Source organism: Muscardinus avellanarius (genome assembly GCF_963383645.1).
Source record: "Muscardinus avellanarius genome assembly, chromosome: 21".
Classification (NCBI taxonomy): domain Eukaryota; kingdom Metazoa; phylum Chordata; class Mammalia; order Rodentia; family Gliridae; genus Muscardinus; species Muscardinus avellanarius.
The window spans coordinates 26015840-26154022 of record NC_137807.1 but is presented as its reverse complement, the minus strand read 5'-3'; the positions used below and the strand labels follow the sequence as shown (position 1 = coordinate 26154022).

Below are 138183 nucleotides of genomic sequence, written 5' to 3'. Positions count from 1 at the left end.
ATGTGAAAGTTGTTCAATTTCAGTGTATGGGAAGAATTTCACAGAAGTTTAGAATTAGGATTGCAGATAGCATCACCAGTTCTATATTATTTAGTTGAACTTCTTAAATGCGTTAGTTTACCCTAGGCACCAAAGCTCGGAAAAGTGTTTTACATGTCATATATATGTGAAAGTTGTTCAATTTCAGGGTATTGCAAACCCCTGCCCCCTAGGTGAACGTAGGAGGATGTGCCTCTGGCTGCATCTGTGTCGCTTACGGGTAACAGGAACCCATGCTGCACACCTCCCTGACAGACAGTCCGCTGGTCTCTGCTCTGAGCCGTGGCCTCCCTCCGCACTGGAAATCCCCTTTGGTACTCATCCCGTTTGCTTCCATCCCTCTCCTGTGCCTGATTCTTAGACTCGGACCGAGTTGGGAGGTCTGTTTTTCACCTGGACATCTGGCAAGGAGCCCCCCCAGCCCTCTCCAATCTCCCTCCTTTTAAAGAACCCAGTTTCTCTGGGAGTCCGTGGTCCACACATGCGCAGTGGCAATACGGACTGCCTCCCCTTTCAAGGGCGTTTGCCAGGGGAGGAGGCACTGGTAGCAGGCTTATGAGAGAGTTGCACGGGTTCCCTCCCTTTCCAAGGAGCTGCCCCAGGTTACCCAGGGATGCCAGTGCCCTCTTTGCCTTGCCGTGTCTGCTGAGCACACCACACACGGCCACTCGTCTGCCCTATGTGGAATAGGGATCGGGAAGCACCGCGAGGAATGTGACACTCTCGCGAGAGGGCACAGCGCCGCTCCAGAATGCACTGGCTTCCACAGCTGTGGAGGCTTAAACCCCAAGTAGAGCCTGGCTGGATGGCGCACATTGTTAACCTCCATACTGGGGAGACTGAGACCTAGGGACGCACAGGTTGGAAGCCAGCCTGGGGTACTTAGCGAAGCTTTCAGCCACTTAGTGCGTCCAGGATTCCAAAAAAATCAAATAGGTCTAGCAGTATAGTCTGGAGGTAGAACAGACACCGGGCTCAACACAGCACCCGCAAAACAGAAACTAAAATGAAATGAAATTAAAGAAAATAATAAAAATAAAGCCCCAAGTGGATAGTAGGCCTTTTACGCAGAAGCACAAACCCCTGGCCCCATAGGCGAAGGCAGGAGGACACACCTCTGGCTGCATCTGGGTCTCTTACGGGTAACAGGAACTCGTGCTGCACACCTGTCAGACAGACAGCCCGCTGGTCTCTGCTCTGAGCCGTGGCCTCCCTCCCCGCTGGAAATCTCCTTTGGTCCTCATCCCGTTTGCCTCCCTCTCCCTCCTATGCCTGGTTTTTAGACCCTCCCCATGTCGGGAGGTCGGTTTTTCACCTGGACGTCGGGCAAGGAGCCCCACTAGCCCTCTCAAAGCTTCCTCCTTTTAAAGAACACAGTTTCTCTGTGAGTCCGCCTTTCGCGGATGCGCAGTGTCAATTAGGACTGCATCCCCTTTTCAGGGCGTTGGCCATGGGAGGAGGCGCTGGTAGCATGCTTATGAGAGAGTCGCACAGGTTCCCATTCTTTCCACGGAGCTGCACCAGGTTACACAGGGATGGCATTACCCTCTTTGCCTTGCCGTGTCTACTGAGCGCACCACACAAGGCCTGTCTTCTGCCCTATGTGGAAGAGGGAACGGGAAGCACCGCGAGAAATGTGTCAATCTCGCGAGAGGGCATGGCGCCGCTCCAGCATGCACAGGCATCCACAGCTCTGGAGGCTTAAACCCCAAGTGGAGCCTGGCAGGGTGGTGCACACTGTTAACCTCCATACTGGGGAGGCTGAGATATAGGGACCATAGGTTCAAAACCAGCCTGGGCGACTTAGCGAAGCTTTCAGCCACTTAGTGCGTCCAGGATTCCAAAAAATGTCAAATAGTTCTGGCACTATAGTCCGCCAGTAGAACAGACCCCGGGCTCAACCCAGCACCTGCAAAACAGAAACTAAAATGAAATTAAATTAAAGAAAATAATAAACATAAAGCCCCAAGTGGGAGAGTAGGCCCTTTACGCAGAAGCACAAACCCTGCCCCCTAGGTGAAGGTAGGAGGACGAGCCTCTGGCTGCATCTGGGTCGCTTACGGGTAACAGGAACCCGTGCTGCACACCTGCCAGACAGACAGCCCGCTGGTCTCTGCTCTGAGCTATGGCCTCCCTCCCCGCTAGAAATCCCTTTGGTCCTTATCCCGTTTGCCTCTCTCCCTTTCTTGTGCTTGGTTCTTAGACCCTTCCTGCGTTGGGAGGTCTGTTTTTTACCTTTATGTCGGGCAAGGACCCCCCCTATCCCTCTCCAGGCTCCCTCCTTTTAAAGAACCCAGTTTCTCTGGGAGTCCGTGGTCCGCACATGCGCAGTGGTAGTTCGGACTGCCTCCCCTTTCCAGGGTGTTTGCCAGGTGAGGAGGCGCTGGTAGCAGACTCATGAGAGAGTCGCACGGGTTCCCTCCCTTTGGACGGAATTGCCCCAGGTTACCCAAGGCTGCCAGTGCCCTCTTTGCCTTGCCGTGTCTACTGAGCACACCACACATGGCCTCTCTTCTGCCCTATGTGGAGGAGGGATCGGGAAGCACCGCGAGCAATGTGTCACTCTCGCGAGAGGGCACCGCGCCGCCCCAGCACGCCCAGGCATCCACAGCTGTGGATTCTTAAACCCCAAGTGGAGCCTGGCGGGGTGGCGCACCCTGTTAACCTACGTACTGGGGAGGCTGAGACATAGGGACCAAAGGTTCAAAGCCAGCCTGGGCGACCTGGCAAATCTTTCAGCCACTTAGTGCGTCCAGGATTCCAAAAATATCAGATAGGTCGGGCAGTATAGTCCGGAGGTAGAACAGACACCGGGCTCAACACAGCAGCCGCAAAAGAGAAACTAAAATGAAATTAATTTAAAGAAAATAATAAACATAAAGCTCCAAGTGGATATTAGGCACTTTTCGCAGAAATTCAAACACCTGCCCCCTAGCCGAAGGTAGGAGGACGCACCTCTGGCTGCATCTGGGTCGCTTACGGGTAACAGAAACCCGTGCTGCACACCTGCCAGACAGACAGCCCGCTGGTCTCTGCTCTGAGCCGTGGCCTCCCTCCCCGCTAGAAATCCCCTTTGGTCCTCATCTTGTTTGCCTCCCTCCCCATCCTGTGCCTGGTTCTTAGAACCTTCCTGGGTTGGGAGGTATGTTTTTCACCTGGACATCTGGCAAGGAGCCCTCCAGGCTCCCTCCTTTTAAAAAACCCAGTTTCTCTGGGAGTCCGCGGTCCGCGCATGCGTTGTGGTAATTCAGACTGCCTCCCCTTTCCAGGGCGTTTGGCAGGGGAGGAGGCGCTGGTAGCAGGCTCATGAGAGAGTCGCATGGGTTCCCTCCCTTTCCACGGAGCTGTCCCAGATTACCCAGGGATGCCAGTGCCCTCTTTGCCTTGCCGTGTCTACTGAGCACACCACACATGGCCTCTCTTCTGCCCTATGTGGAAGAGGGATCAGGAAGCACCGCGGTGAATGTGTCACTCTAGCGAGAGGGCACAGCGCCACTCCAGCACACCCAGGCATCCACAGCTGTGGAGGCTTAAACCCCAAGTGGAGCCTGGTGGGGTGGCGCAGGCTGTTAACCTCTGTACTGGGGAGGCTGAGACATAGGGACCACAGGTTTAAAGCCAGCCTGGGCGTCTTAGCAAAGCTTTCAGCCACTTACTTTTTCCAGGATTCCAAAAAAAATCATATAGGTCTGGCAGTATCGTCCGGAGGTAGACCAGACCCCGGGCTCAACCCAGCACCCGCAAATCAAACTAAAATGAAATGAAATTAAAGAAAATAGTAAACATAAAGCCCCAATTGTATAGTAGGCCCTTTATGCAGAAGCACAAACCCCTGGCCCCCTAGTCAATGGTAGGAGGACGTGCCTCTGGCTGCATCTGGGTCGCTTACGGGAAACAGGAACCCGTACTGCACAACTGCCAGACAGACAGCCAGCTGGTCTCTGCTCTGAGCCGTGGCCTCCCTCCCTGTTGGAAATCCATTTTGTCCTCATCCCATTTGCCTCCCTCCCTCTCCAAGCCTGATTCTTAGACCCAGCCCGAGTTGGGAGGTCTGTTTTACACCTGGACATTTGGCAAGGAACCCCCCCAGCCATCTCCAGTCTCCTTCCTTTTAAAGAACCCAGTTTCTCTGGGAGTCCGCAGTCTGCGCATGCGTTGTGGCAATTCGGACTACCTCTCCTTTCCAGGGCGTTTGCCAGGGGAGGAGGCGCTGGTAGCAGGCTTATGAGAGAGTCGCACGGGTAAAGGTATAAAAATTATAACAAATCCTCAATAAAATGGAGAAAGATCGATCTCATGTGGCTTCTTCTCTCATCGATCTCAGCTTCCCCTCACCAACACACGAGCCTCGACTCTGCTAGGGCTGGATCCCAGCATGAAACTCCCAGCAATGCAGGGCTGGTGGCTGATGACACCAGTGATCCTTATGAAGAGCATGGTGAGTGGCACGGGCCTCCCCTGGACTCACGGACAAATCCTGGAGGAAGGCTCAGAGTTGCGATTCCTTGCCCACTTTGTCTCAGCCAAGGCTGGGTCTGAGGCTGCACCAGCCATGGGTCATCTCTGCATGTGGTGAGTCTTATCTCCCTCTAAAGTACTGAGGCTGTGCTGAGCCTTTGGGCAGGACAGTTTCTCCTACTGAAACCCTCCTGCCTCTTCTCTCCTGAGTTTCTGCACTGACCTAAGCAGTTGGATGCTTCACAGTGATGAAGTGTGAAGGGTGAATGCGGTGGCCTCCAGCAGTTACAGGTAGGTTAAGGCGACAGGGATGCGTCTGCTCAGTCAGGTTATGAGACTGAATCCTGCAGCATCTACAAGGTCTCCAGCAGGGAGGCAAGGGGCAGTCATGTGGATTGTCCTATGAGGTGCTGGCTCCAGCAAGCACCTGGCACAATATAATGTACTTATTCCAGCTGGGTAGTGGTGCCTGCTTATAATTTGAAGTACATGGGAGGCAGACACAGAGATCACAGGTTCAGAACCATCCTCAGTAACTTAGCAGCGTCCTCTATAGCTTAATTTGACCCTTATTCAAAATAAAACATAAAATAGGACTTGAAGTATAGCTCAGAGGTAGAATGCCCCAGGTTCAATCCCAAATGCTACAAATAAATAAACAAATAGAATTTGTTCATCTAGCTGGGTGTGGTGGTGCTCACCTGCAATTCTAGTATTTGGGAGGCTGAGACAGAGGATCATAGGTTTGAAGCCAGCCTTCAGCAACTTAGGTGCTGTTTCAAAATAAGTAAGGCTAGGGTTGCAGCTCAGAGGAAGAAATCCCCTTTGTTCAAACTCTAGTCCTACACACAAAACAAAACAAACAAAATGTAGTTCTGGGTTTAACTGAACTGCTGAAACTACCATCTGTGTTGATTTACATTGTGTCCCTGAGATGCTAATGGTCACCATGGTCAGCCCTTCCTCCTCCTGGCTCTCAATCTCCTAGAAATAATGAGAAAAGAACTTCTGTAGACCAGGTTGTGATCTTCATGTGGCAGCAGTGTTTCCTTGGACAATTGTTTGCTCAGGACTGTTGGCAGACTTCCCGGGGCGGCACTTGCAGAAGTTTTTCCCCAGCACTGAGGTCTTTGAGAAGTGGGATAGGTGGTGAGAAGTGGGGAAAGGGCGTGGGCTTTGGGAATCCATAGGCCCTGGCTGGGATCCTGACCTGGACCCCATGAAGCCCAGAAACTGCATGCATCATGGAGTTAGGCCATACTGCAGAAGACTGTAAAAGGATTTCTCATACTTGGGAGGTTGAGACAAGAGGATCACAGATTTGTGGCCAGCCTTAGCTACTTAATGAGTCCCTCCAAAACTTAGTGATACCCTGTTTCAAAATAAAGGAAAAAAAACAGGACTGGTGGTGTATCTTGGAGAGAGAATGCCCCTGGAGAGAGAATGCCCCTGGGTTTAATCTCTGGTACCACAACACACACACACACACACACACACACACACACACACACACTTACTAAAGTCTCAGGTGAAGCTAAATGCTTAAGAGCATGAAGTTGTTGGTGGTGAGCTTCCTGCTTAGGGCCAGTGGCCAGTACAGGTTGACACTCCTCTGTTATTTCATTTTTAAAATGCCAGGGCAGCAGCTGAGTGTGGTGGTGCATGCCTGAAATCTCAGTACATCTGAGGCTGAGACAGAAGGATCCCAGGTCAAGAACACCCTCAGCAAGTAATGGGACTCTCATCAACCTCGTAAGATCCTGTTTCAAAATAGAAATAAAAATTAGGAGAGCCAGGCATGGTGGTATATGCTTGCAATTTTAGCATTTGAGAGGCTGAGACAGGAGGATCATGGTTCACAGATAGCCTCAGCTACTACTTAGTGAGGCCCTTTGCAACTCAGTGAGATCCTATTTCAAAATAAAGAATGATAAAGAATAGGGCTGGGGATATTGTTCAGAAGTAGAATTTCATAGGTTCCACCCCCGGATCCTCAAAAATAAATAAATAAATATAAATTAACTAGATTTAAAAGGAAAATATCAGTAAAATATAAAGCTATGGGTATAACTAGGAGGTAGAATGCCCCCCTCCAGATTCAATCCTAAGGACCACAAAAATAAAAACATAAAAAAAAATAAAGGAGGGATAGTATCAGGAAATTCTGGATCAGTTCTCTACTCTGGAAATAAGAGGAATTCAGCTCAGGACTTTAGATACCAGCATAGAGTGCCAGGGTTGGAGTGAAGGACCATGTGTGATGTGAGTAGAATTTATTTTATTTTTGTGGTTCCAAGGTAGCTTACAACATCTATCAGTGTACCACATGGAGAAGAATGCCAATGGCCACTTCTGTCCAGCTGGGCCAAGGACTGCTGCCTATGTACCTGGTGTCTGAGCCTGATCTGGATCCAGATCCAGAGGTAAGTCCACAGGGGAGGACTTGCCTGGATCATCCTGTGCCACTGCACCTGTTTTAGAGAACATCTCTCCCATTTCCTTGCCTATCTTCCTGTTTCAGGTTTGATACTGCCAAATGGAGACATTAACTGGAACTTCCCGTGCCTTGGGGAATGGCCAGTGGCCCCTGTGGGAAACAATTCAAGTCGGCCTTTTCCTGCTTCCACTATAGCACAGAGGAAATCAAGGGCTCAGACTGTGTCGACCAGTTCCGGGCCATGCAGGAATGCATGCAGAAATACCTGGATCTCTATCCCCAAGACCATGAGGAAGATGAGGAGAAGCCAGCTGAATGGGAAGCAGAAGCCATGCCCACTGAGGCCACTGCCACCAAAGAGGAGGAGAGGCTGAGCTGATGGAGGCCTGCACCCTGGGCTGCAGTCCTTCCACACAGAGTGACATGGGCCTTTTGCAGGAAGCCTTTAAATCACCTCTGAAAAGGTGTCTTTTCCACTATTGTTTTATGCACTGTAATGTACAGAATAAGTTATTTTGGTGATCAAGAAAGAGTCTTGGCATTTTCTATATTCACTGGGAAAAAATAAGGGCTTATACATGTTGTACCTCTCATGAACCTGTCAGTGAATGCAGCTGCCTCTTAGGAATTTTCTTAATTGTCCAGAATATAGCCATTTTACATAATGTGCTGAATATTTTCAGCAGCCAAATTCATTATCCAGGAATGTTTTGTGATTGAGCTGATTTATTCAGACCCATTGTATTTCTTTTAGTAGACCGGATTCCTCTTTGGGAATAGAAGCAAAGCCTCTTCCTTCTGCAGCATTGGTGTGGGGCCATTCCTAACATAAGAGGCTGGTGGTCATATCTGGGTTTCCCAAGAACCATCTTGCCCTGAGCATAAGCGAGTGTACTGTGGCCTGTTCTTGATACAACCTTGTCCCTGTCTTGGTTTCCATGTTTGCATTGAGGGTTAGGTTGTCTCCATTTAGAAGGTGGAGATTTGGACAGTCCTATTCCCAGCCTTCTCTAGCTGTTCTCAAAGCCCATGTTTGGGGTCACTCTGGCTCTCAATTCTAATTTAATGCCAGTTATGCCTGGAGCTTGTGAGACCTCCTGTGTAACCTCTGCTAAAGCATTCCCAAACAGGTGGAGATTGTCTTTCAACCCCTGAGGCCCCACCGTCCAAGTATACTGGGCAGTTTTCATATTGTCAAGATCATATTACTCAAAAGCAAACAAAGACTGTAAATCCATATGTAATGAGATGCAGAAAAAGTCATCCTTACTATCAAGAATAGGAAACCATTTAGATCTACTTGGTATCTGAGTCAAAATAGTATGTGGATTAGGAACTATAGGCTGGCACAGCATGGCTCTATTGGCCAGCCTATCTCTCCTCTTGAGTCACCTACAAGTGCACTCCAACACCTACACCCCCTGGCCCACCCAGCTGCCCTGGAGGATCCCTGTCTGAAACAACACGGGGTCCTGCAGAGTGTCCCTGGTAGTGAACACCAAGGGAGGAACTTGGCTTTGGAGTGTGGCTGTATCTTGGGGAGGAGGGAACATCACTGCTAGATAAGAATGGCCAAAAGGTCAGATTCAGTGAATTTCAGCCTGAGTTTGTTTTTTAATTTTTATTTATTTATTGTGGTGCTGGGGACTGAAACTAGGGGCATTCTACCTTCACCCCATTCTACCTTCACCCCAATTCTAAATTCACCCCCAATCAAAATTTTTTTGTGGTACTGTGGTTCCTGGAAACCCTTCTACCTCCGAGCTACACTCCCAGACCTATTTTTATAATTTTTTATTTGGAAACAGGGTCTCTTAAGCCAGAGAGGCTGCCTTTGAACCTGTGTGATCCTCCTGACTCCACCTCCCAAGCACAGGTGGGGATTACAAGCATGCGCCACCACGCCTGGCTCCTAATCTGATTTTATACAAAGTTAAGGAATCTATGTGTTTGGAGTATAGATAACCAACCTAAAGAACAACCCTTGTCTTCCTCTCTTCTTGCTGCTGGAACACGCTGTCTATACATCAGTGGTCATTTCCTTACTCTCTTCCAGAATTCCTTCAATGTGGCCCTGATTCAGGGCTGAGGCAGGAGGGGAATTGTGAGACACAGTCAGTGGAATAGTTGGCTGACCCTCATCAGCACCCATCAGCCCTGCACACAGGTGTCTGCACACAGGTGTCTGCACACAGGTGCCTGCACACAGGTGTCTGCACACAGGTGCCTGCACACATCCTGCTCTTGGGCTTTGTGCAGCTCGAGTCTGATCATTTCCTCACAGAGCGACCAATCATGAGCACATGTGATGCTATAACACACCCAGGCACTATAGATGGACTGAGCTGAGATCCCAGGTGTATGCTCTCTAAGGCTGTTTCTTTATATGTGCCCACAGCTACAGAGGCAGAAGGCAATAGATTATCACATCATCATTAGGATGGCAGCATAGGCTGCATAGACAGAGCAGAGAACCTTCAAATGGAAAAATGTTCAAATCAGTGATAGTCAGGTGCATGGTGCACACCTGTGATCCCGCAGTTGGGAGGCTGAGACAGGAGGACCACAGGCTGTAGACCAACCTCAGCAACCGAGTGGCACTTAGCAACCTAGCAACACTGTGGTTCACATTTAAAAATAATTTAACAAGCCGGGTGTGGTGGCGCACGCTTGTAATCTCAGCATTTGGGAGGCTGAGACAGGAGGATTGCAGTTCGTGAACAGCCTCAGCTACTTAGTGAGGCGCTTTGCAACTTAGTGAGACCTTGTTTCAAAATAAAGGATAAAAATTGGGCAGGGGGTGTAGCTCAGAGGTCAAATGCCTCTGGGTTCCATCCCCAGACCCGCAAAATAATATAAAATAAAATAAATAATTTAACAAAAGGGTTGGTGTTGTAGCTTAGAGATAGAGTACCCGTTGTTCAATCCCCAGTACCACAAACATACACATTCACACACACACACACACACACACACACCATCTTTGCTCTCAAGGCACGGATGCCTTCTATTTGGAACAGACACAGGAGTGTGGCTTAGGGCTCACATGCAGGGCAGCTCTTCTCTATGATCATAACTCTGGCACATAAAACGGCCCCAACCCTTGTGCGCTGTATCCTTAGACACCTGGACAAGAATGGAGTGGGGCTATAAAGCAGTCAGCCTCACTGCATGTCTCAAAGATTTGGACTCACAAGGAAACGTCGGCGATTTTCCACAGCATCCCAAGGTGCCATGGGGTCTAATGGGAGCCTTGTACAGTCTAATATTTCCACTGGTGTGAGCATGTGTGTTTTCCAGTCATTTGTATATAACCCAGAAATCTGATTGCTGGATCACAAAATATATATGTTTTGTTTGTTTGTTTTCTGCTTTTTGGTGGTGGTACTGGGGTTCCTGGAAGCCCTTCTATCTCCAGTTACAGTTACACTCCCAGATATATATATATATATATATATATATATATATATATATATATATATATATATATTTTAATTTGGAAACAGGGTCTTTTAAGCCAGTGCAACTGGCTTCAAACCTTCAAACCTGCATAATCCTCCTGTCTCTGCCTCCTAAGGGCGGGGATTACAAGTGTGCACCACCATGCCCGGCATATGGTGTTTTTTTTTTTGTTGTTGTTGTTTTAGTGTGGGTGGGGATTTCGTACTGGGGATTGAACACAGAGACATTCTACCTCCAAGATCCACCCCCAAGGCCGGGCATGGTGGCACACACTTGTAATCCCCACGCTTGGGAGGCTGAGACAGGAGGATTGCACAGGTTCGAAGCCAGCCTCAGCTACTTAGTGAGGCTCTCAGCAACTTATTCCAACTAGAAATCCTAAATATTAACAATAAAAGCAAACAAAATAATTTAGAGATAGGTATAAGACTAACATAAATAATGAATCTCCACAGATAACCAATCTTAGTTGTCTGTTGGATGGAAAATCTTGTTTCTCTGGTTCTAGTGTGTGTTACCTATTTCTTCTTTGTAGTTAATCTCTTTGAGTATTTTCTCTAGTGCTGGTTTTGAAGACATAAATTCCTTCAGTTTCTGTTTGTCATGGAAGCTTCTTATTTCTCCATCTAATTTGATAGAAAGTTTTGCTGGGTAGGAAATTTTTGGCTGGAAGTTATTTTCTTTCAGAGTTTGGAATATGTTACTCCAAGCCCTTCTGGCTCTCATGACTTGGTTTGGGAAGTCTGGAGTGATTCTAATTGGTTTGCCTCTGAATGTCACTTGGCCCTTTGCTTTTGTTGCCTTTAAGATTCTCTGCTTCGCCGGGCGTGGTGGCGCATGCTTGTAATCCCCGCGCTTGGGAGGCAGAGACAGGAGGATCGCGCAGGTTCGAAGCTAGCCGCGCGTGCTGGCTTAGGAGACCCTGTTTCCAAATAAAAATGTAAAAATAGGTCTGGGAGTGTAGCCCGGAGATAGAAGGGCTTCCAGGAACCCCAGTACCACCAAAAAAAAAAAAAGATTCTCTGCTTGGCTTCCACATTGGTCATTTTGACAATTATGTGGCATGGGGATCCTCTTCTCCGAACCTGTCTAAAGGGAGTTCTATAAGTTTCCTGGACCTGTGTATCGACCTCTTGCTCTATGTCTGGAAAATTTTCTGCTATTACTTCCTTGAAGAGATTGTTGATCCCTTTGGTTTCACTTTCTTTTCCCTCCTCTATTCCAATTATTCTTAGGTTAGCTCTCTTAAAATGGGCCCATATTTCTTCAATATCAGATTCCTGCTGTCGGATATTTTTTTCTAAATTAGAAACTATGCATTCCTTTTTGGAATGCTCATCTTCTAAGAGCGAGATTCTGTTCTCCATGTGGTCTAATCGGTTGTTTGTGCTTTGAATTGAGGCCTTTACTTCATTAATTGCATCCTTTATCTCTTTTTGGCTGTCTCTGAATTCTTTTCGAAGCACCTCTATTATTTCTACAGTTATTTTCCTGATTTGATCTTCTAGAAATCTCTGATTTTCTGTTTTATCGGGTTCTGATGTTGTGGGCATTCATTGCTCCAGTATTATTCCTCTTTCCCATGGTTTCGGAAGTTTGTGCCTTCTCTGGGTTCTTCCCTTGGGTAACTATGACTTCACTTAAGGTGTTCTGGATCTCGAGTCAGTAGTATCTCAGACCCCACTACTCCTTTACTGGGTTTTATCACAGAGTCTCCGACCCAGAGAGTCGATAGAGGCTGCTTTAGACTGTGGGGGTGCCAGGTTGCACGTTCTCCTATGGTGTGATATCTCTGCCACCGCCCCTCCCCCACTGGGTCAAGTCCCAGGGAGTACAGTACTGGGATTTCTCCTCTGTGGCCCGCAATTTGACTCACTGTTCTTGAGTACGCAGATGTAGCTGTACTGGCCTCGCTGAATTCGGTGCTGCTGCCGCCGGTGGCAATATGGCACCGCTGCTACGCCCTCGGCTGTGGGGCTGGTGTTTTTCTTCTTGGTTTTGATTTCCACTCTGAATCCCTGCAGTGTGTGCTGAGCTAGGCCACTTGGAGCTTTAGATGCTCTCTGCGCAGAGAAATCCCGCCTGGCTGTTCCGCAGCGGCTCACCTCGGCTTGCTGTAGCCGTCCCGTGAATTCGCCGGTGCCGCCGGCAGTATGGCGCTGTTGCCGTGTCTGCCGCGTGCTCGAGCGTGAGGCCGATTATCTCCTCTGTGGCTCTGTTCTCAGTCCGCTTTCTCTCTGGAGCCTGGTGATTTTTTGTTTTACTGGTGATGGTGTTTTCTGGCTATGAAAGGCGCTGATTTTGTAGTAATGGAAATTGGTTGCTAGTGGGGCTCTTAAGCCCCGCTTTTCTCAGTCGCCATCTTCCCGGAAGTCCTACATCATGCGTTTTAAAGAGATTCTGTCTTCCCCCATCCCATCCCCTCTGATTGGTCACCTTGATTGCTCTTCCATGGGGCCCTTTCTTCAACTAGCTCTCCTCCCATTATCCGTTTCTTCCTAGTTTTTGCATATTAGGGAAAACATCTGATTTTCTATTTTCTGTGATGTTTCTCTGTGTATGCCATATTGCAAGTTCCGTTCCCACTCCTCAAGGCCCGGCCACCGGCCTTGCCCCCTGGCAGACTTGAGAGGCTCCAATCCCTTCTTCAGAGGCCCCAGCACTGGCCTTGCCTCACGGCAGGTTCCAATCCTAGATTCGCTGGCCCTGAGCTCAGCCTCACCCCTTGGCTGGCTCCATTCCTGGCCTCAGAGGCCCCAATACTGGCCTTGCCTCACTGCAGACTTCAATCCCGTCACTCTGTCCCAGTCTCCAGCCACACCCCTCAGCAGGCTCCAATCCCGGCTTTGGAGGCCTCAGCTCCAGCCTTGTCTCAAAGCGGGCCCCAATATAGACCTGTTATGGGGCATTTTGGTTAATTAACAATTTAAAAAGGATTCATAACTTAATTCCTTTTCCCAAGTACTCTCATTATTCAATAGCTATTTTCTTTTTTATGGTACTGGGAATGGAATGCAGGGGCCTTCTACCTCTGGGCTACAGCCCCTGCCTCTATTATATTTTATTTGGAAACAGGATCTCACTGTTACTAAGAGCCCCACTAAATAGCTGAGGCTGGCTTCACGCACCACTATGCCCTGTTCAAGTTATTTTCTTAAATAATGTTCTTAAATGAAAAGTTATGAGGCTGAAGTATGAATATAGGCTTTGCTAAGTAATAGAAGTGGTATTTGCCTTTGTAGCATTTTCCTGAATTATTATTTTGAAATACTGAATGACATATAATAATTGTACATTTGTAAAAAGATATATCTGATACCTTTTTTATTCCTGGATTTAATCCAGGAACATTCTATCTCTATCATTCATTTTAGTTTGAAATAGGCTCTTGCTAAGTTGCTGAGGGCCTCGATAAAATTATGAGGCTGGCTATGAGCCTACCACCCTTCTGTCTCAACATCTTAAGTATTGGAAGTACAAGCATGTTCCAACAGGCTGGGCTTTGAGAGGTTTTTAGATATGGTTTATTCTTCTAATTTGTACATATTACAAGTCCATAATTGAATTATTTGAGGGGCTCATAATTATTTAAATTTGGTGTTTTGAGCCAAGCATGGTAGCACATGCCTGTAATTTCAGTACTCAAGAGGGGTCTGCAGGGAGGATTGCAGGTTTGAGGCCAGCCTCAGCAAGGTATTATCAAGATTCTCATCAAACTTACTAACAAGACCCTGTTTCAAAACAAAAAAATAAAATAAAAAGTAACATTTTGAAATGGTTTTGGTAACTTAAATTCAATTTTTGCATTCAATTTACTTCCCCCTAAATCAATCTGAAAGGTGAAGAGAGCCACACCTGCTCAGGTAGAGAAAAACAAGAGTTTATCAAGAGAAAAAAAATCCTTGGAAGATGCTGGCAAATGTTTGAACTACTCTCTGCTGTGCCACAGAGCCCCTTTGTAAAAAAAAAAAAAAAAAAAAAAAAAAAAACTATTTCTGAGATAGAGCTAACCATCCCATCTCAAAATCTGAGCCTGACCTACATAACCTACAGGGAGTAGGAGCCAGGGGTACATGTGGGACTCACCTGGGTCACCAAGAATTATTACCAAATCCCAACACTAGCCCTAATTTTACAAATCAAATAATTTGGAAAAGGCTTTCAAAGAAGAAAAAAGTAATTTATTGATTAGCTATTAAATAGAAGAAACCAATGATCTTAAGCATTAATAACAAGCTCTGGATTCTCTACAAAGAAAGAAATAACATCCCTTTTATGAGATCGCTCTTCTGAGTCTTCCTTGAGTCCAATTCTTATTCAGATCCACCAGGTCCAGATTTTCTTTCTTTCACCAGGTAATGGATAAGAACATTTTACTTGTTAACAGGAGTTATTTATTTATTTATTTATTTGTTTTTGCAGTAGTGGTATTGAACCCAGGGGTTTCTACCTCTAAGCTATACCCCAGCCTTATATTTATTTTTGTTCTTTTTTTTGGTACTGGGGGTTGAACCCAGAGGCATTCTACCTCCAAATTATACCCCCAACCCTATTTATTTATTTATTTATTTATTTATTTATTTATGTTTGCAGTACTAGGGATTGAATCCAGGGGCTTTCTACCTCTAAGCTACACCCCTAGCCCTATTTTTTCTTTTGTGTGTGTGTGTGTGTGTGTGTTCCTGGGCCCAGCGACATTCTACCTCCAAGGTATACTCCCAACCTGATTTTATTTCTTATTTGGAAACAGGGTCTCACTAAGTTGCAGAGGGTCTCATTAAGTTGCTGAGACTGACTTTGAACCTGTGATCCTCTTGTCTCAGCTTCCCAAGTACTGGGATTATAAGTGTGCACTACCATGCCCAGTTTTATTTTATTTTATTTTTATTTTGAAATAGAGTCTTGCTAAGTTGCCATAACCTCTCTAAGTTGCTGAGGCTGCCTTTGAACCTGCAATCCTCCTGTCTCAGCCTCTGAGTACTAGGGCAGGAAGAAGTGTGGCTCTGAGGTAGAATGGCCCTGGGTTCAAACCCTAGTAAAACACACACACACACACACAAAGGCTAGACTCCTTCTAGCTTTGCAGAACAAGCACCTAGTTCGTCTCCCTAATCTCACCGTCCCAAGGATGAGCACACCTGCACCCTTGGGTGATGTTCTTCATGTCCCAGCATCCTATCTCAGACCCCCCAGGCTGATGACGTCCTCATGGAGAAAGATGTACAGGTGAAACACGATATTTTCCCTCTGGCCGCTTGTGTCCAGCTCCCAGCAGAATTGCCTCAGCTGCACCCTCCACTCATGCCCATCCCACGGGGAGGCACCCAGTATGGCGGGACTGACCCTCTCCTTGGTGAAACAGTACAATCAGGTTTTCCTGGGCGGCTGTTCATTTGATCGTGTAATTGTAAGTGCCTACTACAGTTTCTGATGATAAAAATAGCAACTTATTTCAGAAAACAGAAAATAAAAAAGGCACTAGGAAGCCCAGTATGGTGCTGCACGCTTGCAATCCCAGGACTTGGAAGGCTGAAGCAAGAGAATCACAGGTTCGAGGCCAGCCTTCAGGAAGTAGTGAGACTCTAGGCAATCTAGTGAGACTCTGTTTCCCAATAAGAAATAAAATCGGGCTGGAGCCAGGCATGGTGGCCCACACTTGTAATCCCAGTACTTGGGAGGCTGAGACAGGAGGATTGCACAGCTTCAGCTACTTAGTGAGGCTCCCAGCAAATTAGTGAGACCCTGTTTCCAAATAAAATATAAAATAGGGATGGCGACCAAGAAAAGCAGGGCTTAAGAGCCCCGCTAACAACCAGTCTCTATTACCACAAAATCAGCGCCTTTCATAGCCAGAAAACACCATCACCAGAGAAACAAAAAAATCACCAGCCCCAGAGAGGAGGGGGTCTCATAACAGAGCTCAGAGCCACAGAGGAGATACGCCAGCCTCACGGCTGAGGACATGGCAGCAGTGCCATACGGCCAGCGGCAGCGGCGAGCTCACCGAATGGCTACGGCTACAGACGAACACACGCAACTGCCCACCAGGCTCCAGAAAGGAGCGGCGGGCAGTGAGCAGAGGTGAGCCGCTGCGTAAGAGCCCTGCAAGATTTGGCAGATTTTTCGGCGCAGGAAGCATATAAAGCTCCCAGTGGCTGGGCTCAGCACACACTGCAGGGACTCAGAGCGGAGCTCAAAAAAAGAGAAGAAATACGCCAGCCTCACGGCTGAGGGCATAGCAGCGGCGCCATATTGCCACCAGCAGTAGCGGCAGCAGCAGCAACGTAGGCACCGAGTCCACGACAGCTCCATCTACGTACTCAACAACAGTGAGTCAAATTGTGGGCCCCAGAGGAGAAATCCCAGTACTGTACTCCCAGGGACTTGACCCAGTTGGGGAGTGGTGGTGGTGGCAGAGATATCACACCATAGGAGAACGCGCAACCTGGTACCCCCCATAGTCTAAAGCAGCCTCTATTGACTCCCTGGATCTGAGACTTTGCGATACAACCCAGTAAAGGAGTAGTGGTGACTGAGATACCACAGACTTGAGATCCAGAACATCTTAAGTGAAGTCGTAGTGACCCAAGGGAAGAACCCAGAGAAGGCACAAACTTCCAAAATCATGGGAAAGAGGAATAACAATGGAGCAATGAATGCCCACAATCCCACAACATCAGAACCCGATAAAACAGAAATTCAGAGACTTCTAGAAGATCAAATCAGGAAAATAACTTTAGAAATAAGAGAGGTGTTTCAAAAAGAATTCAGAGAGAGCCAAAAAGAGATAAAGGATGCAATTAATGAAGTAAAGGCCTCAATTCAAAGTACAAACAACCAATTAGACCACATGGAGAATAGAATCTCGCTCTTAAAAGATGATCATTCCAAAAAGGAACGCATAGTTTCTAATTTAGAAAAAAAATCCGACAGCAGGAATCTGACATTGAAGAAATATGGGCCCATTTTAAGAGAGCTAACCTAAGAATAATTGGAATAGAGGAGGGAAAAGAAAGTGAAACCAAAGGGATCAACAATCTCTTCAAGGAAGTAATAGCAGAAAATTTTCCAAACAGGTCCAGGAAACTTATAGAACTCTCTTTAGACAGGATCGGAGAAGAGGATCCCCACGCCACATAATTGTCAAAATGACCAATGTGGAAGCCAAGCAGAGAATCTTAAAGGCAACAAAAACAAAGGGCCAAGTGACATTCAGAGGCAAACCAATTAGAATCACTCCAGACTTCCCAAACCAAGTCATGAGAGCCAGAAGGGCTTGGAGTAACATATTCCAAACTCTGAAAGAAAACAACTTCCAGCCAAAAATTTCCTACCCAGCAAAACTTTCTATCAAATTAAATGGAGAAATAAGAAGCTTCCATGACAAACAGAAACTGAAGGAATTTATGTCTTCAAAACCAGCACTAGAGAAAATACTCAAAGAGATTAACTACAAAGAAGAAATAGGTAACACACACTAGAACCAGAGAAACAAGATTTTCCATCCAACAGACAACTAAGATTGGTTATCTGTGGAGATTCATTATTTATGTTAGTCTTATACCTATCTCTAAATTATTTTGTTTGCTTTTATTGTTAATATTTAGGATTTCTAGTTGGAATATTAATATACCTTCAGATATAGCATTTGGAAATATTTTATCCCATTCTATCAGTAACTTTTAACTCTGTTTACATTGTCTTTGGATATACAATATTTTATTTTTTAGGGAGTTTGTATACCCTTTTTTTGCCTGTGCCATTGAAATCATATCCAAGAAATCGCTGCCAATTTCAATGTTGTGAGGTTTTATGACCCAGATTTTCTCCTAAAAGTTTATAGTCTTAAGATTTATATTTAGGTCTTTTATCTATTTTGAGTTAATATTTGTATATGGGATTAGGTAAGGGTCCAATTTTGTTCTTTTTCATGTAATTATTATTTTTCAACAATATTTAGTTAAAAGAATATTATTTCCTCCACCAAATGTTCATGGAAACCTTGTCTAAAATAACTTGACAATATATGGAAGAATGTATCTCTAGGCTTTTATTTAACTCCAATGGTTTATATATCTGCCTTTAGAACATACTACACTTTTTCAATTATTATAGCTTTATATGGTTTGAAATTAGAAAATATATATCTTCTAGCTTTGTTCTTTTTCGAGATCATTTTGGGTATCTAGAGTCCATATTCCATATTAGGATAGATTTTTTTTTCTGAAAAATAAATATATAAATATATGATAGTTTCACCTAAAAAAAAGAAAAAATATATTCTCTGGTAAGAAAGAAAGCAAAAAGAAATATTAAAATGTTATCTTTAAGTTATCAAAAGCTTGGTATCAGACAAATGAAACTGTTATGTGAGATTATCATTTTTAATTTTGGATAAATTGCTATAATACTAGATGTCAACCACCAAGCCAAGCATGGGAAGGAGGGATGGGGAGGGAATGGGGTGGGGATCGGGTAAGGGCTGACTGGGCGATGTGTGCATGTATGTCTACAAAAGTCTTTTGTATCCCACTATGATGTATGAATACAGTGCACCAATAAAAAATTTAAAAAATTAAAAATAAAATAAATAAATAAAATAAATATAAAATAGATCTGAGAGTATAGCCCAGAGGTAGAAAAGCCCCTAGGTTTTCATTCCCAGCACACACACACACACACACACACACACACACACACACACACACTAAATAAAATAAAATAAAATAAAATAAAAAATAAAATCAGGCTGGGGCTCTGGCTTGAAGATAGAAATGCTCCTGGATTCAATCTTTAGTACCACATACACTGACACTTTGAAGGACTTTCCTCCAGTCACTTGTCCACATGTGTTCAAACACACACATGTAGCTTACTGTAGCTGCAATAAAGCCAAACCCAGAGCCCTACTTCCTTTTTGCTTTGCTTTCATTTAATGTCTCATGAGCATTCTCCTGGGCCGCTACACATTAGGGGTGCATGTAGTTTTCAGGGTTGTGTAATACTCCATCTTACAGATGAACTGTCTCATGGTATGTGTTCCACGGCAAGAGTGGAGTCCTCAGGATGAGCCAGGCCTTAGAGGAAACCCCTCACAGGCACAGAAGCTCACTTACCTCCTCATTCTCAATCCTCAGAGTGGTGAGTCTGGATTGCAGCTGGTGGCAGCGCATGAACAATTCCATCTGGAAAGGCTGCTGAGCGCTGACCTGGCACACCTGCAGGAGAGCAGCCATTGCTGTGGATGCATGGTGCCCCCCAACCTGCTTAGAGCCCAGCAGGCTCAGCACCTGGAACCCCAGTTAACCCAAGTCTGCCCAGCTCAAAGCAGAAATGGCAACACCAGTCCAGTGAGATGGAGCACGCTTGTCATCCCAGTACTTGGGAGGCTGAGGCAGGAGGATCGCAGGTTTGCAACCACCCTCAGCTACTCAGTCAGGCCCTCCGCAACTTAGTGAGACCCTGTTTCAAAATGAATAATAAAAAATTGGGCTGGGGTGTCGCTTGGAGGTAGAATGCCCCTGGGTTCCATCCTCAGTACCACAAAAATAAATAAATAAATAAATAAATAAATAAATAAATAAATAAATTGCAAGAAGGAATTAGACCATACTGTGCAGAATGGGGAAGGGGGCTTCTTTGGGGTCTTCTAGATATTTGGGGAGGGAGTCCAAAGAAAGCTAAGGTCAGCATGATGCAGTGGCTCATACCTGCAATCCCAGTACTAGGGATGCTGAAACAGGAGGATCACAGGCTTGAGATCAGCCTCAGCAATTTAGCAAGACTGCGACAGACTGGCTCAATCGGGAATAATAAATCCAGCACTGAATATGGCCATTGAGTCCGTTTGGGACCGAGTTTTCTCAGAAAGGTGTGCAGTTCTGCAGCTACTTATCTGCAGCAATTTTTTCCCTTTTTATGAAATAAACTCCTTTAAGTTCCTATTCACAGCACTAAAAGTGGAGATTCCTCTCCAGGAAAGAATCTGACATGGACAAATGCCTCCAGTACAATTGACCACTTTATTCTAGACACAAGATTTTTTATATTTCCCTATTTCCCCGTGATTCCCTAGTAGAAAAGTGCAAACACCCAAAAAACAACAGTGAAATATACATGTAAATCACCAACCCTAAACAAGACAAAAGTAAGGCCTGTGACATCACAGGTCTTTGTGATTGAAATCAGTCCCATGACCCTGCAGGTGGTGGGTCTTGTGCTTCAAGTCAGCCCCTTTGGCCTTGCCTTGGCCTTGCAGCTGCAGAGGCTTTTAGTGGGCAAATTCCAGAGGAACAAAAGTCACACCCAAAATCACTTGAAGAATCCAGTTTTTAAGAGTTTTCTTTAACCTTTTCGGAACTTTTATTCCTGGGGCTTAGCCCAATGCCCTTCTCTATCTAGCAACCTCCTTTCAGCTGAATGGGGACGAAGTCGGAGATTCCAGCTTTCATACATGTAGTTGGCGTAGGGAAATCCATGTATATTTATGATGATTTAGAGGATTTCGATGAATGTCTGCTGCATTTTGTCTGCAATACCATCTGCTGTCTGAACGCTTCACCCTATTAAACACTTAAGATATATTTTAGTAGACAGGGCCCAAAAAACAACATGAAGTTTTTATTATATGTCTTTTGTTCTGTCATAATTATTTTAACCAGGTGGTATCACCCTGTCTCCAGGCAGTGCTATCACTAGGTGCAAAGGTCAAGATTCCTCCTAGCCATGGCTCTATTGTAATGGTTAGAATGAAGGTCAAAGATAGGGAGGAATTCTGCATTTGTAATTGCTGTAGCAGGAATGCTTCTACAGCATCTGAATTCTGACTAGAATTACATCTTGAGCAAAACCAAGGGTGTTTAGAGGCTTAGACAAATTACTAGAAAATTTATTTTCCACGGACTCAGTTTCTCCCACAGTCCTGATCTTACATCACCGGAGCAATTCATGTGGAAAGTTAAAAGAATCATTACCAAAAGAATAATAGTTATGAAAGAATACCTAAGAGTGGGGGAGTACTTTGGCCAGAGGCAACACTCCCTTGGGGCTCCTCCTTGAGATGCCACGTCAGTCATGCGTGGGGGCACATGCAGACATCAAGGAAAGCGGGCCGTGGCACAAGACCCTCAGCAACTTAACAAGATCCTATTTTAAAGACAAAAAAAACTGGGAGACTGAGACAGGAGGATTGGAGGACTGAGGCCAGCCTCAGCTATTTTGTGAGGCTCATTACAACTTAGTGAGATTGTTTTAAAATAAAGAATAATAATTAGGGCAGGGTGAGGATAGCCTGGAGGTAGAATGTCCCTGGGTTCAACTCCTAGTTCCACAAAAATGAATAAATGAATGAATGAATGAGTAAAATAATAAATAAATAAATAAATAAATAAATAAATAACAAGGGCTAGGGGTGTAGTTTGGAGGTAGAATGCCCCTGGGTTCAACCCCCAGTACCTCACAGATGTTAAGCCTCTACATCTGTGAGCTGAATGAACAGCTCTTCTCCCTAAGGTTCCAGGCCTTAGCACTGGGGTCCAGCCACTGAGAACGTGCTGTGCCCCGGCGGGCAGCCCGAGCCACCCACCCCGTCACCCATGTGGGGCTGAAACTGGAACTTGAGCGGAGGGCAGATCTGGTTGCACATGTCCACAAGCATGTGCTTGTCACGTGGGAATCCAGGCTGTCAACTGCATTCTCGATGACGTCCAGCCCCTTGTGGCGCAAGGTCTCCAGGTTGTATTCAGCCGAGAGGTAGATCCGGAAGGTGCGGGCCAGGCCGGCATGAAAGCCCAGGTCACAGCACTTGGGGGAGACAGCAAGAGCGCACACTTGTAATTCCAGCATTCGGGAGGCTGAGACAGGAGGATCGTGGTTTGGGGCAGCCTCAGGTACTTAGTGAGGCCCTTTGCAACTCAGTGAGACCCTGTTTCAAAATAAAGAATAAAAAGCAGGGCAGGGGGTGTAGCTTGGAGGTAGAATGCCCCTGAGTTCCATCTCCAGACCCGCAAAATAAAACAAAAAGGGGTACAGCTGGCAGCCAGGGCCGGGACTCCTGTTCCCTCCTTCTCCACAGCCTTCGCCATCCCTACTGAGCCCACAGAGGGAAGTGGGGGCTGAGGTCTGAGGGCAGGGGCGCTCCTCTTGGCTCCCCAAATTCACCACATGTTCCTCACACCTAGGCCTCCACCGCGGCACACCTTCTTGGGAGCCAGCCAGAGTGGCTCTCTCCAGGAACCTACCTACCTATCTTCCTTTCTTTCTTTCTTTCAGTTTTGTGGCACTGGGTATGGAATCCAGGGGCATTGTACTTCCAAGCTACAGCCCAGCCCTATTTTTTTTAGTCATTTTAGTTTCTTTTTTCTTTTTGCAGTAGTGGGGATAGAACCCAGGATCATTCTATCTCCAAGATACACCCCCCATCCTATTTTTTATTTTGAAACAGTGTCTCACTGAGTTACAAAGGACCTCAGTAAGTAGCTGAGGCTGTCTGCAAAGCATGACCCTCCTGTCTCAACCTCCCAAGTACTGGGATTACAAGCATGCACCACCACACCCAGCCCTTCTTTATTTTATGTGGTACTGGGGATGGAACCAAGGGGCTTTCTACCTCTGAGCTATAATGCTATAATTCCTTCCTCCAGCCCCCCCCCCTTTTTTTAGTACTGTGGATGGAACCCAGGAGCATTCTAACTCTGAGCAACACCCCAGCCCTATTTTTTATTCTTTATTTTAAAACAGTGTCTCACTGAGTTGCAAAGGGCCTAAGTAGCTGAGGCTGTCTGTGAACCTGTGATCCTCCTGTCTCAACCTCCCAAATCCTGGGATTACAAGCGTGTGCCACCAAGCCTGGCTTCCAGGAACATTTCTTGAGGTCCTCCATCCGGCTTGTGTCTGGTGTCCCTCCTCTTGGGGGATGTTTCCTCCTGCGACCTGCCACTTGGCCCTCCAAGTGCCTATCAACGTGTCCTCTCTGTGTGGACAGACCTGCTGCTGGACCCCAAGCCTGAGACCACTGCTGGTGCTCAATAACTACTGGCTAAATGGATGAAGGGCTGCAAGAGGTCTGGCCTTAGGCCGATGAGACAGCTGAGCAGCTCTGTCTGCCCCAATGGTGGTGACAGATCCCCATCAGTATGCTGGCCAAAGCCATGACCATCGGACTTCCTCACAGGACACCTGGGACCAAGAGCAACAGGACCCAGCAGCCAGCACTGAACCTTTACTATGAACCCATGGGTCCAATCCCCATCTGCACAGAGAGCAGGCAACACAGAAATGGTCTGGTACCCACAGAGTCTGTTCCCAAGCCCCACTGCCCCCCCAACATGTCCTGCACAGCTAGCCCTGCAAAATCAGAGTCCTGTTCTCCATGCATGTGAACAGCCTGATCTTCCCCCACAATGACCCCAGGGGACGTTGATCCTGGTCCTTCTTCCTCCCTCACGTGGACATGTGTGTGGCTGAGTGTACCTCTGGGTGTGGAACCTGTTAACATCTCCTTTACCACACTGGGAATCCCCAAGAGTGGGGACGGCACACGATTCACCTCCTACCCCTCACACCCAGCCAAAAGCCTGGTCCCAAAAAGTTTGACAAGTTGGGGTGGCCCCTGGGGCTCCCTACACTCAGCCATGGAGGACCCAAGAGACCCAACTCCCATGAAAACATGGAGGGCCCAGGTCCCAAACACCAGCTGCCCTGCAATCCATTGGGGCTCCAAGGATCTGGCTGGTCCAGCCAAGAACCCAGGCCAGCCCCCTGTAGCTGATGTGGAGCACCACACAGCCCCAGACGCCCCGGATGGATGCTCGCATCAACCAGGTCGGACACATCGTGGATGTAGTACTTGCTTAAGGCTGTGTTAGTGGCCGCCAGGTTGAGCAGATAGTCGTTCCGGGCCTTCATACATTTCAGCTTGTTCTCAGAATACTTTGCCTGTGTCTGGGAGAGAGAAAGGATGCAGCTCAGCACCCAGCCAAACAGGGGCAAGGCTTGGGATTTCATGGAGACGGCCCACCATGCCCCCCCACCCCACCATGTCCCCCACACCTGCACTGAGGGCTCCTCTTAAGGATGTCGGGATCCTGGGTTCAACAAGTCCACCTTGCATGCAGCAAAAGCAATTTTTTGTTTTGTTTTGTTTTTGATGGTACTGGTGTTCCTGGAAGCCCTTCTACCTCCTGGCTACACTCCCAGACCTATTTTATATTTCTTTATTTGGAAACAGGGTTTCGTAGGCCAGCATGGCCGGCTTCCAGCCTCCACGATCCTCCTGTCTCCGCCTCCCAAGCGCAAGGATTACAAGAGTGCACCGCCACCCCAGCCGGAGAGCAATGCTTTTTGATACCCCACAGCCCTTATGTTGGTCTCCACTAAGGAGGGAATAAGGAAGATCCCCACTTGGCCCTTGTCAGGACCGCCCCCCCCCAGGCTACTCATGTAGACCTGAGAAGGCCCGGTCCGGGCGGGGGGCAGGCTCCATGCGCCCCAGAAGGCCCGATCCAGGCGGGGGTCAGGTGCCCTGCGACCCAGAAAGCCCGGTTCCCGGGCGGGGGTCAGGCTCCATGCGCCCCGGGAGGCCCGGTGCGGGCAGGGGCAGGGGGTGGGGCAGGCACCCTGCTTCACGGAACCTTGTCCCGGGCTGGGGACAGGCGCCCTGAGCCCCTGAAGGCTCGGTCCTGGCAGAGGGCAGGGTCAAAGCGCCCCGGGAGGCCAGGTGCAGGCGGGTGGCAGGCGCCCTGCTCCCCGGAAGGCCCGGTCCGGGTGGGGGGCAGGCGCCCTGAGCCCCGGAAGGCCCGGTCCTGGCAGAGGGCAGGGTCCAAGCGCCCCGAGAGGCCAGATGCAGGAGGGTGGCCAGCGCCCTGCTCCCCGGAAGGCCCGGTCCGGGTGGGGGTCAGGCACCATGCACCCTGGAAGGACTGGACCAGGCGGGGGGCACGTGCCTTGCTCCCTGGAACCCGGTCCCAGATGGGGGACAGGCGCGGGTCATGCGCCCTGCGCCCTAATAGGCCCAGTCCCGGGAGGTGGGCAGGCGTCATGCACCCCAGAAGGCCCGGTCCTAGCAGAGGGCAGGCTCCATGTGCCCCGGAAGGCCAGGTCCGAGCGGGGAGCAGGCGCCCTCCTCCCATAACCCAGTCCCAGTCGCGGGGCAGGTGCCCTGCGCCCGGGAAATCCCGGTCCTAGCGGGGGGCAGGCCCCATGCTTTCCAGGAGGCCCGGTCCCGGGGCAGTGAGAGGCAGGCTCCATGCGCCCTGGAAGGCCCGGTACGATCTGGGGGCAGGCGCCATGCACCCCGGAAGGACTGGACCAGGCGGGGGGCACGCACCTTGCTGGCTGGAACCGGGTCCCGGTGGGGGACAGGCGCCCTATGCCCCGAAGGTCCCAGTCCCGGGCAGGGAGCATGTGCCCTGCGCCCTAATAGGCCCCGTCCCGGGAGGTGGGCAGGCGTCACGCACCCCAGAAGGCCCGGTACGAGCTGGGGGCAGGAGCCCTGCTTCCCGGAATCCGGTCCCGGGATGGGGCAGGCGCCCTAGCCCCGGAGGCCCAGTTCTATAGGCAGGCAGGCTCCATGCACCCCGAGGCCCGGTCCTAGCGGCAAGCAGGCCCCATGCGCCCCAGGAGGCCCGGTACAAGCTGCGGACAGGCGCCCTGCTCCCCGGAATCCGGTCCCGGGGTGGGGCAGGCGCCCTAGCCCCGGAAGGCCTGGTCCTAGTGGCAGGCAGGCCCCATGCGCCCCAAGAGGCCCGGTCCGGGCAGGGGGTCAGGCGACCTGGTCCCTGAAATCCGTTCCGGGTCGGGGTCAGGCGCCCTGCTTCCGGGAAGGCCGGGTGTGGGGGGGCAGGCGCCATGTGCCCGGGGAGGACCATTGGGGGGGCAGACTGTTTGACTGTTTGGTGGACCAAAGTGCATAAGCTTCTGGAAGGCACCCTGCACTCCAGAGACTTGGAGTACAGGGCTTGGCATGGGGGCCAGCAACTGTGGCTTAGCCCCTCCGCTCCTCCCACCTGCCAGATGTGGTATGGAGGCTGGTCTGCCCCTCAGCTGAGAAGGAGATGTGTGGTGTACACATTCCTGCAAAGCCCAGGAAGGAGCATCGCGGTGTCCAGGCTGTAGAGAAGGACTCAACCCAGGACGTCTAGATGTGGGCACTGTGGGGTTCAGCAGGAGCAGCGGTACAGAAGTGGAGACAGTGGGAGGGACCCAGCTGGATGCGTTCATTAAGCAATACCTGGCATGGGCAGGATGCTGGGGTAAGGGAAACAGAGGCAGGGATGGAGAAGTGACAAGGGACACTGTGTTGGGATAAGATGGGGTAAGAGACACAGGGGTGGGACTGTGGTACTGGACGGGGAATAGGGTGTGTTGATGGCACTGCAAGGGGGATGGGCTAAGCAACAGAGGGTGGGGATTTGGTAAGACAGGGAGGAGAATGGGCTAAGGGACAGGGGGTAATGGGCTAGGAATGCAGGGTTAGAGATGAGGTAAGGGATTTAGGAATGGGGATGCTTCAGGGTGGGTATGAGGTCAAGGGCCACAGGGATGGTGATGTGATGAGGGATACTGGGATGGGGAAGGGTAATGGATGCAGGTATGTGGACGGAAATGGGGTAAAAGACATATGAGTATAGTGATGTGAGGGACAGGGAAATGGGGTAGGAATGGTGCCACGGACTTTGCTCAGTTTGGGGTGCAAGTTCACTCGCGATTGATCTCAGAAAAGATGGGGAAGGATAGGGTGACATACTGCAGATTCTTATCTGCAGCGATTCTTTCCCTTCTAGGAAATAAATTTCTATAAGTTCCTCTTAGCGGCGCTTCTGAAAAGAACCTGACATGGATCAATGCTTTTTGTGCAATCGAATACTTTATTTTAGACACAAGATTTTTTATATATTCCCATCTCCCAGTGATTCTCTAGTAAAAAAGTGCAAAACACCCAAGGTACAATAGAGATATACACATGCAGATTACCAACCCTGAACAAGACAAAAGTAAAGCCTGTGATATCACAGGTCTTTGTGATTGAAATCAGTCCCATTACCCCAGGTGGGTCTTGTGCTCGAATTAGCCCTTTTGGCCTTGCAGCTGCAGAGGTTTTTAATAGGCTAATTCCAGAACAAAAGTCACACCCAAAATCACTTGAGGAGTCCAGTTTTTAAGAGTTTTCTTTAACCCTTTCGGAACTTTTATTCCTAGGGCTTAGTCCAATGTCCTTCTCTATCTAGCAACCTTCTTTGAGCTGAATGGGGGACGAAGTCCGAGATTCCAGCTTTATTTCGATGAATGTCTGCTGGATTTTTTCTGCAATACAATCTGCTGTCTGAAAGCTTAAGCAAACTCATAACACAGTTTAGCAGGTAAACACCAAGAAATAACATGAAGTTTTTAGATTTAGTTGTCAGATGTACTTCTCTAGCAGCTGAGCACTTTTCCTCAAACGATATGCTTATTAACCAGGTGGTGTCACTCTATCTCCAGGCAGTGCTATTACTAGTTGCAAAGGTCAAGATTCCTTTCAGCCCTTGGCTAATGAAGGTCAAAGATAGGGGAGGAGTTCTGCATTTGTAATTACTGACTGGAATGCTGCCACTGCATCTGAATTCTAACTAAATTTTTATTACCATTTGAACAAAGCTGAGGACGTTTACCAGAAAGTTTATTTTCCATGGACTCAGTTTCTCTCACAGTCCTGATCTTACACCACCGGAGCAATTCATGTGGAGAGTTAAAAGAATCATTACCAAAAGAATAATAGTTATGAAAGAATATCTAAAAATGGGAAGAACTTTAGCCAGAGACCACACCCTTCTCTCGGGGCTACATGCCGATTTGACTACGTGGGCGTGGGGGCCCACGCAGATGCTGAGGGGAAGTAGATCCTGGAAGAATGGGCTAAACAATGCAAAGATGGAGATGGAGATGTGGTGGAGAACACAGGGCTGGGGATGTGGATGGAGATGTGGAAAGGAACACAGGGGTGGGGATGAGGCAAGGGACAAAGGAATGGGGTAGGAATGGGGTAGGGAGCACGGATGGAAATGGAGATGTAGTGAGTACACTGGGATGCAGATGGGCTAAGAGACAAAGGGATAAAGATGTGTTGGGGTAAGCAATATACCAATCGGGATGGGGGATGGGGCACAGGGATGCTGCTAGGTAAAGGACCAGGGATGGGTGTGGGGGGATGATGTGGGGATGATGATGGAATTACGCAGTAGACACAGTGATGGGGATGTAGTCGTTGACTCCGGGATGGTGATATGTTTGAAACCATCTTAGAACCGCATGCTAAGATAAACACTTGGACCAATTTAGCTGAGTACACAGTACTAGGAACATGATGAGATAGATAAATGTTGACTTTGATGTCTTCTCTATCTGCCAGTAACATATAACCCTTTCTTTTTCTGTTTGTCCCATGAATACCCTGCTATCTTTCCTTATCTTGATCCCTGACAGTTTGCTGGTCCTGTGTTTTGTCACTTTTTATGATAGTTTGTTTAAACCTTCAGTAAAAGAAAATCGCTGGCTGTAGAAGAACAGAATTGCCTGCCTTCTCTTCAGCCACCCAAGTATTAAAGATAAGAGTTATTCATGTTAGGAACTTCAGCAAGCAGCATCTGTGGCAACTGGTCCAACTCAGTGATAGGGTAGGGGACATGGGTGGGACCCTGGCTTGGGCAGCAGAGTTCTATCACTGACTACCAAGGACAGCACTCTCTTGCCTAGGGGCAACTGCAGGGGCTCTCTGAGCCTCAGGTCCTCTGCACCTCCCCAGGACTCCCTGATCCATGCTTCCTTGCCTAATGCTGCTCCTCTTATCTCCCTACCCTGCCATTACCTGATGGGTTGCTGGTCCACAGGAACCCTAGGTGGAGGGAAGCCAGGAGAAGGGTGCTGAGGTCCTGCTTCAAGAGCCTTGGATGGGTCAGAGCCCTGAGGGAGGGGTCCCAAGACAGGAGCCAGCCAAGACACAGCTGTTTCTCCTCTGTGGCTGGTGTGTTCCTGGGAGAGGAGGCTGGTGTTCCTTGCAGACTGTGAAGGATTCAAATTGGAAGCTGTTGTCTTGTGCAGGTTTGGGAAATAACAGTATATCGACATAGGACTCTGTGCTGTTACTTCCCAAATTCTGCACAAGACAACAGCACAGATTCATAGGCAGGATGGAACATCCCAGGACATCTAAATGTGAGTCCTGTGCTCATTGTCTGTGGAAATTATCTGTTACAATGGTACAGGCACAAAGACAGTTAGGGTCCAAGCAGGGGAATTTATCAAGCAATGCAGGGATGGGGATGGGTAAGGGACAATAGGGGAGAGATATGGTAAGGAATACTGGGATGAGAATGTGGAAGTGGTAAAGGACACACGGATGGGGATAGGGTAAAAAAGGTGGAGATGAGATGGGTATATACATGGATAAGAGACACAGGGTGGGGATGGAGGTGACACAGGGATTGGAGTCTGGATGGGTAAAGGACAGAGATGGGGATGGTAAGAGGAATAGGGACGGGGTGAGGGATATTTGTGGGGATGGGGATGGACTGGCTCATCAGTGCAGGAAGAGGGGTGGAGAGGGATTCTGGGAACGTGGTGGGGTAGAGACATGGGTAGAGAGGTAAAAGCACAGGGGTGGGTGTGGATGCAGGGGTGGTGTCTGAAGAGACCTTCATTACTCTGGCTGCTGGGTGAGTGTGATTTTTTTAGTGAGTGTCCAAGGTCAACTAGCAGCTATTCAGGGTTGGCAGGGTAAGGAAAACAAATGTTGTTATGGGGCCATTCAAAGTTTAGGAAACAGAAAACCCTCTGTGTATGGGGTTGTTCTTTCAAGGCTTCAATGGTCTGTGGCTTGAATGTTTTTAAGATTCTGTCATTTGGTTTTTATGTAGTGAATTGGATTATTGCCTGTAATCTCTAAAAAAGGAGTTCTGAGATTGAACCAATTTTTTATTTTTAATATTATTTATTTATTATTTATGCAGTACTGGGTATTGAACCCAGGGGCATTCTAACTCCGAGCTATACTCCCAGCCCTATTCTTTATTGTTTAGTTTTCAACAGCATCTCACTAAGTTGTGGAGGCCTCACTTAGCAGCCGAGGCTGCCACGCACCTGAGATTGTTTGTCTTAGCCTCCTAAATACTAGAATTACAAGTGTGTGTCACCATGGCCAGCGATAGAGACAGGAATAATACAGGTGCAGAGGGGTGTGTTGGTGCACACCTGTACTACTATGAATTGAGAAGATGGGTCAGGAGGAGCGCAGGTTTGAAATGACCCTCAGCAACTTAATGAGGCCCTCAACAATGTAATGAAACTTTTTTTTCCTTTGGTGGTACTGGGGGTGGAACCCAGGCTCTTTCTACCTCTGGGCTATACATCCAGACCTATTTTTTTATTTTTTATTTGGAAACAGGGTCTCACTAAGATGCTGAGAGCCTAAATAAGTAGCTGAGGCTGGCTTTAAACCTGTGTGTCCTCCTGTCTCAGTCTGCCAAGCGCTGGGATTACAAGCGTGCGCCACCACATCAGGCATAGTGAAACATTTTTATAAATTAAAAAAATAAAATAGGGTTTTGGTTGTCATTCAGAGGTAGAACAGGTCTGGATTAAATCCCCAGTTCCAGAAAAAAAATAGAAATAGGGAAAAAAAAAGAAAACCCCCACAAGTGTCTGATACATTAATAGGGCTGATAATGGGCTAGTAATTGATACATAAATGTGTTATAAGGTGCTTCTGTGGCCTTGGGGGACATCTGGGGAGGGGACCTGTGTCCAAGCCTCCTGGGGCCATGCACTGGGGATCTATCAGTCCATTATGAGCTCAGTGGGCCTGGGTCCCCTGCCAGTTTGGAAGGATATTTTCTTGCCCAGGGGAGACAAGGCAGGTGCTGTAATGCAGAGGGGCAGTTCTGTCACTGGGACAGAGCCAGTCTCTGAGGGCCTTTCTTGTTCCTCACAATGTGGGCAGCTTAGTGTCCTCTGCTCCTGTTATCTGTGGAGGTTTGTTTGTTTATAAATCATGAATGGATTCTGAAGTGAAGTGTTTCTCCAAATCAGATGATCAGAACTTGTCCTTTTTTATTTCTTGCTAGGTTACTAAGACTGGCCTCGAACATGTGGTCTTCCTGTCTTAGCCTCCCAAGAACTGTGATTACAGGTGTTCACCACCACACCTGGATCTTTTTATTTGTTTTTTTCATTACTAGGGATGGAACTCAGGGGCATTCTACCTTTGTGCGATACCCCCAGTCCTATTTTTTATTTTATTTATTTGTTTGTTTGTTTATTTATTTATTGTGGGTTTTGAACCCAGGGGCATTTGACATCTGAGCTACAAGCCTTGCCCTGTTTTTTATTCTTTATTTTAAAACAGGGTCTCACTGAGTTGCAAAGGGCCTCATGTTGTAGCTGAGGCTGGCCCCGAACCTTGATCTGACTGTCTCAGCCTCCCAGATGCTGGGATTACAGGGGTGCAGGACTGTTTAGTTGACAAGAGCTTGATAAGTGGGTGCCCTTGAGCCCTCCCAGAAATCCCTTGACAACACCCCTATCGTGACCATGCTCCTTAGGTAGGCACACCCCATGCCCCAGCCACAAGCAGAAGCTACTGGCCAGCTGGGAGGTTTGACTGTTTGGTGGGCCAAAGTGTATAAGCTTCTGGAAGGCATCCTGCACTCCAGAGTCTTGGAGTAGAGGGCTTGGCACTGGGGCCAGCAACTGTGGCTTAGCCCCTCTGCTCCTCCCACCTGCCAGCTGTGGTGTTGAAGCTGGTGCGCCCCTCAGCTGGGAAGAGGCTGTGTGGAGGTGCCTCCCTGCAGAGTCAAGGAAACAGCCTCATGGCATCCAGGCTGTAGAGAAGGACTAGACCCAGGACGTCTAATGTAAGTGCAGTGCTCAGTGCTTAAGGGCACTGTGGGGTTCAGATAGACTGGGTACAGAAGTGGAGACAGAAGGAGGGCCCAGCAGGGGGAGTTCATTAAGCAACACCAGGATGGTTATGGGGCAGGGGAAGGGGAAACGGGCAGGGATGGAGATGTGGTGAGGGGCACTGGGAGGGGGTGGGCCAAGCAGTAGAGGGTGGGGATGTGATAAGACAGGGAGGAGGATGGGCTCAGGGACACAGGTGGGATGGACTAGGAATGCAGGCTGGATATGGGGTAAGGGACTTAGAAAGGGGGATTCAAGAGGGGACACAGGGATGGGATGTGGTAAGGGATACTGTAATGAGGATGGACTAGTAGATGCAGGGATGTGGGTGGAAATGGGATAAGACACAAAATGGGTATGGAGTTGTGAGGGAAATGGGAAAGGGGGTGAGGATGGGCTCCTTGATGCAGGGATTGGTGTAGAGATGGTCCAGAGGAACTCTAGTGGAGGGAAGCCAGGCAAATGGTGCTGGAGTCTGCTGGATAAGGCAGAATCTGGATAGGGCACAGCTCCCAGCACAGGAGCCAGCCAGGACCAGGCTGCTTCTCTTATGTGACTTGTGTGTTTCTGGGTGTGGAGGCTGGTGTTCCCTGCAGAGACCAAGAAGGAGTAGATATGGAGACTGTTGTCCCCTGCAGACTTGGGAGGTGACAGCACAGAGAGTTCCAAGCTGGAAAGAGCACACCCAGGACATCTAAATGTCAGTTTTGTGCTCACTGCCTATGGAAAGTGTCTGGTACAATGGTACAGGCATGGAGACAGTGAGGGTGCAAGCAGGGGAGTTTATCAAGCAGTGCAGGAATGGGAATGAGTAAGGGACAGTGGGATGGGGATGGGGTAAGGAATACTGCGATGAGGATGTGGTCAGGGGTACTGGTATAGGGATGGAGATGAAGATAAGGTAAGTGACACAGGGATGGGGATGGGGATGGGGTAGGGGACAGTGAGGTGGGGATGAGGTAAGGGACACAGGGTTGGAGAAGTGTTAAGGGACACTGGGATAGGGATGGGGTAGGGGACAGAGGGATGGGGTAAACTCAGCGGGGATGAGATGGGTTGTAAATGGGATAAGAGACATAGGGTGGGGATGGAGGTGGCCCAGGGAATGGATTGGGTATAGGGAAAGGACACAATGATATATATGGACAATAAGAGAGACAGAGATAGGGTTAGGGATATGTGTGGGGTTGGGGATGGACGGGTGCATTGATGAAGAGATAGGGATGGAGATGGGGAGAGGGATACTGGGAAGGAGATGGGGTAAGAGAAAAGGGTAGAGAAGAGGCAAAAGGACACAAGTGGGTATGGATGCAGGGATGGGGTATAAAGAGACCTTCTGTCCACCTGCTCCTGGGTGAGTGTGACCTTTTTAGGGAGTAGACAAGGTCAACTAACTATTCAGGGGAGGGAAAGCAGGAGAAACAAAGGTTTGAATGGGGACATCCAAAGTTTAGGGAGCAGAAAACACTCAAAGCTACAATGGTCTGTGTGTTGAATCATCTCAGGATGTATTCCTTTTGTTTTCATGTGGTGAATTGTAACATTGCCTGTAATCTCTAGGAATGAAGTTTGGAGATGGGGTTAATTTATTTTATTATTTTATTTTTTAATATTTACTTATTTTAGTTTTGCAGTACTGGGATTGAACCCAGGGACATTCTACCTTCGTGCTACACTTCCAGCCCTATTTTTATTTCTTTATTTTAGAATAGAGTTCCAATACATTGTGGAGGGCCTCACTAAGGAGCTGAGGCTGACTTGGAACCTGAGATTGTCCTGTCTCAGCCTCACAAGTACTGACTTTGAGACAGGGTCATAATGCAGCATTCAGAGGGGCATGCCATCGCACACCTGTAATCCCAGGTATTGAGAAGCTGAGTCAGGAGGATTGCAGGTTTGAAACTACCCTCAGCACTTTAATGATGTCATCAATAACATAGTGCAACCTTGTTTTAAAATAAAAAATAATATAGGATTGGCATTGTAACACAGAGGTAGAACACTGTCTGGATTCAATACCCAGTACCACAGAAAAAAATAAATAAGTGAATAAAAAATAGAAAGGGAAAAGAAAAACTAAAAAATAAAAACCCACAAGTGATTACTATATTAATAGTACTGTTAATGGGCTAGTGATTGATACATAAATGGGTTAGAATATGCTTATGTGGCCTGTGGGTGGACATCTGGGGAGGGGACCTGCCGCTCTTCCTCGGCATCTGTGTGTGATTCCCACGCAAGAAATTGGCTAAGCTTAAAGAAAGCAGAGCCCCGAGGGAAAGTGTTGTCTCTGGCCAAAGTACTCCCCCACTCTTAGATATTCTTTCATAACTATTATTTTTTTTGGTAACGATTCTTTTAACTTTCCACACGAATTGCTCTGGTGATGTAAGATCAGGACTGTGAGAGAAACTGAGTCCGTGGAAAATAAATTTTCTAGTAATTTGTCTAAGCCTCTAAACGCCCTCGGCTTTGCTCAAATGGTAATAAAATCTAGTCAGAATTCAGATGCTGTGGAAGCATTCCAGCTACAGCAATTACAAACACAGATTTCCTTTCTATCTCTGACCTTCATTGTAATCACTAACCTATAGTAAAAGCCTTAAGAGTCAGCTGAAGTCATTAGCCCTAAAAACTTGCAAGAGAGGGAACCGGGACCCCTCTCCTTGTAATCCAGCCTAGATACAGTGAAGATAAACTTTGTGTGTGACTTCAAAGCAGCCTAGTTGATAAGCAGCTAATACTGCCCGATACAATAGAGCCGAAGGCTAGGAAGATTCTTGACCTTTACACCCAGTATGTGCACTGCTGAGACAGGGAGGTGCCACATGGTTAAGATATGAAGATGTCAGAACAAAGGACAGATAAAATAAATGTGTAAGTGTGAAAGAAAGGAAATATGGTGAGAATAAGAAATCATTTTTGTATGAAGAAGAGTTTATCCTAAGATTGTCCCAAATGGGAAAGAGAGAATCAGGGTAATCAGAAAAGAAAAGGAAGTTGCAGAGGGTTTGTGATAGGAAAATGGATTATTAAAAGAGGAATAGGCTTCTAATAAGCCTATCGTTTGAGGAAAAGTGCTCAGCAGCTAGAGAAGTACATCTGACAACTAAATCTAAAAACTTCATGTTACTTTTTGGTGTTTATCTGCTAAACTGTATTGTGAGCTTGTTTAAGCTTTCAGACTTTAGATGGCAATGCAGACGAAACATGGGAGACCTCCATCACATCCCCTTGGATCGCCATATCTCCCCATGCCAGCCATATGCTAAGCCCTAGGAATGGAAAGTTTAAAAAAAAGTTAAAGGAGATTCCATGAGAGGCCATATTCTCCAAGCCCTGGGCGTGCCTGTGCCTTCTGGAATGTGCCTGTCTGCAAGGGCAGGGGCCTCAAGGGCAGGGGGCTGGATTTGGTCACAGGATCCAGAGCTAATTGGAGCTAATCTTGAATGCCCCAGACTAGTGTCTTTTTACTTTGTTTACATGTCCTTCACTATTGTTTTGTGGTGATTACACTTCTTCTTTTTTTTTTTTTTTACTATTAATCTCACCGGTGAAAGATATAAATTTTCCTGGGTTCTTGTAATAAAGTGTCGATTTCACTGGAGGCATTTGTCCATGTCAGATTCTTTCCCAGAGAGGAATCTCCACTTTTAGCGCTGTGAATAGGAACTTAAAGGAGTTTATTTCCTAAAAAAGGGAAAAAATTGCTGCAGATAAGTGGCTGCAGAACTGCAACCAAAGCCTTTGCCCATCTTTCTGAGAAACTTGGTCTCGAGCGGACTCAGTGCCCATATTCAGTGCCCAGTTGAGCCAGCCGTAAAACTTATCTGGAGCATCCCTGGCTTAGCCTGTGTGAGTATCCACCAATTCTTCATAACCTGCTCCCCAAATACCTGAACCTCAAGATCTTGAGGGTCATTTGTTTTCTGCTGTATAGCCCACACCAGAATTGCTACCTATGTCCAAAAGAATAATTGATTACCCAGTGGTCACTTATCAAATAGTGCATGTTGGGTGAACCAAGATGCTTTGCAGGTTAGGCAGGAGCATCAAGGCATCAAACCATCTTCATCCCCATAGTTACTTATTCCTTCTCTCTCCCTCTAGTGTGGAGATCTGGTAAGTGTTCCCACCTTGCCTCCCCCTCCTTGCTGAATATTCACTGCCCAAATAAGACACAGAATCAGGGATATAGGGGGACATGAGACAAAGCCTGCCTGCCATTCTCTGTACAGTTGAGGAAGATAGACACAACTCACCTGTAACTCCCCTGCCCAGGCTAGAGGAGACTCACTGCCTAGCAGTGATCTGTGAGTCAAAAAAGAGAAAGAAGAGAACCTACCTGTTGTTTCCAAGTGGAGTGTTTTGAGAGCAAAGACACAGCCAGGTCACCTCATTTCTCCAGCTCCATCCAGAGGATACTACAGAGAGCCTTCATGTCATTCTCCTGCTGAGCTTGGAGGATAATAGAGCCTGCCAGCTATTCCTCTGTGAGGTCCCAATTATAGCACCCACACTCCTAGCTTGGCCCTCCAGCATGGCCTTTAGACCACCCCCAAGACCAGTTGTCTTCTCAGGGGATATTAGTACAAAAATATTTCCCAACCACCAGGCAACACTGTTGTGCAATTGTGGCCACCACTGTGGACAACAATCAGGGCTGGAAGCAGGTAACCTGGAGAACTGGGACCCAGATCATAAGGACCTGTTGCTGTTATCTGCTGGTCCCAAAGATTTGACCTGGATCCACCCAAGTAGATCCAGTATAAAGTAACCAGAAGTACCCTGTCTTATATACTTATAAGAAGTCTCCAGTGAAAGCAGCCAATGAAATGGATACCAACAGGTAGTGCAGTCCAGCATCTTATTATACATATAATTATGTCAGTTTCAAATGATAAAGCATAATTGCATGTATCTCTGGGATTTAATGTGATGGTTTGATAACTCTGTACACTTTGGGATGACTAACTTCTAATTATCATATCTTTCAGCTCCCTGAAACCTGACTTTGACCACAGTGTACATGAAAGACCAGATAGAGTGAGATGCTCCAACACAACACTTTTGCCTCAGCTGCAAGATTACTGCTGGACAGCAGCTGTAGTCCTCCTTGGTGCTCTTCACTCTGCTACATGAGTTCTACCAGAACCAAGCATAATGCTCCAAGATGGACTTCTGGGGCCTGGGCGTCTTCCTCCAATATTTGCTTTCAGATCTCCTCCCTTCTGAAGAAGCAGGCTCTGCAGGGAGCTATGAAGTTGCTCGCTCGCCTTTCCACCAATGCATAAAACATCACTGATCTCATGTTCACTCTAGAAAAGACCCAGAAGCCATCACCCAAACTCATCTGAGGTGAGTATTAAGTATTCTCTACTTACAAGTTGTCTCAAGTGAAAGGCCACTGAGTTGAACACCATGCAGGTAATGTACTCCAAGATTTCCTTTTATATATATATATATATATATATATATATATATATATATATATATATATATAAATTATAATATATATTTTATCATATTATATATATATGTTTGTATTCTATATAATAATATAGAATATTATTATATAGAATACAAACATAGTTTGTATTATGTCATTTTCAGTAAGTCACAATCGGATGCTTCTCTGGGTTGTAGTGTGATATTTAGTTAAATCTTTCACTGTGGGATGACTAATTTTTTCTAATTTTCCTTTCCCTCAGCTCCCTTGACCTGATTTGACCACAGTGGACTCTGACAGCAGCTAGAGTGAGATTCTCCAACTGAATGACTTCAGGCTTAGTGAAAAGATCAGCGCTGGGCAGAATCCTGAGTTCTATCAGGACCAAGCAAATGCTCTGCAATGGGCATCTGGGTTCTAGATGTCCTCCCCCACTAATTGCTCACAAATTCCAAGAAGCTGAAGGAGCAGACCCTGCTGGGAGTTACAAAGTGCCCATTCACCTTTCCTTTTGCAGAAAACATCATCTATCAGATATTCACTGTAGATTCAAACCAGAGGCCATTGGCTAAACCCATGGCACACCTTTGTCTGAAAGAGGGAGAGTCCTCATGAGCTGCTTTGAAACTCCTGAAACCCAAGATATTGAGGGTAATATGTAACATGGGGTACAACCCACATTGGACTGGCTATGTGTCCAATGAATATTTGACCTCAAAATGGCCCCTTAACAGATTTTGCCAATGGGGTGAGCCAAGATGCATTCCAGGTTAGGTGGGGGCATCAGGGGTTTGGGCCAACTCCATACCCACGGATACTTCTGCCTTCACTATCTCCCAAATTGGAGATCCAGTGATAATTCCTTTTCTGCCTTCCTGTTCCTGCTCTGTGAACATTCTGTGACCATGGAGGGCACATAGTTAGGGCAGAATGGGGCCAGGAGATACTGCCTGCCTACTATTCTTCTGTGCAGTCTGCAGGAGGGTGGAGACCACTCATTTTCCACTCTCCTGCCCAGCCTGGAAAAGAATATAAAAATCCTAATATTACAGAGAGGAGGCTTTGGGAGCAAAGACACAGCCTGGCCCTCACCTTTCTCTAGCCCCTTCCATAGGACACTTCAGAGAGCCTGCCTATCATTCTCCTGTTAGCTCAGAGTAGACAAATCTTGCCTGTTCTTCCTCTCTGAGGAACAAGTGAGAGCACCCCACTTCAAGAATGGCTCTTTAGTTTGGCTAAGTTGTGAGAAATTAGTGGGGGAGGACACCTAGAACCCAGATGCCCATCAGAGAGCATTTGCTTGGTCCTGGTAGAACTCAGAATTCAGAGTGGAGAGCACCACAGGAGGACTGCAGCTGATGCCCAGCGGTGATCTTGTGACTCAGCCCAAAGTCAATCACAATTTTGGTTGTTTTGAGGTTTTGTGTTATGGTTTGATAAGTGTTTATACTGTAGGATTACTAACTCTTCCTAACTAATGTATCCCCCAGTTCCCTGGACACCAACTTTGACCACAGTGGACTCTGACAGAAAGCTGATGGAGATGCAATGCCATTTGAAGCCTCCTAGACACCAGAACATGTCTGCTGGATCTTGATCTTGATCCTGGTCTGCTTGAGCTCGAGTAACCAATCTGGGTTTGCTTTATCTGTACTCCATTAGGGTGATAATAATCCTGTGCTTTATATCATCAATGTAAGTTTGAAATGGAACCAGACATTGGATATACCCAACCAGATCTGGTCACTATTGACTCCCTTTTCTTCACTCACCCGCATTTCCTCAGGAGAAGCCTCTAGTATACAGTGCATCTGGCTCTGGCATCTAGAATCCTGAGTGAGGGGATCAGGGCCTGTCTCTGGGTGCTGGTCACTCACCAAAGGTAAAAACATCAGCCCTTAGTGAAACCCTCCCCAGCCTTCCACCACTGCACAGGTTGGAAGATGCCTTCCTCCTCCTGACCATGATTAGCGACCAAGATTCCTACAGGGGTCTTGGCCCAGGGACATTCTCAGGAGGCTGTATGATAGCCTTTCAGGGGCAGGTTGCTGGGGTCTTTTCCACGGGACATCTTCTGCTCCTGGAAGACTAGTTACTGCTTCAGCTGTGTGGACTGAAACTCTACTCTGCATGTGGTGAGTATCATTTCCCTCCAAATTATTGAAGCTAAGCTGAGACTTTGGGCAGAACAGTTTCTGCTTATGGAAACCCTTCTGCCAATTCATTCCAGTTTATCTTGCTCTAAAGCCCCCTCCCCATGGCACAGGACAGCAGCTATGAGACAAGTGTGGGGGGATTCAGGTCAGGCGCTCTGAGTGTCCCTGTGCTTCATTACCAAGACTGAGAGACCCTGGAAGTTCCCTGGGAAGCAGGCCAAGTAGGGGTGCTCATGGCTGGGGATGACATGGCACAGTGCCTGGAAGTTCTGAGAAGGGAGTGTACCCTTCCTTTCTCTCATTGGTGCTGTTCTTTTCTTGATGAATCAAAGAAAAGACTTGCACTGGAGGACTCTTGGCAAATTTGGGGGGGTCACATTTTTGGAAGCTCTCATCTCACTGCTACCTAGAGGATATATTGGAGGACACTCTTGAAAGGTGGGGTGTGAGACTTCCTCCTGGTCCATGACCCCAATGAAGGTTATGTTTTGACTGTACATCTTCAGCACGCATGGATGCCAGGCCCTCCTAAAGAGTGAGCTGGAGGGAGCAGTTGGCAGGTCCACTCACTGGGGGCCTTTGGGTGTGACAGTCTTCAAAGTGAGTTTTTATGGCCATTTTGTGTTGAAGGCCATTAACTGCTACCAAGGAAGTATTTACTGCTCTGTTTCCCAAACACTAGGGAAGGATAAAATCATATGTGTGTCAAAAGAAGATCATGAAACTCCCAGCAATGCAAAGCTGGTAACTGACGACCCAAGTCATCCTTAGGAAGAACATGGTGAGTGACACAGGTCTCTCCAGGACCCACAGACATGTCCTGGGTAAAGACTCAGTGTTGTGATTCCTTGCCAAGGCTGAGTCTGAGACAGCATCTGCATGGGTCTTCTTTACATGTGGTAAGTCTTGTCTCCCTCCATTTTTGAGGCTGCACTGAGCCTTTGGGCAGAACAGTTATCTCCTACTGAAACCCTTTGCCTCTTCTCTCCTGAGTTTCTGCAGTGACCTAAGCAGTTGGATGCTTCACTGTGATCAAGTTTGGAGGTTGGATGTGGTCTCCTCCAGCAGTTTCAGATAGGTTACGATGATAGGGATACATCTGGTCAGTCCGGTTATGAGACTGAATTCTGCAGCATCAACCAAGGTCACCAGGAGGGAGGCACAGGAGCAGTCATGTGGATCATCCTATGAGGTGCAGGGTCTAGCAAGCAGCTGGTACAAGAAGGAAACAACATGGGCAGATTTCTTAATAGGAGGATTCATCTCATTTAGTTAAAACTGTTGCACATTTGTTGCTTCACAGCCCAATAGAGCAATGGACACTTGAGCCTAAGATGTCACTCTAAGTCTGTTAGACTCGCCAGATACTTATTCAGTTCATCAACCAAAAAAATTTTTTGTATTGTGGATGGAACCCAGGGACATTATACCTCAAACTATAACCCAAGCCTTTTTTTGTGGTATTACAAATTAAACTCAGGGATATTCTACTTCTGATATACACTCCCAGCCCTATTTTTATTCTTTATTTTTAAATAATGTCTCACTAATTTGTGGAGAGCCTCATTAAGTAGTTGAGGCAGACTACAAACCCATGAGCCTCCTTTATTAGCCTCCAGGTCCTGGGAATACAGGCCTGTGCCACCACATCCAGCTGAAAACCCACTTGCAATGTCCTTGATAATAACTAATAATACTTTGGTTACAAAGTGGACATAAATATGGTTGAAGAGCTTAAAGCATTTGCCACTGGAGTGAGGGCCTCCTCCTGCTTAGAGATTTTTCAAATACTATATAGTGTATATATTCCTGCTGGCATAGTGGCACCTGCTCATAATCCCAAGTATATGGGAGGCAGACACATGAGGATCATAGGTTCAAAACCATCCTCAGTAATGTAGCAAGCTACTCTACAACATAATGTTACTCTTTCAAAATAAAAAATAAAATAGCTCTTTGCATATAGCTCAGAGGTAGAATGCCCCTGGGTTCAATCCCAAGTACCAAAAATAAATAAATAAATAAATAAATAAAATGTATACTTCTAGCTGTATGTGGTACACACATGCTACTTGGGAGGTTAAGATGGAGAATAACAGGCTTGAAAACAGCCTTCAGCAACTTAGATCCTATTTCAAAATAAATAGGGTAGGGTTGAAGCTCAATCTCTAACACTACAAAAACTGGAAAGAAAACAAACAAATTGTACTTATGTGTCTATTTTAAATGCTGAAACTACCACCCATGTTTATTTACATTGTGTTGCTGAGATGCTAATCGGCACCACCACTGTCTGGCACTTTCTCCTCCCAGATCTCCATCCCCTAGAAATAATGAAAGAACTTCTGCAGACTGAGTTATGATCTTCACACGGAAGCAGTATTTCTTTGGACAACTGTTTACTTAGGATGGTTGGCAGACTTATCGTGGTATCACTTGCAGACTTATCGTGGTATCACTTGCAGAAGTTTTTTCCCAGCACTGAGATTTTTGAGAAGTAGAAGATGTGGTGAGAATTGAGGAAAGGGCTTGAGCCCTGGGAACCCGAGGGCATTGGCTGGGAGCCTGACCTGGATACCATGACGTCCAGAAAATGCATGTGTCGTGGACTTAGGCCATACTGCAGAAGGCTGTAAAAGGATTTCTTATACTTGGAAGGCTTAGACAAGAGGATCCCAGGTTTGTGTCCAGCCTTAGTTACTTAGTAAAACCCTCCAAAACTTAGTGATACACTGTTTCTAAATAAAGAATAAAAAACAGGATGGTGGTATATCTTGGAGGTAAAACGCCCCTGGGTTTAATCTCTGATACAACAACAACAAAAAAAACAAGGATTTCTCAAATCCCAGGTGAAGCTGAATGCACAAGAGCTTGCCCTGAGGCTGCTGAAGCTGCTGTTGGTGAACTGCTAACACTCCTCTGTATTTCATTTTAAAATGAGAAATCCAGCCCAGGACTTTAGATACCAGCCTAGAGTGCCATGCTTGGATATTTTATATTAGGTCGATCATCTGGTTTGGGACATTGATATTCCAGTTAAAGCAATTAATGTTCAAATGTTAACCTACATTCTATTTCATTAAAAACCCCCAAAGTTTACCTACATTGATGGTGACAGTATTCTATCAATCCAGAGGCACACTGAGTTCTTCAGCCTTTTACTAATTAATTTATTTTCTTTTTCTTTTTTTGTGGTACCAGTGATTAGATCCAGGGGTATTTTACCTCCAAGTATACACCCAGCCCAATTTTATTTATTTGAAAATAGGTTCTCGCTAATTTACCAAGGCTGAATTTGAACCTCAGATCCTCCTGGATCAGCCTCCTAAGTACTGCGATTACAAGTGTGTGCCACCACACCTGGCTTCTCTTTTTTTTTTTTTTTTTTTTTTTTTTGCTGTAGTGCTGGGATTAAACTGAATGGCATTCTGCCTACAGGCCACACACTTAGCCTGAAATTTTTATTCTTTATTTTGATACAGGGTCTCAATACATTGTACAGGGCCTTAGTAAATAACGGAGGCTGGCTGCAAATCTGGGTCTTCCTGTCTCAGCCTTTCAAATACTGGATATACAAGCATGCACCCTCATGCCTGATTTCTAATTCTTTTAAATACGGTCTTTTGGTTCACTGCTTCTCTCTATGTAACATACCCATTCTCTCAATGTTAAAATCAAGTGGAAAATATCAGTTAGTTTAAGATCTAAAGGCCATTAATGAGGCTGCAGTTCTGCTACATCCTAGAGTTCCTAATCCACCTACTATCTTGACTCAGATAACAAGAAGATTTAAATGGCTTACTGTCCTTGACATTAAAGATAGTTTTTTGGCATACCATTACATACCGATTTACAATGTCTTTGCTTTTGAATAATCTGATCCTGACAACTTGAAACGACCCATTATACTTGGACTGTGCAGTCACAGGGTGTTAGAGACATCCTCTACCTGTTCAGGAATATTTTAGCAAAGGTTACACAGAAGGTCTCAAAAGCTCTGGGCATAACTTAGGTCACAGTCTCTCAAAAACATGGCATTGGATCAGACTTGAGAGCCAGTGTAAATATGGCCCCAAAATGGGGTTTTGAGAACAGCTACAACCAGCCTTTCCTTAGAGAGGGCTGGTAATCAGACAATCCAAATCTCCACCTTTTACCTGTAAATAACCTGAAGCTCAATGCAAACATGGAAGCCAAGATGTATCAGGAACAAGCTACAGTACCCTGTTTTATGTTCAGGGCAAGATGGTTCTTGGGAAAAACAGATATGACCACTGACCTCTTCTGTTAGACATGGCCCCACTCCAGGACTTCTAAAGGAAGAATCTTTGTTTCTATTTCCCAAAAAGGAATCAAGTCTACTAAAAGGGAATTCCTGGATAATAATTTTTGGTTGCTGAGATTATTCAGCACATTATGTTAAATGGCTATATTCTGGACACTTAAGAAAATTCGTAAGTGGCAGCTTCATTCACTGATAGGTTCATGAGTGACACAAGACCTATAAACTACTATTTTTTAGTGAATATTGAAAAGTCCAAGACTCACTCTTGTTCATCAAAATAAGTTATTATGTACATCACGCTACAGAGAACTTTCTTGGAGGTGATTTAAATAATTTCTGCTAAAGGCCCACATCGCTCTTTGTAGGAAGATTGCAGCCCAGGGCTCAGGCCTCCATCAACACAGCTTCTCCTCTTCTTTGGTGGTGGTGGCCTCAGTGACACTGATTCCTCTTCCTATTCTACTGGCTACTTCTCATCTTCCTCATCTTGGAGATAGAGATCCAGGTATTTACTCAGGCATTCCTGCAAGGCCTGTTACTGGCTTACACAGTCTGAGCTCTTGATTTCCTGTCTGCTATAGGAAAGCAGAAAAAGTCCAACTATAATTGGGGCCACTAGCCATTTCTCAAGGCATGGGAAGTTCCAGTTAATGCCAACATTTGGCAGTATTCCTAAAACAGGAAGATGGGCAAGAAAATGAGCGAGAGGCTCTGTCAGCTGGCTGTTGTGGCACAGGCCTGCCATACTAGTACTTAGAACATGGGGGAAATAGCCCAGTTCCCACACAGCCAGGCAAGTCCTCCGCTGTGAACTTACCTTTGGATCAAGATCCAGATGAGTCTCAAACACCTGGTACACAGCCAGCATTCCTTGGCCCTGTTATTAACACAACTTAGTAATAAATTAGGTATTGCTCCCAAGATAGCTCAAAAGTTCTTCCCAAGAAAGGAATGGGACACTGGGAGAACTCAGAAGGCTTGGTAAAAATTAGTTCTCCAAATCTACAAGAATGCCAACAACATCAGTTGCAATACAGGTTTTTTTTGTTTTGTTTTGTTTTGTTTTAGAAAGGTTCTAGGAGAAACAAGCAAAGCAGAGAATCGAGTCTCCAAATGTAAAAGAAAATTGATATCTTTACCTGCCATGTCAAGAGTGACTGGAGGGTTCTCTGTCGTGATGTTCAGCTGGTTAAAGGGCTGAACAAAGGCGGCTTTGCTGAGCCTCAGGCATCCTCAGTCTTTGCGGGCAGCTATAATGAGAGCACATGACCTTACCTACTTTCAGACATAAGGGCAATAATGCTTGCAATGTTTTCCCACTTTGCAGAAGGGGCACATTACATATGCAGATGGATTCCACTTAGGGCAGTCCTTGACCCAATGCCCAGGCTGATTGAAAAAGTGGCAGATGCTGGGCCTTGAGTTTCCCAACTCATTGGAACAAGCCTTTGGGTAACTCTGAGTAAATAGGTGCTTATTACTCAATGTGAGGGCAATTAAGTGGGCTTGTCCTTGTGCCTGCATTTATTCCTTCCAGGCTTAAAATTCGTTTGCCTTTACTCTGTTGTTGAAAACCCCAAAGGCCAAATTTAAAAGTTGATGAATGAAAGTCTGAAGTGCCATTTTCTGCTTTTGGAGTAATATCTGTGAATGATTGGCTGAAAACTGGGTCTCCAATAAAATTTGCTCTGCATGTGAGTGTGTGTCAGTATAAATATATCTTTGGAGGGCCGTAGTTAAGCATCCCAGAAACAAAGCAGAATTCCCATTCTTGTCTTGTGTTATCGCACTAATTTTATCATAATTAACTGACTTAGCAGTGCCATACTGCCGGCGGCAGCGGCGAACTCAGCGGACGGCTACAGCAAGCCGAGGTGAGCCGATGCGGAACAGCCAGGCGGGATCTTTCGGTGCAGACAGCATTTAAAGCTCCCAGTGGCTGAGCTCAGCACACGCTGCAGGGATTCAGAGTGGAAATCAAAACCAGAGAAGAAAAAATACACCAGCCTCATGGCTGAGGGCATGGCAGAGGCGCCATATTGCCACCGGCGGCGGCAGCAGCAGTGAATTCACTGAGTCCAGTACAGCTACATCTACGTACTCAAGAACAGTGAGTCAAATTGCGGTCCACAGAGGAGAAATCCCAGTATTGTGCCTCCTGGGACTTGACCCAGTGAGGGAGTGGTGGTGGCAGAGATATCACACCATAGGAGAGCGTGCAACCTGGCACCCCCCATAGTTTAAAGCAGCCTCTATCGACTCCCTGGGTCGGAGACTCTGTGATACAACCCAGTAAAGGAGTAGTAGGGTCTGAGATAATACAGACTCGAGATCCAGAGCACCTTAAGTGAAGCCATAGTGACCCAAGGGAAGAACCCAGAGAAGGCACAAACCTCCGAAATCATGGGAAAGAGGAATAACACTGAAGTAATGAATGTGCACAACCCCACAACATCAGAACCTGATAAAACAGAAAATCAGAGATTTCTAGAAGATCAAATCAGGAAAATAACTGTAGAAATAATAGAGGTGCTTCGAAAAGAACTCAGAGAGAGCCAAAAAGAGATAAAGGATGCAATTAATGAAGTAAAGGCCTCAATTCAAAGCACAAACAACCGATTAGAACACATGGAGAACAGAATCTCGCTCTTAGAAGATGAGCAATCCAAAAATGAATGCATAGTTTCTAATCTAGAAAAAGATATCCAACAGCAGGAATCTGACATTGAAGAAATATGGGCCCATCTTAAGAGAGCTAACCTAAGAATAATTGGAATAGAGGAGGGAAAAGAAAGTGATACCAAAGGGATCAACAATCTCTTCAAGGAAGTAATAGCAGAAAATTTTCCAAATATAGAGCAAGAGGTTGATACATAGATCCAGGAAACTTATAGAACTCCCTTTAGACAGGATCCGAGAAGAGGATCCCCACGCCATATAATTGTCAAAATGACCAATGTGGAAGCCAAGCAGAGAATCTTAAAGGCAACAAAAACAAAGGGCCAAGTGACATTCAGAGGCAAACCAATTAGAATCACTCTAGACTTCCCAAACCAAGTCATGAGAGCCAGAAGGGCTTGGAGTAACATATTCCAAACTCTGAAAGAAAACAACTTCCAGCCAAAAATTTCCTATCCAGCAAAACTTTCTATCAAATTAGATGGAGAAATAAGAAGCTTCCATGACAAACAGAAACTGAAGGAATTTATGTCTTCAAAACCAGCGCTAGAGAAAATACTCAAAGAGATTAACTACAAAGAAGAAATAGGTAACACACACCAGAACCAGAGAAACAAGAGTTTCCATCCAACAGACAACTAAGATTGGTTATCTGTGGAGATTCGTTATTTATGTTAGTCTTTTACCTACCTCTAAATTGTATTGTTTGCCTTTATTGTTGTTAATTTTTAGGATTTCTAGTTGGAATATTAATATACCTTCAGATATAGCATTTGGAAATATTTTATCCAATTCTATTAGTAACTTTAACTCTGTTTACATTGTCTTTGGATATACAATATTTTCTTTTATTTTTTAGGGAGTTTGTATATTCTTCTGTTGCCTGTGCCATTGAAATCATATCCAAGAAATCACTGCCAATTTCAATGTTGTGAGGTTTTATGACCCAGATTTTCTCCTAAAAGTTTATAGTCTTAAGATTTATATTTAGGTCTTTTATCTAGTTTGAGTTAATACTTGTATGTGGGATTAGGTAAGGGTCCAATTTTATTCTTTTCCATGTAATTATTATTTTTCAACAATATTTAGTTAAAAGATTATTATTTCCACCACCAAATCTTCGTGGAAACCTTGTCAAAAATAACTTGACAATATAGGGAAGAAGTTAGCTCTAGGCTTGTATTTAACTCCAATGGTCTATATATCTGCCTTTAGAACAGTACTACACTGTTTCAATTATTGTAGCTTTATATGGTTTGAAATCAGAAAATATACATCTTCTAGCTTTGTTTTTGCTTCGAGATTGTTTTGGGTATCTAGAGTCCATATTCCATATCAGGATAGATTTTTTTCTGAAAAATAAATATATGATAGTTTCACCTAAAAAAAAAAGAAAAAAATATTCTCTGGTAAGAAAGAAAGCAAAAAGAAATATTGAAATGTTATCTTTAAGTCATCAAAAGCTTGGTATCAGACAAATGAAACTGTTATGTGAGATTATCATTTTTAATTTTGGATAAATTGCTATAATACTAGATGTCAACCACTAAGCCAAGCATGGGAGGGAGGGATGTGGAGAGAATGGGGTGGGGATCGGGTGGGGGCTGACTGGGCGATGTGTGCATGTATGTCTACAAAAGTTTGTATCCCACTATGATGTATGAATACAGTGCACCAATAAAATAAAATTAAAAAAAAATAATTAACTGACTTACTTATATATCTCCTCATTGTGTCAATGAAATCAGACCATGTATTTTTATTTTTAAGCTTTGATTGTTCGAGGTAGGGTTTGATCAGGGACAGTATCTTCCCCTATAGTTGCATATGGTCTCAGGCATAACATCTATTACTACAGGTTTTTGCTGCTTCGTGTTGATAAGTTTTTTCTTCAAGGGGGCAGCAAGTAGAATTGATTACATAAAATTTTATCTACCTTAGATCAAACATATGAGCCAGGTTCTGAAATCCATTTGTAAATTATCAAGATCCTTAAAATTGTCCTATTTTTTTACACTGGACTATCTCAGTCATGAGAACAGGAATGATTCCTGTAATCAATGTATTTTGCTCCCCATCTGCCACCTCCTGAAAGGACATATATTTGAAGGCAGTTGGATAATAAGATGTGCCACTCTTAGTCATACAAAAAGGCATGAGTTTCTGTGACAGTGGAGGATAACTGGGCTTATAAAGAGGTGGTGTGAAGGGGGAAGTTGATGGGTAAAAGAGAGTAGAAGAACCTGTAGAGCTTACAGCATTTTCTTTTAGAAGCATCTGAGGAATCTCTTGGTGCTACAGTTGTAGCTGTAGGCACTGGAGGAGACCGATTTGTGGCACTTAATAAATCTTCAATTGGGTCTGGCTCATCCCTTTTTTATTTAAGGGCAGTGTGTGTATAGAAAAACTTACATGTAATATAACTTTGGTTTACATAAAAGGCCATAAAATGTATATAAGCATATACATTTATTTAGTATTTAGTATATAAGACTTTTGTATACTTTCCTTGCTTCCAGAACAGGTCAAATAGCTTATATTGTTAAAATGCATAGTCCATATTTTATTTTATCTCTCTCAGACTATGCTAGAGAAAAAAATGAGTCTCACTTTCATGTTTCCCATTACTTTCAAACAATTTCAATTATGTAATATACTTTCAAGGGTGTGATATTTTTAGAGATAAAAGTAGAAATACCCATGATCTTGTCAATCTCCATGTACATTTAGGATATTTTTAGTTATTTTTAAAAACAACAGAGAAAAGAAAACACAACACACACACACACACACACACACAAACACTCACACACAACTAGGATTTTGAAACAAGACAAAACAAAAAGACTATCAGAATCAAATCGGTGTCTGTCTCCACTATAAATCCACTTATAGCCAGCATCCCTGCTAAGAAAATATACAGCTCAATCAACTGAAAATTGATGATTCCAGGATCCTTGACATCATTATGCAATTTCAGGGTGCTCTATTAGCCCATACCATATTCTCCAAGCCAGCTCTCGGTTCTTAAGTCAGGTGGCTTTATCAGCCCCTACAGAAAAATGCATACAAATAAAAAAGTTTTTTTGGAGCTGTGCGCGCGGACCCTCGAGACAGCGCCCTCTGCCAGCCGGTGCGCCGGGGTCCGCCGTCGCCATGACGACCTTGCGGCCGGCAACGGCCCTGGACCAGTAGTTGATGCTGGGAGGCCGGCCGGGCCCTCCGCACGTTGCTGAGAGCGGGTTGGGCCCGCGCCCTCGAGTGACCCAGCTCCACCCGGAAAGGGACTATGAGAAGAAGATGGTCGGGCAAACGAGAAATAAAGTCCAAGACGCGTGTCCGGAGCCGGCTCAGTCTTGGCGCAGCATGCAGGTGAAGCGGCGGCGCCGCCCCGCGGGAGCCGGGGAGCCAGAGATGGAGGGCGCGCTGCGGAAGGCGGCGGAGCAGCCCGGGCGCCGCGGATGCTTTCCCTCTTAGGAGGCAGGAACCTGCCCGGAGGAGCCCGGGATTACTCGCTGCGGAGGATCCGAAACGTGAGCGCGCAGAAGTGTTTGCATCTGGAAGAGGTCACCAGGTCCTTTGTCTTCGGCCGCTTCCATTACCTCTACTGTGTCATGGAGCCGCTCTGCCAAAAGGTGCGAGCGCTGCAGACCCGCCGGGCCTCGAACAAGGTCACCTTCAGCATAGCTGCCTTTGTGGGGATTTGGCACTGGATGCATTTAATAACACTTTTCGAAAATGACCGGCATTTTTCTCACCTCTCATCCTTGGAACGAGAGATGACTTTCCGCACCGAAATGGGACTTTATTATTCTTACTTCAAGACCATTATTGAAGCACCTTCATTTCTGGAAGGACTGTGGATGATTATGAACGACAGGCTTACTGAATACCCCCTTGTAATTAATACAGCGAAACGCTTTCATCTTTATCCAGAGGTAGTCATAGCCTACTGGTATCGCATGTTCATGGGAATGATGAACTTTTTTGGGCTACAAGCCAAGACCTGCTGGAATGTGACCAGAATAGAACCTCTTAATGAAGTTCGGAGCTGTGAAGGATTGGGAGATCCTGCTTGCTTTTACATTGGTGTTATTTTTATTTTAAATGGACTAATGATGGGATTGTTCTTCATATATGGTGCATATTTGAGTGGGACTCAATTAGGAGGTCTCATTACAGTACTGTGCTACTTTTTCAACCGTGGAGAGGCCACCCGTGTGATGTGGACACCGCCTCTCCGTGAAAGTTTCTCATATCCGTTCCTTGTACTTCAGATGTATATCTTAACGGTGATTCTCAGCTCGAACAATTTTGGAAGACATTACATCGTCCTCTGCCTTTCCAACATCGCGTTTATGCTTCCCTGGCAGTTTGCTCAGTTTATACTTTTTACACAGATAGCCTCATTATTTCCCATGTACCTTGTGGGATACATTGAACCAAACAAATTTCAGAAGATCATTTACATGAATATTATTTCAGTTCTCTCGTTTCATTTTGATGTTTGGAAATCCAATGTACTTGTCTTCTTATAACTCTTCATCTTTGTTAATGACGTGGGCAATAATTCTAAAGAGAAATAAAATTCAGAAATTGGGAGTGTCTGAACTCAACTTTTGGTTAATTCAAGGTTGTGCTTGGTGGGGTGGAACAATTATTCTGAAATTTCTGACATCCAAAATCTTAGGAGTTTCAGACCATATTCACCCGAGTGACCTTATAGCTGCCAGAATCTTAGGGTATACTGATTTTGATACCTTAATATACACTTGTGCTCCTGAATTTGACTCCATGGAGCAAGCAACTCCACTGAGATACACAAAGACATTACTGCTTCCAGTTGTTATGGTGATTGCTTATTTTATCTTTAGAAAGACTGTGATATTTTATGTGTCTTATCTACAAAGACTTATCTAAGAAAACAGCTTCTTGAACGTGGTGAGCTGGTTTTTCACACATTGCAGTTGTTGGCCTTTACTGCCCTTGCCATTTTAGTTATGAGGCTGAAGCTGTTCTTGACACCACATATGTGTGTTATGGCTTCCTTGATCTGCTCACGGAGGCTCTTTGAATGGCTTTTTTGCAGAGTTCATTTTGAGAATGTTATCTTTGGGATTCTGACAGTGATGTCAATACAAGGTTTTGCAAACCTCCACAATCAATGGAGCATAATAGGAGAATTTAATAATTTGCCTCAGGAAGAACTTATCCAATGGATCAAATATAATACCCGAACTGGCCTGGTTGTAGCATGCTTGAAATCTGGGATGTGGAAGACCCTTCCAACGCAGCCAACCCACCCCTGTGCAGCATCCTGCTCAAGGACGCCAGGCCCTACTTCACCAGTGTTTCAGAATAGCATGTACAGAGTGCTGAGGGTTAACTGAGAGCGAGGCTACCCAGGATTCTGTGGTGCAAGACATACATTGAAAACAAATGCCTTTTGCCTTATTTTCAGTAATAAAATCACAAGCTTTAATAAGAGACACTTGAAAATACATTAATAAAATGATTTATTTTGATTATTAAAGGCAAATTCACTGTTTTTCATTGAATGTCAGTGTCTTATTAAGCTTGTAATATAAATTATTAAATCATTTCATAGTGCATAAAATGTTCATCTTAGTTTTAAAGAAAATTATATGTAAAAACAGTGAAATTTAATAAATCAAGGATATGTAAGTCCTTTGTTAACTAGGTGAATGCTTCAGATTTTCTCTACTACCAGGTGTAACAGACCCCCTGAAACCACTTAAATGGGAGAACACAGGCTGTGAACTGGTGCTGATGACAACCACTTTTCCTCTGAGAGGAAACTAACCATTTGTCTTTTCAGGTGGGTTATTTTTTCCTTTTACTACCCCTCAGGAAAAGCCTTAAATAATCTTAAAGCTTTTTTAAAAAAAAAGAAAAGAAGTCTATTTTATATAACATTTGAATTTCAAGAAATTTATTTACCCAACCAGATAAGTATTTTCCACTGATTAGTTCTCAACCAGAGCTCAACAACAGGCATTAATCTGTTAGAATCAGTGGTTTTTCTTTTAATATCCAGGTAAAATGATAGTTTGCATGGTAACCAAATTTGGGGGTTAATCATATTCAGAAAACAAAATCCAGTTACATTTATCAAATGAGGTTTTTAATGCTAGATCTTGAACAAAGCAGAGGCCTTTCATCCTGATGGCCCTGAGGCTTACTAGACATAGTCACCATCTTTTACAAAACTTTTTCTAGCCACCATCTTTTATAATGCATATTTTTAAGTTTTCATTCATTTTTGGTTTTGGAAGAGGAAGGTCAGGTTTTATAAATCCTCTCCCCAGTAAAATGTACCCAACAATAATGCTTTGAAAAGAGGCAATTATCTTGAAGATACAGTTGCTAAAGGCAAAAATACCACTTTCTCTGTGCTTTGTAAATATTAAATATGTTAAATCTGTAGTACTTCAATGTGTATCTACTCTAAGTTAATCATCTTTGAGTTTTTATACTTATACATCCCTCATGTTCTTGACCCGCTATATTTGTAATAACAAAAATGACAGTAGGTAGGTTGGATTAGTTCACTAATAGTAGGAAGGCAATCAGATGTAGAAGACCCAGTAAACTTGTTTTTCAACTTAATACAGATACGAAACATTTTGTTTATTTTAGCATTGTCAAATAATTTGTTTTACTGTATGGAGCAAAGAAGGAAAAGAGACAAAATATCTAACATCAAACTGAAGAAACACGTTGTATATTGAGTTGTATTAACTATAAAAAGTTCTGTGCACATAATATTTTAATATGGATTTTTTGTTATTTTCCTGTACTATGTATGTTAAATAATTAAAATTTTTGAAGATAAAAAAAACAAAAAGTTTTTTAAAAACTATCTGTGAGATTCTATTCCAAGTAATTTTCTTGAGTTCTTTTAAAATATATAACCTCCTTTATAAGCATACCAAAGGTGATTTGCTGATGTCTTTGTGTGTGTGAGTGTGTGTGTGTGTGTGTGTGTGTGTGTGTGTGTATCTGTGTGTATTTGAGGATATTTCTTTGGTAAGATAAGTTTAGTTGTTAACCAGATGAGTTTGTGTGTGTGTGTGTGTGTGTGTGTGTGTGTGTGTGTGTGTGTATACATGTATGTATATTTGGCATTTCTTTCCTTTGACTAGGAAGGATAAATGCATTTTAGCATGGTTTTTTAATAAAACAAAGCAAACTTTAAATAAACATTTTCTTGCTGGTCATGATGGTGCAGGCTTGTAATCCCCGTGCTTGGGAGGTGGAGACAGGAGAATCCCACAGGTTTAAAGCCAGCCTCTCTGGTTTAAGAGACCATGTTTCCAAATTTAAAAAAATAAAAAATAGGTCTGGGAGTGTAGCCCAGAGGTAGAAGGGTTTCCAGGAACCCCAGTACCACTAAATAAATAAATAAACAAACAAACAAACAAACATTTTCTGTTACTTGTAGGTGAAGCTTTTCTCTTTTAATTAAATAATATGAGCAGGGTAATTTTTTTCTTAATCAAAGCAAGAAGCAAGACAAAGAGAAAATTTTTTCCTTTGCTCTACCCATTTAAAATAGACTCAGATTTACTGATTTTCCCCAAATATTAAGTACACATATGAGAGAAAATGCATGAACAAACTTTAGTTAAGGTAAAATAATGAAGCGTCCTCCTCATCAACAATAACTTCATATGTGGACCGGCTTAGCTGGAGCATAAGACAAGGCAATTCGACAAAGATAGTTTAGAGCTTACATTATAACACAGTCTTAGGGAATCAACAGTTTGTGTCAGGTCTGAGTGTTTAAATAAAGGTAGTGCCTATGTATTTTTTTGGAGTCAGTTCCCATAAACATGTGTCACAGAAGCACCTCAGACTTAGCCAACTGTGAAAACTCTAGACCAATTCTCTCATGTGGGTTTTTCTGGAGAAGCAACAAGTTTATTCTAACCTAAGAACAGAGTGTGTTAGCCTAAAAGGGTGGTCCCTGTTTTTGTTACTTGTAAGCACTCATTTTCAAAGAGAAAATGGGTTTGTTCAGAAAATGGGAGAGAGATACAGAAAAACAGAAAAAAATCTATAAGTTTCATAGCTAGTTGTTGAGTTTAGAAGCAATATTTACACTGACAATGAAAAAGCCTATAAGAGGTCCTGGAATGGAGGAAAAGGGAGTAAAAATGAAGAGAGGGACCATTCAAGTTGTGTGCCACTTGAGTTCAGAGACTCTCACCAGGTCTATGAGGACAACATCACAAACACACACATGTACACACACACAGAGAGACACAAACAAGTAATGCATACACATAGGTAGAAAATTCATAAACAAGCAGGGCGTGGTGGCGCACACTTGTAATCCCAGCATTTGGGAGGCTGAGACTGGAGGATCGCGGTTCGCGGACAGCCTCAGCTACTTAGTGAGGCCCTCTGCAACTCAGTGAGACCTGGTTTCAAAATAAAGAATAAAAAATAGGGCAGGGGGTGTAGCTTGGAGGTCAATTGCCCCAGGGTTCCATCCCCAGACCCGCAAAAAAAGAAAAGAAAATTCATAAACATAAAAATAATTATTTTAGTAGACTCACCAATGTTAATGTGTTTGAATCCTCCTTGTGTGTTGCCAAATTTTTTATGACTCAGGAAAACACATTAGTTCCATGGAGAGTCCTGTGGGGTTCCCAGGTGTGTGAATGGAAAACTTGCCTCAGAACCCTTGGGGTCCTTGGCTTCCATGTTGAAAAGAATTTCAGCACATGCCACTCAGAGGAAAAAACAGAGGTTTTATTTAGAAAAAGTGGGGATCCATTTTCAAGGGTGGATATGGAGCACCTCAAGAGTGAGAACGGCCCTTGAGGCCTTTGCAATGCCTTTCTCTCCTAAAAAGCACAGATAGCTAGCTTGCTGGCTCATGACAGGTGAGTGGGACAAGTAAGTGGAAGGAAGTGAGGAGAGCTGAGGTATTGCCGAGTTGATTTTCTGCTGTACAGAGATAATGCTGATCTTTTGTGTAAACTCCCTGGTTGTCAGGGGTCATCCTCTTCTGAGCAACTGCACAGCTGCCCAGCAGAGCAGAGAAGAAACTTTGCTGTCAGATCTGAATTTGCCTGGCCTGTCTGATGATCTGCCAATGTCCTCTGTCTCAACAGCTCAGGGAATTTGGAAGGACAGTCCAGGGGAGAGGCTAAGGTGTGGTAGTGCTCATTATCTCAAGGGTGATTGTGAATTCTTTGGCAGAGCCTTGGTGACCTCCAAACCTGGTGGACATGGAGGTGAGCTGTGGGGAGGCTGAGAATGCTGGATTCAGAAGAAAACAGCTTGCTGTGGTGGAGGTGTGCACCCCCATGTCTGGCTTGGGTTCAAGTTTCTAAGGGTCCAAGACCAAGGGACCTCCTGTGTTGATGATGTTCTTGCCATGTGTTCCTGAAAGGCTCCATTTAGAAGAAAAAATCATAAACCCCTAGCAGCCAGCTAATAGTTAAAAAGAAAAATATATTTTACTGCAGCTCACAGCTTAGGAATGTAAAATATGCGATAAGCCCACCCCATCTTATCTACACTGACTGGGTCAGAGCGCCTTGACCCGGAAGCTTACTGACTACACTTGGTATCTTATCTAACACCTGACTACAGAATGTACTTTTCAAATGATTCTGTAATTTTCTGTAAACGCATGCAATCTGGCCCAAACCCCTACCCCCCCCCCAACTGGTGGTCTTTTCCCTATAAATATCCACACTTTCAGTTGCTCGGGGCCGAACTCCTATACGAGTCGGCCCCAGTGCACTGGCTCCTTAATAAACTTTTACCTTTTGCTTTTGCATCAAGGAAAATAAAGTCTCTCGTGGTACTTGACATCGCTTATCCCGAGGTTGATTGAGGGTCTCCCCTCGGCGGGGGTCTTACATTTGGTGTGTTGGCTGAGAAAGAGCGACCACCCAAGTTCCACGAGACACCCGTTGGAGGTAGGATTTTTACCTGTCTGTCTCTGTTTGTCTTGTTTGTCTCCTGTTGCCGGCTGTGTTAATTTCTGTAATTTTTGGTTTTTATACTTTCAGTTTCTGTTATAGTGGTGAGCAGCTGCCTTCTGGTATTTGCAGTTGTCTGTGCCAGTGGTGCCCGCTGGCACAGAACTCCTTGTCCAATTGATTGTGGGTTCGAGTCCCATACGGAAGGAGGGTTACGACAGACGTGTCCGTGATAACCGACTGTTACCCTGGAAGATGTCCCAGGAAGTCTGGGGGACCTCTGAGGATGCTTGGAAACGTCCCATCTGGGTCTGAGGATCATGGGTTAGAGTCCCACTCTCAGCCATCTGGGTCTGTGAATCATGGGTTAGAGTCCCACTCTCAGCCATCTGGGTGCCAAACGATTGTGGGTTCGAGTCCCACATGAAGGGTGCCATCTGGGGCCACTTGCCAGAGGTGGTCAATTGTGTTTGATCTTAGGAGTTTCTCGGAAAGAGGAGGGGCTCCATTTTGTGTGCTAATTGTGTTTCTTTGACTGGTTTGGGGAGTTTTTTGGTGAGAGGTGAGGCTTTATTCTGAGTTTGGTTAAGGGCCAATTGTCTCTCTTTGGTTTGTTTAAGTAATATTTTTTGTGTGTTTAATCTTGACTGTTATGGCCATTGTGTTTCTTATTAAAATGCGTGTACCAGCTGGGTTGTAAATAATTCTTTTCAGCCTAGTAATAGTATTATCAATAAGAGTGATTAATAGTTTGTTAGATATCTGTTGTATAAACAGTTTTAATTTAATAGATTACAAAGCTTTAGTGTCAAAAAGTTGGTGTGCGTGTGGATTTGTTTGGTTTGTTTTCTCTTTTTTGTGTTTAATTTTGGCAATGGGGCAAGGAACCCCGGCTGTTTTGGGGGGAAGGTAAATATGATGTTCTGTGTTCTGTTTGAGATGGCATGTTTTTTGGTATGGTAAAAGTTTTATGATACTGTCTTGTCTTCTATGGTGTTTTGCTTGAGGTAATAGTGTTGAAATAGTTACCCCAGGATAATAAAATGTGATGTTTGTTATTAATTATATGGTGGTTATGATATGCTGTTGGAAAAAAAATGAGATATGGGTCTGAAAAAGCTTCCTGCCTCTGTTCTGCATCAGATTGCATAGAAAAAGATTTTTCAGTACTGTGCATTTATTTTGTGTGTTTAATTTGCTTTTTAATCAGACCTTGGACGGTGAGCTGGAGGGAGGCTGAGCAAACTGCCCTGGGGGTGGCCACTGGAAGATTTCTTCCAGCCCCAGAGAGAAGTTGTCAGCATCCCACTCCTCACTCATCCAACGAAAAAGGGGGGGAGAACGGGTCGAAGCGAGTCCATCAGCCTTTCTCGCTAGTAGAATTGAAAGAAATTAAAAAGAACTTGGGAAGTTATACTACTGACCCTGACCATTACATCAAGGCATTCAAGTTACTCAGTTAGTTGTATGATCTTACTTAGAGAGATGTTAGATTACTTCTTGAACAAACTAACTTCTATAGAAAGGGAGAGGATATATAAAGAGGCTAGAGCACTGGGAAATGAATCTTTTGTGGCCTCCACAAATGGGGAATTGGATGATAAACGGAATATTCCTATAGGGGAGACAGGCAGTGCCACTCATAGACCCCAGCTCCTTGCTAGAAAAAAACAACTTGCAAAATGCAAAAGTTCTTGAGCCTAGCCATGATAAAGTCAGTGCATTCCAGGTGCAGCTTCAGCAGCCTGGGATCCGCAGGGTCTTAGTGCTGCCAGATTAGTTTCCAATTGGTTTTGCCTGCAAGCCTGGAGAGAAAAGTTCACATGCAGTTCTTTCATGAGGATTAAATATAAGGCTATAACACCTACTCAAAAGAATAGATGCTAACGTTATTAGTTAATTCTTTACCCAGTAGAAGGGAAGGCCATCCTCAGACAGACTACCATACTTCAGGCTGCCAATTTGGTTTGACAGAGACTTAAAAAGGGAAAGATAGATAAACAAAAGCCACTTAAGGCTTCTGGCTGCTCACAAAAGCCTAGGCTCAAGTCTATTTAAGGTGGAAAAGCAAGCGCAACTCTGGAAGAAATGCTCTCAACCAGGAAGCCATACAGGCCCTCTGAGGCCTGGCTCACAGTGCAAAGGGGAACCATTAAATGGCTGAGCGCCCCCAGTTCCAGAGGGAATCGGGGTCCTCAGACCTATGTTCCCAGTGAGTCCTCCCAATTACCACCACCTGAGTTAAAAGAGCCTTAGGCGATCACACAGTGAAATCTCGGAGGCCAGATCGGAGGCAGTGTCCTTCTTTCCCAGCCCAAGGACCAAAAGCTTAGCCAGGGTGGGGAGTCTTTCCAGGCCAGCCCTGAGCCATCTGTTTATTCAGCCTGCAGAGGTGTTTAAAATGACCTTCCTTTCTACGTTCTTAGCCACACCAGAAAATTCAGCTCCTCTGATAATTTTTTTTCTCTTTTGCTGGTTGCACTAGAGTTATTACTCAAAGATCTTTTTATCTCAATTAGTCTTAGCTAAAATGGTTACTTCAAAAAATTTGTCCAATTAGACTCCTGTGAGAGTTGATTAAATAAAGCTATTTTCTTTGAAAAAAATCAATGTTTTAAAACACTAGGGATGTTTTTTATGATGTCGTGAATTTCTGTGGTAATTTACAACAGTTTTTAAGGTGTGTGGTCAAATAAAATATACAGTGTTTTTAATATTGCTCCTTTTGCAAAATTAAGGTTTTAAGATGCTATTAATATTTATCTAATGTCTTAATTTTCCATGTAATCTATAGTTCAATTGAGTTAAAAAAAATGCTAAAGGCAATGCTTTAAAATGCTCTTAACTTCATGAGGTTTAAAGTAACACTTAAGTCTTTTAAATGTTTTTTTTATTGCTGGTATATGAATAACATTTAATGGTATGCTCCTTTTGGGGTTTGTTGATAGATAACAACAAAAGAATAGATGTAAAAAGTCTATAGATACATTTCTTTATATGTTGGTAAATACAGAAAAAAAAGGTTTTGTGAAACTAAGAAAGCATATTGTAAGGTTTGTCCTAAGGTTGTCCCTAAGGGAAACAAAGGACCAGATAAAAGGTTAAAGGGTTAAAGCAAGATATAAAGCATGGATGGAATTTGTTTGGTTGTAAATTTTATCCCAAGATTGTCCCAAATGGGAAAAGTAAGAAACAGGATGAAACAAGAAGGTTAAAACACGTTACAAAAGATGTGTGATAAGTTGCAAAACAGTGTTTGTGATATATTTGCATATGTGATAAAAATAAATTATTTAAAAAAAAAGAAGTAGGTTTCTAATAAGCCTACCACTTGTGTATTCCCAAAGAGGACATTGGGGAAAAATAATTCTTTAAAACTGGCTTCAAAGTTATTTATCAGAGAGCAATTATGGAAATCACTTTACTTTTCTTTCCTTGTCATGTTGCTTTGTGGCCCTGTCTGCTATTTTGTGAATGTTATCTCCTACATCAGATGGTGTTACAGACAAAACCTGACAGACATCTATCAAAGCCCTTTGGACTGCTCACCCATCTGACATACTCACCCATCTGACTCCCTCACCACCCACCTGCATGCCTGTACCCTAAAGCCGGGCCCCCTGTTCAGCTCGAAGCAGTTTATGACTGAGTCAGCATCCTTATTCCTTTGCTAAGGGGTACAGGTTTGTGATAAAAATAAGAAAAATTTAATAAAAATTGGGCTCATGATTGTTAGCAAAAATTATAAAAATCAAAATATATTTTCTGTGTTTACCTTTGTCCTGATAGGTGTCAGAAAATGAATAAACAGAGAGAAAAAATGCACCAATATTGGAAAGAGGCATCAAAATGTATTAATGTGGCAATATTAAAAATATAGTCAGAGCCTAGGTGCTATGGATACCAATACAAATAACACAGGGTACATGCCCACTTTGGAATTTGGAGCATGTACTGTCCACATGTGTCCTTAAAGAATTTTGGGTCATTTTTTATCTGTCTGCTAAAAATTGTTTATGAAAATTTCAAGATACAAAAATATATAGTTCTACAAAATATAAAGGCTTTGAATTAAAATTCCTTTGTATAATTGGTAATTAATATTGGATTAATACAGCTTGCTTTTTATAACAATTTATATAATAATTTTTCTAAGTATAAATGTTTGTGTTTTAACACTTGGTGTTAACTAAATTAAGAGTCAGCTTTAACTGACCAAGGTCAATGTTTAAAACAATATTATAACTCTAGCCTGATGGCTCAGAGACAAAGAAAAAGATTTTATTATTTGGCCTACATGTAAAGGCTTATTTTTGCTACTGACTCAATCCCCAGCAGCTTTTTGTTCTTAAAGAAAAACTTTGTTAAATGTTTACTACATGAGTAAATCAAACAATAATAAGAAGGTACCTTGGTTCATATGGCTTAAATTGTTAAAAGTTTAAGGTTGTTACTGAAAGATTAACATACTTTGTTTTCTTCAGGCTGAAACAACTACCATCATATTGTCTTCCTGGTAATAGATATTTAAATCATAATGTCATTCTATATCTAGAGTTATCTAAATGTGCTAAAAAATTTTAAAAATCAAAAGTTAAAGGTTAAAGGTATGAGTTTTATATTTATATGTAAACTAACCAATAAGATTTTTGTCTTTTGATTCAGAGATTTAGCCTTAAGACCTGGGTTAAAAATCTGTTTATCCTGATTAAGTAAGTGTTTTATTATTGATAGTAACATATTTATTTTCATTGTTAATGTTGTCATTTAAAGGATAGAGCTATCTAATTTTTATCAATATTGTTAGCTCACATAGACTTATAGTTACCAGTGTAGCCCAATATAAAATTAGGTCAATGGACTACTAGAATGAGGCCAATGTAAATTTAAAATTTGGCTATTATGTTTGATCTAACAAAAATGAGATGCATATCCTACTATGTTTCTGGGATGAAAGCTCCCATTAATAAATTTTTAAGTTTGACCTTTGGAGTGTCTTAACAACAGAAATAGGGTAAACAAAGTTAAGCATCAGAATGGACAGATGCAGACACAGAAACAAGCCCATTTAACAGCCCTGCATTGGGTAATAAGTCTTTGCCCCCTCAGAGATACCAAAGGCTTCTTACACAGAGAGGGAAGGAGCTAAAGGCCTTATACCTGCCAGCATGGCAAAGGTGCCTGGGTGTCGTGTTGAAGACTGGCCAAAGAGTCTGTCGGCACCTGGGGGAAAAAGCATGTTGTCCTCACTTCTGAAGGGAAGTTAGGTAGGTTGTGCTCTCAAAGGCTGAAAACTAAGGATGCCCAAGGCTCGGCAAGGCCCCTCTGATCAGCCCTCTGACCAGCTGGAGGAAGTCTGGGTAGTTCTTGAGGTGACAGGCAAAATATTGAATTTCTTTAGATACCGTGCTTAGTCCTCTGCTCGCTCTGTCTCTCCTAGAGTTTTATTCAGTAGAAACTTATTTTGTATCTGGGGTTGACAACACTCCAAGGCCAAAGAAATATAATGTCTTGAGTCTATAAAAGATAATTTAGCCTAGATTTATATGCTAGCTGGCCAGATCCTGCTGATTTGCCTCTAACCCTAACATGAAGTAAGTAACCAAAAAGAATAGCCTCATGAGTAAAAAAAACCTCAGTGATCAGGTTATATTATTCAAGGTTGTTCAAAACATTGCTATTCTAGCCAGTTCTGATTAAAATGTGAGCATCTAGAAAACTAACTCTTTGGGATACAGGTTACTGTAAAACTTAGATTGGTGATGTTACAGCATATTATTTAAACCCTTAAGATACAGAGTCTGACTGAGAAATGTCAGCCTTGTGCCTAGGTCCTTACAGGTTCTCCAAACGGTCAAAGAGCAAACCCACTACCTGGTGTGAGGCAGATCAACCCAACACCCCAGTTGCACAGCCAGGTGACCTGGTCTGAGTAGCACCCTGGCTGCAGTGAAGATAAAAGAAAACACCACTGAATTCACAGCTCTCGAGTCAAGCAGCAACTGGAGCAGATAAGGAGGACATTTGAACCATAGGCAGAACTGTTGATGGAATTGAACTTTGAAAGCACTTTTCCCACGTGCGAGAAGCACAGACCAAAAAAAATGAAACTTAGATGACATCTTACCAACTCATTGAAGCTGCACCTCATTAGAAAGTCCTGTGATGGCAACAATGACTGCTTATCTACAATTTCTCCTACTAGGAGAAATGCTGTTTTTATGCTAACCATTCTGGGGTATTTCAGAAATCTATGGCAAGATTTAAAAAACGGCTAAAAGATAAATAGTGGAAATGAGACCTGCAAAAAGGATGGTTTAAAGGATAGTTCAATAAGGTCTCCTTGGATGATTGCATTAGTATCTGCTTTTATGGGGCCACTTTTATTATTACTGCTTTTGCTTACCATAGGACCTTGTATAATAAATAGATTAATTGCCTTTGTTAAGGAACGAGCTAATACTGCTCGGATTTTAATGCTACACCAGCAGTACCAAAGAGTTAAACCCGAAGTCCTTGAATATGTAAACTCAGAGATTTAGTTCTATGATTAGAACTATTTCCTAAAAGGAGTGGGGAATGAAAGGCTCCATTTAGAAGAAAAAATCATAAGCCCCTAGCAGCCAGCTAATAGTTAAAAAGAAAAATATATTTTACTGCAGCTCACAGCTTAGGAATGTAAAATATGCAATAAGCCCACCCCATCTTATCTATACTGACTGGGTCAGAGCGCCTTGACCTGGAAGCTTACTGACTACACTTGGTATCTTATCTAACACCTGACTACAGAATGTACTTTTCAAATGATTCTGTAATTTTCTGTAAACACATGCAATCTGGCCCAAACCCCTACCCCCCCCCCCCAACTGGTGGTCTTTTCCCTATAAATATCCACACTTTCAGTTGATCGGGGCCGAACTCCTATACGAGTCGGCCCCAGTGCACTGGCTCCTTAATAAACTTTTACCTTTTGCTTTTGCATCAAGGAAAATAAAGTCTCTCATGGTACTTGACGTCGCTTATCCCGAGGTTGATTGAGGGTCTCCCCTCGGCGGGGGTCTTACATTCCAAGGTCCTTCTGTGCCCCACATAGAAAGAATCAAGAGCAGAGAGCACACTGTGTACTTAGGTCTCTTCTGGTCTCACCCTCTCTCCTCTTGAAGCTCCACACTAATGAATATATCTGTCTCCAATCACGTCCCATGGCTCTACATGTGAGCAGTATACTCAGTCTCCACCCTCTTGCTCCTTTGCAGTGGGGTTGCATCTTAACACAGTGACCTTGGAGATACTCATATCAAACCCAGAACAGAGCATGGAGGGTTGGTTCCTGGAGAAATGCAGCCTGGTGCCATGACATCTTGGTGACTGAGGCATCATCACTTTGGCTTCTTCCCTGTTTAGTTTTAGAAATAGAAACAGCTTTGGAGATAGGAGTTGTTTTTCAAGTATCTTTGGGAAATATAGCCTGCCATGCTATGGTTCATTTTAATAATGGTTGCCATGCTGAAGAAAAGTATTAGCTTTTGAAATATGAGAAGATCTAGTAATTGTCAAAAAGGTGCAACATCATAAAGAATACTGTGTATTCTTCAGAAGATATAATCCTCTTCTCTTCTAATGGCCAGAAAATAAGTGATTGTTTGTTAAATAGAAACCAACTAGCCTACTGATAATTTTGGTAAGAAAAATTAAAATGTTGAAACCTAGAAGGCCTTGAGAACTAGGAAAGAAACATGAATCTTTTACATGAATCTTGATAAGATGAAATAAGATAGGCACACACATTTTATGCTGTTATAAGCAAAGATAACAATTATGCCTGTGAAAAATGGGTGGGTGTAACTTATATAAGCTCTGTATTTTGGAGAAAAATCTCTCTCTCTCTCTCTCTCTCTCTCTCTCTCTCAGGTTATAGAGTAGGATGTCTAAAACTCTAATACAGTAACAATGCATTTTTTTGGTAATTATCTTTCCTATAAAAAAGGTAAATGTATGATGGCACATATCTCTAATCCTAGTATTTGGGAGGTTGAGATAGGAGGATTTCAATTTCATGACCACCCTTGGGAACTTAGGCCTTCTGAAATTTAGTGAGATCTTGCTTCAAAATAAAAAGTAAAATAGGGCTAAGTGTATAGCTCAGAGTAGAATGCCTTGGTTCAATCCCCAGTACTGCAAAAAAAGAAAAAAAGAAAGAAAGAAAGAAAGAGAAAGAAAGAAAGAAAGAAAGAAAGAAGACTAGGGATTTGTACCCTGCTTCTACCACTTATTATCTGAATGACTTTGTATAAATTACTGTCTTGAAATGTGTTTATGTTGATGGATTAGAAGCCTCTTGGTCTCTTACATGATCATGACAGTAGAGCCAGAAAATTTTTTGGAGAAAATTATTATTAATGAAAGAGAGTGTCTGAGGTAAGGTGGGAAGGAAATAGATATCTCTCTTAACTCCCCTTCCAACACTGTCTTTATTTTCTTATTCATTTTTATTTTTTATTTTTTGGTGTAACTGGGGTTCCTGAAAACCCTTCTACCTCCAGATACACTCCCAGACCTATTTTATATTTCTATTTGGAAACAGGGTCTCTTAAGCCAGTGAGGCTCACTTCAAACCTGTGTGATCTTCCTATCTCCACCTCCCAAATGTGGGGATTACAAGAGTGTGCCACCACACTTGGCTCACCACTGTCGTTTTTATATTGAGGGTTTTAAGCAAAACATTATAAGAAATTATTAATCATGACATGATTCTATATTTAGAAAACCCAAAAAACTCAATGAAAAGGCTTATAGAACTGATCATCAAATTCAGCAAAGTGTCTGTATACAAAATGAATCTTAAAAACTCAGAACCTTTCCTGTACACCAACCATAAATACAATGAAAAAGGAAATCAGAAAACACTTCCATTCAGGATTTCCTAAAAAAAAACATAAAATACTTAGGAATAAACTAAACCAAGGAGATAAAAGATCTCTACAAGAAAATTTATTTTATTTTTTGGTTTACATTTAAGGTATGCTTGGTCTCTCCCCCCCACCCCCCGCTCCCATTTCCCTTCAACCCTCCCACCAATGATTTTCCAGGGTAAACATGCCATGTTCATAATTTTACACATATTCGGATGTAGACCCTCATTACACAAGTTCAGCATTCCTCCTCTCCTATCCTTCCATTCAAACTTTACTGGTATTTCCCCTCCATTATCTGGAGTCCCACTGGTATCCTATATGTTCCCTAGTTTGGGCATATTAATGGAAACATATGTATCTTCTCCTTCTGTGCTTGGCTGATCTCACTTAACATAATGCTCTCCAGGACTTTCCATCTTTTTGCAAATGATATGATTTTGTTCTTCTTTATGGCTGAATAGAATTCCATTGTGTGTATTTCCCAAAGTTTTGCTATCCATTCATCTGTTGATGGAGGCCTGGGTTGGTTCCATATTTTGGCTATTACGAATTGTGCTGCTATGAACATAGGTATGCCTAAGTTTCTGTAGTTCTCTGTATTCAACCCCTTTAGGAAAATACCTAGGAGTGGTAGAACTGGATCCTATGGTGGATCTATTCCCAGTTTTCTTATGAATCTCCACACAGATCTCCATAGTGGCTGAACTAGTTTGCACTCCCACCAACAGTGTAAAAGAGTTCCTCTTTCCCCACATCCTCGCCAGCATTTGTTGTTATTTGATTTCTTTATGCTTGCCACTCTGACTGGGGTTAGATGGAATCTCAGTGTAGTTTTGATTTGCATCTCCCTGATGGCCAGTGATGAAGAACATCTTTTCATGTATCTATTGGCCCTTTGTATCTCTTCTTTTCTGAAATGTCTATTCATTTCAGTTGCCCATTTCTTGATTGGGTTGTTTTGCTAGTATAGATTCTTTTGAACTCTTTGTATATTCTGGATATTAGCCCCCTATCAGATTGGTGGCTGGTGAAAATCTTCTCCCATTCTGTAGGCTTCCTCTTTAGGTTTTTGATGGTTTCCTTTGATGAGAGGAAACTTTTTAGTTTGATGATGTCCCACTTGTTAATTCTTGCTTTAATTTCCTGAGCTTTGGAGGTTTTGTTGAGAAAGTTACTGCCTGTGCCAATACGTTGTAGTGTTGAGCCTATGCCCTCCTCTAATAAATTCAGTCTCTGGTCTAATTTCTAAGTCTTTGATCCATCTCGATTTGATTCCTGTGCATAGTGAGATGTAGGGGTTTAGTTCCATCTTTCTACAAATGGATAGCCAGTTCTCCCAGCACCATTTGTTGAAAAGGCTGTCTTTTCTCCAGCGTATGAGTTTGGCCCCTTTGTCAAAGATTAATTGACTAAAGATGTGTGGGTTTGTTTCTGTATCTTCTATTCTAATCCACTGGTCAGTATATCTGTTATTGTGCCAGTACCATGCTGTTTTTACCACTATTGCTCTATAGTATAGTTTGAAGTCTGGGATTGTAATGCCTCCTGCATGTTTCTTATTGTTGAGAATTGCTTTGGCTATTCTGGGTCTTTTCTTTCTCCATATAAAGTTCATGATTGATTTTTCTATGTCTATGAAGAATGCCACTGGTATTTTAATGGGAATTGCATTGAATCTATAGATCAGTTTTGGCAGGATGGCCATTTTGGTGATATTTATTCTGCCTATCCATGAGCACGGGAGATCTTTCCATCTTCCAAGGTCTTTTCAATTTCTTTCTTTAATGTTTTATAGTTTTTGTTGTAGAGGTCTTTTACATCTTGGGTTAGGTTAATTCCTAGGTATTTTATTGGTTTTGAGGTTTTAGTGAATGGAATTGTTTTCTTTGTTTCTTTCATTGTGGATTCATTGTTGGCGTAAAGAAAAGCCACTGATTTCTTTAAATTGACTTTGTAACCTGCGACTTTGCTGAATTTCTCAATCAGCTCCAGAAGTCTTTTGGTTGAGCTCTTTGGGTCTTCCAGATAAAGGATCATGTCATCTGCAAATAAGGATAATTTTAATTCCTCTCTTCCTATGTGAATTCCTTTGATTTCCTTCTCTTGTCTTATTGCTGCAGCAAGAGTCTCAAGGACCATATTGAAAAGGAGTGGTGATAGTCCGCATCCTTGTCTTGTTCCTGATTTTAGAGGAAATTCTTGCAGTTTTTCCCCATTCAATATAATGTTGGCTTTAGTTTTACAGTATATTGCCTTAATGATGTTGAAGTACATTCCTTCTATCCCAAATTTCTGCAGTGTTTTTAACATAAATGGGTGTTGGATTTTGTTGAATGCTTTTTCAGCATCTATTGCTATGATGATATGGTTTTTGTTCTTGGTGAATAACATGTATTGATTTGCATGTGTTGAACCAGCCTTGTTTTTCTGGAATGAAACCAACTTGATCATGATGTATTATTCTCTTGATATGGTTTTGAATGCGTATAGCTAGTATTTTGTTTAGAATTTTTGCGTCTATGTTCATTAAGGATATAGGTCTGTAGTTTTCCTTTCTTGAGGTATCTTTATTTGGTTTGGGGATTAATGTGATACTGGCCTCATAGAAGGAATTTGGGAGAGTTCCATCTCTTTCAATTTCTTGGAACAGGTTATGAAGTATTGGTATTATTTCTTTAATAAAGGCTTTGTAGAATTCAGCTGGAAACCCATCTGGGCCTGGGCTTTCTTTGGTGAAAGAATTTTTATTGCCATTTCTGTTTTTTTTTTGGCTGCTATTAGTTGGTTTAGGCTTGCTATGTCCTCTTGTTTTTTTAGGTAGGTTAACTGTGCTTAGAAATCTATCGATTTCTTCCATGTTTTCAAGTCTATTGGAGTATAAATTTTTAAAGTGGTTTCTGATAATCTTTTGAATTTCTTTACTATCTGTGGTTATATCTCATTTTTTATTTCTAATTTTAATAATTTGAGTTGATTCTCTTTTTCTTTTGGTTAGGTTGGCCAGGGGGTTATCAATTCTATTAAACTTTTCAAAGAACCAACTTTTTGTTTTATTGTTTCTTTGAATTGTTTTTTTGTTCTCTATTTCATTTATTTCTGCTCTAATTTTCATGATTTCTTGCCTTCTGCTGGCTTTGAGAATAGGCTGTTGCCATCTTTCTAGGTCCTTGAGATGTGTCATTAGGTTCTTTTACTTGGTGGTTCTCTGTCCTTATGTGTGCACTTCATTGCATTAAACTTTCATTGCATTAAACTTTCATTGCATTAGTACTGCCTTCATAGTGTCCCATAGATTTTGGTAGGTTGTGTCTCTCTTTTCATTTGTTTCCATAAATTTCTTTATTTCCTCTCTAATTTCTGCTCTTACCCATTCATCATTCAATGGTGTATCATTCAATCTCCAAGTATTTGAATAATTTCTTTTGAGTTTCCTGTTATTGATTTCTAATTTTATTTCATCACTTTCTGAAAAGATGCAAGGAATTGTATTACATCTTTTGAATTTGCTGGCACTTTCTTTGTGTCCCAGAATGTGATCTATTTTGGAGAAGGTTCCATGGGCTGCTGAGAAGAATGTGTATTCTGTAGTTCCTGGCTGAAATATTCTATAAATGTCTATTAGGTCCATTTGGTTGATGGTTTTCTTTAGTTCTAAAGAGTCTTTACTCATCTTTTGCCTTGAAGATCGATCCAGTGGCATGAAAGGCGTGTTAAAGTCTCCAGAATTATTGTGTTTGGGTCTATTTTGGATCTGCCACAGGCGTTCAGAAACTGAAATCTCTCTGCCAGTCGTCAGAAGAAAGCTCTTCCTGTGAGAAAAGCTGGCATTATATCCCTGCACTAAGAAAGAACTTCCAGGGCTAAAAAGACAGTTCCGGGTCAGAGAAACAGGTTCCAGTGCTAAAGTAAAAGTTCCACCGCTCTTCGGAGGCCGCCGCTGCCGGCTCCGCTCTTGGGACGCTGCCACTGCTGCTGCCCATGGGATGCCGCCCGCAGCTGCTGCAGCTCCTTACAGCTCACTGCTACTTCCACAAGACAGACAGGAGGCTGTCTTATAGAGCCTGCCAACTCTCCTGATTGGTTCTTAGATCTGGAATCTGATTGGTCTTTAGTTCTGGGCTCTGATTGGTCCTTAGAGCTGAGCCCTGATTGGTCCATTTTCTTTTTTTCTTTTTTAATTTATTTTATTGGTGCACTGTATTCATACATCATAATGGGATAAAAATAATAATTTTGTAGACATACATGCACACATCGCCCAGTTAGCCCCTACCCAATCCCCACCCCGTTTCCTCCCTATCCCTCCTTCTCATGCTTGGCTTAGTGGTTGACATCTAGTATTATAGCAATTTATCCAATGTTAACATTGATAATCTCACATAACAGTTTCATTTGTCTGATACCAAGCTTTTGATGACTTAAGGATAACATTTCAATATTTCTTTTTGATTTCTTTCTTACCAGAGAATATTTCATTCTTTTTCTTTTTAAGGTGAAACTATCATATATTTATTTATTTATTTTTCACAAAAAATCTATCCTAATATGGAATATGGACTCTAGATACCCAAAATGATCTCAAAAAAAGAACAAAGCTAGAAGATGTATATTTTCTGATTTCAAACCATATAAAGCTACAATAATTAAAACAGTGTAGTACTGCTATAAAGACAGATATATAAACCTTTGGAGTTAAATAAAAGCCTAGAAATAAATTCTTCCATATATTGTCAAGTTATTTTTGACAAGGTTTCCACTGACATTTGGTGGAGGAAATAATTATCTTTTAACTAAATATTGTTGAATAATAATAATTACATGGAAAAGAATAAAATTGGACCCTTACCTAACACCATATACAAATATTAACTCAAAATATATAAAAGACATAATTATAAATCTTAAGACTATAAACTTTTAAAAGAAAATCTGGGTCATAAAACCTCACAACCTTAAAATTGGCAGTGATTTCTTGGATATGATTTCAATGGCACAGGCAACAAAAGGATAAACAAACTCCCTAAAAAATAAAAGCATATTGTATATCCAAAGACAATGTAAACCGAGTTAAAAGTTACTGATAGAATGGGATAAAATATTTCCAAATGCTATATCTGAAGGTATATTAGTATTCCAACTAGAAATCCTAAAAATTAGCAACAATAAAAGCAAACAATACAATTTAGAGATAGGTAAAAGACTAACTTAAATAATGAATCTCCACAGATAACTAATCTTAGTTGTCTTTTGGATGGAAAATCTTGTTTCTCTGGTTCTGGTGTGAATACCTATTTCTTCTTTGTAGTTACTCTCTTTGAGTATTTTCTCTAGCACTGGTTTTGAAGACATAAATTCCTTCAGTTTCTGTTTGTCATGGAAGTTTCTTATTTCCCCATCAAAATGATATAAAGTTTTGCTGGGTAGGAAATTTTTGACTGGAAGTTGTTTTCTTTCAGAGTTTGGAATATGTTACTCCAAACCCTTCTGGCTTTCATGACTTGGTTTGGGAAGTCTGGAGTGATTCTAATTGGTTTGCCTCTGAATGTCACTTGGCCCTTTGTTTTTGTTGCCTTTAAGATTCTCTGCTTGGCTTCCACATTGGTCATTTTGACAATTATGTGGCATGGGGATCCTCTTCTCTGATCCTGTCTAAAGGGAGTTCTATAAGTTTCCTGGACCTGTGTATCGACCTCTTGCTCTATGTTTGGAAAATTTTCCGCTATTATTTCTTTGAAGATATTACTTATCCCTTTGGTTTCGCCTTCTTTTCCCTCTTCTATTCCAATTATTCTTAGGTTAGCTCTCTTAAAATGGGCCCATATTTCTTCAATGTCAGATTCCTGCTGTCGGATATTTTTTTCTAAGTTAGAAACTATGTGTTCAATTTTTGAATGATCTTCTTCTAAGATCAAGATTCTATTCTCCATGTGGTTTAGTCAGTTGTTTGTACTTTGAATTGAGGCCTTTACTTCATTAATTGCATCCTTTATCTCTTTTTGGCTCTCTCTGAATTCTTTTCGAAACAACTCTATTATTTCTACAGTTATTTTCCTGATTTGATCTTCTAGAAATCTCTGAATTTCTGTTTTATTGGGTTCTGATGTTGTGGGGTTGTGGGCATTCACTGCTCCATTGTTATTCCTCTTTCCCATGATTTCAGAAGTTTGTGCCTTCTCTGGGTTCTTCCCTTGGGTCACTACGACTTCACTTAAGGTGCTCTGGATCTCGAGTCTGTGGTATCTCAGTCACCACTACTCCTTTACTGGGTTGTATCGCAAAGTCTCAGACCCAGGGAGTCAATCGAGGCTGCTTTAGACCATGGGGGGTGCCAGGTTGGGCATTCTCCTATGGTGTGATATCTCTGCCACTGCCACTCCCCCACTGGGTCAAGTCCCTGGGAGTCAGTACTGGGATTTCTCCTCCAGGACCCGCAATTTGACTCACTATTGTTGAGTGCACAGATGTAACTGTAGTGGACTCGTTGCATTCGCTGCTGCTGCCACCAGTGGCAATATGGCGCTGTTGTCACACCCTTGGCTATGAGGCTGGCATATTTCTTCTCTGGTTTTGAGCTCCGCTCTGAGTCCCTGCAAGGTGTGCTGAGCCCAGCCACTGGGAGCTTTAGATGCTCCCTGTGCTGAGAAATCTGCCGAATCCCGCCCGGCTATTCCGCAGTGGCTCACCTCAGCTCACTGTCTGCCGCTCCTCTCTGGAGCCTGGTGGGCTGTTGAGTGCGTTGGCCTAGAGCCGTCCAGTGAGCTCGCCACTGCCGCTGGCAGTAAGATGCTGCTGCCACGTCCTCGGGCGTGAGGCCGGCGTGTCTCCTCTGTGGCTCTGAACTCCGTTATGAGTTCCCCTCCTCTCTGGAGCCTGCTGCTGCAAAAGAAGATGGCGCCCACTGCTCCACGCCGTGGCTTCAGCTGCAGCACTGTGGTCTGGTTTCTGGTGTCTTGTTTTTCCAGCCCTCTTTTTCTCTGTCCCTTGTAATTACATTTTTTGTTTCTCTGCTGATGGTGTTTTCTGGCTATGAAAGGCACTGATTTTGTGGTAATAGAGATTGGTTGTTAGTGGGGCTCGTAAGCCCCGCTTTCCTCCATCGCCATCTTTCCGGAAGTCTGATTGGTCCATTTTCAATCTCTTTTTAGAATTTCTGCTTAGCCGGGCGTGGTGGTACATGCTTCTAATCCCCGAGCTTGGGAGGCAGAGACAGGAGGATGGTGCAGGTTCGAAGCCGGCATTGCTGGATTAAGAGACCCTGTTTCTGTTGTATGCAGAGTTTGCGAGAAATGGGAGACTCAAGAGACTGAGGGAAATGTGTCGATTGAAGCCTTTATTAGCTGGCCAGTGGTGGAGCTCTCAGTCTGTAATCAGACCAGAGGGGCGCCCTGACTGCCTGGGGTAGGGGGCTTATAAGGGGTAGGCAGGTGGGTTACAGAAGCAGAATTCGCTGGTTAGGAAGTGTTTGGGGAGGGGACACCACACAGGAATTTTAGGTAGAGATAAGCCTTATTGGGGGAAGGGAGTAGTCTCCTTCCTGCTGGGAGTAGCTTAGTCATTCCTAGAGAAGCATGGTTAAACTGGAAGAGTGAGGGGGGGATTCAGTCACAGGGTAGTGCTAGGTGAGATCAAACCGAGTCTCCTCTGCTTCCACAGTGCCATCCTTTTGTCTCTGCCTCTCAAGCACTGTAACTACAGGCATGCTCCACCACAGCTGGTGAGAGAAACACATCTTTGAAAGCAGCTTGGAAAAACAAATTTTACTTTTTGCAAAATGGAACCCTGCCACCCATACTGGGGATGGAACCCAGGGGCATTCTAACTCTGAGCTACACCCACAGACCTATTTTATATTCTTTGTTTTGAAACAGAGTCTCACTGAGTTGCAAAGGATTTCTCTAAGTAGCTTAGGCTGTCTGCAAACCCCGATCCTCCTGTCTTAGCCTCCCAAATGCTGGGATTACAAGCATGTGCCACATGCCCAGCTGTGGTTTATATTTGCTTAACATGATTGTCAGGTTTAAGTCTTCCTGATTAGAGGCCATTAAATTATAAATGATGCGCCAGAAGGAGCCATAGATGATGGCCCTGGAGAACTATCCCAGGCCCCTTTAACTTCTGAGCCCTGACTGCCTGACTACTGAATCCTAGCTGTCTTTCCCCCTCACTGACCCTTCTCAGAAGGCAGCAGCTGGAGCTGTCATTGCTCCTGTTCCCTAGGGAAAGTTAGGAATAGCAGTACAATTTGGGGGGTGCTGATAAATATTGAGGGTGGCCAGAGCAGGAGGAAGGATGGGGCCTCAGCTCCCCTGACCTCTAGAACAAGACTAAGTGAAGATTCCAAAAAGAGAATGAAAATGGGCCAATCCGGGCCCAGCTCTATGAACCAATCAGAGTGCAGAACTAAGAACCAATCAGAATCCAGATCTAAGGACCCATAAGGAGATTTGCTAGACTATATAAAACAGCCTTCTGCCCACAATTTAGACCTAGGAGAGAAGTCAGATAGTAGCACCCAGAAGACTGAAGCAGACCTCGGACTAGCTACTGGTGGGAGAGGAAAGGTAGTGGTGGCTGAAGAAGCCGACACATGCAGAGTCCTGGCACTGGAAAGCAGACCTCACAATGGATTCCACTGCTCCTTCTCTGTTGTAGTGCAAGCCCAGGACCACCAGGAGCTCCAGGACACAGTTACCCTCTCAGACCTTCTCAGGTTCCTCCACGTGCACAGGATCTCTGTACCACCAGATATCATGATGGGCCACCAGGATCATCTTCTGCATGTTCCTTTGAAATGCCCATCTTGTCCTAAACAAGGCTTGCTTCCCCCAGAGTCCCTTGAGATCAGAAAACCCAGGACTCGACAGACACCTAGCTTCTATGAGGCTCCCCAGAGTCAGCAATTGTATGAAAAAAGTTAAATACGTCAAAGAGCCCCGCTTCTCCCCACCCTGAAACTGAGTGGGGACTCCCTTCCCTGAGAGTCCTGAAGGTCCTCCACCTCTCCTCACTGTGGCTCTCAGGGGGGCAGAGCATGAGGCCTTCACCGGGGCACCCTGCTTCGGCAAAAGAGGAGGCTTCTCTGGAGACACAGAGGCCATGAAGCTTGCCCACTGGCAGTACTCACTCCAGGCTAGAGGGACAGTGAAGCCATGGGCATCAAAGTTGTGCAGAATGAAATGCCACTGGGTGCAGAGGGCAAAGGATCTTCTCAAAGTGCAAAATATGGGATGCCATCCAGGCAATGGCTCTCAGGGTCTCTCTTTAATACCCAACTGGACTTTATTCTGGACTTGAAGAGGTAACTAGGTTCATTTTAATTAATTAAATAGTTTTGTTGTTGGTACTGGGGATGGATCCCAGTGGCGTTCTAAATATGAGCTTAACCCCCAATCCTTGATGGCGTTAGGGTTAGGGAGGATGAGACTGGAAAATCCCAGTTTGTAGCATGCCTCAGCTACCTAGTGAGCACCTCCACAAGTTAAATGAGATTCTGTATTAAAAATAAAGTTTTGGGGATATACTTGAAGGTAGAATGCCTCTAGGTTCCATCCCCAGTACCACAAACAAAAATAAAAATTAAAAAGAAATAAAATGGGGGTAGGATGTACCTTGGAGGTAGAATTCCATTAAGTTAATCCCAAATACTACACACAAGATAAATAAAACCCTAACCTTTAATCATGAAACTAATCCTAACCCCAAAACTAACCATAATCTCAAACCTCAGCCCTAACCCTAACCCTAACCTCTAAATATAAACCTCCAACTCCCTAACCCTAACAGTAACCTCTAACACAAACTTCTAACCCAATTCCTAACCTCTCATCTTTAACCCCAACCCTAACCTAGATCCCATCCCAACCTTAACACCAACCCCACCCTATTTCTAACACAAACTCCTTAATCCCTATCCCTAACCCTAACCCCATAAACCTAACTCAAACCCTAACTCCTAACCCTAACTTTCTAACTCTAAAACTAACCCTAACTTCTTTGTCTAACCCTAAGCCCAAATCCTAACCCCAACTTTATTTCTAACTCGTAACCTCTACCCAATCTCTGACCCCAAACCTTAAGCTTAACCCTAAACCATGACCCTAACCCTAAATCTACTCTTAATCCTAACCCTTACCCTAATTCCTAACTCCTAATTTATAATTCTAAATACACCTTAATTCTAACCTTGTCCCCGACCTCAACCAGAACCCCTGGGATTACAGGAATGCACCACCACACATCTGGCTCTAAATTTTGAATTGTTTTTTGGATATGGTAAGAGGTTAGGGTTTGATTTTCTGAGATATAAAAATAGCCTCAAGCCAGGCAAAGTGGCTCACGCTTGTAATCCCAGCACTTGGGAGGCTGAAACAGAAAGATCACACAGGTTCGAAGCCAGCCTCAGGTTCCTTAGTGAGGCTCTCAGCAATTTAGGGAAACCCTGTTTCCAAATATAAAACAGGTCTGGGAGTAGAGCATGAAGGGAGAAAAGCCCCTGGGTTCCACCCCCAGTATCACACACAAAAATATAGTTTGTCCTGCTTACTTTATTTTTGTACTGGCAATTGAACCCAGGAGCATTCTACCTCTAAGCTACACCTCCCATCCTCTCTATTTTTTATTTTTTATTTATTTTTTTTTTCTTGTGATACTGGAGATAAAACCCAGGGCCTTTACTCCCAAGCTATACTCCCAGACCTATTTCATATTTTATTAAGAAACAGGGTCTAAGTTGCTGAGAGCCTCGCTAAGTAGCTGAGGCTGGCTTCGAACCTATGTGATCCTCCTGTCTCAGCCTCCCAAGCTCTGGGATTACAAATAGCCACCATACCTGGCTACTTTTTGTTGTTGTTGTTTTAAAACAGATTTCCAGCCAGGCATGGTGGCTCACACTTGTAATCCCAGTACTTGGGAGGCTGAGACAGAATTGCACAGGTTCAAAGCCAGCTTCAGCTATTTAATAAGGCTCTCAGCAACTTAGTGGGACCCTGTTTCTAAATAAAATTTAAAAATAGGTCTGGAATGTAGCCTGGAGGTAGAAAGCCTCTGGGTTCCATCCCCAGTAATACAAAATAAATAATAACAAAATAAGACAGGATTCTCTATGTTGCTGATGTGCCAGTTTTGGGAATGGCCTAGTTAGATTTGAGAAAGCTCTGATTATTAATATATTACAAAAGAAAATAATTGATATATTTCAAAATAGTTGTGTCAAAATGGCGGCAGACATGGGTAAAGAAAGGACTTGATTTCTGCCTAAAACAGGCAACTATTGATGTAAATTAACCTAGTTCAAAGCAATTAACCAGTCAATAGAAGAGGAGAACTAGGCCTTTATCTAAAGTCAGATCTTAAGAGAGGAGAACTAGGCTTTTATCTAAGGACAGATCTACATGACCTAGGGAGGATGAAGCAGGGTTTGACCTTGCCCTTCATGAAAGAAGACACCTTGCCACACCTTCCTGGGGGAGGTACCCTTCAGGGTTAAGGGGAGGTACCTTACAGGATTAAGGGGAGGTACCTTACAGGGACGTTCACTACATCAGAATTATGTAAACAAGATGGAGGTCATGGGTATAAAAGGCAAAGTCCACGTGTAATCCCTTTGGTGTATTCATTTCGAGTACCCCCTCATGCCATTTTGGCATGGGGCTGTATTTCTGTTTTCTGTATTTCTATCTTTCTAATAAACTTATTTAAATCTTCAGCAACTGTCCAAGCTATGCATATTTATTCTTAGCTTAGGACAAGAATCCACGGTTTTTCTTCTGTTTGGGGTCATTTTGGGTTTTGTTATGGGTTGGTGGTAAGTATGCCTGGGGCCCTAGCAGGGGTTCCTGGGGAACAGCTTCCCCAAATCATATTCTCCCAATCCGTAACAGCTGAGGCTGGCTTTCAACCTGTGATTCTCCTGTCGCAGCCTCCTGAGTATGAGGATTGCAGGCTTGTAGCACGATGACTCTGCCTGTCCTTTTCATTGCCTTCCTTGTTTTCCCAGGGAAGACACACTTATTTCCCCCAATGGTACTGGGAATTAAACTTAGTTTAATTAAATTGATCTAACTCCAACTGATACTCCCAGCCATATTTTATTTTTATTTTGAAATAGGGTCTCACTAGATTGATGAGTCTCAATACTTGCTAAGGCTGTCCTCAAACAGATGATCTTTCTATCTCAGCCTCCCAAGTTTAAAGGATTAAAGTTTAAAGGTTTAAAGGGATGCCCCACCACACCCAGCTGGACATTCCTTTCCTAATTCATTTATTTATTTATTTATCTTGGTGTTAATAGGGGTACAACCTAGAGGCTTTCTACCTCTGAGACTATACTCCCAGACCTACTTTACATTTTATTTTGAAACAGGTCTCACTAAGTTGCTGAGAGCCTCACTAAGTACCTGAGGCTGGATTGAAACCTCTGAGATCCTCCTGTCTCAGCCTCCAAAGCCTGGAGATTACAGGCGTGCACCACCACACCCAGCTCCTTTCCTAATTTAAAAGGAAAGCTGGAGATCAAATGGCACCAGGCCAGTGTCAATCAGTCAGACCAGCTTCCAGGCTGGTGGAAGAATAGGTGTCCCCTGACATTTCCCCTTCAGCCAAGGGTGTAAACTTTGTGACACAGAATAGAATAAAATGCTAGATAGAAAGTAGATGAATTGGGAAGGAAAGAAAAATATACTTCTAAAATATGGAAAGTTCCTAATCTCTAACTCCACCAGGTAGGATGGATTGTTTCAGGCTAATGCCACAATGAGCCACACCCTTATTCACAAAGGCCCCTCTATACACCAGAGATCCCTGAAATGCTATGTAAACAAAGGATGCTTGAGTAGGACAATGATTGCACACCAGCCACCCACTGCCTCTCACAGTCAGAGGGACCAGAAGATTAAAAGAACCCCCTTGCAGGGAATGATGGTGCATTCTTGTAAGCTTGAAGGACAGCCTCAGCTGTTTAGTGAGGCCCTTTGCAACTCAGTGAGACACTGTTTCAAAACAAGGTAGAATGCCCATGGGTTCCAGCCACAGCACTGTAAAGAGGACACCCTTGTGAGAGTTCTATAAAAGAAATGAAAAAGCCACAAAGATGGTCTTGGTCGACCTCTCTTAAAATTGCCTGCTTTCCCCCTCAAACCTCTCACTTTCCTAAATAAGACCTCTGCCTTTTCTGACTGGCAAATGCTGAAATTCTTTTCTGCCACATAAACCAAGAACCCCACAGAAGTGTGATGTTTTCCCAGGACATTCCCATTAAAAGGAGCACAGCACAGAAGCCCAAGCTGAAAATAAAAGGGCCAGCAGTTTGTTAAGATGTTGTTCCTGAGCACTGATTCACTGGTGGCAGGGTTCAGTTGCTAAAAGTTATCGGGGTGCTGGAAAGGGGGCTGGAAGAAACGCTTTCCCCCCAGTATGAGAAGTTAACTAGAGAAGTCTTCTTCCATATTAGGATTAGAAATAAAGTATCAAAATATAGAGTCAAGATATAGAAGTAAGGTAGGATTGGAAATAGAATGAAGATCCATAAGCCCAGCTGCCCAGGTTGCAGGATTCAAGGACGAGGGTAGGGGACCCACAAGGTCAAAGCCTCTAATCTCCAGCTTGCCAGCCAAGGTCTTTGTAAATGGGACCCCATCCCCATATCTCTGAGCTAGATCAGCAAACAAGGCCAGGCTAATCTGCTCTCCAGGCAGATTCTCCAGTGCAGAGATAAGCCTGGCCCAGCCAAGGTGGGTGGGAAAGGCAGAGCAGGCTCTGATGTGTGTGGATGCATGTTTTAAAATTATTGGTTGTACTTGTTTGTCCTTGTATCTGATTGGTTGTATTCTAAGGTTGGTGGGCTCAGACTTTTGGCAGGCTCTGTGTAACCACTCCCTCGTGTGTAACCACTCCCTCCTAGGGTTATAAAATTCAGAGCGTGGAGTGGGAAGGGGTCGAACCTTGACCCCTGGCTAGCCGGGACAGAGATGCAGCACAATAAACCTCGCTTGCATTTTACATCTCTTGTGAGTCCTTCGATATTTGGGTTGGTTTCCTTTGGGAGTTACATGTGCTTGTCCCATTGTTAAAATTAAACAACTTATCGCACCCCTACAAAGTAAAATTTGTCTTGCCGATCTGCGTTTCAAAGATGTGTTTCTCTAACCAGGCATGGTGGAGCATGCCTGTAGTTCCAGTGCTTGGGAGGTTGAGACAAAAGGATGTCAGGTTCAAGGACAGCCCCAGCCACTGGTGAGATTCTCACAAACAGTAGATTGAACCTGTGTTCAATCCCCAGTATCACAAAAAAAGTACACAGATGTGTCTCTCTTTTTTTAAAATAATGCCACAGAAATTTACTTCTGACAATGAGGTGGGATGGAAAAAATGAAATACTAGGTAGAGGAGGAGACAACTTGGAAAGGAACGAAAAATATAGTTTTAAAATCTTGAGAGTTCATAATACCTAGCTCCACCCTAAAGGATGTGTTCTGTTTTAGGCAGAAGCCTCAAGGAGCCCTTAATCACAGTGGCCCTTAATCACAGTGGCCCCTCACCCTACCTGAGATTCCTGAGATGCTTAGTAAACAAAGGATCCCTGAGAAGGAACAAGGTCAGACCCCACACAGCCACCACCAACTGATTCCAGGAAAGGAAAGGCCAGACCTCCACCCCAGCCATGAGCTCCTAGCCACCTTCTCCTCTAGGGGCCTCTCATGTTCTGAGCTGGTCTGTGCTCTCCTTTGACTGTGTATTCTCACTTGTTCTTAGCACACCTCTGCCTTTGTCTCTGACTACACCATGGAAGCTGAGAACCCACAGAACATATCATGCAGACCCATGACAACAGCACCCCACCTGTACCTATGGCTGAAGCCCCACCATCTTGTGCACACACCACTTAGGTGCCCACCTCTCCGAGGGCCAGGGAAGGTGGGGGGGCATGGACAGCACACCCCCCCTTGCCAAGTGAAACCATCTTTTTGTGTGTGGGGGGGTCTGGAACCTAGGGGCATTCTACCTTGGAGATACAACCCCTGACCTATTTTTTATACTTTATTCTTAAACAGGATCTCACTAAGTTGTAGAAGGTCTCAGTAGTTGAGGCTGTCCTCAAACCAGGATCCTTCTATCTCAGCCTCCTAAATGCTGGGATTACAAGCATGAGCCACCACACCTGGATGAAGCCAAATTTTGGGGAGACCTTCCCTGAGGAATAAGTTGCACTTACCAGATCCAGACGTAGATCATACCCAAGCTGAGAAAATTTCCCATGAAGTGAACCACATTCTGGTGCAGAGTCCCTGCTATGCTGATCTGAAGGGCCCTGCAGGACTGTGCTGATCCTATCAGCCGGCCACATGAAGACAATCAACAAGTTCCATTTGAGATACTTGGGTCGCTCGCTGGGAACCATCTGTCCCTGCACCCCTCCAGAGCTCTCAGGAAGGGAGTCCCCCGAGTTTCAGGGTGGGGAGAAGATGCGCTGACTGCAGAGCCTCCCAGAAGCTAGATGCCCTATGAGTCCTGGTTTCTCTGGCCTCATTGGACTGGAGAGAGTTGGAGGGGAGAGAAAGCAAACTTTGAGTGGGGAAAGATGGACAATTCAAAGGACATGCAGAAGGCAAACCTGGTGGCACACTACGGTGTCTGGGGACGCAGAAATACTATGTACTGTATACCTGGAAGAACCTGAGAATGTCTGGGAGGGTCGCTATTTCCTGGTTCTGATAATATGTTCTGTTATTTAACTTTCGTTCTGGGTTTACTGTTTCGTTCACTTCCATTCCTGTCTATCGGTTCCGATAATGCTCTCTATTATATAACTTTTGCTCTGGGCTTTTCTGTTCCACTCACTTCCGTTCCTGTCTTTTTCTTTGCAGTACTGGGGACATATCCCAGGAGCATTCTACCTCTGAGCGACACCCCCAGCCCTAATTGTGTGTGTGTGTGTGTGTGTGTGTGTGTGTGTGTGTGTGTGTTACTGGGGGTGGAGCCCAGGGGCCTTGTACCTCCAGGCTATACTCTCAGGCCTATTTTATATTTTATTTGGAAACATGTGCCACCACACCCGGCATTGTTCTTTTTGAAAGAGGACTCACTGAGCTACAAGGGGCCTAAGTAGCTGAGGGTTCACAAGCCTGCACCACCACCCCCAGATCCTGGGATTTCTTGGTTGTTGGGTTTTTGGGGTTTCTATCTGTGAAGTTTTATTTTGATCTAAGGATTTTCCTTCACACCAAATGTTATTATAGAAACAATAGCAAACCTGAACTTTTAGCTTGTAAATATTACTCAGGCAGCAAACTAGTTGGTCAGTGTTGTTTTTGAAAATAGATCCCAGAGATCTGGCCTGTCATCCCCATCCTTGGCAGGCTGAAACACAGGTTCACAGCCAGCCCCAGTAACTTAGAGAGGCCTTCACCAACTCAGTGAGACCATTTCAAAATAAAAAATTAGCCAGGAGTGGTGGCACGCACTTGTAATCCCAGTACTCGGGAGGCTGTGGGAGGCTGAGACAGAAGGATCGCAGATTCACAGCCAACCTCAGCTATTTAGTGAGGCCCTCTGCAAGTTATAGTGAGTCCCTGATTCAAAATAAGATATAGGGCTGTGGGTGTAGCTTAGAGGTAGAATGTACCTAGGTTCCATCAACCACCAGTACCTAAAAAATAAATTTAATAAATAAAGTAAAATGAGGCTGGGTGTGTAGCTTGGAGGCAGAATGTCCCTGGGTTCAATCCCCAGTACTACAAAAATAAATACAAGCTGGGCATGGTGGCATACACTTGTAATCCCAACATTTAGGAGGCTGAGACAGGAAGATTGTGGTTCATGGCCAGCCTCAACTACTTAGTGATGCCCTTTGCAACTCAGTGACCCCCTGCTTCAAAATAAAGAATAAAAAATAGCCAGGCATGGTGGTGCACACTTGTATTCCCCACGCTTGTGAGACAGAGACAGGAGGATTGCGCAGGATCGAAGCCAGCTGCACTGGCTTAGGAGACCCTGTTTACAAATAAAAATGTAAAAGTAGGTCTGGGAGTGTAGCCCGGAGGTAGAAGGGCTTCCAGGAACCCCAGTACCACCAAAAAAATAAATAAATAAATAAGGAGGGCTGAAAGTGTAGCTCAGAAGTAGAATGCTCCTGGGTTCAATCTCCAGTAATATTAAATAAATAAACAAACTTACAAATAAACACAAAATAAAAATTAACAAAGATAGGTGCCAGAGACCTGCTCCAGCCAAGCCAGAAGTCCCTGAAGGTGGTCGAGGAGTCAGCACACAAGGGGATGAGAGATGATGCGCTTAGTAGCAGGGGGAAGGTGTCCCTGCCTATGCCCTAGAATATAATTTATTTATACATGAGTCTAACAGATGACAGCAAGCCACATCACACATACTTTTTCATCTAGTTTTTCATTAACCAAAATTTCACGAAGCAAGTATACCTCAGACCAGCCTGTTTTTCCTGGTTTTGTTCATTATTAATTTGTTATGAGGTGAACTATAAAATGTACTACTACTCTACGTCAAAGATGATAAACTTTTCCTATCCTCTGTCTTAACTACTTAGTGCTAAATGTACTGTCTCTGGTTTTAAAATCAACTGCTAATCTTATCTGCCATTCTAAACACTAGGTATTCTATTAACTTATTCTGTCCCAACCACCAATACCACACAAATTATTCAATTTCTCATAATCTTACAATGTCTGCACTTAATTTCCTATAACACCTATCAGGTTGTCTACCAAGAGAATTCTTTAGTGAGCAGGCACCAAGGAGGTCCCTGCCTGCCTAACCCCCTGTAGGAACGGCAGAGTCCTGATGTCAAGCCACTTTCCATTAAAATTAACTCTGCGCTTTCCAGGAAAGTGCAGGGTCGGTTGGAGGTGAAAACGTATTCTGATGAGTGCCAGCCCCCCACGGGGGGATACCACAGTTGACCAACCACCATTTTTTTTTGGTGTTACTGGGGTTCCTGGAAACCCTTCTACCTCCAGGATACATTTCCAGACCTATTATATCTTTTTATTTGGAAACAGGGTCTCTTAAGCCAGCACAGCTGGCTTCGAACCTGTGCGATCCTCCTGTCTCCACCTCCCAAGCACGGAGATTACAAGCGTACGCCACCACGCCCAGCGACCAGAAGGCCTTGCACAGTAGGTATAAATTTCCTAAAGTTAACTTTTCCTTTCATGGCTAAAACCTTAAGTGAGTTAGGAGTTGTAAGCAGAGGAGCAAAGAGCTCTTTTTTTTTTTTGCGAATTTAGAGATAGAACCCAGAGGCATTTGACCTCTGAGTTACACCCCCTGCCCTATTTTTTATTCTTTATTTTGAAACCAGGTCTCACTGAGTTGCAGAGGGCCTCACTAAGTAGCTGAGGCTGTCCGCAAACCACGATCCTCCGGTCTCAGCCTCCCGAATGCTGGGATTACAAGCGTGCACCACCACGCCTGGCAGAACTCTTTCTATATAGGTCCTTGAAAAATTCCCAACTACACAACAAAGAGCTCTTTCTATGTCACTCCAAGAAAAATTCCAATTACAAAAACAAAAAAATATGAAAAATTTATATTCTTCTTCTTGCTATTTCAAGCACAAATATTAAGACATTTTCTAGTCATATTCATATCAATTTCTGGATTATTACAGAACAGCAATCTCTCCCACTCAAAGCAATTTTCAATTTCTTCCAAAGAATCATCAATATTATCATTATTATAACTGAAATCAAGAGGGATAATGGCTTTGTTTTAGCCAGCGTCTTCCAACCCTGCGGAATTTGCCTCAGCCGGGCTACACCAGCTGCCGGAGCGAGGCCTAGAGCGACCCTTTCCCAGAAGCTCTAGAGGGAGTGTGTCCCCGCAGATAGTTGACCCCAGACCCTCCCTGCTGAGGAGAGGACACAGACACAGCACTCTGCCCATGGTCAGTCACCACACCAGGTGCCCCACCATCACTCTTATGGCCCCAAAGGCCACAGGTGCTGAGGGCAGCCACGTCCCAGATGACACTCTGGGAGGCCTGGTCTCCTCTCTCAACCTCCCAGGGAGAAAGAGGACCAAGACAGTGAGAACCAGCGTCACTAAACCACTGCCCAGCCATGTCTGGAGGCCTGAAGGGTGAACAAACTGTACCCTGATGTCTCCAATACCACAAACACACACACCTGCATGCACGCACGCATGCACACACACACACACACACACACACACACACACACACACACACACACACCATTCAGTTTGGAGAGGCCAAGATAAAGCCCCTGTAAATCCCAGCCCTGATGCTGCCTCTGGAGGAACCAGAAAGGATGCTCTGCCTCATCATGGCATCTTGCCTGATCTGATGGGGATGGAGCCTATGTTGATGGCTAATAAGAACAAGCTTTGCTACTTAGGCAGAAAACAATAAAATCCTTTTCTGTCTCTGAGCTCTCAGCCAGAGCTGCAGCCAAGGTTGACCTTGGTCAGCTCAAGGTTGTCTGTCAGCACAGCTGAATACTGAATGTTAGAAACACAGAACCTGGCCAGGCATGAAGGCACACGCATGCCATCCTGGAACTTGGGAGGCTGAGATGAAAGGATCGTGGTTCTCAGCCAGCCTCAGCTACTGAGTGAGGCCCTCCTCAACCTTGAGAGACCCTGTTTCAAAATGAAAAGAATAAAGGCAGCAGAGGCAGGGCCGTTCCTGCTGTATGACAGGGTCGCAGCTGGGAAGAGAATTCCACAGGGATAGAAGACTCTTCCATTATGACTTGGAATCCTATGAAATGGAGTCCTCCATAAGACTCAATGATGCCTCATGATTTTAGTTATAATAATGACAATATTAAAGGTTCTTTGGGGGAAATTGAAAATAGCCTCGAATGGAGACTACTGTTCTGTAATAAATTGGGAAATTGATATGAATATGACTGGAAAATGTCCTAAGATTTGTGCTGGGAAGAGCACTAAGAATATGACCCATGAGGAATTTTTCAAAGAGGTACGTATAAAAGAGTGCTTTTTTTTTCTCCTCTGGTTACAACACCTAGCTCACCTAAGGTTTTAGCCATAAAAAGAAAAAGTAACTTTATTTTTTATTTTTTGTGGGTCTGGGGATGGAACCCAGGGGCATTTGACCTCCAAGCCACATCCCCTACCCTATTTTTATTCTCTATTTTGAAACAGGGTCTCACTGAGTTGCAGAGGGCATCACTAAGTAGCTGAGGCTGTCCAAGAACTGCGATGCTCCCATCTCAGCCTCCTGAATGCTGGGATTACAAACGTGCACCACCATGCCCGGCTGAAAAGGTAACTTTAAATAAACTGTACTTACTGTACCAGGCCCTCGGCATGTCACCTCCAAGATAGGGGGTCTGCTGTGGTATACCCCTCAGGGGCTCGCGCTCATCAGAATACTTTTTCACCACCAGCTGATCCTCCACTTTGGAAAGCAGAGTTAATATTAGTAGAAAATGGCTTGAGGTCAAGACTCTGCTGTTTCTGCAGAGGGTGGGCAGGCAGGGACCTCCTTGGTGCCTGCTCACTAAAGCACAAGAGTCATCTTGGTAAACAACTTAATAGAAATTATAAAAAATTAAGGTATAGCCATGCATGGTGGCACACCCTCGTCATCCCAGCAGGAGAGGCTGAGACAGAAGGATGGCAGTTTGAGGACAGCCTCAGCTACTTAGTGAGGCTCTCAGCAACTTAGTGAGACTCTGTTTTAAAATAAAAAATAAAAGCTGGTAGTGTACCTTGGAGGTAGAATGCCCCTGGGTTCCATCCTCAGTACCACAAAAGAAAGAAAAAAGAAAAGAAAACTAAGGTATAGACAATGTATATTGAGACCATGAGAAATAGAATAAGTTCAGTGTAGGTTTGGTGGTTAAGATTAAGTTAACAGAATACCCCAAGGTTAAAATGGTGGATGAAAATAGCAGTTAGGCTTAGAAGTAGAAACAGTAAATCCAGCACTTACTTTTAAGATAGAGAATAAAAGTGAGTTGCAGTTCATCATTTATGACATAAGGTCATAGGTTAAACATAGGTAAGTAAAAGTTTTAAAAGATTATAGATGAAAATAAGTTTCATAGGTCACCTCCTAACAGATTTAAATGAAAAATAGAACAGAAAAAATAGATGGTTTTAAGGGTGACTGCTTCTTGAAATTTAGGTTAATAAAAATACCAAATGTAAAACAAAATATGTATGATGTGGCTTGCTGTCATCTGTTTGGATTAATGTACAAATAAAGCATATTCTAGGGCACAGGCAGAGATGTCGTCTCTCTGTACTAAACACAGTGTTTCTCATTCTTCAATTTTTCTGAACCTACATCTCCTTCCAGACCCCTGGACTGGCCGAGGCTGGACATCAGCATGAACCCGGGCATGGTGGTACATGCTCGTCATTCCAGCATTTGTGAGCTGAGATGGGAGAATCATGGTTCGAGGCCAGACTCAACTACTTAGTGAGGCCCTCTGCAACTCAGTGAGACCCTGTTTCAAAATAAAGACTAAATCTTCCTATGCAGCCACCACAAGAAGCACCATTATAAATTGCTGGTTCTCCCTATAGACACAATACCCAGGTATCCTCAGTCGATGGAAACTGCACAGGTAAAGCCAAAGGGGGACAGAATGTAGGGGTGCTGGAAAGCAGGCTGGAAGAAACGCTTTCCCCCCAGTATGAGAAGTTAACTAGAGAAGTCTTCTTCCATATTAGGATTAGGATAAGGTATTAAAATATAGAGTTAAGATATAGAAGTAAGGTAGGATTGGAAATAGAATGAAGATCCATAAGCCCAGCTGCCCAGGTTGCAGGATTCAAGGACGAGGGTAGGGGACCCACAAGGTCAAAGCCTCTAATCTCCAGCTTGCCAGCCAAGGTCTTTGTAAATGGGACCCCATTCCCATATCTCTGGGCTAGATCAGCAAACAAGGCCAGGCTAATCTGCTCTCCAGGCAGATTCTCCAGTGCAGAGATAAGCCTGGCCCAGCCAAGGTGGGTGGGAAAGGCAGAGCAGGCTCTGACGTGTGTGGATGCATGTTTTAAAATTATTGGTTGTACTTGTTTGTCCTTGTATCTGATTGGTTGTATTCTAAGGTTGGCGGGCTCGAACTTTTGCCGGGCTCTGATGGGCTCTGACGTGTGTAACCACTCCCTCGTGTGTAACCACTCCCTCTATGGGTTATAAAACTCAGCGTGGAGTGGGGAGGGGTCGAACCTCGGCCATAGTGTCCTGGTCTTGACCCCTGGCTAGCCGGGACAGAGCTGCAGCACAATAAACCTCCCTTGCATTTTACATCTCTTGTGAGTCCTTCGATATTTGGGTTGGTGGGCAATTCTTGGACCCTTCAAGAAGTTACTAAGTGTGAAGGAAAGTACCTTTCCTTACCTGATGCTCCTTTTTCTTCCTGGGAGGAAGAAGGAAGGGAGGACAAAGAAATTCCCCCATCCTATTGTGTAAACGCACTTTTGTTCTTCAGAGAACTGACTGGCACTGCACATCTCGGTTGGGTACAGTAATAAACCATGTAGTGTATGATTGTGTGTAGTACAAGCGTGTGTGTGTGCTATTGGGGACTGAACTCAGGAGTGCTGTACCTCCAAGCCATAGCCCCGGCCTGTTTATTTTTTGTTGTTTTTTTTCTTTTGGTGGTATGGGGTTTCTGGAAACCCTTTTACCTCCAGGCTACACTCGCAGACCTATTTTATACTTTGTATTTGGAAACATGGTCTCTTAAGCCAGGGGGGCTGGCTTCAAACCTGCAGGATCCTCCTGTCTCCACCTCCCAAGCCCGGGTTTTACAAGCATGGCCACCACGCCCGGCTAATGGGCACTTTATAAAGCAGGCAGTTACTATTCCTGTCCAATGTTTGGAAAGTCACATTCTAGCGCACAAGTAAGAGAATGTTATCCAGCCAGGCGTGGTAGCGCACGCTTATAATCCAAGCATTCGGGAGGCTGAGGCAGCCTCAACTACTTAGTGAGGCCCTCTGCAACTCAGTGAGACCCTGTTTCAAATTAAAAATAAAAATGGCGAAGGGGGTGTAGCTCGGAGGTTGAATGCCCCGGGTTCCACCACCAGACCTGCAAAGAAAAGAGAATGTTATCCCCTTTGGCAGCATGCACGGTGTCTCTAAGGTCTCTTTGCCTAAGTTGTGCTTACACCTCACTCCCAGGATTCGATAGCACTCTGCTTACTGTCTAAGTAGACCATAACCCGCTTTAGAAACACACCTGAGGGTCCCTCTTAGTGGACATATCCAGGCAGAGCCTAAAGGTACTTGTGCTTGATCTAGAAAGTCGGTCAAGGACACGGCAGCAGCCCACCAAGGGATGCTCACTCCACGGGAGGGCACAGGCCTCCAGCACTCTGATGCAGCCCTGACTGTCAGAAGCAGAGGGAAGGGGAGGGGACAGGACCCATCCCTGGCCATTCTTTTGGTGATTCTAGGGATTGAACACTGAGCTGCAGCCCTTTAAACTGTTTACCTTAAAACAGGGCCTTGCTAAGTTCCATGTCCTGTCCTTGAACTCATGACCCTCCTGTCTCAGTCTCCCAGGAGCTGCCCTGTGGCCATGCTTGGCCTCGGGGAGGCCTCCCTACCTAATTTACCTCAGTCACTGCACTGGCCTTGCCTCCCACCATTTACAGATTTTCTCTCCCTGCCTGTGAAAGATGTTCTTTTTCTCCTTCCTGGTGTGCAAGAAGGGCAAAATGGCCTGTAACACTGGACCCTCCTGGTGACCTGGCGCAGTGGAAGGAGGCAGAGAAATCGCTTCACATAAGGTTGCCAGGAGCTCTGGAGCAGCTGCAGGCATCAGCTGCAGGGTTGTGGGTCAAAAGAAACTTGTGAGGGGCAGGGTTGGTTAGGACAGGGAGGTGGCCCTGAGCAAGCTTTACTTAGCAAGGCCGCAGGGAGGAAGGAGGCATCCAGTTCCAGTTGGCAGAGAGAACTTATTCAAGGCATCCAAGTCCAGGGCCAAGAGGAGAGTCAAGGGACTGGCCAAGACAGTGGCCACCATTACTCCATGATCCTTCTGCAATGGGTGGGGTTCACTCAGAGTTCCCCTTTTCTGTGGTACTGAGGATTGAATCCCAGAGCATTCGAACTCTGAGCAGCATCATCAGCCAATTTCTTTTTCTTGAATTTTAAAACAGGGTCTCACTAGGTTGAACAGTTTCCCTACCTGGTGAGGCTGTCCTCAAACCATTGATCCTCCTGTCTCAGCCTCCCAATTACTGGGATCACTAGTATGTGACACACACCACACACCTGAGTCCTCATTTGCTACAGGAAAACCAACCTCCACACCATGTGCCTTCAGGACAGGAGACACCCAGAAATGGAGTGACAGGCACTCTGGAAGAAACTAAGTCACACCTCATTTCTTCTTCTTGTGCATTTGTTCTGGAAGTTAGAGCAATGAATTTCTATTGCTGAGATATCTGGATGAGGTCTCCTAATGTATACTTGTAAAGACATGACTGGCAGGCACTCAGGTGACCTGGAGCTGCTTCGAAAGCACACAAATCTCCCGACCCTTATTGCTAATGGCATCTTCCTTTGCCCTAAACACCATTCTTGTCTGGCCACTAACCTCCTGAGATCAGCCTTGTTCTGCTTAAAACATGTTCCTACCATGGGGCCTCTGTGCTGCTTTTGTTCTGACTGGGGTCTTCTTTACCACGATTCCTATCATGGCTCCTTCCTCTCTTCCTCCCTGAGCTCTCCCTGAGGGCTGCTCTATGTCATGCCCTCCACACCCGCCCCACTCAGTTTTTCTCAGAATGCCCACACTGCGCTGTGTCCTCTCCCTCACTCTGTTCTGCAGTGGAAACGAGGGGATGGATGTGGACTGGAGTCTCCGCTCTCCTGTAACCAAGGCCTCAGATGCTGCTCAGGCAAGAAACATTTGCCCTCCTGCACGGATCTGTCGCATCTTCTGGCCTAGGGCTTCTCAGCCCTGCTGGAGCCCTGCCATAAACCAACTCAGTCCAAATGGGGCGCGAGTCCACTAGCAATCGAGAATCTCAGAAAAGATGGGGAAGGATAGGGTGACATACTGCAGCCTCTTATCTGCAGCGATTCTTTCTCTTCTAGGAACTAAATTTCTTTAAGTCCCTATTCACGGCGCTTCTTGGAAAGAACCTGGTATGGACAAGAGCTTCTTGAGCTAATGACACTTTATTACAAGAACCCCGAAAAATTTATACCCTTCACCAGTAAAGTTAATAATAAGAGAAAAGGAGGGGGATGCAATCACTGTAAAACAATAGTGAATAACATGTAAACAAAGGTAAAAAAAACTAGTCCGGCTTTCGGCTGGCTTTTGGCTTTCAAGAGATTAGCTCCAGATCTTCTCCCGGAATTTGCAGATAGGCAGTTCCAAAGGGCAATCTTCCAGAAGAAACGGGCATGCCCAAAGGCTTGGAGGCCTCTCGGGGAATCTTCTTTAACTTTCTTGGAACTTTCCATCTTTTGGGCTCAGTCCGTATGGCAGGCATGGGGAGATGTGGTGATTCAGGTGGATGTGATAGAGTTTTCTCAGGTGTTGCCATCTTACCTCCTAAAGTCTGAAAGCTTAAGCAAACTCACAACACAGTTTGGCAGACAAACACCAAAAATACCATGTAGTTTTTAGATTTAGTTGTCAGATATACTTCCTTAGCTGTGAAACACTTTTCCCCAAATGATAGGCTTATTAGAAACCTATTCATCTTATAAATAATCCATATTCCTGTCCCAGACCCTTTGCAATATCCTTTCCTGGGCCACGTGGCGCCCCTCCCATCTCGGGCAGGGCTCATACTGGGTGTAAAGGTCAAGAATCTTCCTAGCCTTCAGCTCCATTGTATTGGGCAGTATTAGTTGCTCATAAACTGGGTTGCTTTGATGTTACACCCAACGTTTGTCTTCCCGTATCTGGGCAGGATCACAAAGAGAGGTAAATGGAGGCATCGGGTCGCCTCCCCCTCTAGGTTAGTTAGTGATTAGGTTGAATGTCAGAGATTGAGAGGAAATCTGCTTTTGTAATTACTGACTGGAATGCTACCACTGCATCTAATCTCTAAGTTCTTTTACCATCTGAACAAAGCCAAGGACATTTAGAGGTTTGGACAAATTACCAGAAATTTTATTTTCCACGGACTCAGTTTCTCTCACAGTCCTGATCTTACACCACTGGAGCAATTCATGTGGATAGTTAAAAGAATCATTATTAAAAGAATAATAGTTATGAAAGAATATCTATAAGTGGAGAGTACTTTCGGCCAGCGACCACACCTTCTCTCAGGGCTATTTCTCACTTTGAGATTCTGCCTATGGACTGCATGAATAATTTACATGCAGATGCTGAGAGGGCGTGGCTGTAGCTGGTATCTGCAGAACCCCATCCACGTTGGCATGGCATCTCCAGGCAGGGTTCAGCCCAGCTGTGGCATAAGGCTTGGACATGCCTCTTCTCCCAGGAGGACCCTCACTCGTCGCCTTGCTGTGTAGGGGAGGCATTCATGGCCGCTCTCGCGCAGAGGATCCAGGCATTTCTCAGCACTCTCTAGTTGTGGTGACAGCAGGGTCCTCTCCAAGGTGAATTCTGAGCAAAGCAGCAGCAAAGGCCGCACATTATGCAGAGACGGCCAGTGTGCTGTGGCAAGTCTAGGTGGGACAGCTCTAACTACACAGGTAACCCGACCTTCTCAAGAATGGGAGTGTGTACATTTGCGCATGAGTCCACTAGAGCAACCTGATTATTCAGTGGTATGTTCCTAGTGTCTTTAGTAAATTTGTATTATTTAATTTTGGTTTTCTGTCCTTCATCTTATTTTTTGTTTACAGGTTGGCTCATCCTAAACATCTAGGAATGGCCTGGTGTGGTGGCGCACACTTGTAATCCCTGCACCTGGGAGGCTGAGACAGGAGAATCACACAGGTTCAAAGCCAGCCTCAGCTACTTACTGAGGTTCTCAGCAACTTAGTGAGACCCTGTTTCCAAATGAAATATAAAATAGGTCTGGGAGTATAGCCCAGAGGTAGAAAACCTCTGGGTTCCACCCCCAGTACCACCAAAATAAATAAATAAATAAAAAATAAACATCTAGGAATGAAAACTAGCTTCTTACGACATAATTTCTATAATACCTATGCAAATTCCTCTAAGAGCACAGCCTGAATTTTCCACGTGACACAGAAGAGGCTCAGCATTACTGAAAACTACAAAAGCAGTAAGACCTTTTTATAAAAATGGTCCAAACGACAAATGAGGCAGAGAAAACGTGTGCTTCACTGGGCCAGCCAAGCTTGCAGATGGACTTCCGGAGAACACAGGAATAAAGGTCCAATTTCCCTTTTTTTTTTTTTTGTGGTACTGGGGTTCCTGGAAGCCCTTCTTCCTCCGGGCTACACTCCCAGACCTATTTTATATTTTTGAAACAGGGTCTCTTACGCCAGCACAGCTGGCTTCGAACCTGCGCGATCCTCCTGTCTCTGCCTCCCAAGCGTAGGGATTACAAGCGTGCGCCACCACGTCTGGCCTTCCCTTTTTTTTTTTTAATTTAGTATTCAGGGTAGAATCCAGGGACATTCTACCTCTGAACTCCATTCTCCATTCACGGCCCAATCTTAATTTTGTTTCCCCAGCTCTGAGGATGGAACCCAGGGGCATTCTACCTCAGAGCTACACCCCCAGCCCTAGTTTTTTATTCTTTATTTTTAAACAGGGTCTCCATAAGTTGTGGAGTGAGGACCTCACTAAGTAGCTGAGGCTAGCTGCAAATCAAGATCCTCCTGTCTCAGCCTCCCAAGTACTGGGATTACAAGTGTGCACCACCACACCTGGCTCCAAAAAAGATTTCTTAAAATGCAATAGATACTGAGAGAGTTTATAAGGAATTTAAGAGTGTTTTGATGAATTAGTCATTTTAGGATAAACTCAGCATGAAAATTAACTAGATCAGCCACATGGAATGTTTTACTTACTGTTTTTTTATTTAGTTTTCTTTTTAACTCTAAACATTTACAGGATGGGTCACAATTATTTTATCTCCAGATTTCTTGGTCATGGTTTAGGAAAAATCACACAGTGGCCTAGAGAGATGTAGGGCCTTGGCATTCAGGTCAGGGAAGTTAGCAGCTGGAGACTCTGAACTCCTGTATTGGGAGGACTCCAAGACTCGGTGCACTGTTCCTCGGGGGCAGAGTTCTGAGTTGTGGCTGAATTCTCCTCAAACTGTGTCCAGCTGCTGTGATACCTACAAGCCTTGCAGGTGCCTGCTCACGTGCTGGGTCGCTTGTGTGCTGAGGGCTGCTATGCCCTTAATGTTCAGGAAGAACAGTCTGCAGGGCCTGGGTGCCGGGGAGACAGACTTGCTTCACTAGGGCCATAACTGCTGTGACTATACATACAAACGCTGGGAGACCCTTACTGTTTACAGCCCCATAAGTCAGTCTCAGGCTGGATCATTTGGACTCTGTGTGAATGTAATACTACGCTTTGAACTCTAGGTGTTTAAATTTCCCATGTAGTCTCAGAAAGATAACCTTAGAAAACTGGAACTGCATGAGATACTCTAAGATAGTGCTGAGCATACCTTTCAGATATAAAACAGTATTAAAGCAGTTCATAATGTTGAAAACAGTTTACATTGGAATCTCTAGATATAAATGTATTGCTAACTGCAATGAAATTTAAGAAAGTTGTATAAAGGAAAATAAGAAAAGATTTCTATTACTATGCATGAGTGATACTGAGAAAGAGATAAGGAAAAGATTAACTACAGAGGACTTCCAGGAAGATGGCGACAGATAAAAGTGGGGCTTAAGAGCCCCGCTAACAACAAATCTCCATTACCACAAAATCAGCGCCTTTCAAAGCCAGAAAACAACATCACCAGAGAAACAAAAAAAATCACAAGGCTCCAGAGAGAAAGCGGACTGAGAACAGAGCCACAGAGGAGATCCTCACGCCCGAGGACGCGGCTTCACGCCCGAGGACGTGGCAGCAGCGCCATACTGCCGGCGGCACCAGCGAGTTCACGGGACGGCCACAGCAAGCCCAGGGGAGCCGTTGCGGAATAGCCAGGTGGGATTTCTCGGCGCAGAGGGCATCTAAAGCTCCCAGTGGCTGAGCTCAGCACACGCTGCAGGGATTCAGAGTGGAAATCAAAACCAAGAAAAAAAACCGCCAGCCCCACAGCCGAGGGCGTAGCAGCGGCGCCATATTGCCACCGGCGGCAGCAGCACCGAATTCACCGAATTCAGTACAGCTACATCTGCGTACTCAAGAACAGTGAGTCAAATTGCGGGCCACAGAGAAGAAATCCCAGTACTGTACTCACTGGGACTTGACCCAGTGGGAGAGGGGCGGTGGCAGTGATATCACACCATAGGAGAACGTGCAACCTGGCACCCCCCACAGTCTAAAGCAGCCTCTATCGACTCTCTGGGTTGGAGACTCTGTGATATAACCCAGTAAAGGAGTAGTGGGGTCTGAGATACTACTGACTCGAGATCCAGAGCACCTTAAGTGAAGTCATAGTGACCCAAGGGAAGAACCCAGAGAAGGCACAAACTTCCGAAATCATGGGAAAGAGGAATAATACTGGAGCAATGAATGCTCACAACCCCACAACATCAGAACCCGATAAAACAGAAAATCAGAGATTTCTAGAAGATCAAATCAGAAAAATAACTGTAGAAATAATAGAGGTGCTTTGAAAAGAACTCAGAGAGAGCCAAAAAGAGATAAAGGATGCAATTAATGAAGTAAAGGCCTCAATTCAAAGCACAAACAACCGATTAGACCACATGGAGAACAGAATCTCGCTCTTAGAAGATGACCATTCCAAAAATGAACGCATAGTTTCTAATCTAGAAAAAAATATCCGACAGCAGGAATCTGATATTGAAGAAATATGGGCCCATTTTAAGAGAGCTAACCTAAGAATAATTGGAATAGAGGAGGGAAAAGAAAGTGAAACCAAAGGGATCAACAATCTCTTCAAGGAAGTAATAGCAGAAAATTTTCCAGACATAGAGCAAGAGGTCGATACGCAGGTCCAGGAAACGTATAGAACTCCCTTTAGACAGGATCGGAGAAGAGGATCCCCACGCCACATAATTGTCAAAATGACCAATGTGGAAGCCAAGCAGAGAATCTTAAAGGCAACAAAAGCAAAGGGCCAAGTGATATTCAGAGGCAAACCAATTAGAATCACGCCAGACTTCCCAAACCAAGTTATGAGAGCCAGAAGGGCTTGGAGTAACATATTCCCAATTTTGAAAGAAAACAACTTCCAGCCAAATTTTTCCTACCCAGCAAAACTTTCTATCAAATTAGATGGAAAAATAAGAAGCTTCCATGACAAACAGAAACTGAAGGAATTTATGTCTTCAAAACCAGCACTAGAGAAAATACTCAAAGAGATTAACTACAAAGAAGAAATAGGTAACACACACCAGAACCAGAGAAACAACATTTTCCATCCAACAGACAACTAAGATTGGTTATCTGTGGAGATTCATTACTTATGTTAGTCTTTTACCTATCTCTAAAGGGTATTGTTTGCCTTTATTGTTGTTAATTTTTAGGATTTCTAGTTGGAATATTAATATACCTTCAGATATAGCATTTGGAAATATTTTATCCCATTCTATTAGTAACTGTTAACTCTGTTTACATTGTCTTTGGATATACAATATGATTTTTATTTTTTTTTAATTTATTTTTTTATTGGTGCAATGTATTCATACATCATAGTGGTATAAAGAAAATACTTTGGTAGACATACATGCACATCTCGTCCAGTTAGCCCATACCATGATCCCCACCCCATTCCCTCCCCATCCCTCCTTCCCACGCTTGGCTTACTGGTTGACATCTAGTATTATAGCAATTTATACAATATTAACATTGATAATCTCACATAACAGTTTCATTTGTCTGGTACAAAACTTTTGATGACTTAAAGATAACATTTCAATATTTCTTTTTGCTGTCTTTCTTACCAGAGAATATTTTTTTTCTTTTTTTTTTTAGGTGAAACTATCATACATTTATTTATTTATTTTTCAGAAAAAATCTATCCTGATATGGAATATGGACTCTAGATACCCAAAACAGTCTCAAAGAAGAACAAAGCTAGAAGATGTATATTTTCTGATTTCAAACCATATAAAGCTACAATAATTGAAACAGTGTAGTACTGTTCTAAAGGCAGATATATAAACCATTGGAGCTAAATAAAAGCCTAGAGATAAATTCTTCCATACATTGTCAAGTTATTTTGACAAGGTTTCCATGAACTTTTGGTGGAGGAAATGCTAGTCTTTTAACTAAATATTGTTTAAAAATAATAATAAATGAAAAAGAATAAAATTGGACCCTTACCTAACACATATACAAATATTAACTCAAAATAGATAAAAGACCTAAATATAAATCTTAATACTATAAGCTTTTAGAAGAAAATCTGGGTCATAAAACCTCACAACATTGAAATTGGAAGTGATTTCTTGGATATGATTTCAATGGCACAGGCAACAAAAGAGTAAATAAACTCCCTAAAAAATAAAAAAAAATATTGTATATCCAAAGACAATGTAAACAGAGTTAAAAGTTACTGATCCTCTTCCAAGAGTTCCTCCTATGACCCATTTCTCCCTAACTCTCACATATTAGGGAAAGCATCTGATTTCTTATTTTTTGTGCCTGACTAATCTCACTTAGCATAATGTCCTCCAGTTCCATCCATTTCCCTGAAAATGATGTAATTGAGTTTTTTTTTTGATGGCTGAGTAAAATTCCATTGTGTACATATCCCACAGTTTTGTAATCCATTCATCTGTTGATGGACATCTTGGCTGGTTCCATAGTTTGGCTATGGTGAATTGTGCAGCTATGAACATAGATACACATGCATTAGTTTGGTAGTTTGGTTTCTTTTCTTTTGGGTAGATACCCAACAGTGGTATTGCTGGATCAAATGGAAGATTTGTTCCCATTCTTCTGAGGATTCTCCATACTGTTTTCCAAAGTGGTTGCACTAATTTGCAATCCCAACAATGTCTTAAGAGTTCCCACTTCTCCACATCCTCGCCAGCATCTGTTGTTGTTTGTGTTTTGAATGATGGCCATTCTAGTTGGAGTTAGGTGAAATCTCAGGGTAGTTTTGATTTGCATCTCTCTGATTGCCAGTGATGTTGAGCATTTTTTCATGCATTTATTGGCCATTTGAATTTCTTCTTTTGTGAAGTGTCTATTTAGTTCATTTGCCCATTTTGTTATTGGATGCTTTGTTTTCTTAGTGTTGAGTTTCTTGAGTTCTCTGTATATTCTAGATATTAGTCCTCTATCAGTGGTGTAGGTGGCAAAAATCTTCTCCCATTCTGTTGGCTCTCGATTGAGGTTCTTGATAGTTTCCTTTGCTGAACAGAAGCTCTTCAGTTTCATGCAATCCCATGTATTGATTCTCCTTTTAATTTGTTGTGCCTTTGGGGTCTTGTTGAGGAAATGTTTGTCTGTGCCTATGTGTTGTAGTGTTGGACCTATGCCCTCTTCAAGGAGCTTCAAGGTATCTGGTTTAATTTCCAAGTCTTTGATTCATCATGAGTTGACTTTTGTACAGGGTGAAAAAGTGGGATTAACATCCAATTTTCTGCATATGGTTAACCAGTTTTGCCAACACCATTTCTTGAAGAGGCTTTTTTCCAGTGTATGTTTTTGGCCCCTTTGTCAAAAATCAATTGGCTGAAAGTGTGTGGACTTGTTTCTGGGTCTTCTATTCTGCTCCATTGGTCTATATATCTGTTCTTTTGCCAGTACCATGCTGTTTTTATTACAATGGCTTTGTAGTATAGTTTAAAGTCAGGTATTGTGATTCCTCCTGCGTGGTTTTTGTTGCTGAGAACTACCTTGGCTATTCTGGGCTTTTTGTTATTCCAGATAAATTTAAGGACTGATTTTTCTATGTCTGTGAGGAATGATCTTGGTAGTTTAATGGGCATTGCATTAAATCTGTAGATCACTTTTGGGAGGATGGCCATTTTAATGATATTAATTCTGCCAATCCATGAACATGGAAGGTCTTTCCATCTTCTAAGATCTTCTTCGATTTCTTTTTTCAGTGTTTTATAATTTTCTTTGTAGAGATCTTTTACTTCCTTGGTCAAGTTTATTCCTAGGTATTTTATTTTTTTGTGGGAGATCCTGAGTGGAAGTGTTTTCTGAATTTCTTTTTCAGTGGATTTATGGTTGGTGTACAGGAAAGCTTCTGATTTTTTAAGATTGATTTTGTATCCAGATACCTTGCTGAATTTGTTGATCAGTTCTATAAGCCTTTTGGTTGAGTTTGTTGGGTTTTCTAAATATAGTATCATGTCATCTGCAAATAGTGAAAGCTTAAGTTCTTCTTTTCCTATTTGTACTCCTTTGATTTCCTTTTCTTGCCTTATTGCTCTGGCTAGAGTCTCTAGTACTATATTGAAGAGAAGTGGTGATAGTGGACATCCTTGTCTCATTCCAGTTTTTAGGGGAAATTCTTGAAGTTTTTCCCCATTTAATATGATGTTGGCAGTGGGCTTATTGTAGATTGCCTTAATAATGTTGAGATATGTTCCTTCTATTCCAATTCTCTGCAGTGTTTTTATCATAAATGGATGTTGAATTTTATCAAATGCTTTTTCAGCATCTATTGAGATGATCATGTGGTTTTTGTCTTTGATTCTGTTTATATGATGAATTACATGGATTGTTTTTCGTATATTGAACCAGCCTTGCATCCCTGGGATGAACCCTACCTGGTCATGGTGAATGATTTTCTTGATGTGGTTTTGAATGCGTGTTGCTAGTATTTTGTTTAATAGTTTTGCATCCAAGTTCATCAGAGATATAGGCCTGTAGTTTTCCTTCCTTGAACTGTCTTTATTCGGTTTGGGTATTAGTGTGATGTTGGCTTCATAGAATGTATTTGGGAGAGTCCCGGTTTTTTCTATTTCCCAAAATAGTTTGAGTAGTATTGGGATTAGTTCTCCTATAAAAGGTTTTATAGAATTCACTTGGGAAACCATCTGGTCCTGGGCTTTTCTTTGATGGTAAGCTCTTTATTGCTATTTCAATCTCTTTGATTGTTATTGGTTGGTTTAAGTGTTCTATATCTTCTTGACTCAGTTTAGGAAGGTTGTATTTATCTAGGAAGTTGTCGATTTCCTCCAGATTTTCCATTTTGTTGGAGTATAGTTTTTCAAAGTAGTTTCTGATAATCCTCTGGATTTCTACGCTGTCAGTAGTAATGTCTCCTTTTTCATCCCTTATCTTCATAATTTGGGTTGATTCTCTCTTTTTTTTAGTTAGGTTGGCTAGTGGTTTATCAATCTTGTTAATTTTTTCAAGAAACCAGCTTTTGGTTTTGTTGATTTTCTGTATTGTTTTTTTATTCTCTATTTTGTTAATTTCTGCTCTAATTTTAATAATTTCCCGTCTTCTGCTGGCTTTGGGGTTCAATTGTTCCTGCTTTTCAAGGGCTTTGAGGTGTGTCATAAGGCTATTTATTTGAAGATTTTCTGTTTTTCTTATGTGAGCACTCAGTGCTATAAATTTTCCTCTTAATACTGCCTTCAAAGTGTCCCAGAGGTTTTGATATGTTGTTTCTTTATTTTCATTTGTTTCTAGAAATTTCTTGATTTCACCTCTTACATCTTCTATGACCCATTCTTCATTCAGAAGTGTGGTGTTCAGTCTCCACATGTTTATGTTGTTTCTCTGGGTCTTCTTATAGTTGATTTCTAGTTTCATTCCATTATGGTCTGAAATGACACAGGGAAGTATGTAACATTTTTTAAATTTGCTAGTGCTCATTTTGTGTCCCAGGATGTGATCTATTTTGGAGAAGGTTCCATGAGCAGCTGAGAAAAATGTAAACTCTGCTGTAGTTGGGTGAAATATTCTATATGTGTCCAAAAGGTCCATTTGGTTAATGGTGTTCTTTAGTTCTGAGACATCTTTACTGACCCTTTGTCTGGAAGATCGGTCTAGTATTGTGAGAGGTGTGTTGAAGTCTCCCAGTATTATTGTGTTGGGATTTATGTGTGGCTTCATGTCACAAAGAGTTTGATTTATGAAATTAGCTGCCCCTATGTTTGGGGCATAGATATTGATTATTGTTATTTCCTCTTGCTGGACTATTCCTTTTACCAGTAAAATGTGACCTTCTTTGTCTCTTCTAATAAGTTTGGGTTTGAAGTCTAACTTGTCTGATATCATAGTTGCTACTCCTGCTTGTCTTCGAGTACCATTAGCATGGATTACCTTCCTCCAGCCCTTTACCTTAAGTTTGTTCCTATCTTTACTTGTGAGGTGTGTTTCTTGTAAGCAGCAGATGGATGGATTCTGGCTTTTAATCCATTTTGCCACTTTATGTCTTTTTATTGGGGAGTTGAGGCCGTTTACATTCAGTGTGATTATAGAGAGATAATTTTTAATTCCCAACATGTTAAGATCTTATTTCTGTTTGAGATACTGTTTATTCTTCTTTGCTTAGTTGTCTGCTGGATGGGAATTCTTGTTTCTTTGGTTCTGGCGTGAATTACCCATTTCCTCTTTGCAGTTAATCCCCTTGAGTATTTTCTCTAGCGCTGGTTGTGAAGACATAAATTCCTTCAGTTGCTGTTTGTCATGGAAGCTTCTTATTTCCCCATCTAATTTGATGGATAGTTTTGCTGGGTAGGAAATTTTTGGCTGGAAGTTGTTTTCTTTCAGAGTTTGGAATATGTTACTCCAAGCCCTTCTGGCTTTCATAACTTGGTTTGGGAAGTCTGGAGTGATTCTAATTGGTTTGCCTCTGTATGTCACATGGCCTTTTGTTTTTGTTGCCTTTAAGATTCTCTCCTTGGCTTCCACATTAGTCATTTTGACAATTATGTGGCGTGGGTATCCTCTTCTCTGATCCTGTCTAAAGGGAGTTCTATAAGTTTCCTGGACCTGTGTATCGACCTCTTGCTCTATGTTTGGAAAATTTTCTGCTATTACTTCCTTGAAGAGATTGTTGATCCCTTTGGTTTCACCTTCTTTTCCCTCCTCTATTCCAATTATTCTTAGGTTAGCTCTCTTGAAATGGGCCCATATTTCTTCAATGTCAGATTCCTGCTGTCGGGTTTTTTTTTCTAAATTAGAAACTATGCATTCATTTTTAGAATGGTCATCTTCTAAGAGCGAGATTCTATTCTCCATGTGGTCTAATCTGTTGTTTATACTTTGAATTGAGGCCTTTACTTCATTAATTGCATCCTTTATCTCTTTTTGACTCTCTCTAAATTCTTTTGGAAAGTCCTCTATTATTTCTAAAGTTATTTTCCTAATTTGATCTTCTAGAGATCTTTGGGTTTCTGTGTTATCAGATTCTGATGTTGTGATGTTGTTGGCATTCACTGCTCCATTGTTATTTCTCTTTCCCATGATTTTGGAAGTTTGTGCCTTCTCTGGGTTCTTCCCTGAGTCACTACGAGTTCACTTAAGATGCTCTGGATCTCTAGTCTATGGTATCTCAGTCACCACTACTCCTTTACTGTGTTGTATCACAAAGTCTCAGACCCAGGGAGTCAATCAAGGCTGCTTAGACCATGGGGGGTGCCAAGTTGGGCGTTCTCCAGTGGGGAGTTGTGACTATGGTATGATAACTCTGCCACTGCCACTCCCCCACTGGGCTGCACTGCTAAAATCTCCGACCCAGGGAGACTATCTGCGCAAGTCCCTGGGAGTGCAGTACTGGGATTTCTCCCCTAGGGGCCGCAATTTGACTCACGGTTGTTGAGTGCGCTGATGGAGCTGTAGTGAACTCGGTGGATTCGCTGCTGCCGCCACTGGCAATATGGCACCACTGCCACGCCCTCGGCCGTGATGCGGCGTATTTCTTCTCTGGTTTTGAACTCTGCTCTGAGTCCTTGCCAGTTGTGCTGCGCCCAGCCCTTGGGAGCTTTAGATGTTCCCTGCACCAACAAAACTGCTGACTGCCGCCCGGCTGTTCAGCACCTGCTCACCTCGGCTCGCTGTCCACCCCTCCTCTCAGGCGCCTGGTGGCTGGTTGAGTGGGTTGGTCTAGGGCCGTCCGGTGAACTCGCCGCTGCCACCAGCAGTAAGACGCTGCTGCTTCTGCATCCTAGGCCGTGAGGCCAGAGTACCTCCTCTCTGGATTTGAGCTCTGTTTTGAGTCTCCCTCCTCTCTGGAGCCTGGTGTTGCTAGGGGAGATGTAGGCCGCGCCGCTCCGGCCACTCTGCGCCGCGGCTCTGGCTGCTCCGCACCACGGTTCTGGCCGCTCCGGCTGCTCCGGCCGCTCTGCACCACAGCTCTGGCTGCTCTGCACCGTGGGTCTGGCCACTCCGGCCGCTCCGGTGTTCCGTGACGCGGCTCTGGCTGCTCCGGCTGTTCTGGCCGCTCCGCTCCGGCTGCTCTGGCCGCTCCGCTCAGCTGTTCTGGCCACTCTGCTCCGGCTGCTCCGGCCGCTCCACTCCGCGGCTCCGGCCACTCCGCGCCACCGCTCCAGCCAATCCGCGCTGCAGCTCTGACTGCTCCGGCTGTTCTGGCCACTCCGCTCGGCTGCTCTGGCCACTCTGCTCAGCTGCTCGGAACCGCGACTCCAGCTGCTCTGTACCGCGGGTCTGGCCACTCTGGCCGCTCCGGCCGTTCCGCGCCGTGGCTCTGGCTGCTCCGGCTGCTCAGGCCGCTCCGCTCTGCGGCTCCCCCCAATCCGCGCTGCAGCTCTGGCCGCTCCGGCTGCTCCGGCCACTCCGCGCCGTGCGGGCGTGGCACTTCGGGCTGGTTTTTTTCCGGTGTCTTGTTTTTCCAGCCCTTTTTCTCTGTCCCTTGTATTTACCGTTTTTATTTCTTTGCTGTGGTGTTTTCTGGCTCTGAAAGGCGCTGGTTTTGAGGTAGTAGAGTTGGATTGTTAGCGGGACTTGTAAGTGCCGCTTTCCTCCGTCGCCATCTTCCCGGAAGTCTCATGTTTTTTATTTTTTAGGGAGTTTGTATACTCTTCTGTTGCCTGTGCCATTGAAATCATAACCAAGAAATCACTGCCAATTTCAATGTTGTGAGGTTTTATGACCCAGATTTTCTCCTAAAAGTTTATAGTCTTAAGATTTATATTTAGGTCTTTTATCTATTTTGAGTTAATACTTGTATATGGGATTAGGTAAGGGTCCAATTTTATTCTTTTCCATGTAATTATTATTTTTCAACAATATTTAGTTAAAAGACTATTATTCCCACCACCAAATGTTCGTGGAAACCTTGTCAAAAATAACTTGACAATATAGGGAAGAATTTAGCTCTAGGCTTTTATTTAACTCCAATGGTTTATATATCTGCCTTTAGAATAGTACTACACTGTTTCAATTATTGTAGCTTTATATGGTTTGAAATCAGAAAATATACATCTTCTAGCTTTGTTCTTCAAGATCGTTGTGGGTACCTAGAGTCCATATTCCATATTAAGATAGATTTTTTTTCTGAAAAATAAATATATAAATATATGATAGTTTCACCTAAAAAATAGAAAAAATAGATTCTCTGGTAAGAAAGAAAGCAAAAAGAAATATTGAAATGTTATCTTTAAGTCATCAAAAGCTTGGTATCAGACAAATGAAACTGTTATGTGAGATTATCATTTTTAATTTTTGATAAATTGCTATAATACTAGATGTCAATCACTAAGCCAAGCATGGGAGGGAGGGATAGGGAGAGAATGGGGTGGGGATCGGGTGGGGGCTGACTGGGCAATGTGTGCATGTATGTCTACAAAATATGTATCCCACTATGATGTATGAATACAGTGCACCAATTAAAAAAATAAAGTTAAAAAAAAAAAAGATTAACTACAAGGAAAGCATCAAATCAATGTGTCCAGCAGACATTCGGCTTTGAATTTATGAAGACAGAGTAAGGGAAATTCTACTTCATTTATAATAATTCCATGCAAAACATACCAACCAATACACTATTTTTCAAAACTCTGAAATTGGTTTGATAAATGGAAAAAGAGCTGAGTTGGGATTTGAACTCTTAATGACAGATAGGTACTCAGGAACTTTACAGGACATTAAAAATATATTTTTAAATTTTATTTTTTGGCGGGTCTGAGGATGGAACCCAGGGGCATTCAAACTCTGAGCTAAACCCCCTGCCCTGTTTTTTATTCTTTATTTTGAAACAGGATCTCACTGAGTTGCAAAAGGCCTCATAAGTACCTGAGGTTGGCTGCGAACTGTGATCCTCCTGTCTCAGCCTCCAAAATGCTGGGATCACAAGCATGTGCCACCATGCCCGGCTTCAACTCTTACTTTAAATTGTTGTTCATCATACACCCATTTTCTCAAGTAATAGGGAAAAATAATCGAGGGATAAAATATGAGAATATGAGATACATCTTCATGAGGACAAACTGCATCAAAATAAAAGTCTTTAGGGAGCCGGGCATGGGGGCACATGCTTATAATCTCAGACCCTGTTTCAAAATAAAGACTAAAAAATAGGTCTGGGGGTGTAGCTCTGAGGTCGAATGCCCTGGGTTCCATCCCCAGAGCCACACACTCACAAAAAAGTCTTTAGGGCTAGAGGTACATGCCTATCATGCCAGCTCTGGAGACGCTGAGTAAGACAAGAGGATAGAGCCAGGCGTGGTGGCGCACACTTGTAATCCCCGCGCTTGGGAGGACGAGACAGGAGGATCGCATGGGTTCAAAGCCAGCCTCAGCTACTTAGTGAGGCTTTCAGCAATTTAGTGAGACCCTGTTTCCAAATAAAATATTAAAAAAAAGGTCTGGGAGTATAGCCCGGAGGTAGAAAGCCTCTGGGTTCCACCCCCAGTACCACAAAAAAAAAAAAAGACAGGAGGATAACAGAATAAAGGCAGCATCAGCAACTTTGCAAGGCCTTCCGCAGTTATAGCAAAATCCCATTTCAAAATTTATAAAAATAGCCGGGCGTGGTGGCACACACTTGTCATCTCAGCGCTTCGGAGGCTGAGACAAGAGGATCACACAGGTTCGAATCCAGCCTCAGCTACTTAATGAGGCTCTCAGCAACTTATGTTACGGTTTGGGAAACTGTCCCCAGGGATCTTTGTTAGACCCCTGGGAATAACTTCCTGAAAACTCCCCAAAGAAACAAACAAACAAAAAAAAAAAAAACAGAAAAAGAGAAAAAGATAGAAAAACAGAAAAAGAGGAAAAAGATAGAAATACAGGAGATAGTTACAGCCCCATGCCAAAATGGCATGGGGAAGAGGGTGGCCCGGGCCAATTCACCACCCCCCAAGATACAGTGCGTGGACTGGACTTTTTATACCCATGACCTCCATCTTGTTTGCATAATTCTGACCTAGTGAATGCCCCTGTGAGGTACCTCCCCCAGCAAGGTGTGGCAAGGTGTCTGCTTTCAGGAAGGTTGATCCCTCCTCTCATCCTAGCTTGCTTAATCTAATCATGTAGATCTGTCTTTAGATAGAGAAAGGTCTACTTCTCTCCTATTGACTTGCTATTTACATTTAGCTAAGTCAATCCAAGTTTCAATGGCCGTTTGCTTCCTGATCAAAGCCAAGCCTCTCTCTCTCTCCAGGTCTGCAGCCATTTTGACACAATTATTTTTTAAATGTATTAATAATCAGAGCTTTCTCAAATCTTCCTAGGCCATTCCCAATACTGGTACACTTAATGAGACCCTGTTTCCAAGTAAAGTATAAAATAGGTCTGGGAGTGTAGCCTGGAGGTAGGAAAACCCCTGGGTTCCACCCCTGAAGGGTCCAAGAATTGCCCACCAACCCAAATATCGAAGGACTCACAAGAGATGTAAAATGCAAGCGAGGTTTATTGTGCTGCAGCTCTGTCCCGGCTAGCCAGGGGTCAAGACCAGGACACTATGGCCGAGGCTCGACCCCTCCCCACTCCACGCTGAGTTTTATAACCCATAGAGGGAGTGGTTACACATGAGGGAGTGGTTACACATGTCAGAGCCTGCCAAAAGTCTGAGCCTGCCAACCTTAGAATACAACCAATCAGATACAAGGACAAACAAGTACAACCAATAATTTTAAAATATGCATCCACACACGTCAGAGCCTGCTCTGCCTTTCCCACCCACCTTGGCTGGGCCAGGCTTATCTCTGCACTGAAGAATCTGCCTGGAGAGCAGATTAGCCTGGCCTTGTTTGCTGATCTAGCTCAGAGATATAGGGATGGGGTCCCATTTACAAAGACCTTGGCTGGCAAGCTGGAGATTAGAGGCTTTGACCTTGTGGGTCCCCTACCCTTGTCCTTGAATCCTGCAACCTGGGCAGCTGGGCTTATGGATCTTCATTCTATTTCCAATCCTACCTTACTTCTATATCTTGACTCTATATTTTAATACTTTATTTCTAATCCTAATATGGAAGAAGACTTCTCTAGTTAACTTCTCATACTGGGGGGAAAGCGTTTCTTCCAGCCTGCTTTCCAGCACCCCTACACCCCCAGTACCACAAAAAATAAATAAATAAATAAACTCAAAATTTATAAAAAATAAATAAAACTATTTAACAAGTTAAACTTAATAGTCTTCAACCTAGGAAAAAGGAGATATGACAATGTCTTAATGTTAGTGTGTCTTTAAATTCACAAGTGCAGTGTTGTGTGCCGTTTTAATATAAGTTGATAATCAATGATAGATAATTAATTTAGTTAATAACTAGTTAAGTAATAAGTTTTTAATGTCCTATATGGATTTGTGCTTGTAAGTTTTGTTTCAAAATTGACCGGCAGAGAGCAGCTGCCCAGGCCTAGCCCACCTGTGTCTTAGATAAGAAACCATCACCTGTGCCTTATTTGAAGTTAGATGCTTTAGGACTTGGTTTAAGTTTTATAAGTTTTCTGTGACTAAAAATAAGATTAGTAATTGTGACAATAATATTATGTAATAACATTGTTGTTATTGTATGAGATAATAAGAATCAATAGTATTGTGATCTGTAGTATTGTGCACCAATAGTTCAATAGTATTGGGTGGTAATTATAAGCCTATAGTTATAAATTTAATAGCAGAAGTTTGTAACAGCTAATAATAAAAATAAGATAATAGGTGATTAGAAAATGTTTTTAATTGTATAGAAGTTCCATAAGTTGTAAGCTCAAGTGGCCAATATTAACGGGAAATTTCCTAGAAAAGCTAAAAGTGTAGAGAATCCGCCCTGGCTGAGAGCACCCGCCCCTACCAGGGCTGTAAACCTAGATAAGAGACCCTCTGCCCCTACCCCCATTATCTTAAAAAATGTCCGTACAAGTTATGCAGGAAATGTAAAGTGGAGATTGTAAAGCGGGAAATTTACAAAATGTCATCAATGATGTAAAAATGACTTGCAATTTGATGTAAAACTATAAATTTGACCCCAAACGGAGCTCATGGCCCATGCCATTTCTGCTGTGCCAGAGGTGCTTGGGTCCATGTTCGAACCTGTAATAAAGTGTGGCTTGACAGAGTAATAATTGGGTGTGGACAGTTATGTTGGCTACATTAAAGCATTTAATATTCATGTGAAGTGGACCCTTCTTGTATCATACCACAAAAATAACAACCTAGAGAAACTTTAAATTTTTTTTTCTTGTTGGTACTGGGGATGAAACCCTGGCTACACTTCCAGACCTATTTTATATTTTTTATTTGGAAACAGGGCCTCTTAAGCCAGGGAGGCTGGCTTGGAACCTGGGCCATCCTCCTGTCTCAGCCTCCCAAGCATGGGGATAACAAGCATGCGTGACCACGCTGGGCTAAAGTAAATTTTTGAAAGCCCTAAATACTGGGCGTGGTGACACACACTTGTAATCCCTCCATTTGGGAGTCTGAAATAGGAGGACGGCAGGTTTGCAGCCAGCCTCAGCTACTAAGTGAGGCCCTCTGCAACTTAATGAGACTCTGCTTCAAAATAAAGAATAAAAAAATCAGGCTAGGGGTGTAGCTCAGAGGTAGACTGCACCTGAGTTCCATCCTCACTACCAACAACAAAAAAAATTAATGAAAAAAACCCTAAATTATCACAACTCAAGTTTCTGATGCTTCTCAGGGTCCCAGAAGCCACAGGGATTTGCATTATTCATTGGGGCTTCCAAACCATTACACCCCTTAAAAGAAACCAAGTGCAAAACAGACATATCTGTGCTGAGGCCCAAGTCCCTGAGCTGATTGCCATAAACAGGATGCATCAGGAATATGTGAAAACAGATGCGGAAGCATTCCATACAAAGACCTTCACAAACCTTGGGGTGAGAAGCAGCATTTCTGCCTCTGGGCACTGGCCTGCTGCAAGGCTTCTCTCTCAAGCACACACAGGGTTGCCAGCGCCCTCTTGCACTAGTGATTTTAGTGAGGCCCTTCACAACTCAGTGAAACCCTGCTTCAAAATAAAGAATAAAAAATAGGGCTGGGGGTGTGGCATGGAGGTCAAATACCCCCGGATTCCATCCCCAGTAGGGGGGGGGGCAACTCTATGAGCCAGGCGTGGTAGCACAGGCTTGTAATCCCAACATTCTGGAGGCTCAAACAGGAGGATCACAGTTTGTAGCCAGCATCAGCTATTACTTAATGAGGCCCTTTGCAACTCAGTGAGATCCTGTTTAAAAATAAAGAATTTCTGGGCGTGGTAGCTCATGTTTGTACTCCCCATGCTTGGGAGGCTGAAACAGGAGGATCACACAGATTCGAAGGTAGCCTCAGCTACTGAGGCTCTTAGAAGCTTAAAGAGACCCTGTTTTCAGATAAAGTATAAAATAGGTCTGGGAGTATACCCCAGAGGTAGAAAAGCCCCTGGGTTCCACTCCCAGTACCACAGAAAAATAAAGAATGAAAGAAAAAAAGAATTAGCCAGGAGTAGTGGTGCATGCTTGTAATCCCAGCATTTGGGAGGCTGAGACAGAAGGATTGTGGTTCAAGGCCAGCCTCAGCTACTTAGAGCGGCCCATTGCAACTCAGTGAAACCGTTTCAAAATAAAAAATAAAAAAAGGGCTGAGGTTGTAGCTTGGAAGTAGACTTCCCCAGGGTTACATCCCAAGCACCACGAATAAATAAATAATAAAACTACTATGCCGGGCATGGTGGCGCACGCTTGTAATCCCCATGCTTGGGAGGCCGAGACAGGAGGATCAGCAACTTAGTGAGACCCTGTTTCCAAATAAAATATAAAAAAGGTCTGGGAGTATAGCCCAGAGGTAGAAAGCCTCTGGGTTCCACCCCCAGTACCACCAAAATAATAATAATAATAATAATAATAATAATAATAATAATAATAACAACAACAACAACCAAAAAAAAAAAAACTATGAAAATAGGGCTGGGGATGTACCTTGGAGGTAGAATGCCCCTGGGTTCCATCCCCAGTAACCCAAAAAGAACTATAAAAAATGAATAAAATGCAGGATGAGGAGATGGAAAGCCTATCTTCTAATAAATCATATCAATCTATTCTGTTATGCTGGGTCATGATCCAAATAATTTCCAACCAACTTTAAGAAAACATGTCCCCTTTAATTTTAATAACAACTAAGCCAACTTCCCCTCATGACAAGAACACGCAGGAGGCACAGGTGTGAGTTCAAGCCCCGTTGGGGTCTGTGGCCCAGACATGGGGCCCGAGGGTGTGGGTGCGTGTGTGGAGGAAGGGGTCCCGAGGACGCGCAGTGAGTGGGTATGGAGGCTGGGGGATCCTGACACTGCAGCATCTTGCCTAAGGAGGGGTGGGGAGCTGGGGCAGGGGGGGTGGGCTCACAGCAGTGTGCAGGCACGGGGTATTTCTGATTCACTTGCCCACTGGGTGTAAGCGAGTCCTGGTAAGGCGCTGCACAGAGGGGAGGGGTTTTACCACTGAACCAGAGTGATGGTCCCCATCTGCAATTTAGGGTTCACTCATGTTTCAGTGTTCCACAAAGAACTTAGGATTTGCTTGTGCTATTCTTATAAAGAACAAGCATTACAAGAATAATTCAAAGGTGTGGTGGCGCAAGCTTGTAATCCCAGCATTTGGAGGCTGAGACAGGAGGATGGCAGAGATCCCCTCAGCAGCTCAGTGAGACCCTGCTTCAAATTAATGTAAAAACAAAAATAGGTTTGGGAGTGTAGCTGGGAGGTAGAATGCCCCGGGTTCCATCCACAGCACCACAGAAAAAAAGAATAACTCACACAACGCAATGTTCTATACACCAAATCTTAACACATTGCACATCTGCAGTGCGGAACTCTCAGCTTGACTTCCAGGAGGGCTGGGAGTGGAGTGGAGGCCAAGGCCAGTGTGGTCAAGGCCTGAGCACTGGGCCCAGAGAGCACAGTCCCCCAGTCTTGGCTCAGAGGAAAGTGGAGCGATATTGCAGTCTGAGTTCTCTCTTGCTAATTAGAAACCAATCTGGCTGGGCATGGTGGTGCAGGCCTGCTACAGAGGATAAGGCAGGGGAGAGCAAGCCTGAGGTTGGCTTGGGCCACTCACTAAGACTTGGCCTCAAAACAAACTTTATAAAGGGGGTTGGGGGTGCAGCTCAGTGATTGAACACTTCCTGGGCACATGGGAGGCCCTGGGTTCTAATCCCCAGTGCTATAAAAACCAAAAAACCTGGACTCCCAGGGGCTCATTAGGGCACACAAAGAAAGAATCCAACCTGCGGCCACCTGAAGCCACTTTCTCTTAGTTCCTGGGCAGTGGACAACGCTGTGCCCCCCAGGACTGGTTCCTGTGCGTGTCGCCAGCTCCCTTGGAGTCCAGCTGCCAAGCCTCCGCAGCCTGGGCTGGCCTCGTTCACTCACTGTGACCGCCCTTGCTGAGATGGACTCGTGTGAACACTTTGGGCTATGTTTGCAGACGACGGATCGCTCAACGCACATCTATAGGGATGTGACGCTAGGCCAGGTGAGGCCGCCCATCAGGACAGCGAGCGCTCACACCACACGGGCATCAGTGAAGAAGGGCTTTTGTCACTAGGCCCAGCAGTATAAGCAGCGCCCTCTACATGCTGTGTGTGTGTGTGTGTGTGTGTGTGTGTGTGTGTGTGTGTGTACTGGGGGCAGAACCCAGGGCATTCTAACTCGGAGCTGAACTCCCGTTTCTGTCTCTCTCAGTTAGGTCAGCAGGGACAGTGGCTGCCCCAGCCCCTGGCAGTTCCAGCTGGCTGACGCATGTAGCTGCAGGTAAACATCAGTTTTCTACCCTGGCAACACCATCGTGTGCAACCACAAACACGTGTTACCTGGTTCCCGATACAGGTGGCACACAATTCCAAGCACTTCAACACGAACCACTGCTTAAGAAATAACCACCTACCTGCCTGAAAAGCCCCCAACTCCCCGTTCTCCCCCACCCCCAAAAAACAGCCCCATAAAAAGTTCCAACCTGCCACCCCCAGGAGCACTTCCCTGGCTGCCTCTGGACCTCAGTGCAGAATAAAGCACCTCTTGCTTTCCACTTGGCTACTGCCTGTTCCCTGCATCATGTCTTCACACTCTTTCTTCCTTTTGTGGTATGCGAGACTGAACTCGGGCATTCTACTTCTGAGATACATGCCCAATCTTATTTTACAGTCTTTATTTTGAAGCAGGGTCTGTCGAGATTGCTAAGAGCCTTCCTAAATTGCTGATGCTGTTTCAAACCTGTGACCCTCTATCTAAGCCTCCCAAGTACTAGGATTACTGGTAGGAGCCACCCTACCCAACTTCTCCTGAACAATTTGGGGGGGAAATGTCAATGTGGTCCTCAGACCTTCCCTGGAGAGAGAAATGGGAATAGAAATCACACCACAATATTAATATTAAACCACACCTGCTTAAGGATGTGGGAAAGAAATCCCCTGCAGACACATCTCAAGACTCAGAGGAAGACACTGGAGGATTACAGGTTCAGGCCAGTGCAGTAACCCAGCAAGGCCCTGTTTCAAAAATAAAAGAGCCGGGCATGGTGACACATGCTTGTAATCCCAGCTTTTGGGAGGCTGAGACAGGAGGATCTGGTCCAAGGCCAGCCTCAACTACTTAGTGAGGCCCTTTGCAACACAGTGAGACCCTGTTTCAAAATAAAGAGTAAACCGGGTGTGGTGGCTCATGCTTGAAATCCTAGCATTTAGGAGGCTGACAGGAGGATCCCTGTTCAAGGACAGCCTCAGCTACTACTTAGTGAGGACCGTTGTAACTCAGTGAGACATAAAATAAAATAAAGTAAAATAAAGAGTAGAAAATAGGGCTTGGAGTATAGCTCAGAGGTAGAATGCCCCTGGGTTCCATGCCCAGCACTGCAAAAATATAATAAAATAAAATAAAGAGAGGACTTCCGGGAAGATGGCGACCGAGAAAAGCGGGGCTTAAGAGCCCCGCTAACAACCAATCTCCATTACCACAAAATCAGTGCCTTTCATAGCCAGAAAACACCATCACCAGAGAAACAAAAAAATCACCAGGCTCCAGAGAGAAAGCGGACTGAGAACAGAGCTCAGAGCCACAGAGGAGATACACGGGCTTTACGCCCGAGGACACGGCAGCAGCGCCATACTGCCGGCGGCAGCAGCAACTTCACTGGACGGCTACAGCGAGCCGAGGTGAGCCGCTGCGGAACAGCCAGGCAGGATTTCTCGCCGCAGGTACAATCTAAAGCTCCCAGTGGCTGAGCTCAGCACACGCTGCAGGGATCCAGAGTGGAAATCAAAACCAAGAAGAAATATGCCAGCCTCACGGCCGAGGGTGTAGCAGTGGCGCCATATTGCCACTGGCAGCAGCAGCAGAGAATTCACCGAATCCAGTACACCTACATCTGCGTACTCAAGAACAGTGAGTCAAATTGTGAGCCACAGAGGAGAAATCCCAGTACTGTACTCCCTGGGACTTGACCCAGTGGGGGAGGGGCGGTGGCAGAGATATCACACTATAGGAGAACGTGCAACCTGGCACCCCCCACAGTCTAAAGCAGCCTCTATCGACTCCCTGGGTCGGAGACTCTGTGATACAACCCAGTAAAGGAGTAGGTCTGAGATACTACAGACTCGAGATCCAGAACACCTTAAGTGAAGTCATAGTGACCCAAGGGAAGAACCCAGAGAAGGCACAAACTTCCGAAATCATGGGAAAGAGGAATGATACTAGAGCAATGAATGCCCACAACCCCACAACATCAGAACCCGATAAAACAGAAAATCAGAGATTTCTAGAAGATCAAATCAGGAAAATAACTGTAGAAATAATAGAGGTGCTTCGAAAAGAATTCAGAGAGAGCCAAAAAGAGATAAAGGATGCAATTAATGAAGTAAAGGCCTCAATTCAAAGCACAAACAACCGATTAGACCACATGGAGAACAGAATCTCGCTCTTAGAAGATGACCATTCCAAAAATGAACACATAGTTTCTAATCTAGAAAAAAATATCCGACAGCAGGAATCTGATATTGAAGAAATATGGGCCCATTTTAAGAGAGCTAACCTAAGAATAATTGGAGTAGAGGAGGGAAAAGAAAGTGAAACCAAAGGGATCAACAATCTCTTCAAGGAAGTAATAGCAGAAAATTTTCCAGACATAGAGTAAGAGGTTGATACGCAGGTCCAGGAAACTTATAGAACTCCATTTAGACAGGATCGGAGAAGAGGATCCCCACGCCACATAATTGTCAAAATGACCAATGTGGAAGCCAAGCAGAGAATCTTAAAGGCAACAAAAGCAAAGGGCCAAGTGATATTCAGAGGCAAACCAATTAGAATCACGCCAGACTTCCCAAACCAAGTCATGAGAGCCAGAAGGGCTTGGAGTAACATATTCCAAACTCTGAAAGAAAACAACTTCCAGCCAAAAATTTCCTACCCAGCAAAACTTTCTATCAAATTAGATGGAAAAATAAGAAGCTTCCATGACAAACAGAAACTGAAGGAATTTATGTCTTCAAAACCAGCACTAGAGAAAATACTCAAAGAGATTAACTACAAAGAAGAAATAGGTAACACACACCAGAACCAGAGAAACAACATTTTCCATCCAACAGACAACTAAGATTGGTTATCTGTGGAGATTCATTACTTATGTTAGTCTTTTACCTATCTCTAAATGGTATTGTTTGCCTTTATTGTTGTTAATTTTTAGGATTTCTAGTTGGAATATTAATATACCTTCAGATATAGCATTTGGAAATATTTTATCCCATTCTATTAGTAAATGTTAACTCTGTTTACATTGTCTTTGGATATACAATATCTTTTTAAATTTTTAGGTAGTTTGTATACTCTTCTGTTGCCTGTGCCATTGAAATCATATCCAAGAAATCACTGCCAATTTCAATGTTGTGAGGTTTTATGACCCAGATTTTCTCCTAAAAGTTTATAGTCTTAAGATTTATATTTAGGTCTTTTATCTATTTTGAGTTAATATTTGTATATGGGATTAGGTAAGGGTCCAACTTTATTCTTTTCCATGTAATTATTATGTTTCAATAATATTTAGTTAAAAGATTATTATTTCCACCACCAAATGTTCATGGAAACCTTGTCAAAAATAACTTGACAATATAGGGAAGAATTTAGCTCTAGGCTTTTATTTAACTCCAGTGGTTTATATATCTGCCTTTAGAATAGTACTACACTGTTTCAATTATTGTAGCTTTATATGGTTTGAAATCAGAAAATATATATCTTCTAGCTTTGTTCTTTTTCAAGATCGTTTTGGGTATCTAGAGTCCATATTCCATATTAGGATAGATTTTTTTTCTGAAAAATAAATATATAAATATATGATAGTTTCACCTAAAAAAATAGAAAAAAAATATTCTCTGGTAAGAAAGAAAGTAAAAAGAAATATTGAAATGTTATCTTTAAGTCATCAAAAGCTTGGTATCAGACAAATGAAACTGTTATGTGAGATTATCATTTTTAATTTTGGATAAATTGCTATAATACTAGATGTCAACCACTAAGCCAAGCATGGGAGGGAGGGATGGGGAGAGAATGGGGTGGGGATCGGGTGGGGGCTGACTGGGTGATGTGTGCATGTATGTCTACAAAAGTTTGTATCCCACTATGATGTATGAATACAGTGCACCAATAAAAAAATAAAATAAAATAAAATAAAATAAAGAGTATAAAATAGGGCTGAGGGTGTAGCTTAGAGGTCAAATATCCCTGGTTTCCTCCTCAGTACTGAAAAAAAAAAAAAGGCTTTGCTAAGTTGCTGACAGACTCACTATTGCTGAGGCTGGTCTTGAACCTGTGGTCCTCCTATCTCAAGCTTCCAACTCTACATTTCTCTATTATCATTTGTAGCCAGTAACTGACTGTGATCCTTTGCAGTTTTTTGTCCTCAGTAGTGAGTCAGTACAGATTATAAATTTGAGCATGAACTTTTTAAAAAATACAGGTAAGAATCTCACCAGCGACTCCTCCATGCTCCCTGCTCTGATCTCTGTGCTCCAGCCATCGGGCAGCAAAGGCAGGCAGGGCCTGGAGGGCAGTGCCCATGGGCAGGAACCCTCTTCAGGCATCACAGGGGAGTGGACCGCCTGCAAGGCCAAGGTCTAAGCATTCAAGACGCTTTCTCCCCACCCCCACAGCACACAGCCCTCAGTTGAGCAAAGAGTTCACTGGACTGCCAGCCTACAGCCACAGCCCAGCAAGCTGTTTTGTTAAGTGGTCATTTCAGTTCGCTTCTAAAAGTGGTTCCCACAGAAACCAGTTCAAACCGGAGGGACTTCATGTTCAGGTGTTGCTGTTTTTATCAAGCTCCCACAACTCTGCAATATCCCTGAGTGTACTCAATAGGTTAGAGGTCACAGGAATCTTCAGAGCAGTGACTAGAGAAACCCTTCCTTCCCAAGGCTCAGCCCAAGGACACAGCCTCCAGGATGCTTTTCCTTTTTTTTGGGGGGGACGGGGAGAACTGGGGATGGAAGCCAGCTGGTAGTGGACCTCTAAACTACACCCCAGCCCTGGTTTTTTTGTTTGTTTAGCTGAGGCTAACCATGCCGCAAACCAAAGATCCTCCTGTCTCAGCCTCCCAAATACTGGGATTACAAGCATGAGCCACCAAGCCTGGCTTATTTTTTTTTTAAACAAAGTGCAAATAAATTGCAGAATACTTCACTAAGTAGCTGAGGAGGACCGCAAACCTATGACCTTCCTGTCTCAACCTCCCAACTAATGGGATCACAGCCATGTGCCACCATGCAAGGCTTAAACACCATTTCAAAATAAAAAATGTAAAGGGCTGGTGGAGAGCCATGTGGTGGTGCACACTTGTAATCCCAGTGCTGGGGGGAGGGGGGGAGCTGGCAGGAGGATCACAGGTTCCAGGGCAGCCTCAAAAAGTAGTGAGAATCTAAGCTACTTAGCAAGACTCTATTTCAAAACAAAAACTAAAATTGAGCTCAGGTGTAGCTCGAAGGTAGAATGCCCCTCACTTCAATCTCCAGTAACACAAAAAACTAGTAGGTAAATAGATAAATAAATAAGAAAAAAGGAGGCTTCTTCATACCTCTAAACAAGAATATATTCACCAGAAATAGTATCTTTTTTTTTTCTTTTCTTGTTTTTGGTACTGGAGATTGAACCCAGAGGCATTCTACCTCTGAGCTACATCCCCAACACTATTTTTTTTTCTTTGCCGGTCAGGGGATGGAACCCAGGGGCATTTGACCTCAGAGCTACAGCCCCTGCCCTGTATTTTATTCTTTATTTTGAAACCTTAGAATACAACCAATCAGATACAAGGACAAACAAGTATAACCAATAATTTTGAGCCCGCCAGAAGTCAGAGCCCACCAAGAGTCTGAGCCTGCCAAAGACTGCTTATCTCCCTTATGGCATGTGCTCGTACCAGGGATGCCTGGCCAGAGGTCAGGGGTCAGGCCTGAGGCTGTGGCCCATGGTGAACCGCAGGGGTCCCTGTCTTGTGCCGTCAGAGGAGTAGTGGAAGGGCGAGGCCAGGCGGTCCTGACCCACAGCCTGCCCCACTCCATGGGATCCTGCAGGCCTGCTGTCCTAGACCCTCCTGGCCCTTCCCTTCTGCCCTTCTCTTCCTGACCCCTCAGACTTGCCCTGCAGCCAGGGTCTGGACTCCATTCCTGTGAGCCAGGAATATTCGGTATCCATGCTGCTGCCCACACAGGCCTTGGCATCCAGATCCCTCCAGAGGGTCCACTGGGGCCCTGGCACCGGCCCTGGCACCGCAGGGTTGGGGGGATGGAGGAGGACCTCTCCAAACATTGCCCTGCGGCCACCCTGGGCCCGGCCAGGAGCTACTCTGTCCCCACACAGGGCCGTGCGCGGTGGTGTGACTGTCCGAAGCCCCTGTCACAGCTGTGGAGGGTCAGTGCGGGGAGGACAGAGACCTTGTCCGGGGGCCTTCTGGGCATCCAGGCTCACAGATCTTCATCCTGTTTCCAGTCTTACCTTACTCCCATATCTTAACTCTATATTCTATTCTCTTACTTTTACAAGGATCCTGCCTCAATTCTAATATCCTACTTTCTTATTCCTAATAGGTTCCACACACTAATATTATCAATATCTTATTTCACACCTCATTCTCATTAGGAGAGAAAGTCTTCCCAACTAAACTCTCATGCTGGGGAAGACTCCTCTTCCTGCATCCCTTCACTAGGTAATTAGATAAAATAGTAATAATAAAGCTAGGTCCTTCAGATATTCTGGTTTACCAAGTGAAGTGGTACTCTCTTAAAGTCCCAGTACTTGGGAGGCTGAGACAGGAGGATCACAGGTTCTAGCCTCAGCAATGTAGTGAGGCCATCTGCAATTTAGTGAAACTGTTTCCAAATAACAGAAGCCGGGAATGCTCGTAATCCCAGCATTTGGGAGGCTGAGACAAGAGGACTGCAGGTTGCAGACAGCTTTGGCTGCTTAGTGAGGTCCTTTGCAACTCAGTGTGACCCTGTTTCCAAATAAAGAATAAAAATTAGGGCTGGGGGTGTAGCATGGAGGTAGATGCCCCTGGGTTCAATCCCCAGTACCACCAAAAAAAATTTTTTTAATCCACCTTGATTTTTAAAATTTAATTCTTAGTAAAATAGACTTTAAACTGTGTATGAGAATAAGGATTCACAGGTCCTGAAAACAAGAAGAGGAAGCCAGATTGCTTTGGCTGATACTCTACCCCACCTCCCACCCCCAGGCCTAGAGGCCTGAAGAGAGCTAACTTAGTGGAGAACAAAGTCACTGCCTCTGACCCTGAAATAGAAGCTCCTTTGCATTCCCTCCTTTTGGAACAGGGTCTTGCCGATTGCCTAGAACCTGCTCTACTCAAGTCTCAGCCCCTGGAGTAATGGGAGTGTGTGTGTGCAAGCCACATCCAGCACTTTTTATCTTAAAGATCTTAGAGAATGAATAAGACTATTTCCTCACTTTTGAGTCTCCTATTTACTGTTTGCTTGTTTGTTTGTGTGGTACTGGTGATTGAACCCAAGCATTCTACCTCAAAGCTAAACCCCAGCCCTATTTTATATTTTATTTTGAAACAGGGTCTCAATAAGTTGCAGAGGGGCTCACACATTGCTGAGGCTGGCTGTGAACCTATCCTCCTGTCTCAGCCCCCCAAGTACTGGGTTACAGGCATGTGCCACCACACCCGGCTTATTCTGGTTTTAATGCATCTCTTTTTTCCTGTGGGTCTGGGGATGGAACCCAGGGGCATTCAATCTCCGAGCTACACCTCCTGCCCTACTTTTTACTCTTTAGCTTGAAACAGGGCCTCACTAAGTTGCAGAGGGCCTCACTAAGGAGCTGAGGCTGTCTGCAAACCGTGATCCGCTGGTCTCAGCCTCCCAAATGCTAGGATTAAAAGTGTATGCCACCAGGCCCAGCTTACCTTAATGATAATAAAATCGTTAATGCGTAATAATGCAAAAAATACATAAATAAATAAATAATTTAGGATAGGGTATGTAGCTCAGAGGTGAAATGCCACTGAGAACCATAACCACTACCACCAACAAAATTAATTGAAATGCACCTTAGCTGCATACATCCAGAATGAAGTCCAGTTCAGCATTAAAGAGAGGCCCAGAGAGCCGTTTGCCTGGATGGCATCCCATACTTTGCCTTTTGAGAAGGTTCTCTGTCCGCTCCACCAACTGGCACTCCATCCTGCATCTCATCAATGCCCATGGCTTCGCTGCCCATGTAGCTTGGAGCAGTCCCTCCCTTAGCGAGCTCTGCCAGTGGCCACATGTCATGGCCCTTGGGTCTGCAGACCAGCCTCCTCTTTGATTAAATTAGGGTACCCGGGGCCAGGATCACCTGCTCTGCTCCCCTGAGAGCCACAGTGGGCAGAAATGGAGGACCTCCAGAGCTCCTGAGGAAGGGATTCACCTCAGTTTCAGGGTGGGGAGAAGCAGTGCTCTTTGACAAATGTACTGTTTTCATATCACTGCTGACTCCGGAGAGCCTCCCAGACTAGGTGCCCTGTTAATTCCAATTTTCTCTGGCCTCATTGGACTGGGGAAGTGGGTGTGGACAGAGGGGGGAGAAAGCAAGCCTCGAGTGGAGAAAGATGAATGTGCAGAAGCCAAACCTGGTGGTGCACCATGATTCCCAGTGGCACAGGGATCCCATGCACATGGAAGAGCCTGAAAAGGTCTCTGTGCTTTGAGCTCATGGAGGGCCTGGCCTGCCACTACTGCAGAGGAAGCTCTGTCAAATCAATTGCTAGCTCTAGCTGTCCAGTACCATGGCTCTGCATGCGTTGGGCTCATGGGAATCGGGGGGAAATGAGACTTGTGTGGGGAAAGAGGGACAATTCAAAAGGACAAGCAGAAGCCAAGTCTGGTGATGAACCATGATCTCTGCTCCACCAGAGATCCTGTGCAGGTGGAAGAGCCTGAGAAGGTCTGAGAGGGTTGCTGTGGCCAGGTGTTCCTGGTGGGCCTGGCCAACAACTACTCAGAGGCAGCACCATAGAATCTGTCCCAACCTTTTCAGCACAACCGCTCTGCGTGTGTCAGTATCTCCAGTCACTACTGCCTTTGCTCTCCTGCCAGTAGGAAGTTAAAACACTACATCAGGAGCAGCCGCCACCGCCAGGTAGCTCTACCACTTCTACTTGGAGGACAGAAGGTGGCTTATGTAGCCTGACAACTCTCCTGATTGGTCCTTAGATCTAGACTCTGATTGGTCCTTAGTTCTGGGCTCTGACTGGTCCATAGAGCTGGCCCAGATTGGTCCGTTTTCAATCTCTTTTTGGAATCCCTAGTCTTGTCCTAGAGGTCAGGGGAGCTGTGACCCCAGACTGACTCCTTCTCCAGCCACCCTTCAACCTTTATCATCAACCCCCAAATTGTACTGGTATTCCTAATTGCCCATAGGGAACAGAAGCAATGGCTGCTCCAGCTGCTTCCTTCTGAGAAGGGTTGATGAGGGGGAAGGATAGCTACGGTTCAGTAGACAGGCAGTCAGGACTCAGAGATTCTGGAGAGCTGGGAGACTTCTCCTGGGCCATCGCTGTGGCTCTGTCTGGCACATTATTTATAATTTAATTACCTCTATGTGGGAAGACATAAGCCTGAGGATCATGTTAAGCAAATATAAAGCACAGCTGGGCATGTGGTACACACTTGTTATCCTAGTATTTCAGAGGCTGAGACAGGAGGATCGGTGTTTGCAGACAGCCTAAACTACATTAGTGAAGCCCTTTGCAACTCAGTGAGACCCTGTTTCTAAATAAAGAATAAAGAATTGGGTTGGGGGTGTGGCGCAGAAGTAGTATACCCCTGGGGTTCATCCCCAGTAGAGCAAAAATAAATGAATAAAGGAATAAATAAATGAGAACAGGGGCTGTAGCTTGGAGCAAGAATGCCCCTGGGATTCATCCCCAGTCCCAACAACAAAATTAACTGTTGTGAATATAACGGACACACATCCTGGACATATGTCCATAAGATGAAGCAGCGGAGAAAACAAGATGACAGTCGAAGCAATGAGCCTACATAAGTAGTGACATCAATTTAGGATATAGAAGACCTAGCAAATGGCCGGATCGGTGGTCCTGACCCAATTGTCTAAGTGGCTGAAAGTTAGCCTGGAAAGAAGGAAACATTCCTCTGACAGCTGCTGGACGATTATTCTAAATAACAATTGTGCTCATCGCCGTCTGACTCCCCGGACATGGACCATCTGCACCTTGACCATGGATGATGGCTGTGACAGCGATCCTGAACCTCGATTACCCGCAGAGACCCATGAGGCCTCAGGTAACCAATGCTATCTGGCCAGTGGCTTACTTAGAGAAGGATAGGAGTGTAATGAGCATTATAAAATAAACCAAGTATTCCTGAAAGACATTCTGTGTGACCCGTCATTCTCGCCAGTGTGTCAGTAAGACTCATAGCATTAACTAATTAATCAATTGAAATGCACTTTAGCTGCCTCTTTACATCCAGAATGAAGTCCACTCGGGAACGAAAGCCCTGAGAGCTGCTGCCTGAATGGCATCCCATATTTAGCCACTCTTTTGTGTGTGGTACTTGGGGTTAAGCCCAGGTGCTTTTCTCACTCCAGGCCATACTCTGAGACCTTTTTCATATTTTATTTGGAAACAGAGTCTAAGTTCACTCTGCTGCTCACCTGCTCCTCTGCCTGTCTGCTTCTACTTGGAGGGCAGAATGCTGGCTTATATGCTCCACTGATTGTTCCTTAGATCTGGACTCTGATTGGTCCTTAGTTCTGGGCTCTGATTGGTCCTTAGAGCTGGGCTCTGATTGATTTTTACAGCTGGGCTCTGATTGGTCCTTAGAGCTGGGCGCTGATTAGTCCATAAACCTGGGCCCTGATTGGTCCATTTTCAATCTCTTTTTGGAATCCCTAGTCTTGTCCTAGAAGCAGGGGAGCCCCGGCCCAGCCTGACTCCTGCACCACCACCGTTCATCCTTTATCAGCCTTCACCAAATTGCACTGGCATTCCTAATTGTCCGTAGGGTACAGGAGCAACAGCTGCTCCAGGCGCTTCCTTCTGAGAAGGGTTGACCGGTCAATGATAGCTAGGGTTCAGTATTTGTGAAGGACATTATGTGTGACCCGTCTTTCTCGCCAGTGCGTCAGTAAGACTCAGAACATCAACTAATTAACCAATTCAAATTCACTTTAAGCTGCTTCTTCACATCCAGAATGAAGTCCAGTGTGGAATGAAAGCCCAGAGAGCTGTGGCCTGAATGGCATCCCATATTTTGCCCCACTTTGTGTGTGGTGCTTGGGGTGGAACCCAGGTGCTTTTCATACTCGAGGCCATGCTCCAAACCTACTTCATATTTTATTTGGAAACAGAGTCTAAGTTCGTTCGGCCACTTGGCCCCTCGGCCCCTCGGCCACACCTCCCCTCAAACCCTCGGCCCCTCAGCGTTCGGCCGCTCTGCTGCTCTGCCACTTGGCCCCTCGGACACTCCGCCCCTCAAACCCTTGGCCCCTAGGCCTTCGGCCGCTCAGTCCCTCCGCCGCTCTGCCGCTCTGCCACTTGGCCCCTCGGCCGCTCCTCCGCTCCGCCGCTCGGCCCCTCCACCGCTCGGGCCCCTCTGCCCTTCAGCCACTTGACCCCTCCGCCCCTGAACGCTCTGCTGCTTGGCTGCTCAGCTGCTACTACTTGGAGGGCAGAAAACTGGCTTATATAACCTGACTACTCTCCACTTTAGTCCTTAGATCTGGACTTTGATTGGTCCTTAGTTCTGGGCTGTGATTGGTCCTTAGAGCTGGCCCTGATTGGTCCTTAGAGCTGGGCTCTAATTGGCCCAATTTCAATCTATTTTGGAATCCCTAGTCTTGTCCTAGAAGCAGGGGAGCCCCGGCCCAGCATGACTCCTGCTGCAGCCACCGTTCATCTTTTATCAGCTGCCCCCAAATTGTACTGGTATTGCTATTTTCCCGTAGGGTCCAGGAGCAACGGCTGCTCCAGGCGCTTCCTTCTGAGAAGGGTTGACGGGGAAAGTAGCTAGGGTTCAGTATTTGTGAAAGACATTATGTGTGACCTGTCCTTCTTGCCAGTTCATCAGTAAGACTCATAGTCTTAACTAATTAACCAATTAAAATTCACTTTAGCTGCCTCTTTATATCCAGAATGAAGTCCAGTGTGGAATGAAAACCCAGAGAGCTGTTGCCTGAATGGCATCCCGTATTTGCGCCGCTTTCTGTGTGGTACTTGGGGTGGAACCCAGGTGCTTTTCTACCTCCAGGCCATACTCCAAGACCTATTTCATATTTTATTTGGAAACAGAATATAAGTTGCTCAGAGCCTCACTAAATAACTGAGGCTCATTTTGAACCTGTGCAATCTTCCTGTCTCAGACTTTTAAGCCTGGGATTAAAAGCGTGCGCTAACACATTTAGCGTGTCTTGTCCTTTGAGAAGGGTCTCCACCCTCTCTACCTGCTGGCAATCCATTCTGCACCTCATCACAGTTCCGGCTTCGCTGGCCCTGTAGCCTGAAGCCGCCCTTCCTTCAGCGACGTTGCCAGTGGCCATTAATCATGGCCTCTGTGTCTGCAGCGTGATAAGTTGGGTCCTGCACTCATGTGACTTTGTGTCACATGACCTCTGCAGGGCAAGGGAGGGGCTGAACCCTCCCCCCCCCACGAGAATTGGGCGTTCCCGCGAGTAAACCCCCATCTCGCGAGATGCATACCTTGAAAAGGAGAGCCCGTGTCCTCAAGCTTCGGACAGGCGTGGGCCCCACGGTGCCTTGCCCTGATCCCCGGGAGAGCAGTGCCATTAAAACTTTACATGCCATGTGTACCGGACCTCTCTCGTGTTTTTCACACTCCGCCGTACGCACATTATTTTTTATTTTACTAGCATAATTTTTTATTTTACTTATCATTTGGTGCAGAACCGGGAGAACTCTTGGGTCCTTCCCCCTTTTTTATTCTTTTTTTTTCTTTTTTATCTTTTTATTTTTACTCACTTTTTGAGCCCCGGACTCTCCGACCTGCCAGCAGCTCAACTGCGAGGTCCCACACCAGTGCTCCGCTTGCAGGCATTGCTCCCACCACTGCCGCCGCTGCCGCCCCGTGCCTGCCCGGACCATAAGCCTTCTTCCCCAGCCCCGCGCTCTTCGGGAGAGCCAGCGGCCTTCTTCCCGCCCCGGGCCCTGCTGAGAGTCCACAGCCATCTTTCTGGCCCCGCACTATGCTGAGAGCTGGTGGCAATCTTTCTGATCCCGTGCTCTGCTGAGAGCTCGCGGCCATCTTTCCGGCCCCAAGCTCTGCTGAGAGCCAGTGGCCATCTTTCTGATCCTGTGCTCTGCTGAGAGTCCACGGCCATCTTTCCAGCCCTGCGCTCTGCTGAGAGCCGGTGGCCATCTTTTCCCACCCACGTGCTCTCTTACGGAGCGCCGGCGGCCATCTTCCACTGCCACCATGGCCGCGGCAGCCACCGCCGGGGTGTATAGGCTCCGCCAGCCGCCAGGCTGCCAGCTCCACCCACCCGAGCCAGGCTCCTTGGGTGATGCTGGCACCTGCTCTGCCCGCCGACCGCCTGGGCGGGCCAGGACCTCTGCTGCCACTTGGACCTCCTAAAACCACCGTTCCAGCTCGGCACTCCAGTCACCGCCAGGACCTCTGGCTGGTTTGCCCCACCTGCCCCGAGCCAGGTTCATTGGGCGGCGTACAGCCGGTCTCAGTGTCCGCCACAGTCACCCGCGCCAGGCATAACTCTACTCGCTACTGCTGCTCCGTTCCGCCCGCCCAAGCCAGGCTCACTGGTGGTGCTCCTCGGGGCCCAGCCTCAGCGTCTGCCACGTGCCTGGAAGCCATTTTGTCTCCACGCCGCAAACCCGGCAAGCCATGCCGCCTGCGTGCCACCGTTTGATCCTGCCTGCACCAGCCACCAGTGCCATCCACACCAGCCACCGGCATCTGCACGCCCCAGCTCCACCGCGCCGCCAGCAGCTTCTCAGCGCTTCTGTCGCAGCCAGCGCTGGCTGGCAACACTTTACTCCAGTAAACTGCCTCCTTCCCTTGGTTAGCGGGTTCCAGACTTGGGTCTTCCGGTCCACTGGGACCCCAAAATCCAAGCGCTTGGTGACCCATTGTATCCTGGTCCACTGGGACCACCCTCCGGATGACCAGATCATCCTCTGGTTTTGAGAAGGAATGAAGACGTTCTTCCCTATCTCTTAACCTCCATTTCTGAACGACTGAGAAAGGAAATCGGAGACGCCCATTTCCTGTTCTTCGTTTCTGTCCGCAAACCAATTATGGGAAGTCGAACCTTTATACTAGCAGATGCCCTGAGAGCCTGTCTGCCTTGATACAAGTTGGGAAATGGGTTGCGGTGGCCTAGGAATAGTTAGGAACTTTTATAAGCAGTCTGGTATCCCTCCAAATGCTCTCCCCCATCAGCTTCCATTTATTTTCCCACCAGCTGCCATTTTGTGATGGTGCATAGTCGCTGCCTGGTGATGTCACAGTCACCATCTTGGCCCGCGCCAGACTGCAATTTTGCTGGGCGGCCCGCTCGGGCACGCCCTAGGTGCTGTGGGAAATGCCGGGCCGGGGCTGGGGTGACACCCTCTGCCTGTGGGGAGTCTGCGTTGCCATTCTCGCCAGACACCCACCCCGGGACGTGCTCTTTGTGTGTGAGTGTAGGTCCGTCACAGCTGACAGAACCTTAACATGGCATCTAAAGTTTTAATTCCAGAGAGAAACAGGCAGAGATGGAGCGTACACTCCGACTTTGCCAAAAAGCAGATCCCTGGTAGCTGCCCTTCGGCTGGTGGTGGCAGCTCAGCCCTCTGGAGTGCCACCTAGGTGTGGAGGACTGCAACGACGACTACCTCCAGGAGCCTGCCTGAAGTGGGGCGAAGCCACGCCCACCAATCAGACTGTGCCTGGTGTGTGGCCAGGAGGGCCACTGGAACAGTGCCCTTGGAAAAGGATGAGCCCCAGGTGCCTCAACACAGGGCAAGCACCTTTCCAGACCAGGCCCCGCCGCTGGCCCTACTCAGCCTGGCTGAAGACTGACGGCTCCTGGATCCCTCAACCTCCATCCTCTTTGCCAGCTCAGGGTAGCTCTCCAGGTACTGAGTAAACCAGTCTCCTTTTTGGTCGCCTGCTCAATCTCATGATTTGTTTTTTTCTTTAATAGCCCTTGCCTGTTCAAGCCTCCTCAAGCGCACATCACTAAGCTGTCCAGGGTAACCTCCAATTCGCACTGCAGCTATGCACCCACCTGCACCCTCTTCTGGGGGACTGGACTCCCAACTCCTCCCAGCCTGGGGCCCTTGACGACGCCCCTTCACAGCAGGAAGAAGCTAGAGGGTCCAATTGTCATCTGTTATCCCTACCATCAAAAGGCCAGGATGATAAGTTGGGTCCTGCATTCATGTGACTTTGTGTCACATGACCTCTGCAGGGCAAGGGAGGGGCTGAAACACCCCCCCCCCCGCGAGAATTGGGCGTTCCTGTGAGTAAACCCCCATCTCGCGAGATGCATACCTTGAAAAGGAGAGCCCGCGTCCTCAAGCTTCGGACAGGCACGGGCCCCACGGTGCCTCGACCTGATCCCCAGGAGAGCCGTGCCATTAAAACTTTACATGCCATGTGTACAGGACCTCTCTCGTGTTTTTCACACTCCTCCATTATTTTTTATTTTACTAGCATAATTTTTTATTTTACTTATCACAGAGCAGCCTCCTCACTTGCCAAAGCAGGGTGCTTTGGGCTAGGGCCTCCTGCTCTGCCCCCTTGAGAGCCACAGTGGACAGAGGTGGGGGACCTCCAAAGCTCTCAGGCAAGGGAGGCCCCTCTGAGTTTCTGGGTGGGGAGAAGCGGTGCTCCTTGAAGTATTTTCTAAGACTGCTGAGTATGGAGTGCCTTCCAGAAGTTAGATACACTGTTGAGTCCCAGTTTCTCTGGCCTCATGGGAATCGGGGGGAAATGAGACTTGTTTGGGGAAAGATGGACAATTCAAAAGGACAAGCAGAAGCCGAGCCTGGTGGTGAACCATGATCTCTGCTCCACCAGAGATTCCATGCAAGTGGAAGAGCCTGAGAAGGTGTGAGAGGGTTGCTGTGGCCAGGTGCTCCTGGTGGGCCTGGCCAACAACTACTCAGAGGCAGCACCATAGAATCTGTCACAACCTCTGCTTTTCAGCACCACTACTCTGCATGAGTCAGCATCTTCAGTCACTACTGCCTTTCCTCTCCAGCCAGCAGGTAGTTTGCTCTGCTGCTGCTCAGCCGCTCTACTTTTTCTACTGGAGGGCAAATGGCTGTCTTATATAGCTTGACAAGTCTCCTGATTGGTCCTTAGATCTAGACTCTGATTAGTCCTTAGTTCTGGGCTCTAATTGGGCCTTAGAGCTAGCCCCGCATTGGTCCATTTTCAATCTCTTTTTGGAATCCCTAGTCTTGTCCTAGAGGTCAGGGGAGCCGAGGCCCAGCCTGACTCCTGCACCAGCCACCCTTCATTCTTTATCAGCAGCCCCCAAATTGTACTGGTATTCCTAATTGCTCATAGGGAACAGGAACAACGGCTGCTCCCGCTGCTTCCTTCTGAGAAGGGTTGATGAGGGGGAAGGGTAGCTAGGGTTCAGTAACAGGTTGTTAGGCCTCAGAAATTCAAGAGGGCTGGGAGACTTCTCCTGGGCCATCTCTGTGGCTCTGTATATGACAGAAGAGACAGCCTGTGACTAGGTTATGCAAGAGAGTATGGCTTTCTCCCTTCTCCCTCTTCCTCAAATCTTTTACTGTGGAGAAGCCAGGTGACATTGTGAGGACACTAAATCAGCCCTCAGCTGAGTATGCTGGGCAATCCAGACCCTGCCACCTGGCTGTAGGTATAGGAGGCCGCCTCCATGGCAGCCCCAAAAAAGCAGAATGGAGATGTTACACCAGCTTCTCCAGTCATTTGAAAACACATCTGAGGCCTTTGGTGCCAAATTTCAACCCAAGGACTTTTGCTCACGGAGTGCAGCAAGTCCTAATGGGCACTTTGGGTCTAGTTATTACCCAAGGGTAGCATGAGAGAAGAGCTCCCAGAAGCCAACAAAGCCAGTGAAAGTGGGGCTTCAATTCTCCTTTCTAGTTAGCTGCATGGAGGCGATTTAAAGTCACTGCCAGACAATGAAGCAAAGCAAGGCATCAACAAGTCTAGATGCTTGGCTTTTCTTCTGAAAAATCATGGGTGTCATGGTGCATTTACTGAGACTTCATTAGGATGGAGACGCTCTCCGGGTTTAGCGCTCTGAAGGGATCTCTTCCTTTAGTGTAAGGAAGATGTCTGGCTTTGGAGCCAGACAAAGCACAGTCCTGCCCTCCCGCAAGCTGACAAGTCTGTGGAAGTTACTTCTAGTCTCTAAATGCTAGTCCCTGACTTGTGAAAAAATCGGCATGGTGTCTATTTCTAGAACTGCAAGATGATTAAATTCTGTACCATCTTTTTTCTTTTTTATTTTTGCGGGTCTGGCTAGAGGCATTCGACCTCCAAGCTACACCCCCTGCCCTATTTTGCATTCTTTATTTTGAAACAGGATCTCACTGAGTTGCAGAGGGCCTCACTAGGTAGCTGAGGCTGTCCGCGAACCATGATCCTCCGGTCTTCATAACCCTAAATCTACCCCTGACCCTGACCCTGAAGTTAACCCTAACCCCTAACCCGAACCCAACTTAAGTCCTAAAACTTTAATTTTAACCCCAAAACTAAATAAAATCTCAACCCTACCCAGCCCCCTAACCCCAAACCCATCCCTAATTCTACCTCCACCTTGACATCAGCCTTCACTAGCCCCACAGAGCAGATCAGTGGCTCCATTTTCAGTCCTCCAGAATGAATCCTGATCTTCCTTGGACTTTTGCCTTCATCTTTGTTAGATGAATCAGGTTCTTACTTCAGAACCTCCCCCCAAGCTAAGTTTCCTGAGAGGCCCTGGTCTGACCAGTTAAGCTACCATCCCCCTTAGACCGCACCTGGTCACTTACCTGGGAGACCTGCCCCCTCCTGGTGCCCTTGGCCAATCAGTGAAAGGGACATTCCCTGCTGACCCTGAGCAAATTACCTGCCCGCACGATCCCCTCCCATGGGACTCTAGCCAATTAGTTCAAAGGGCATTTCTCCTAGCCTACTAGCCCCCAATCCGTAACCCCAAGTCCCTATATAACACTGACCCCAGCACGCGCACCCTCTCTTCCTGGACTCGTCTTTCTCTCTTTCCCCCTCTGTCTTTCTCTCTGTCTCTCTCTCTCTGTTTCTTCCTTTCATACCGGCCCCTCCAATAAATCTCTTGGCTACAAGGTGGTTTCTGGTGTGGTCAAACTTTGTCCTTTCAATCTTGAAGGTCTTGTCCAATCAAGAAAGATGGCCCCAACCTCCAGTGGCTTCGAGGTCTCTGTGCCTCTGCCATGGATACTACAGGTTCAGAACAAAGCATGCTGAGCCCTCTGGTGGCCATCGGAGCTAACTGCAGGGTGCTACAACATCACAATGAACACGCACCCCCTTTGTCTCTCCTTTGAATGAAAACAAATTCAGCATACAGTAAAAAGGCCAAAAGTCTAGAAGTTCAAACTCAAGTGTGACATACTGCCACTGCTTTCCCAAAATTGTGATGTAATGTTCAGAAGCCATAGTATATGAAGAAGATGTATATAAAACTAAACATAAAAAGCCTTTTATAGCCGAACATAATGGTGCATACTTGTAATCCCAGCATTGGGAGGCTGAGGCAGGAGGATCACGGTGCGGGGACAGCCTCAGCTACTCAGTGAGGCTCTCTACAACTTAGTGAGATCCTGTCTAAAAATAAAGAATTTTAAAATAGGGCTAGAGGTGTAGCTCAGAGCTGGAATGCCCCCTGGTTCCATCCCCAGTACCATAAAAAAGCATTTTATAATAATATTGAACAAGATCTGGGTGTGGTGGCACACGCTTGTAATACCAGCATTCGGGAGGCTGAGACCAGAGGATCATAGTTCAAGAACAGCCTCAGCTACTTAGTGAGGCCCTTTACAATTCAGTGAGACCTGGTTTCAAAATAAAGAATAAAAAATAGAGGTGGGGGTGTAGCACAGAGGTAGAGTGATCCTGGGTTCCATCCCCAGGACTGCAAAATAAAAAATATACTGAACAAAATGTGTCAGTACAATAACTCAAGGTTTCATAGTGAGGCTTCGTAAGTAGGAATAACCTAAGGGCATTTAAAGTCAATTTCCTACAGAAAGTAGGGAAAGCAGAGAAACACTGTGGTGGCAGAAAGATTAAGAGGAATGAGCCAGACCAGGCGTGGTACCCATGCTTGGAATCCTGGTACTTGGGAGGCCGAGGCAGGAGGATCTCCACTCATAGCCTCAGCTACTTCGTGATGCCTTCTGCATCACGAAGTTGTATAGCGTAGTCAGCCTGTACTTCTTGGACCTGACCACAAGGGGCCCTAGAAGAGACCATGGAGGACTCTATAGTGTAGTATGGCTCTACCTCTTGGCCCTCATCACCGGGGCCCCTGGAATAGACAGTGGAGGACTGTGGGTAGTGTATTCAGCCTACCCTCCTTGACCATCCCCGCAGAGGCCCCTGGGGGAGTCCCAGAGGGCTCTGGGTAGTATAGTCTTGTCCAATCGAAGAAGATAGCACCAACCTCTGATGGCTTCCAGTTCTCTGTGCCTCTGCTGTGGATGCCACAGGTCCAGGACGAGGCATGCTGAGCCCTCTGGTGGCCACTGGAGATAAGTGCTGGATGCTACAACCTCAGTGAACATGCACTCCCTCCTCTCCTGCGAATGAAGAATTCAATATTGCATATAGTAAAAAGTACAAAATTTCAGAAATTCAAACTCAAGTGAAACACATTGCCATTGTTTTCCAAATATTGTGATAGAATGTTCAGAAGCCATATCAAATGAAGAGGATAAATATAAAAATTAAATGTAAAAAAAGTTGTTGTTGTTGTTGTTGTTTGTTTTTGTTTTTGTTTTTGTTTTTGTTTTTTGCAGTACTGGGGACAGAATGCAAGAGCACTCTACCAGCCAGCTTGTTCAATCTTTTTTGTGTGTGGTTCTGGGGATAAAATCAGGGGCCTTCTACCTCCGGGATATACTCCTAGACCTATTTTATATTTTATTTGGAAACAGGGTCTCACTAAGTTGCTGAGAGCCTCAATAAGTAGCTGAGGCTGGCTTCGAACCTGCGCGAGCCTCCTGTCTGAGCCTCCCAAGTACTGGGATTACAAGCGTGCGCCACCACGCCCGGCTTCAATATTTTAATAAAAGGCTTTTTAGCTAGGTGTAGTGGCTCATGCTCTTAATCCAAGCATTTGAGAGGCAGAGATCAGATCGTGGTTTGTGGACAGCCTCAGCTACTTAGTGAGGCCCTTTGCAATTCAGTAAGACCCTGCCTCAAAATAAAAAGGACTAGCCAGGCATGGTGGCACATGTTCGTAATCCCAGCATTTGGGAGGCTGAGACAAGAGGATCACAGTTTGAGGCCACCCTCAGCTACTTAGTGAGGTCTTTTGCAACGCAGTGAGACCCTGTTTTAAAATAAAGAATAAAAAATAGGGCTGGGGTGCTTCCCAGAGGTAGAATGCCCCTGGGTTCCATCCCCAGTACCACAAAAAAGGTCTAAAAAATAGGGCTGGGTGTATAGCTTGGAGGTAGAATGCCCCTGCATTATATCCCCAGAACCTCAAAAATGAATAAACAAATAAAATATTGAGCAAGCAAGTATGTTGGCACATGCTTGTAATCTCAGTATTTGGGAGGCTGAGACAGGAGAATTGCACAGATTAGAAGCTAGCCTCAGCTACTTAGGCCCTCTGCAACTTACTGAGGTCATTTCAAAATAAAGAATAAGAGCCGGGCGTGGTGGTCCACGCTTGTCATCCCCGTGCTTGGGAGGCTGAGACAGGAGGATCGCACAGGTTTGAAGCCAGCCTCAGCAACTTAGTGAGACCCTGTTTCCAAATAAAATATATTTTTAAAAAGGTCCGGGAGTATAGCCCAGAGGTAGAAAGCCTCTGGGTTCCACCCCCAGTACAAAAAAAAAAAAAAAAAAAGAATAAAAAAATAGGGCTAGAGGTGTAGCTCAGAGGTCGAATGGCCCTGGGTTCCATCCCCAGAACTGCAAATAATAAATAAATAAATAAATAAATAAATAAATAAATAAATAAATATTGAACAAAATATGTCACTACAATAACTCAAGATTTAAAAAGTGATGCTTTATAAGTAGGAATAACCTAAAGGAGCAATTAAACTGAATTTTCTGCAGAAAGTAGCGAAGGACTACTGGCAGCAGAATGAATAAAAAAAATTAAGGAAAGCCAGGCATGGTGGCCCAAATTTGTAATCTCAGTACTTGAGAGGCTGAGACAGAAGGATTGTGGTTCACGGACAGCCTCAGCTACATAGTGAGGCCCATTGCAACTCAGTGAGACCTTGTTTCAAAATAAAGGAAAAAAATAGGGCTGGGGGTATAGCTTGGAGGGTAGAATGCCCCTGGGTTCCATCCCAGTACCAAAAAATTTTAAAAAGAGGTCAAAAAATGAAAAAGATGCTAGGCGTGGTGGCACATGCTTGTAATGCCAGCGCTTGGGAGACTGAGACAGGAGGATCACAAGTTCTCAGCCAGCCTCGGCTACTTATTTTGTTTCAAAATAAAGAATAAACCAGTGGATGCCGGGTGTGGTGGCACATGCTTGTAATCCCCGCACTTGTGAGGCTGAGACAGGAGGATCACACAGGTTTGAACCCAGCTTCAGCTACTTAGGCTGCCAGCAACTTAGTGAGACCCTGTTTCCAAATAAAATATAAAAATGGGTCTGGGAGTATAGCCCAGAAGTAGAAAGCCTCTGGGTTCCACCCCTAGTACCATAAAAAAAAAAAAAAAACAGGGGTGGTGATGCATGTTTATAATCCCCGCGCTTGGGGGACTGAGAAAGGAGGATCGCACAGGTTCAAAGCCAGCCTCAGCTACTTAGTGAGGCTCTCAGCAACTTAGTGAGCCCCTATTTCCAAATAAAGTATAAAATAGGTCTATAGTCCAGAGGTAGAAAAGCCCCTGGGTTCCACCCCCAGTACCACCAAAAAAAAAAAAAAAAGATGGAAAGGAAGTGTCTAATATTCTGAGAAGTGGCAGAGCCAAGCAGTTTATAATCAAACATACAGAGGCAGAAAGTACAGGAGTGACTGGGGCTATGCTGGGACAGGCGGATACCAGCAGGTGAAAAGGTGAAGAGTCCTGGGAAGGGCAGCCAAGCAGAAGCTGGATGAAGGTCATCAGCACCGCAGTAATGCAGGTGAATTTCTGGCATTGCCATTTTTCTTTTTTTATTTTGTTTTAATTTTTTTTTTTTTTTTTTTTTTTGGTGGTACTGGGGGTGGAACCCAGAGGCTTTCTACCTCCGGGCTATACTACCAGACCCATTTTATATTTTATTTGGAAACAGGGTCTCACTAAGTTGCTGAGAGCCTCACTAAGTAGCTGAGGCTGGCTTCGAACCTGCGTGATCCTCCTGTCTCAGCCTCCCAAGCACGGGGATTACAAGCATGTGCTACCACGCCCGGCTTATGGCATTGCCATTTTTCTCCATTCAAAATCTGTTTATTTATTCGGTGATTGCCCCCATAAAAAGTAAAAAATAAGTTTGCTAAAATATTTTTTAGGCTGGGTGTGGTGATGCATGCTTATAATCTCGGCATAAATATTTTTATAAAGCTTAATGTAAAACATTAAAAAAAATTTATGAGCATTATGGTGCCCATATGGTCCCAGTTAAAAGAGAGAGTACTTCTGGTGCAAAAAATTAAGTCCTGCTCAGACATAGAACTTCTGGTGCGATGAAGAAGTTCCAGCTGGGTGTGGTGGCACACACTTGTCATCCTGTACTTGAGAGGCTGAGACAGGATTATCACGGTTTGAGGACAGCCTCAGCTACTTAGCGAGACCTCTGCAGCTTAGCGAGACCTCATTTCAAAATAAAGAATAAGCCAGGCATGGTGGCACACACTTGTAATCCCCGCACTTGGGAGGTGGAGACAAGAGGATCACGCTGGTTTGAAGCCAGCCTCACTGGCTTAAGAGGCCCTGTTTCCAAATAAAAATATAAAATAGGTCTGGGAGTGTAGCCCAGAGGTAGAAGGGTAATAAAAATAAAAAATAAAAAATAAAAAATAGGACTGGGGTATAGCTCAGAGGTAGAATGCCCCTGGGTTCTATTCCCTGTACTTCAAATAAATAAATAAACAAACAAACAAACAAATTCCAGTGCTAAAAATGACCGTTCCGTGCTAATAAAGAAGTTACAGTCCGGAGGAAGAAGTTCTAGAACTAAGAAGAATGTTCCTGTGCTAAGAAATTGCCAGACCAAGCCAGGCATGGTGGCACATGCTCATACTCCACTACTCGGGAGACCGAGACAAGAAGATTACAAGTGCATGCTCAGCCTCAGCAATTTAGGTCCTCCGAAACTTAGCGAGAACATGTTTCAAAATAAAAGAATAAAGTAGGGCTGGAGTCATAGCTCGGGAGTAGAATACCTCTGAATTTCATTCCCAGTACCACACACACATTAAAAAAAAATTTTTTTTAATTCAAGGACAAAAATTATCTTACATACAGCAGTGCTCATAGTGGCAGTGTACACAACACCTCAGGGTGGAAACTTCCCAAAGTCCATAAGCCTATGAATGCACAAACAACGCGTGGCTAGTCCATACTAGGAAATATTATTCAACTGTGAACAGAAAGGAAATTCTGGTGCATGGCTCACCACAGATGAAGACATAGTAACTGACACTCACAAAACAACCAGCATTGTAAGACTCTAGTGAAACTGAGAGAATCTGTAAGGACAGAAAACAGAATGACAGGCGCCAGGGCTGAGGAAGGCAGGTAATGTGGGGTTTCTACTTTGATGGGTATACAGGTACCAATCAACAGAAGAAAACGTGTAGGTGAAAGATGGTGGTGATTGATGGGAATTGAGCTGGTATTGATTGCCAAGAAGGGTAGTATTAATTGCTAATAAGCTGTACTTAAGCAAAACAGTAAAAAAAAAACAAAAAAAACACCTTTTTCCTGTCTCTAGGCTATCAGTCAAAGCTCCAGCCAAGGTTGACCTTGTTCAGCTAAAAACTGATTGTTAGTCTGTAGCTAAAAGAGCGGAACACTGAATGCTATTTATAGACACCTGCACGTAGAAGGAAAGAATTATGCAAACTCTCACAAAATTTTAGACAGAGTTAAAAGATGAACAACCATGCTGTGTTAACCCAATATTAATTACTAATAACACAAAATAGTTACAGCTCTAAAACCTCTACACTTTACTTAAGAAGGTTAAATTTGAGCCAGGCATGGTGGTGTACGCTTGTAATCCCAGCATTCAGGAGGCGGAGACCAGAAGATGGTGTTTCTCAGACAATCTCAGGTACTTTAGCGAGGCTCTTTGCAACTCAGTGAGACTCTGTTTCAAAATTTTAAAAAGACTTAAAAAATAGGACTGGGGGTGTAGCTTGGAGGTAGAATGCCCCTGGGTTCCATGCCTGGTACAGAAAAAAAATTAAAAGGTTATATTCCTCTGTCTTCCTTTTTGTTATAAAACAGACTTTCAACATAGTAACTTCTAGCAGATAGAGATCAAGGGATGCTGTGATTTACCCAGAATAGAGATGAACAGTGGTGCCCCATGTGAGGAACTCTTTCTCGGTGAAATGCTGACAGGCCAATGGGTCCGCGGGTGAGTGTCCCCTCATAAATTACGGGGAAGTCCAGTTCTAAAGCTAACCCTGCCCTAGAATCCCTTTGACTCTTTCTCAAGAGCCGAGGACTTAATCTCACTGATAACCAAGCCACCCAGGCCTGGGGGGTACCTTTTAAAATTTTCCCAGTGGCTCCCTGAAAGTAATCTTTATGATTGGGATACCTGAGATTGAGTTGAGGGTCTGGTTAGGCAAGCCCAGACAGAGCAAGGGAAAATCCCTCCCGGGGGTTCTCCCCACCATCTCCGCGCTTAAAAGTTGTTTTCCCCCATGACCCCTGAAAAATCTCGCTGATCGTGGCCCCAAGCCAGTGGAAAAGGGGGCCGCTGAGCATACACCCTCCTCCGGTCCCAAAGCCCCTAAGAAACCTCCCGATCCCTCCCTTGATCCCTTTGCAGACGCTAAGAGCTCCCTGCAGTCCCTTTCCCCGGCCAATTCCTTCTCCATACCCTCCGCTCCACCGCTATATGCCGGTGGGGGGGGGGGAGCCGGAGGAACTATGGGCCTCTTTCCCGTCAACCCGGGAGGAAACCACCCTACAGCCTGATACCCCTGGGAACCACAAGACCAGGTATGGACAGCCACTTTGACAGCACGGGAAAAATTAGATGAAGGACCTACTGAAGCCCCTATTGCTGGGATAACCCAAAAAGCAAAAATACAAAGTCAATTAATGAGACATCCTTAAGGCAATTTAATCCCATGCTGCCTTTAATTTTATGTGTTTTCATGGGAAGCACCCTATGTTTGGCTCTTTTGGCCCAGATGGGAGAGCCCATTCATTGGATACACCTCTCCATAAGAGGAGCACCCCGGGTATATTCCATAATTGATCAAATAGCAGATTACATTATTAAAGGAAGAGACATAGCAAATCGGTTATTCGGAATAGACCCCCATAAAATTATCATTCCCTTTTGCCTCTCCGATTTTACATGGTTACAGAGAAATAATTCAAGAATAGTATTTGCATTAGAGGGATTTTTAGGAGACTTGGACTGCCATTATGGTCCCTACAAGTGGATGAGCTCTTTTACACAATTAGAATAGAAACCCACAAGGCTATTTTTACCTACCCCGATCCCAAATTTATTACTGTATTCACCGATGGAGGGAGCGAAGGGGCCTCTGTGGTTATTTATCCCCCTTTTGTAAAAGGAATGGATCCTCAGCCCCCAAAAACCATCTTCCAGCCTGTAAAAGAATCCCCCCAATTCAAAGAACTTTTTGCTATAGCCCTAGCCCTGCAAGAATTTTTTGAGTCTATAAATTTATTCTCAGATAGTTTATATGTAGTAAATTTGTTACCTACTTTAATAGATGCTTATATTAAATTAGATGTCAATCCTATTACCCCTTTAATGATACAAATACAATGTCTGCTTAAGCAATGTCGATATCCAATATATATTCAGCATCTTAGGGGACATCAAAACCTACCCGGGTCACTATCCAATGGCAATGCCATGGCTGGCCAACTGGCCTCCACAAAAGTTCAAGCCCTATCTGTAGAAGAGGCCATGGATTTTCATCGATTAACCCATGTAAATTGGAGGGGATTAAAACACAAATATCCTCAAATCCCTACTAAGGATTTAAAAAGAATTGTTCGCACTTGTAAATCACGTCAACCCTTCTTGCAAATACCCCCCTTCAATTGCCCAGAGTTAACCCAAGAGGCCTATGCCCCAATGGATTATGGCAAGTGGATGTAATTCATTTTCAACCAT

General features: G+C 44.6%; 1 protein-coding gene across 1 annotated transcript; it reads left to right on the top strand.

The window, feature by feature from the left end:
• Positions 1–50051: 50051 nt before the first annotated feature.
• On the top strand, positions 50052–116286 carry LOC308278224 (putative C-mannosyltransferase DPY19L2; the record flags this gene model as incomplete). The annotated part of the gene is given in 6 exon segments (XM_080717849.1): positions 50052–50086; positions 50180–50316; positions 50373–51387; positions 51389–51774; positions 51777–52144; positions 116182–116286. Coding segments are annotated over 6 exon segments (2046 nt in total).
• Between the last annotated feature and the right edge of the window lie 21897 nt (positions 116287–138183).